The sequence below is a fragment of the Haliotis asinina genome, chromosome 2 (assembly GCF_037392515.1).
Source record: "Haliotis asinina isolate JCU_RB_2024 chromosome 2, JCU_Hal_asi_v2, whole genome shotgun sequence".
Taxonomy (NCBI): Eukaryota; Metazoa; Mollusca; class Gastropoda; order Lepetellida; family Haliotidae; genus Haliotis; species Haliotis asinina.
In genome coordinates this window covers 75,098,496-75,220,391 of record NC_090281.1, presented here as the reverse complement: position 1 = coordinate 75,220,391, position 121,896 = coordinate 75,098,496, and the positions used below count along the sequence as shown (strand labels likewise).

At 40.7% G+C, this 121,896-nt stretch overlaps 7 protein-coding genes across 13 annotated transcripts in view; 2 read left to right on the top strand and 5 right to left on the bottom strand.

The window, feature by feature from the left end:
- Positions 1-255: 255 nt before the first annotated feature.
- Positions 256-22,545, bottom strand: LOC137274326 (CD109 antigen-like). 2 transcript variants are annotated; one of them, XM_067807470.1, is made up of 38 exons: positions 22,483-22,545; positions 18,526-18,582; positions 17,993-18,180; positions 17,088-17,113; positions 16,152-16,305; positions 15,629-15,699; positions 15,273-15,398; positions 14,220-14,265; positions 13,853-13,937; positions 13,610-13,718; positions 13,022-13,246; positions 12,653-12,880; positions 12,057-12,155; positions 11,640-11,702; positions 11,097-11,288; positions 10,831-10,980; positions 10,304-10,411; positions 9,944-10,007; positions 9,214-9,240; positions 8,176-8,293; positions 7,705-7,822; positions 7,244-7,357; positions 6,615-6,716; positions 6,092-6,220; positions 5,610-5,751; positions 5,280-5,456; positions 4,496-4,577; positions 4,233-4,389; positions 4,055-4,126; positions 3,348-3,525; positions 2,845-3,059; positions 2,291-2,440; positions 2,034-2,096; positions 1,771-1,880; positions 1,446-1,593; positions 784-886; positions 500-582; positions 256-330 (listed from the first exon to the last, which is right to left on the bottom strand). In XM_067807470.1, exons 2-38 carry the CDS (start codon positions 18,573-18,575, stop codon positions 325-327), a joined length of 4,278 nt encoding a protein of 1,425 aa, XP_067663571.1. In that variant the 5' UTR covers positions 18,576-18,582; positions 22,483-22,545; the 3' UTR covers positions 256-324. The 2 variants fall into 2 exon arrangements, with proteins under 2 accessions (XP_067663571.1, XP_067663572.1); XM_067807471.1 differs by lacking the exon at positions 22,483-22,545 and adding an exon at positions 21,461-21,547.
- A 4,219-nt stretch (positions 22,546-26,764) lies between these two features.
- LOC137272871 (uncharacterized protein CXorf65-like) lies at positions 26,765-40,068 on the top strand. Its single transcript, XM_067805285.1, has 5 exons — positions 26,765-27,181; positions 35,984-36,070; positions 37,070-37,189; positions 37,863-37,934; positions 38,852-40,068. Exons 1-5 carry the CDS (start codon positions 27,157-27,159, stop codon positions 39,037-39,039), a joined length of 492 nt encoding a protein of 163 aa, XP_067661386.1. The 5' UTR covers positions 26,765-27,156; the 3' UTR covers positions 39,040-40,068.
- Positions 40,069-49,004: 8,936 nt separating this feature from the next.
- LOC137274312 (prolyl 4-hydroxylase subunit alpha-1-like) lies at positions 49,005-72,708 on the top strand. The gene is made up of 13 exons (XM_067807450.1): positions 49,005-51,514; positions 61,373-61,539; positions 63,064-63,395; positions 63,989-64,028; positions 64,701-64,852; positions 65,981-66,145; positions 66,529-66,599; positions 68,136-68,250; positions 68,911-68,961; positions 69,316-69,396; positions 69,954-70,022; positions 70,409-70,505; positions 71,491-72,708. Exons 1-13 carry the CDS (start codon positions 51,306-51,308, stop codon positions 71,559-71,561), a joined length of 1,620 nt encoding a protein of 539 aa, XP_067663551.1. The 5' UTR covers positions 49,005-51,305; the 3' UTR covers positions 71,562-72,708.
- Positions 72,709-73,619: 911 nt separating this feature from the next.
- Positions 73,620-83,092, bottom strand: LOC137274311 (uncharacterized). Its single transcript, XM_067807449.1, has 11 exons — positions 82,798-83,092; positions 81,450-81,515; positions 80,524-80,583; positions 80,198-80,245; positions 79,921-79,971; positions 77,987-78,076; positions 77,751-77,819; positions 77,140-77,211; positions 76,643-77,029; positions 76,183-76,312; positions 73,620-73,924 (listed from the first exon to the last, which is right to left on the bottom strand). Exons 1-11 carry the CDS (start codon positions 82,826-82,828, stop codon positions 73,741-73,743), a joined length of 1,188 nt encoding a protein of 395 aa, XP_067663550.1. The 5' UTR covers positions 82,829-83,092; the 3' UTR covers positions 73,620-73,740.
- A 3,553-nt stretch (positions 83,093-86,645) lies between these two features.
- On the bottom strand, positions 86,646-102,300 carry LOC137274309 (transmembrane protein 144-like). Its single transcript, XM_067807448.1, has 10 exons — positions 102,232-102,300; positions 97,111-97,276; positions 96,294-96,413; positions 95,456-95,555; positions 94,661-94,741; positions 93,447-93,540; positions 93,182-93,276; positions 92,669-92,772; positions 91,738-92,009; positions 86,646-90,839 (listed from the first exon to the last, which is right to left on the bottom strand). The coding sequence occupies exons 2-10, from the start codon at positions 97,250-97,252 to the stop codon at positions 90,756-90,758; spliced, it is 1,092 nt and encodes a 363-aa protein (XP_067663549.1). The 5' UTR covers positions 97,253-97,276; positions 102,232-102,300; the 3' UTR covers positions 86,646-90,755.
- A 1,523-nt stretch (positions 102,301-103,823) lies between these two features.
- On the bottom strand, positions 103,824-115,993 carry LOC137272870 (transmembrane protein 144-like). 5 transcript variants are annotated; one of them, XM_067805280.1, is made up of 11 exons: positions 115,908-115,993; positions 114,012-114,112; positions 112,771-112,940; positions 112,254-112,373; positions 109,188-109,287; positions 108,647-108,727; positions 107,751-107,844; positions 107,500-107,612; positions 107,126-107,229; positions 106,735-107,006; positions 103,824-105,126 (listed from the first exon to the last, which is right to left on the bottom strand). In XM_067805280.1, the coding sequence occupies exons 3-11, from the start codon at positions 112,907-112,909 to the stop codon at positions 105,043-105,045; spliced, it is 1,107 nt and encodes a 368-aa protein (XP_067661381.1). In that variant the 5' UTR covers positions 112,910-112,940; positions 114,012-114,112; positions 115,908-115,993; the 3' UTR covers positions 103,824-105,042. The 5 variants fall into 5 exon arrangements, with proteins under 5 accessions (XP_067661381.1, XP_067661380.1, XP_067661383.1 ...); XM_067805279.1 differs by lacking the exon at positions 114,012-114,112 and having other exon boundaries at positions 115,908-115,987; XM_067805282.1 differs by lacking the exon at positions 114,012-114,112 and having other exon boundaries at positions 106,900-107,006; positions 115,908-115,987.
- A 5,456-nt stretch (positions 115,994-121,449) lies between these two features.
- Positions 121,450-121,896, bottom strand: part of LOC137274308 (transmembrane protein 144-like) — a 19,988-nt gene continuing 19,541 nt past the window's right edge. For both annotated transcript variants that reach the window (XM_067807445.1, XM_067807446.1), the window contains exon 11: positions 121,450-121,896. This exon is cut by the window's right edge and continues 3,776 nt beyond it. The gene's annotated coding sequence lies outside the window, so the exon portion shown is untranslated.

Sequence of the window (121,896 nt, the reverse complement as noted above, 5' to 3'; positions counted from 1 at the left end):
AAAACTCACTCACTCACTCAATCAATCACTCACTCACACTACCATATGACTTTGCTGACAGAGCATGCTCAATATCGGTATGAATGACATGCAGACACGAAAGGCTGGCTGGAACTGATGTAATATTGCTCAACACAGTACTGAATGGTATCTTGTCTCTCTGAATCTTCAAACGTCCACGCCAAACACAAGATGAGGAGTACTGAACTGAATTGCATCAGTTGGTCTGATTATTTAAAATTCTAAAACACTCAGTTGTTGAGGAAATTATATTTTTACATTTTGCTTAAGAATTTGTTTGTCTTTTCCTGTTCACAGCTATCTTCAGATCTGAAAATATAATGCGAATCATTAGGGATCATTCTTGTACAACAATCAAATGGAGGAATGTGTAAAATATTGATTGAATTGAATACGCGTTAAAGTTGTAAAGTACGTAATACATATGCATAACTGTGGAAGAATATGCATTTATGGAAATGGAAAGTCGTTTACCAACCTGTTTGCAACACTTGTCACACACGTCACAAATTGTGGCTTCCTTGAGGCTGCGGGTTTCGTAGAATGTGGCCCCTTGGTTACCTACAAACGTATAACGTCAAATATCTGCAACAAACTCTTGATAAGAAAATATATAATTCTATAATATAATCCTAAAAACATGTGCGTATAACCGACATGAAACCTGCTGGGTCTTTCATCGTTTCTGCGTAATTCACACACAGCAGCATGGGTCAAAGTTACTGACGTTATCAACACTTCACGTATGAATTTCGTACTCACTGGGCTGGTAGTAGTCGTAGACTGTGACGTAGCTGGGCTGGTTGTTCGTCACCATGCCTGTTCTGGTGGACAGGATGTCAAAGCAGATGGACGTTGTGCCGATCTTTGGAAAGAGAGTGGAATGTATGTCACTGACATTGTGTTTCCAATTTTTTATATCAATCTCCATATGAAAAAGAATCACGCAAAGGAATATCCAATCTTGACGATCCTCTGAAGCAAAGTCCATATGTAAAGCGGAAACCAGCTCTGATTGTAATGCTGACAATACAATATGTGCTTGCAAGTCACCTATTAAATATGAAGTAATGCCCAGCTGTGGGGCAGCATTTAGGACAATGGAAACGTTCACAAATCAAAGGGACATGATTAGATTAACTGAAGTGATCAGGGAGATATTTCAACAAAGAAGGATTCACCTTTTCTGAGGAAGTAACTTACAACAGCCCTGGGCACATTTCGTGTAACGACATGCACCCCGAGAGAGTCATTTACGACAAGACATGACTGGGCCTGCTCAATCCTCAAAATTACACATTTCATGGACTGATCAGAAAGTTTCCATGCTACACGTAAGTAATTGTATGGGTGAAATATTGTGCATGTGGTATAACCTTTACTATCAGAATCGAGGAACTGGTGTCAACACGCCACAAACCCACCTCATCAAAGTACACAACAACATTTCTACCGCGTCTTTCAAATCTCTTCAGGCCAGCAACATTGCCGATTGACGTCATATCCGGATCAAAGCCTGATGGGATAGATATCTCCATCACTGTCATTCCACTGGAACCCTCCTTCAGCCATCTTGAAGTGAAATTACTCATATTTCATGGCTGACAAAAATACTGCTCAAAATGACATACATTTCAAATTTATGTGATACCTATCCTGCATTTACTTTTATAATCCTTGTATAACATGTAAACTCTTGAACAGATATCCCTTACATAACCGAAATGGTATTATCTAATATGTTCTCACTTAGTGCAAGTCATCAGTCTGAAGTTGTTAATGGTGTCATCAAGCAGCACGGTGTTAATGTCAAAGGATGGGTCACCGATTTCAGCATCAACGTTGAAGAACACATCTACCTGGAATGGAAAAGGTGACAGTCAATATTCAGATACACCACTTACTGTTGAAGGTATTTGATATATCCGGTATTCAATATTCGGGTATTCAGATTCAGGTATTGTATTACTTATAGCTAGAGCATTATGCTTAAGTCATTATTTCATACTTACATCAGCATATGCAACACCTTTACCAGTAGCCGTAATAGACACGTCCTTGGGGAATTTCGTTAGCTGGAAACAAATCATAAGTTCGGCTTTTAAAGAATGAGATTTAGTGTATAAGTATGCAGCATAAACGTAAAGTCGTTTTCACATTTAATCAATTTACAGTTTGAATAAGCATGTACATAATGATTATGTTTACACGTAACATTATATATATATATATATATAACATTATACATATATGTCGGTTTTAAATGTACCTCTCTTGATTGCAAAACGAGTGCGTTGCTGTCAGTCACAGATATATGCTGGTTGTCACTTCCGCTCTTGATGTCAACCTCAACTCGGAAACCGGAAACATGTGCACGCCGGGCATAGTCGGTTAGGGCGTGAAGTGCGACCATTGTGTCCTGTGAAACACGATGATGACTATAGTAAATATCCATAAAAATCCTTAAATGTTGCCAGTCAAAATAACCGCACAGTTTGAGCCGATTATACTTTATAATGCTAACAAGATGTGCAAATGGCCATTACGTAGGAATTTAAAACAGGTCAGAAAATAATACTTTGATTTCCTTTGTTGAGAACCCATCGATGTATTATATGATATCATTTAGTCAGTTCCGAATTTATCCATATAGCTTTGCATAGAATTAACAACAGCTAGTACCAAAATAAGACCTCAAGAAACATCTCGGGGTGAATTACCACATTCTCTTCCTCAAACTGAACCTATCTCAACAAATGATCGACCTAACCTTTGGGTCAGGCTGCTTAAGAATATAGCCTTGGTCCCTGATTTCACACTGACCTGCGTTGAGGAAAAGCCGCCATACGGATTCCTCTGTGAGGCCAGCCAGTTGGTTATTGGAAGACCTCCTTTGAGATCTCCTCGTGCAGAGGATGCCAGAAGGGCAAATGCTGTTGTTTGAATGTCAATGGGCTGTGCGCGTGTGTGTGGAGGTGTCCAGTTGGTATAGTAAGTTGAGGAGGCAGTTGTTGGTTCCGTCCAGTGTTTCAATGTACCTGGTAATTAAGTGTCAATGTAAGAGAATGGGAGAAAGTATTTACCACTACGAAGTCGCATTTAAAAACATATCATGCTAGTTTGGTGTCTTCAGAATCAGTAAGTACACTATGGTGTCTCTGGATCGCACGCTTTATGCAGTTTGTGTGGCGGGTATGCATGTAGTCAGTTCCAGTGGATAATAACGACATGTTAATCTCTTGCACAGACGACATCTTTTTCAAGACAGTCATGTGGTCTGATTAACTATTATAGTTGGTATCAGTTGACAAAATTCCAATATGTACCTTTAACCTCAGCTGCGGCGTTGAGTTTGTTGAACGTGACATCTGCTACTGAACTGCCAGCCTCAGACAAGGCGTAACTGACAACGGCGAGTGTGAAGGGATCCGTGATAGAGGGAGCCACTGCCTCCAGGTAATTCGTGGCATTCACAGTGGCGTTTCCAAGCGTATACTCGTTAATCTGTTATAAAAAAAAACAACATATGTTTTCCACCCTCAGTTCAATGTTTTCAACCATGTTATCAAATCTAATTAATGCTCGTGTTTTAAAAGAGAGTATACATTGCTCTTTTGCGTATACTCGTTAATCTGTTATAAAAAGTTTCTTCCAGGTTCAAATTAAAGTTTGCTATGGCTCTGTTGCTTCTGTTGCGTGTCATTGTGTGTTCTGTGCATTCCGTCTATAAGGAGGGGAGATTCAGGTTCTCTGTACCGTTTCAAGTACGATTATGCCACATAGTTCTGAATTGGTCCGTTTAAAATCACAAGGGTTGTAGACAAATCACATGTTCATGCAATGTTAAATTCTGCTTATGACATACATCAATGAGGTACATTTGTGATTATGACAACAATATTGTTCCAACAACATTCCAAATTTACTAAAACAATCCTAAACTTACAGAAGACGTCTTCTGCGTTTTCACTGACACTTTAACCGTTTCAAATAATATATTTGACAGTTTACATGTTGCTAAACCTTCACCTACCCCATATCCACTAATGTCTTGATTCTCCAGGAAGGCCAGCAGCACCATGGACGTAAGAGAGGCTTTGGAAGTCTGAAGAAACAGAAGACATATGGTCATAAGAAACTGGACATGGATAACAGATAGGTGTATTATCAGAAGTAGCGCTATGGAACATTTCGTGTTGTCATGCCAATACCTGCATCTGTCTGTCAAACACAAGCCCAGGCTCATTGAAGGATCCATCCAAATTCTGCCTCGTTGCCATCCAGTTCAGGGACCTTGCCAAAGTCTGATTTCCCACAAAAATGTAAGGCCTGGCTTGGTGGAAACTGCGTGCTACAAATGCAGTCAGCCTGTGAAAAATAAGAACAGTTATGCGTTAGGCTGAGGTATTGGGGGGCCTTTTCATGAAGGTCTCTGTTTTTATAGCGAGTATTGATGTTGGAAAGGGAAACTCACCACATATGTCCTGCCTCGTCTCGGTCTCCGAAAGGACTGAAGGATCCATCCTGTCTCTGATAGGTGAGCTCCCTCTGGTAGCCTGAAAGTAATACACGCCTTGGATGCGGATATTGGACAAGAAACATAACGATTACAGATATATCTTTCAGTACCAATGTAACATATGTCATATTTGGGATTTCACTTTCTCAGTAAAGTACAAATTCTAGTACTTCTTGTGGTTGAGTCCCATCCGGGATTCGAACCCGCACCCTCAGAGTCAGGCACCTAATCGCCAGCACACAAAGTCAGCCGCCTAACCCGCTCAGCCACCGCGACTTCCACAAAAATGAAAGTCGGACAACTGGTAGTCAAGACTGCGTACTTTGTGTACATTTAGAAAGTGGTCAAATGCTACATATGTCATATTTGGGATTTCACTTTCTAAATGGCATCGTGTAATCATAGCTTTCGGCCGTGGGAGCCGTGCCAATTCACACTCATCAGAGGGGTACACAAAGTACGCAGTCTAGACTACCAGTTGTCCGACTTTCATTTTTGTGGAAGTCGCGGTGGCTGAGCGGGTTAGGCGACTGACGTTGTGTGCTGGCGATTAGGTGCCTGACTCTGAGGGATGGGAATCAACCAAAAGAAGTACTAGAATTTGTTCTTTACTGAGAAAGTGAAATCCCAAATATGACATATGTTGCATTTGACCACTTTCTAAATGGCATCGTGTAATCACAGTACCAATGTATTTAACCAAATCTGCATTCATACATGTACATGAATATAATTTTACCTAGTTCGAGATAGGTCATGATCCTGGACTCCAAGGCAGGTGTCATTTGCTTGGTTGTGTACAGGTAGTCAGCAATATAAACATCGGGGGCAAAGGTCATCATGTTCTGTTCACCACATCCAGTGGGTAGAGCCAGAAGGTTCTCCAGGTTGTCGAGACTGGCGCCAATCAGGTCACCTAAAATACAAGCAATGGTTAATGTTGATTTTAAATAACCTAATCTGAAACGTCAAGGAACTTTTATATAAAAAAGCTTAACTATTAAAATCTATCCATAGCCCATAAAAAATATCAGTTTCATTCTTTACAAATTTCAATTTTGGAGAATACCTGTCACTTTGACTCGGACTTTGTCTGACCCGTTTACTGCCTCTGACGGAAGTGACAACGTCACACGTTGGTTAAAGTCAGCGCCTCCCGGTGTCAGTTCAATGAAGACAGGGGTGTTGTATTCTTTGGGGATCCCTTCCGCCTGAAATAAGTAGTAGATATGGTCTATAAACTTTGCACATAGCAAAATGTACATATCGATATTCTCTTTGTTATTGAGAGCACCTTCAACCCTTCCATCCCAGATACCATCTATGTGGTGTAGTGGATAGACCCGAATGAGGATCGCTGGTGGTTCGATTCTCTGACCATATCATAGCAAACATACTTTGAAAGTGTTACGTATTGTTATTGCAGTTGCGATCGACTGGTTGAAACAAGGACTCAAGCCAACAAGAACGAATCAGATCGAGAGGCTTCATGACTTTGTCAAGAGAAATGAGTCCCAAACACTTTGCATCGTTAGTCAAACAAGTCCCTACCTGGACATTGAGCTGCCTTCTGACAGCATCAGCAGCTAGAGTTGTTCGTGCTGACACCTCGATGTCGATAGCTCCCAGAGATGATGGAATGATAGGGAAGTACACAGTCTGAGGCTCGTTGGATTTAACCTTAAGGACAGAATGATATACTGTGGGATTGTGTGCAGACAAATGCAGTTAACACTGGAATGACAATAACTGTTGAATTTGTCTAAACCTGACTCTGACTCTGGATTAAGCCATTAGTATTGTAAAAAATATTATCATGTAAAACATATCCGACTTTCTTAGGTCCAAATTCGGAATTGTTATTATGCTGAAGTAGGACAATGTATCATTAAGATGAAAGGTTTGAGTTTACCCCAGTCGTATTCCCACTTACGGTGAGCTGTGTTTGCTACAATATCACTAATGACCTTCTTTAGCTCATATTTGATTCTAAGTCCCATTCAGTTAGTTATCGAGTTCACCTTGTATGTTTCCATTTGCTAAAGAGTGAAAGTGCATTCCGCACAACACTTACTGTGACATACTGCGTCTGGTCCTTTGATTCCTTGGTAGTTTTACCGGAACTGTCAACCACCACGTTTACGTAGTCAGAAGAAGTGGGCAACGATACTACAACCTACAATGGAACAGATATATATATATATATATATATATATATATATATATATATATATATATATATATATATATATATATATATATATATATATACAAGGTTTTAAGTGTTACTGATGTTTTCCAGCTACATATCAGAAAACCTAAGAACGGCAAGTCAGTATAGCCAATCTGTGCCTAAGTGAGGTAATTTAAACCTTGTTACTGAACTTTCAAACCCATTAGAACTAATCCGTTTTCTAGGATGCACCAATTTTCATGAGAAAATTGAGATGAAGTGACGATATGAACTCATTCAAAAAAAAAGGCAAAAAATGGACCAAAATGGAAGATGTCATATCTGACTAATTCTGAAAGTGTTTTCTGAGACGTGCAGTGCTGCACGATAACAATAAACGTGATTCAGTCAACTTGGCAGATATCATAACGGTTCGGACAGTGGAAGTAGCTGCACAAATACCCATGTCCCGATAATGTAAGACTACGCTAGCTTATAGAAGGTGTGACTGATTTTAAAGACGCACTCACGTCCACGTCACTGGGCAAGTAATTGAAGATGCTGGCTTGAATGACGACCTGTTCTCCACGTAACACCGAGGTAGGCATGGACAAGCTCACAAAGAAGGGGCTGAAGACACGCAGCTGAAGAAATGAGTTGGGCGACGATTATTGTGCGTTAAGGTTCTCTATGCCTGGACAGTTTGGCTTTTTAGGAGATCAAGAAGAGAATATACCCAGAATATATATTCTTTAAACAATTTAAAGTCTGTAAGACCTTTAAATGTCTGTAAATGTCTGCGTTCTCATTTAACATTTTGAACATGGCGAGCATACATGCTGAGCTGGACGTTGAGTTTCAAGAGTTTAGGAATGAAGAACTCACCAGATGTTCAGTCTTATTAAATTTCAAATACATGTTCTGCACAAAGTCAAAACGATAGCAGTATTGTGGTTTTGAGGGGAGGATAATTATTAATATATAATTGCACCTTTGTAGTAGACGGGGCTACACCAAGTCCACTGGCAGAGTTGACAGCAAAAGCGCTGGCGATCCAGGAAGTGATTGTGTCGGGCACGGTGGTACTTATGGTGGCTTTACCGTCAGCTCTGGACAAATAGATAACAAGATCTGTAGACCACAAAAAAAACAACGAAGAAGTGGCACCCGCTATGTACGAATGAAAAGACACGTGAAGTGTTCATCTGACAGTAAATATAGGCTACAAGAAGATATGAGGATGTTCGAGAAATGTCCTCCACATGTCTACAATAAAAACAAAGACTTCTTGGCGCTCTTTGAAATCTTCTTTGACTAGAATGTAGACATCAAGGACGTGTCATATTACATACATATTTAATGAACACAGAATGATTATTTGCTGGTTTTATGTGAAATCTATAAGAAATCCGTATCGTATGAGGTCTAAAGACGTTTGTCCAGTTTTTAAATAATTTCTTACCCAACAGTCTTGTTGATCCAGAGCCATGTCTCTGGGAATTCCTGTCTCACCCTTTCCACCTCCTTGACCTTCTGACTTTGTACAGCTCCTCCCAAAAACTCAGGAGCCTTCATTCCCGCTAATGAAAATACGTAGATTCAAACATTCTATGAAACACGGGTCATTAAAGCCTTTGACACACATATTTGACATAAGTTGGGAGGTTTCACCAAACAAAAGCAAAGCGACAAAGCCATTTCATGACCATGAGCAATAAGAGTGGACAATGTAGCCTGTGGTGGGATCAGGTTACATTTTAAGAATAACGAATAACTATCAAACTTTGTTGGCAATGACAGGCGATAATGACAAACACATGTAAGTCAGTTTCATATCTGAAAAATATCGAACCACCAAAACATATGGTGCAAGTCAGATGACAAAAACACCAATGTCTCACTGATGTGCTGGTTTTGGAAATGTCCTTTACATTGAGGACAAAAGTCAAGCAAAAGTCTTATGGTTTTTGTGTGTGTCTCAACATTTGTGAACTACAGACACCCGTGTCTGTACTTGAAGGAGTATTGCAGAACATAAAGGGAAACTGGCTATTTTAAAGACATCATCCAGTGCTTTGTCGAGAATTTATGGTCAGTGAATATCTATACATATATATGAATATGAAACAGGTGAGATTTTTTCATGTGTATCTTTTCTACGAATAGGACATTCGCGGTAATTGGTCTAAATGAGGACAATCGGTATATCCAAAGCTCAATTTTAACCCCTTGGCCAAACGTACTTGTCTTAAATTAACGTACAAGCTATGCAAACGTTTCAATCCACATGCACATTAAAGATAAAAGAGGTGGGGCGCAAACAGACTGCTCACTTCCCCACTTAGAAAATCCAACATTTAAGATAATGTTTTCTAAATAAAAGTCAGATGACATTTGATTTCTGTTTGTTCTGGTTGTCTTGAACTAGGTCCTAATATTCAAATAGGTAATGAAGATGGTCAAAGATTAATTTAATAGTATCAAAATATTTCATACTTACCCATATACATTGGAGGAACAGCTGTAGCTGCAATATGAATCAGACAATTTTATGAATACATTTTTACTGAACATCAAGTAATTACTGCTGATAAGACTCATTTAGGTGCTATGCTTAAAACAAGTATGAATGCGGCATTAAACAACACAAACAAAATACCGAGAAACAACGTCGATTCAAGTGAATATGACAACGTTAACTAGTACTTGACCTTATATCAGTTCTTTCTGACTGTGTATCTGTACATTGTATGTGGTTAAAGTTGACTCTTTGAGTGTCTGTTGTTGTGAGTATCTGTACATTGTGTGGGGTTAATGTTGACTCTTTGAGTGTCTGCTGTTGTGAGTATCTGTGCATTCTGTGCGGTTAAAGTTGACTCTTTGAGTGTCTGCTGTTGTGAGTATCTCTACATTGTGTGGGGTTAAAGTTGACTGTTTGTGTCTGTTGTTGTGAGCATTTGTACATTGTGTGGGGTTAAAGTTGATTCTTTGAGTGTCTGTTGTTGTGAGTATCTGTACATTGTGCCTGGTAAAAGTTGACTCTTTGAGTGTCTGTTGTTGTGAGTATCTGTACATTGTGTGTAGCTAAAGTTGATTGTTTGACTGTCTGTTGTTGAGAGTATCTGTACATTGTGTGTGGTTAAAGTTGACTGTTTGAATGTCTGCTGTTGTGATTACTGAAGAAGCCTGTTTACACTTTGTGTTTGTCTGAAACGTGTTTGTATACTTACGATAGTACACGTTACTGTAGGCACTAAAGTACCTGGCATCAGTGAGTACGCTAAGTCCTGCGTCCTGTAGAAAGAGACACAGTAATAGGGTATTTTCAATGAATGTTTCTTGTACCCTACCGACAATACTTATATAGAACTCGATTATTAAAAGCCACTTATCAGTTTAATTGTAAATATTTCCACATCTCATAGTCGGACATACCATACTTTCATTGACTCTCAAAAATGTGTGTGTGAGTGTGTGTGTCCAAATTGTTTTCAGTTACGTGACGACTTGGCATAGAGGAGAATATGCATGTGATAAGACAAAATGAAGAGATAAATATGTCAAGGAAGTTTGTAGACCATGTCCCCTACCGAGAACACATCAGCTGAGCGTGTAGCACTGCTAGAAATGGCAAATACTTCCGGTGAGAATTCTCCATCAGTTTGTCCAGAACTGTAGGTCTTCAATTCATCAAGAACCTGAACACGAAAAGGAACCAATTAACGGTTTAATGAACTCGTTAAAACGTTCAAATTTCCTAAAACTGAAAGCCTCCTCCACAAAAAATAAGAACATATATCTTCTATACATGGTTCCTTGTCTGCAAGATATATATATATATATATATATATATATATATATAGAGAGAGAGAGAGAGAGATATATATATATGTATATATAGATAGATAGATAGATAGATAGATATAGATATAGATATATATGAAAATGGAAATATTCCAAATAAGATATATCTAAAAGGTCATTTTTCCTATGGAGAATCAATCTGATTGTAAAATCAGATCAAGCTAATAACTTGTATATGATGGCATTTCAAGTTCTATTAACTTCTTCCGCTGATAATTATATGTGACAAAATTACACAAATTGGTGTTCTAACCTGTCCTGTGGATATGTCATTGCCGGACTTGAGCAGGAGAACACTTTGGTCGACAGCAAGGATATTGACAGATGACATGGGGTCGGCGCTGACCAAGACATCAACGTTGTCATGAGGCTTAGAGTCGTTCTTGCTGAAGTCAATGGACACCTGAAATAAAGTAGCATTTGAAAATGATATCCGTGTACAGATGATGAGTGCGTAATAACTCAGCTCAACTCATCACCATGTGACTAATATTCATTACATCATTCACTACATTTTACCTTGTTGTCAAACACGTCGTCAACACTGAAGCTGAGGCTGTCAGCTACAACCTCTCCTGATGATTTGACGTAGTAGGCGATGATGTGAGCTTCCGGGGCCATTGTTGCAGTGATGGGGACACTGAAGTGAACAGGGTTTTGGCCGCCAACAGTAACTTGGTCAGTGATGTCAACAGTACCCCGGGATAGCACCTACAAAGACAACAGTACACCGTGATATCACCTATAGAGACAACAGTACCCCGTGATAACACCTGTAAAGACAACAGTATCTGTGTTATCGTGTGTTAAATACCACCTGTGGATAAAACTCATGGGAAGGGAAAGCAGATCAACTAATATACATAATTGAATTTGGAGCACATAATGAACATTATGATTGTCTTGAGTGGTTTCTTGCACTCATTATCGATGTCAACATTATCCTTTACGTGATATGATTGATGTTTCAGTTTACATGAATGTTATGTCATTATTCAATGTCATTATTATCCATCAAACCTTGCCTCTTTCATTTTTCTCCACACAGGATAAAACGATTACCTGGTATGTTATGAAAGGTACATCTTCTGTCAACTCAATGCTGAACTGAGCTCTCTGACCCGCCTGAAACAAATCGAAGATGTGGGGCAATATTGCATATATTTACATATTCCTATGTTAGGGAAACAGAGAAGACCTTCGTGACACAAAAACAATTATAAATCACTTCTAACTTTGTATGTCACAACCCGTGAAGATGCGGGGTAGATCAGGTCTTCAGCAACCCACAATTGCCACAAACGGCGACTATGTTCGTCGTAAGAGGTGACTAAGGGGATAGAGTGGTCAGGCATGCTGACTTACCTGGCACATGCTGGCACATAGCCGGAATATTGCTGAGTGCGGTGTAAAACTAAACCCACTCGCTTGTATGTCACAAGAAACATCCATACAAACATATTAGGTAATTCTGCCTACCCTGAGTCCCATGCTGGTGAGTTTGAGTTGCATGAAGTTGCCACTGAAGGAGGTCTTCTGCTGGACAGTCAGAGTGTCCGATATCTCATTGTAGTGTACCTGGAAGCGATATTGTTGTGAACATTAATGCTCCTAAGGGCGACTATAGAAAGAATCAAGTATATAACAGTCAACTACAAAAGACTTTAATCAATTACCTTTACTTTTTCTTCTTGTAACAACTACACTGACTATAACCCAGAGTTATAACAAATACCCAAGTTAAATGCTTGAAACCTATGTTAAAGCGCTTGGGTATCCTTCAAGCAATCGCTGAGCAATGATACAGATACAGACACACACACACACACACACACACACACACACACACACACACACACACACACACACACACACACACACACACACACACACACACACACACACACACATATATATATATATATATATATATATATATATATTAAAGAGAGCAAGGGAATAAAGCATTGCTCAGTGGTTGGTGGAAGGATACCCAAGAGCTATAACACAGTTTCAAGCGTTTAATCATATCAGAAAATATCAGAAATTACTTTTGTTATGTTTTCGCATCTAACCTTGACGTTAATACTAGTGGTGTTCTCAGGGATGCGCATGTCCACGGGGATGATGCCGGAGGCAGGGATGGTGTAGTTTTTGGGCGGGAGGCCGTAGTTGCCGGTGAAGGATGAGCAGGAGAACTCGGACTGGTCATCTTGGACAATACGGTACGTGACACATGTGTACACTCCCACGGGGCTGCTGAGGTCGGTCACAGGACGACCATCTTGTTGGGACACCTTGATCTGTTGTGTAATGTGTACATTGAAAATAGAGGGAAATATATTATAATGTATAATTTACATCTACGTGTGAAGTATTCCAAGGTTTTCATGACAAATATCATTTGTTGGTTTTTTTATGTGTGTTATCATATTTCAACTCACATAGGCTGTATAAGGAAGTTTCGGTGAGAATGTTTTCGGACTTGAGTTGAGAACTTCAATCTTGTAGGGGTACTGGTGGTATTTCACAGAGCTAGACCCGTTCAGCCTCACACCCGTCAACTCCTCCTTCACGATGGCGTCAACGACGACAGTTTGTTCATTTAGATTGCTCTGGAGACGCTTGATGTCAGCAACAGGAATGTCAAATTTTGCTTCCCCGTCAATCTGTAGATGAACACAGACAAAATATAATTCATAAATCTGTCATGTCAATAAAACTTTCTTCTACAGGGAAGATGTATGCACTGTTTAGATGCGTGTCTTTTGAAAATGTGCAGGTATTTTGACAATTTCATCTGAACATACACATGTACCGAGATCATTTTATTCATCGATGCTTTCTTATTTATTTTCTTTGACTAGAAATACAATTTTAATTATTTCATATTAACATATTAGTATATCATAAATATCACAAGCAAAATGGATTATCAATTATACACAATCTGTAGCTTTATCTTCAACATTACTAATTCTGTACTTTCATTAAAATGGGGATAGGGATTATCTCAGAGTTTGTGAACCTACGGGAAATGCCAGTTCGACATATTTGGGAGGTCTTCCACAGTAGTCGTTTGCGACGTTCATGTGTGTATGTAACTCCACCATTCCCTTCACTGGCTTTCCGAAGGTGTACCTGCAAATGGAATACATGTATAACAGTGTTTCAGCATGGAAATAGTGCTGGTATGACCACCCAATATGAGACCATAATCGGACATCTGCTGTGACAGAGGGGATATTCAAACACTGGTTTGATAAATGGCTCACTTTGCTTTCACTGTTCCAGACAGCTTTGTATCGGAGGTCAATGAGAACGAAGGAAGATCAACTTTGACTTCAAAGCGGGGCAGTTCTGAAACAGGAAATAGTCTTATCACAAAGAAGCATAATTTTGTCTGTCGATGGTGACCTCTCATTTGAAAATGTCCATATTTAAATATCGGAAGGTTTCGTTTTTCAGGCACATCTAGTTATTCTCTGATGCACATGCCTGAACTAGAGTTTGGAGAAACCTCAGAAGACACTCTATCTGAAGATTATTGGGTACTCTTATTACCACATTAACACGTGTCCCAAATAATAAAAAGTTCTAAAGGTTAGTGAAAACAGAAGAGAACAAAACAGTCATACTTACGGTATTCAGCAACTGTAAAAGTTTTGGAAGTGACGCTTACTTGGTCCTGAATTTAGAAAATGACAACTTTGATTAACGCCGCACTCAGCAATATCCATATGACAGCCTTCTGTGAATAATACTGTCTGGAACAGACAATCCATGGCTCACATCGTCAACATCGATCTCCGCAAATGGGGGTACAACGGCATCAGGTAACCAGGTCAGCGACCACCCCAAATCTTCACAAATATATGATACAATAACAAGGAAGTTATCAAAAATGTCGTGTTGTCCACGAATGGCATTTTTTTTAAATTTTGATGCTGACACTGAAAACTGAGACTGTTCATCTTCAAAGTTGTTTGGACCGATGCATTTCTGCCAACCACTGGATCTGTGATCGGCACAACCAAAGATTAATTCAGAATCAAATATCTGACAACTCAATGGTCTTTCAAATTACATTTCAGAAGACATCTGAATACAATTCACCAATCAGACAAACAGTCCCGAAAATGTTGGTGTCACACTATTTTTCCCTTTTTAGCCATGTTATAGCATACCTTTTCTTAAATTTAATAAATGACAATTAAACGTATTTCATGTGTGGTTTTTTTTGTTGTTGTTGTTGTTTTTTGCATTCTAGAGGACAATTTCATACACATAAAGGATGATATTTGGATGTATTGCTAGTGTTTTGGTAACGTAATTAGAGTTTCTCTAAATTGTGCATGTGTGTCCATATTTCAGGTACGACAAAAGAACCTGTGTGTGAATAAACATCTAATGTGGGATGTTGTGGGCAAAATTAATGTTTCGAGATTTGGGTGACTGCATATTCTAATGTGACCGGAATGAAATATTCTGATGACTGAACTGAAAAGTGTGCTGGTTTGAAAGGGCAATCCAATACAAAATTAACCAGTCACATTTCTTCGTGGAGCAAAACTAATTCTAAAATTTAAAGAAAATGTCATCAATATCTATAAAAACGTAGAGGGGTTAGTACTGCACAAAAAATTCAAAGACGAGAACATAATGTTTATCTAGTGGTTAATAAATGCAACCAACCGCTGCTGAAACTCGTAGGGCCCAATCTCCAAGAACAGTCTTATCTGCCAACTGGAACTCCCCAGCCACAACTCCAGAAGATTCACGGAGAGCCGTCCACTCCTTAAGGATGTTGTTGTTTGGATCCTGCAGAAAATATTAAAGCTCTACAGATAGAATTCACCTGCAACTGTTCTTAAGCATAGACAAAAACATGTGTGCTTAAACATTTAGTGACATAATTTTATATTTGGAACAAACGTGTCCCCGTATGTTCCCAAACAAATAATTAACATTATGTACATGTCATCTATACTTATGCGGATTTCTCATCATATCGCATGTGACATGTTTATAGCGGTGCTCTTCAAACTTACAACAAGGGAGATGTCGAAAGTCCCAGTATACACTTGCAAACTTGGAAAAACACCAAACGCTCGGAAATGAACTGCAGCAAAAAAATGTAATCAATGGTTCATTCTTATAAATGAATACACGATGTCATTAAGGATATACTTGGAGACCCCATCGTGGCTGAGTGGACTGGACGACTGACTTTGTATGCTGGTGATTAGGTGCCTTTCAGAATGTGGGTTCGAATCCTGGATGAAACTCAAACCAATTAAGCACTTTGTCTCTATTTTAGGAAGAATGTGTAATCTCAAAACAACATTTGATACATTCTTATCAATACTAAATAACTAATAACGTGACTGCCTAATTAGAAAACTGAAATCGTGCATAGCCACGATAAGCCAAGGCAAAACGAACGATTTGCCATTTACACTGTGTAATTCAAGTAAAATGTCTTTTTCATAGTATAATGGCTTAAGAGTAGTAAAGAGCAATGAAACAGATGGCATCATGATGACGTAAGGCTGACATCCATTTTGAGCTCACCCATCTGTCCTGGCTTGTACATGGCCTTGTCAGTCTGCACCATGACAGATATATACTTGGAACGGAGGATGAGGGACGTTTCTCGTTCAAACTGCAGAGCTCCGCTACCTCGGACATGAAGGCGATAACTTCCATCAGTGATGTCCCGTGGTACCTGGAGACGGAATATTCTGGTTGATATGTACGTGAAGACAGGTAATAACATGTTCATATGAGTTACAGTCAGAGTTCAGCCGGGTCCTAAGTCACATCGGCATTAGTGCAGCCATATAGTGACGATATCAAGTTTGCATTTATTATCGCTCTAAGTCCATGGTCCAAACACCATGTGCCAAAAACATAGTTGCATTTTACTGCCATTTAAAAACAGAAAATGTCATAGCGCTAAATACAAAAACAAGCAGTTCGTTATTCTCTTTACATACCTACAGTTTATGATACAGTCAAACCCCTCAGGTAATTTACAATCAGATGCCCGTTCACTTGGGAAAACAGATCTTTCAGATTTCTCACAACGTAATGGGAGTTTCTCGCAGTGGAAAAGACCACACAGTCAATGTAAATATGCTTGATATGATTTCCCACACATCTGTACCAGCGATTATACAGGACTTGTTCTAGAGAAATGTTGCTCGTGGTAGAAACTGTGTATTACATTGTGCATAAGTAAACGGGAACACTCTCCCATCAGTTGCATTCAAATCTCACTTCACTTGATTTGTCTAAGCTTAACCTCCGAAAACTATCACCGCATCATTACTACAATCGCTCCCTTACGCCATAGTGTCATTACAAATATTATGTTATTATCATTGCAATAATTTGCAGTAAATTACAAGAGAAGTAAAGATAATTCAATTTACAATACATTATTTGAGTGTGCAATGTTGCCTTGTTTCACTGACAGAGCAGCGCTGACTGTTATAATTTACTTACATTCAGTGATATCGTCCCAGTCGTTCCTGAAATGCAATGATGGTAGAAGAAGATGTTTTGTTTGGGTTTTGTTTTCTTACTTTTCTTTATTTTTTTATTTGTTTGTTTGTTTGTTTGGGTTTTTTTACTTTTTTTGTCTTTTTTTGTTTGTTTTTGTTTGTGTGTGTTGGGGGGGCTGTTTTGTTTTTCAGTTAGTCAATTTCAAGAGGAATATATGCAAGTCGAGACTTAAGAGGGCGGTCAAAGTGCTAATCTGAAATGCTGTCTGGTTGAAAGAGTAGTAACAACAGCGGGTACATAGCCTGTCCCAATGTTCACATTACGTTCCTGTTTGTAATGATTCTAACAATGAACATATGTCAATATAAAATTTCAAAGACATACAAGGCTTCAAAGCACAAGGCCATTGAATGCATAACTTTCAGTTTCAAATGAAGAATCTGTCTCTACATTACTCTGAGGAAAGTTTCACCTAACGAATATTCAGTTTGAGTTTGCCATTGAATGAACAATCTTCGCTTGTGAAGGCGAAAACTCATTATCAGAATGCCCCCACTTTAATCGAAAGACAGCAACACCAACGGATATTCAGTTTGAGGGTGACTGAAATCTCAAAAACCTATATGGATGACTACATGGGAATTTGAAAAATTGACACTCAGTACAAACATGTTTTCAGATTCGTTAGATCCTCTCAGTAAATTGGGGTTTCATGACTGGCTGCAACAGTTTCAGTTTCATAAGGTCACTAGCCTCAAATGAGGGATGTGTACAACAGACAACTGACAAAACTGTGCCTTTACAGGTCATGGCATGATTTCACATCTTCAGCCAGAGTTGGTTCAAAGGATAGCTTGAACTTTCGCCCTAGAATCAACCACAGTTACCTCTGTATAATGTCTCACCTTTAGTAAAGTCGTCTGTAGCCATCACAACAGGGATCCTGAAATAGTTGGTGTAGTTATTCCATACGCGCTGCAGCTCCACTTGTACATGGACGGTGTTGGTGGTGTTGAGGATGTCGATGCTGACGTTGAAAGGCATCCCACGTTGCAGGTACTTGGAGGACGTAATGAGATACGAACCTCCGGAACTGGAAGAGCAGGAACAGTGAATCATGTTGTCAACAGAGACGTTTCATATCTATTGTAAATGAATCACAAATAAGGCAGACTAAATTCTATGAATGGATTTCTCAATGTCACACACTTTACATCACATTCAAACCCTTATCGATACTCTGCTGATAGGAGTAATGCCCATTTGGAACATGTGAATGTCAATTAAAACCAACTCGATGAAAATTTTTAGATTAAGGTTTCGGACTCGTGAAGATCCGAGTTACAACTAAACCTTAGCAACCCATCCCGACGGAATCGGGATCTTATAGCTGGAATATTGCTGTGTTTGCCCTTAAACAGCTAACAAACAAACGAACCTGTCGGCCGTGGTAAATCCAATACCGACAACAAACAGGAGCCACAGCATGCTGGTGCTGAAAACAAACAGGTAAACATCAATAAATTTCAAACATTATCGATAGGGTTGTACTCACAATATCACCCAAGCAATGGCACCTACACAGACAGAGGGTTCGGAAGAAAATGTAAATTCAATGATACACCCGCGGTTGTTATCTAACTTGAACTTGATGTTTACAAGATAAGACAGTCCACCCAGCCAAAGCGGCAGTAGCTATCATGCATGAAGGTCGCGGTAAATATGCATTGATAAAAGACCTGCACAATACCAGAGAACAGACGTTTCCAAATGTTAGTCTCTTTCACGATTGCTACCTGTGACCTAAATTGTCATCATGCTGAACAAACATACACTCTTCACAGAAATACGCATAGTTGATTTTGAGAATACTGAACTAGAGGTATATGTGGCAAAAACATTACATATAGATTTCTTTCCGAAACGTCATCCTTCTGTGATTGTAAACAGCTTCAGCGACAAAACGCTTGTTCTAGAAACGTTTCCGAAACATCCACACAAAATACACGTGCCAGCAAGCGGTCGTCACTATGAAATGGCAAACGTTTTTAATTTGTCATTTGTTTTTCTCTGGAAGATAGGAAAACATGACGCCAAGACACCTCAAATCGAAAATCTCAATAGGCCAACTTGACGTCAGGTACTCATAGTCTGCAGTTGCCCTACATTTCAACTTTCATCAGGGCACTCTTTCTCGAATTCCGCTCAAGATCACTAGAAGAGCGATCGAGTTTCCACCCAAATACAGGACCACTACATCCGGGTTCCTCGCTTGTGTCATCGTCTTGTCACAGTCGTGGAGACTGCATAACCTATCTCTGGTTTGAGAGGTGTTGTTGACCAAACTGTCAGGGATTGATTGCGTGAAGTGGGGATTCGATCAAGATGGCCAATTGTCTCCGCTGTTTTGAAAGACTTTCATCGGCGCAATTCCTGGGACCTTAGAAACTGGAGGCGAGTCTGGTTCAGTGATGGATCACGGTTTCTTTATCACCGAAGAGATGGTAGACAGCGTGTTTACCTTGAGAGAAAAGAACGTTTTCCCCTAGTTGCATTAGACAAGTCGGCAGATTAGTCGGAAACAGTCACGGTCCGACATATTGCCAATTCTAACCTCAATGTCTTGTCATGGGCTTCCCGATCACCAGATCTAAACACGATAATACACCATTGGATGAACTCCATGAACTGATATTTTTAAGACTGCTTATTTTTAAGACGCTTCAATATTGCTGAGTTTGCCGTAAAATGTGGAATTTACAAACACAGTACGCAGTTAGTGGAGCCGATAAATATGACGGTGGTCGAGGAAGGGGTATTGCTGGGACTATTATATGTTCTGGCAAATTCAGGCATGGAAGGATACCCTGTAACATGCGGTCGAATACCTGGTAGAGACCGCTGCTAGTCAATATGCGTGAATCGTGTGTCGATCCAGGCCACCGAACAACGTCAATTATCTTGTCTTCACTATCGAAAGCGATCTGTGTGTTGATGCTGTGGTAATTATGCCGGTTTACAAACTCATTTTCTTTTTCTGTTGGAGCTTGAATCTGAACGTGTGTTCCGTCGATCATCCCCACAACTCCGTGTGCAATCTGATAAATGTTCGACGCCTGATGTCACGAAGTTGAAGGGGGAAGCAAACGAACTGTTTGACAATCCTGTCAGATGACAAACTTCGTATGCAGTCATTCACAGTTGGCTGGCTGACACCTTGATCGTCCGCATTACACAACTGGATGTCACTGTATTCAACGAGACTAGGCCCTGTTTGTTGAAATGAACGACGCCTCCTCGCTACGGCAGCCATGTTGTTTACTGACTTAAGTCAAACACCTTCTAGTTAAGCCTACCCCTGCCCAGTCTTAAGATTTAAGTCAGAAATCGCCAAAACTTAAGCCTACGCTGCTTTATGAATATGACTTAAGTAAAATCCCAAAACTTACGTCAGAAAGAGTGAAAAACTTAGTTTTTTCAAAAACTTAAGTTTTTTCTGACTTAAGTTCTTTTATGAATACCACCCTGGTGTTAGCACTGAAAACTGAATGGATGTGTTTCGACGAAACGTTGACGAAATTCTTTACTTAGATTCAATGTCTTCTTTAAAGATGTATTTAAGAAGGTGTAAAGATGAAGGAAAACCAGGTTCTATGGATAGTCAACGTCTGTGCAATAGGTGCGACGTGTCAGTGTAGGTAGTAACACCGTTATTGAAACATTGACAATATGTTTTCGTGACTGTTTTCCCTTGTGTTTAGATTCGATGGTTCAGAGGCTGCCATTAACTGGCAAAAGTACTACAGAGCAGGATGATGCAGTAACAAACATACAGTTACTTACCACATGCACATTGTGTTCTTAGTGGTTGCCGTCATAGTTCAAAGTATGATCGTTCTCTTAGCGAACAGTTGTAAACACTGGTTTTGATGACTCATTCAGATAATGTTTCTCAGCTGTTTTACTTTCACGCGCACTAGAATCTGTTTCGGCATATATTTCAGATATCTCCCTGCCGCTGACCCTTTTCGAGCCATAGGTATAGAGTTTCAATTTTAGGAAATATTCTGCTGTTAATGTTGATCCTGATGAATTAACAACACCAATTGAAATATTTCAATAATCAAGGGTTGAAGTCATACATAGTAACAGGAAAAAGAAGGACAAAGAAGGATGTTTGAATGTGATGAACAGTGAAAACTGAGCATTAGCCTAATGCGTATTGTCATTTTTGTGCCACCATTTTGCATTACGTATAAAAATATTTAGTGAAGTGAAGAGTGAAGTGAAGAGCCTTTACATAACGCCATTGAATGTTTGGTGATATACAGGTATTCAGCCCGCTGAAAGAGACTAATAATGTGAAAGCGTACCGTTCTTAGCGTTCTACTGAGAAGACCCTGTATCTGTCCGGCGATTAAGGCTCCACACTATATATGTACCTGGGCATTATCTCTCTTATCTTTGTTCATGTAGGTGTTTGTATTGGCTAAATTTGGGCTCAGTGGGTTGATCATCCACCATCACTCCTACTCAATTAGAATTACAACCTGGCAGTTACATGTTTATTTTTGTGAAAATATTCAAACACATGTACATCACCGTGATTCTGAAACGTTTTGGTAAACTGCACTAAAAGATTGCCAGTGTTGACATGAGTATGCTAAACATGTATCTGTAGTTCATTCTTGACTGAGATCCGATGGTTTAGACGCAGCCGTGGAGTGACGGAGGTAGTTGGTGTGCAGCAAATATCCACTAACAAACACATGCTTACTTTAATATGCACACCGTGTTTTCGCGCCTGCCACGGTGGGTCAAGGTATGTTTATCGTGTTTGCGAGCACCTGTCATCGCGGATTTCAGTGATTCATTCAGATAATGTTTCTCAGCTATTTGTTCTATACACGCACTGGAACATGGGAACATACACGCACTGGGAAGTTTGAATGTGCTCAACAATGAAATGTAAGCACGTGCATTACGTGTGGAAATATTTACATTTACGACATACTTGGAATAAGGCCCGTAAAACGTGGGATAGAATAGATCTTCAGCAACCCATGCTTGCCACAAAAGGCGACTATACTTGTCGTAAGGGGCAACTAACGGGATCGGGTGGTCAGGCACTGACTTAGGTAACACATGTCATCAGTTCCCAACTGCGCAGATCGATGCTCATACTGTTGATCACTGTCTGGTCCAGGCTCGATTGTTTACAGACAGCAGTCATATAGCTGGTATACTACTGAATGCGGCGTAAAACCAAACTCACTCAATCACTCACTGCTTAGATTAACATTTAAGAACCCGCATGTAACGTCAGTGAATGTTTGGCAACATGCATGTACTCAGCACACTGAGTGAAATGAATGATAGTGTGTTGTCACCTTACCGTTCTTACCGCTCTACTCAGGAAACCCTGTGTCTGTCCGGGGATTAACGCTCCACACTATATATATACCTGGGCATTATCTCTCTTATCTTTGTTCATGTAGGTGTTTGTATTGGCTAAATTTGGGCTCAGTGGGCTGATCATCCACCATCACTCCTACTCAGTAAGGATTAACACCTGGCAAATACACATTTACTTTTGTGAAAATATTGAAAATACTCTGATTCTGGAAAGTTTGATTACAAAATTGCAGGTGAGTAATTGTCAGTGGTTTTCATAATGTACGTATAAAATGTTCAGACGATGCCAGCGAAATCCCCATACGAACAGTGATCATATACATTTGCATCCTGTATGTTGCAAACTTCGGTTTAAAACGAGTACACATGTTTTAGCCGTGCTGAATCAATATTGACATGGAGCTTGTGTTTAGTGCCAAATTTTACACATTATTAGCAAAACCTAGCTGTTTCCATTGAACGAATTGCAATAGTTGAACGTGTGTGGCGTATTGTACACAATAATTGAAACGTACTTGAGGACAAATGTTTGACTGATATTATGTATTTTTACCACATGATATTCTTACCACAACTTTGCCTTTCACATATAAATGTTATTTGTTTGCGCGGATAATGGGCGTTATATGAATCTCTCAGGTGAGTGAATGAGTTTAGTTTTACGCCACACTCATCAATATTCCAACTATATGGCGACGGTCTGTAATAATCGAGTCTGAACCAGACAGTCCAGTGATCAACAGTATGAGCGTTCATCTTCCCAACTGGGATAGGATGACATGTTTCAACGAAGTCAGCGACCATGACCACTAGATCCCGTTAGTCACCGCTTAATACAAGCATGGGTTACTGAAGATCAATTCTAACCCGAATCTTCATGAGTGAAAAAGCTTTGACTGACTTGTTGAGAATGGTTGTGTGATTCGTTGATTAAAGGCTATCAGTTCTGTAAGTTGTTTATGAGTTTATGGGTAACTGTGTAGCACATTCCTGCATTCAGATTTCTGCTACCTCAACCATCAACATACACGGAAACGTTGATATAATAATCTGAATGACTTTATTTATGTCATGTGATCAGTTACATCAACCATGTAGATTTTCCTGATCATTTGTAACAGTATTTCATAACACATTTGTTTGCTGAAAGTCATATTTGGACTACTTTATCAGTTAGAGCAATCATGGGGGGGTGTCAAAGTGCCAGTTCGCTACAAAACGTAGTGCGCAGACCACGTGGTTTGTGTGGGTGAGCAATTTTAGCAATATTCCATCAATATCAACGCCGGGGACACCAGAAAAAAATGGGTCCAATACATGGTAATAGAACCCAGTTCTCTGTACAGCGTGGCGAGCGAAAGTTTGAACCACAAGGCTACCCCACCGGCTTGAATAGGATGTTATGTTCCTCTATTCTGAAGGCACCGTGTTTCTCAAATTCAGCATGTAAACGTTTCACTACATAATAGTGAAACAGGAATATGTGTAAACGGGGAATGAATTGAAACATACGCAGATGTGTGTTTAATCGTTTTGTCTCAGTCCATTTAATTTCCTCTCCAGTTTAAGACTAGATACAGTTTTACCACTCGACTCGACGATCTCACAAATGTGGAGTGGTGATGTCTGACAATATACTCCACATGTTTATACAAAGCTTAACCTATTTTACATTATATTACTGTGAGGCCACACAAACAATATTCTGGTTTCTCATCATATTTCAAAGAAAAATGTGTCGGACTTTCGGATTTTATTTATATTTATTTATTTTTATAATATTTTTGTGCTAAACCCCTTGATATATGTGGAAATCGTTTTTGCGAATTAAAATTCAAACTTAGAAGCGTTAAAAAAATCATGCACATTTTGAGAGTCGAAGTTGCATTTTCTCAGGTGTAAAATATATGTATAAAGTTTTCTGTCGAGCTGTTATGAGAAACGAAGAATAATTTTATGGATATCCAAACAGCCTACACAACGTGCTGGGAGTGTAAATCTGTTCAGAGAAGTAGAAGAATAGAGGGAGAATATATGAGAAGGCCACCCCGTTATCTATGCACGACATGAATCTGAGGTTCTGTATACCTCGTGACTACTGTAGTCCGACCTCATATGTTCAGTTCTGAATATGCGATGGAGAACCACAAGATATCATATGGTATTACCGTACTGTACCATATAATCCAATCAACCAGTCAAAATCATAAATATAATAATACAAATTCCTATTTTAACATGTACTACACGTGATATGCCTGTTCATGGCCTAAACAGAGAACAGACAAAGAGACCATGAAGAACACTGTTGCCCACAAATCTGTAAAACACAAACATAAATATATTGTATAACATTTTTTTAACTTTTTACATCCACTGTATAAGATCCAGTGCAAGATCCACTGTATAAAACACAATTTGAAACGTCAGTGCCACATCACCAAGGTTTCTCAATGCCGGTACGGTTTACAAATTAATTACCAAGTATTGTTATACTACACACGCAAGCATTATTGTTATAATACACACACAAACATTATTGTTATAATACACACACAAGCATTATTGTTATAATACACACATAAGCATTATTGTTATAATAAACACATAAGCATCATTGTTATAGTCACTATTATGGAATGTGAAACCAAAGTCACACGCAAACAGGTACGCCAATATTTAGGACGTCAATATATATGTGGGGTGTCAGTTGACCGAACTTGGCAACGCATTTGAAACCAGTGTGGATAAAACTCATCGTGGTTTCTGAAGCTGAAAACTCTAAAAGCATTGTTAAGTAGTACCAGGTTGTTGATGTACAATGCTGAGGTCCCTGCTGGTGCTGAATAGGCCCCTGTGAACAGAAAGAAAAGATCACGATATTCGTTCAACGTATTCTCATTCTCTCATTCACAAAATAGCTGCGTGGTTATACCCGACGAGGAATTGTTTTAGTCTACGTGCCACCTACCAATGTTAAACCTGAGTGAAAATATAGTTCAGTGCCATTAAGAACTCCTTCCTACGTCCTCGCACCGTGACCCACGCACACATGTCTTGAGACACACAATATACTGGCACACAATAGTAAGGCGTCCGTAAAATATTTAGCTACGTACAGGATACTCACGTCTGTTGACTTCCTTCAGTGTGGTTCATTAACTTGAAGATCAACATGTCGTCAAGTTTCTTACTGAACATGCTCCCTTCCTCGAGCTGAGGATAGGTGTTTAAGCTCTGTGGTTAAAGCATTCGCTCGACAAGTTGAAGACGTGTTCGATTCCCTATATGGCTACAATGTGGAAGTCCATTTCTGTAGACATGTACAGTATATATCGGAATTTGGGCAATGAGGATCCTATAAACCCAAACATCGTCTGCATGGAGTGAGTGAGTAAGGTTTTACGCCGCTTTTAGATATATTCCCGCAATATCACGAAGAGGGACACCAGAAATGGGCTTTACACAGTGTACCCATGAGGGGAATCTAGCCTGGGTCATTGGCGTGACGAGCTACCCACAAGGCTACCCCACCGCCCCACGTCTCCCAGCAGAGTGATATCTTTCGGTAGCCATCACTCAATAATCCAGACATGTGTCAATCCGCACAATGTCAGTTTCCATGGATTTTATTTTAAACCATGTGTGTTCCTACAATCCGGGTTAGAACTGATCTTCAGTAACCGATGCTTGTCGTGAGAGGCGACTAACGAGATCGGGTGGTCAGACTCGTCGACGTACATGTCATCGCATCCCAGATGAATGGTTCGATGATCATGCTGTTTATCACTGGATTGTCTGGCCCAGACTCGATTATTTACAGACCGCCGCCATATAGCTGGAATATTGCTGAGTGCGGCGTAAAACTAAACTCTCTCATTCCTAAAAACATCACTCTTTCAAGCTTAGCATACAAATGGTAAATAAACATATGGACATAAATACCTTTGAGCGATTTTCATTGTGCTGACAAAACCATTTTTCTGAAATATGAACAGAAAACATTTCAATCTAGCAACATTTAGTGAGTGCTTTGTTATTCATTTCTTAAAACGGGTTTTGCTCCTGTATGCATACCAACACTAATTGTTGACACAACAAAGGCTGTTACCAGTGTCTAATAATACCCTGAATGGCAGTAAAAACGGTATATTAAAGCATTAATGACAGTCCTATATGTACAGACAATCGGCATACCCAGACGAGCCGGGTGTTTAACCTAACTCGTAAATGGCATAATTTATAGACCTGACTTGAGGTGCAGATCCACCGTCGACTCAACCAGACGGCTCAACCTGGGTTGACCTCGAAGTGAAGGGCACACCGCCGCTGAGCGATTAAGGAGGATTAAACTGAAAGCGCTTTAGTTGGAGAGCGTGAATAGGCTAATACAGGACAACTGAAAGCGGTTTACGAGAGGTGTGTCACGGTTTGAGGGTATGAGCGGAGATACCAAGTCGGACTTTGGTGCACGTAACATTCTTAGTGACGGTGAGAGTGGGTAGCAGACGACAGTTGCAGCAGACGAGATATGAAGGACTGTTCCTTCTGGACGACATTTTCGTGATTGATTCACAGAAAACAGACGACACCCATTCAGGATTATTTATAACTCGTACTGTAAATCTTACCCCAGTACAAGTGAAGTGTCACCATGTATGTCATCGTACGCTACGGAGGTAAGTTATTCCACTCTTGACCCTCATATCATCTGTCGAGGGATATGTTCAGATATTTCTACTAAACCAGAGCTGTACATGCAGTCCACTCAGTATTCACGTAATTTCATCCCTCATAGCACTGAAACATATGAACAAATATTTGACAATGTCTGAACACTTTACAAGAAATTCCGTGCGCCAAGAGAGTGTGAGTTTCGTTTTACGCCGCTTTTAGCAATATTTGAGCAAAAACACGACGGCAACTGGGCTTCACACACTGTACCTATGTGGGGAATCGAACGCGGGTCTTCAGCGTGACGAGAGAACGCTTTAACCGCTAGGCTTCATCAATGCCCCAAATGCTCCAAGACACACTGTCGCGGTATTTCTGTTGTATCAGGAATCAGTTTAGTTCGTGAGTAAACCACTTTGGTGAAATCAGGGATCATGGGAATAGTGATGCCTAGAAATATAATCGGGAGAACCTGGTGCCGATCCCATAATCATGTTTCTGTTATGCCTTAGGCATGCAGTTTTGAATAGCGAGTTGCAGCACCTTAGAAGACTGCAACCCTCCCCAGCTCCCCTAACCCCTGTCCGGCATGAAATCCTCAGACACAGCAAACATAATTTACACATTTGTTGAATTTTACCTACATCAATAATTTCTTTTTTCTTAATTAAACTCAGAAAAAGCGAAAGTAATTATAGTGTTTTCCTTGCGTAAAGAAATTGGTGAAATGCTGAGGCAAATTCACAGCTACCATAAATCCAAGTAAAAGCAACCTTCAGCATGCTAAACAAAATTACTGAATTAACATGTTAATTTATAAAACTTATACAAACAGAAGTTTTCATGTTTCATTATCTGAATCGTAATCCGAAGCCTTATCGCTATATCCCAGACTGCCCCTGTCTCGCGGTTTCAACAAAGTGGTAAACATCGCTTGGTTTTCCTCCCCAATCGGGCCAGTGGGATAGACCTGTGGTTAAAGTGTTTGCTTGCTGCGTCGAAGATCCGCTTTCGACTCCCCGCGTGGGTAAAATATATAAAGTCCATTTTCTGGGGTCCCCCGCGGACAGTTTCTGGAATATTGCTAACATATAGTAAAACTAAACTCACTCACTCACCCACATATGATCCCACACAACGCTGCCACACCATGGTATGATTTAAATACTGTTCCAAGCAGCATTGCTCCCACCTGCCCACTAAATGACCGTTCTCTATCCATGTACATGTTGCAAACTAATGCTTCATGGCAATCATGGTTTGTTCTGTATGTTTGTGTGATCGAAAATTGCCCAACTATATCTGATTATTTGTATATTTCATGTCAAGAACCAAAAAATAATGGTATTTGTGTGTCGAGAGGCAACAGTTAAATGAACGTAAAAGCTCTAAGAAACACTGTGATTTTTTATGACAACGGCAGGACGCAGTTAAGAGGATATGTTTAGGATACATTAATACTAGGAAACACTAGGAAACAGTATATGGCAGTGGTCTGTAAATAAATGTCTGGATTAGTCGCCTCTTACTGCAAGTATGGGTTGCTGAAGACCAGTTCTCGAATCTTCACGGATTTTATTCTTTATATCTGATGGCTCATTTAGTACTTGAAGTATTCCTCAGGGGGACACAAGCGTTAATGCAGACATCAGCGTGAAACGTACACGTATCTCACTCTCTCGTATACCTTGGACCAGCATGTCACATATGTAATATACAGTGTCCTCTTACAATTTCACCATAACGTCCTAAATATATGACAGACAACTCGCTTCTGTAAATATTTACAAAGTTACATAAAATGTATAAAATGCTGAAAGTATTCACCCGTGACGGTCACTAAACAAGCAACAAATGGTTATTCGGTGGTGATTGACTCGATACGGTTCGTAGAGGCGAGATTACATCCACAATATGTACGAGTATCCTATAACAGATGGCGTGCATTTACTTCTCAAGGAATATGACGTTGCACTTCCATACCATACAAAATCGTTTAGAGTGAAGTGTGAACATTCAAGTGTATATTATCTTTTGTCCGGTAGCATATATGAAAATAAAAGAGTGGTGCTTAACGTTTTTGCAAGTGTATTAACAAACCTCTGCTTAACTAAATACAGCCATTAGTGTAATTGTTAATGAAGCCAATAATCGGCTCCGACTGTAATGATGGTAAGGCGATTGCATTTCTTAACAAATTCATTCAAAAGGCAAAGGCTTTCTAGGCGGCCATATTGGATTATGATGGTAATCTTATTCCCTATTACATGGTCTAACTTTCATGTATTTCGAAAGAATCAGTACACGGGTTTTTTTCTATGAAAACATTTATCGGCGTTTATCATTATGAAAATACCTAAGAGATGTGGCTGAAAGGGTTTCAGCCATAATTAACAGGATATAGTACAAACTCAACAGTTTACATAATACTGAGGTAAATAAATAAGGGAAGATCACTTCAGTGTTCGTATATGTATTCTCAGACTCATTACTGGAAAATGTTAATGATTCTGGTTGATCGATTGCAGCAAGTTCTGGTTCCAGAGCTTTTGAGTGTTGGTCAGAAACGCTACAAGTTCATCGACTTTATTTCGTTTTGAAGCAATTTCAGGTTCAATAGCTCCTGGCTGTTGATCAGAAACGTCAGAGAAACGGCCAATGTTTTGTTAATCAACTGCATGAGCGAGTGAGTTTTGCCTTTCGTGATATTTCAGCAAAATCTGGCATCGAGCATTGTACGCATGATTAGGAATCAGACCCGAGTCTTCCTCGTGCCGAGCAAACGCTTTTACTATGAGCTCTCATTTCGTGATGGAGCGAGTAAGATCATTCTTCAGCTGTGAATAAGTGAATGGTTTTCATGTCAACTTTGACTTGTAGCCCACCTTTCTCACGACGTGTCAGCTGAATGCAAGGGAAATGTCCGATATAAAGCAGGCCCCAGAGTCTTCAGTACACCGGTTTAACCTATTTAAGCCCAGTTTAACATTCGAGAGAAAATTCGTTCCACCTAAAATGGTCAAACGACATGCTTGATCGACTACTCGGTACCATGACTATTAGTAAAATATATGATTCAATTTAAGTTTGTTTGATGTTGTATTTATTTTATGAAAGATTGAAACATTCGGTTGGATAAATTCGTTATAATTCGGTGTAGTCTATTATTCGGTGGATTAAACCTATCACGAAAGATGGGTCCCTTTAACCTATTCAGACAATGACCTAACCACGAGACGCAGGTAATACCGAAAGATGAGTCTCTTTAACCTGTTCAGACAATGACCTCGTGTGAAAGTGAAAATAGACATCATGACCAGATCTGGTCATACTGAATTCCAATTCCTTTTTTCATAAGAAAATGGTATGCATTTAAATTTTAAACTTAAATAACATCGTATTTCGATATTTTATTGCGCGGTGTAGGCAACATGACCTTAGCTAAGACGTCACAGACTCTCCCTGTTTGATCGTAAACTTGTTTCACAATGCATCTGGCTCAATGGTTACACCTGTTGTGTGTGTTTTGCGCTTATTAAGTGTAGTTCTGTAACGCACAATGAGATGGGTATATCAATTCCGTACCAGACCGCCAAACGTTTCTGTGGACAAAGCGTCGTTTTTAGATTTCCAGAATTTCCATTTCCCACTGCTCGCTGTACGACTGAGCACGCTGTGCGACTGAGTTCTCTATACGACTGAGCACGCTATACGTGTTTGCAAGGATTATAAGGACCGTGGTGCAATATGCAATTGCTTAGATGTATCAAACCCATACTGATTATGTATCAGTTAAATGAATTAGTTTTAATTTTTGGACTTGTTATTTGCACTAAGTTGCACAATACGACGGAACCCAGTCAACAGGAAACGAGACTGTTGTGTAATCAATGTTCTGACTTGAACTCCGTATGCCCCTCACGACGATGCTACAACTTCATATTAACAAGCGATCTGCGAGGTAACCGAGTATGAATCCTCTATCAGTTTAGGCTCTTCTTACTCCAGGGAAGGTTTATGGTAGATGCGGTACTTGCGGACAAGTGCAGAAATGACCCCGTGCAATAGACGTAACACAGGCGCTTTCCTCCAACAAAAGGAGCGGTTGGGTAGCGTTTAGTGGTTAAAGCGTTTGCTCGTCACGCAGATGTGACCAGATGGGTGCAGTGTGTTAAGCCAATTTCTTCTGTCTCCCGTCGTGATCGATATTGCTGGAATATTGCTATAAGCGACGTACAACTAAACTCACTCACTCACTCTCCCCTATGACTACAAAGTGAAATATGGTTACACTTTCACTTCAGTAGTATATGATAATATGCATACAAATCTAAGAGGCACACAAACAACCTTTTGAAACCTTAATATTCAGACAGGATAGGGCAGATGAGAAAGTTAGTGAGTTAGTTAGTAAGTAAGTTGTTAATGTTTCTGCAATTCCACGATGGGGGACTTCATCATAAAGGGACTTCAAACACTGTACTCATGCAGGGAATCGAACCCAGGTTTAGGTTGTTAAGGGCGAACACTACAATCAACACCCCACCTCACGACAAGGCACGAGCGGCTCTGACCAAGGTGTCATATATCTCAATACACACGCTGTTGATCCATTCTGAAAACACATACTGTAGATCTCTCTTAGGATCTGAAAGATTGACGTGGATATAATGCTACCATTTGGCGAGCTTCGACAGCCAGTCGTTACCTTATAATTGCCAAAGACCAGCTGGGTTATTATATTCCACTGTTTACGACACAAGCAATAATTTTTTGGTGAATACGTTGTACTTACTTGCCCGTCCAGTAGATGCATTGTGTTGACTCTTTAGTAACTCGCGTGTGTTTATCAAAGAATATATCAAGTTTGCATTGATCTAAACGCCAGCTGCATACCGTCATATGTCACCGTTATCGCTTGTGCCCTGGACATGTGAATGTATAGATTAGACCACGAGGATCCGATGATATTGAAACGGTCAGCTAAACCTGGCGGTGAATGAACGTAACGTGTTTGACTATTCTTTTCAATGATGAGACATCGGATCTGTGAGTATGGTTTTACTACGACGTAATAAATACTCCAGAAGTATCACGACGAGGACACCAGAAAAGGGACTTCACAGACTGTAGCCATGTGGGGAATCGAACTTGTGACGAAAGAATGCTTTCGTCACCAGGCTATCCCCACTGTCCCAGGTGACGAAGAAGTAGAGGCTGAGTTAATGCTCGTACTAATAGAATACGGGAGCTAATAGAGTACGTGACTGCGAGCTAATAGAGTACGTGTCTGAGAGCTATTAGAGTACGGGACTGTGAGCTAATAGAGTACGTGACTGCGAGCTAATAGAGTACGTGTCTGTGAGCTATTAGAGTACATGTCTGTGAGCTAATAGAGTACGTGTCTGCGAGCTAATAGAGTACGGGTCTGCGAGCTAATAGAGTACGGGACTGCGAGTTAATTGAGTACGTGTCTGTGAGCTAATAGAATACGGGACTGCGAGCTAATAGAGTACGGGACTGCAAGTTAATTGAGTACGTGTCTGCGAGCTAATGGAGTACGGGACTTCGAGTTAATTGAGTACGTGTCTGCGAGCTAATAGAGTACGGGACTGTGAGCTAATAGAGTACGCGACTGTGAGCTAACAGATCACGTGACACTGAGATAATAGCACCGAACGTTCCAATCTTCCCTTCATTTTCCTCTATGCTGTCTCCATGGCTCTCACGTATGTGCAAAAACCACAATACCGTTTAGTCACGGGAATTCGGCTAAGTTACGACAGCTGAAGAGTTAATCCTTTCTCCACACGAATACCGTATTTGTTGAATTGATTAGTACCTTCAACCCCTATCTTTTTCGTCTGATTTGGCGTTTCTGCGATACACGTTCTCACATTCCCGTGTGGATGTGACCTGTATTTTGCAAAAGTCATTCGTGAGATCTAGTTTACTTCAGACTTCACTTCGACTCAGGTGTGATAACATATCTTAAGCAAGAAGACTTGATTGCCTATTTTTTATACCCAGTACACACATTCACGTAGTGAGTGTAGAATACATAAAACTCAAGTACATACAAGGGTATTTCGAATAGACTCTTATAGCCTCTGTCGGACAGTCTCTCATTTTGGCAAATATAAATGGCAGTCTTTAAAATACAAAGACATGAAGGCACGTACACACAAACGCACACGCACGCACGCACGCACGCACATCATTACCAGCACCATAACCATCTACACTACCAGACAGACACATTTATTCTGTAACGAGGCCTATTTCCATAATACATAATAAATTACAATCATATTATCCAGTTTGCATGAAGTTTCAGTTTTTAGGTTGAGTTTATGGTGAATACTTTAGATACACAGAATCCAAGTCTGTATGGTACATCAGTTGATTCCATCAAGTATATCAAATTAGTAGTTGTTGGGTAGTCTGTAAAGCAAGCTGGTAGATATATTTTTTATCAGATGAGAGAATTTGTCACTCTTCATAACAAGATGGTTTTCACTTTCCACGGTCTTCATATTTTCTCCAAGCAGTAATCACATATTCTTTCTTCGTGTGGTATATTGTTGATCCGTGAAGGTCCCGGGGTAGAATAGGCCTTCAGCAACCCATGCTTGCCATAAAAGGCGACTATCCTTGTCGTAAGAGGCGACTAACGGGATCGGTTGGTCAGGCTCGCTGACTTGGTTGACACGTTTCATCAGTTCCCAATTGCGCAGATCGATGCTCATGTTGTTGGTCACTGGATTGTCTGGTCCAGACCGCCGCCATATAGCAGGAATATTGCTGAGTGGGGCGTAAAACTAAACTCACTCACTCACTCACTGGTATATTGTTGTGTCTTCCACTTTCAACTTTTAGTCTATAATTATTACATCTGAGTTTTGATATATAATATGTTAAATAGAGTGAAATGTCATTTCTTATATATGATTCAACATTGAGAAGAGACATATATTGATGATAAAATTCACATTTAGAGGAAGATTCCAGGGAGAGGGACAGTCTTGATAGAGGTCGTCTGATAGTCTTATTCTAAATTCTCGGATAAACAAGTCTACATCACCAATATATTATTTTGACCATGCTGTACCAAAACCTAAGCGAAAAGGATTGTTCTAATTGAAATAGCAGATGAATATCTTTCAACGTCATCAAGTGATTTGACCATTTTATATGCCTGATGAGGTAGTCTGTATTTTCCAAGGCGAATTAATCTTTTCCAATATTTTATTGCTCTTGCCATGTAGATATACTGAAGGGTGAGTCTACCACACTCCTTAGAGTAATGTTATTTGGAGTATTTTTAGTAAGTCTGAGAAATTCTTAACAGAAAGTTGCTTGGATACTTTAGATCAACTTGTAATATGAAATTCCCCAGATTTCGGCTCGATAACATAATATTGGAACAATCATGCTTTCAAAAACTTTAAAATTATCTTCACATCACAGTTTTCCAAACTTATTTTTGAAAAGTAGTGATATTGAACATGGTTTTCTTGGCTTGTGCAGTAAGACAGCTGAATGTTTTACTCCATGAAAGTTGGACACGATCTCACACATGCCGATAGATTAGAGTACTTTAAGGATAGGAGTTTGATAAAAGTCCCTTTAAGACCCACTTTCCTCAACCTGTTCAGTAGAACTTTATGGTCATCCCTATCAAACGCCTTGGAGAAGTCAATGAAGCTACAGTATAATCTCCCTTTAGATTTAGAGAGGAACTTCTGTGCTATTGCCTGTAAGGTGAAGATATGGTCAATGGTTGAGTATCCAGGCCTAAAGCCAGCTTGACATTCATGGATAATATCAATATTGATGTTTTTATCCAATAGGTTTGTCAAAATGTTGCATATTGAGTCAATAAGTGACATACGTCTATCATTGTCGGTGATGTTCAAATTTCCTGCCTTGTGATTGGGACACACTGATAATAGCATCATAGTTAATTGCACAGATGGAAGGCAAAATGTACAGACCCTTCTTGTACTGATATCTGTAGAGTTATTTGTGATGCCTCGATAGGTGATTTCAGAATGCGCCAGAATAATTTAGGATTATATCTGGTCTGAATAAATTATTCCTTCTGTTTGTCCCGAAAAACTAACCTTTTCACTGCAAAGGTTTTCTTGAAAAGTAAACGCAAAGATCTAAAATGGTTACAAGATAATTTCCATAGTTTTTGTGTGATCTAAGCGCAGTATATTATGTGTTCTTCAGTATTTCATGTTCCTGATCCCACCATGGGGGAGTGTTATTGAGACATCATTGTTTCTCAAAACAGATTTCCCATATTTCTCCTTGAATGTTGTGCTGCAGTCTCATATACGACCACTACTAGCTCTACCATGACTTAACGCCCCTTTTCAAAGGCCTTCCGTGGCAGCTTAATTTCAGTGCCTCGATGAAAAGCAAATATTTCCATTGTTTCCATGTCATGGCTAGCGATTGTTATGAAACACATTGATCCTGTAGTCTTGGATTCGAACTCCGAGTTTGATCTGTGTAAGATACTAGGTTTGTCGGCACCATACCCGTGGAAGTGCATTTCACCAAACTAATATTTGCCTAAGAGCTGTCCCACATACAACCTTGCCTGTGCGCCAAATACTGTTTTAAATCAAAACACACTGTACAGTTCCTCACCCAGGCTCCAGTAGAAAGCATTGAGTTCTGAGTGGTACGGCTACCCCATAACTTCAGCATAGACTTGAGACAGTCGTTTCGATCAGATGTCACGGAGATTCTCGTCTGTGTCACTCGCCTAAACAGAAATGTTATCTTTTCAGATCGACAACAACACATCTTCAACCCCAACTGCCGGAGCAGCACTTTGCTGAGGTGCATCAGAGACAAGTGTTCCTGTGGAGATGCTGGTATGTAAATACAGTGGAAACCCTCTAAACCGACAGTCCTCCAGTCCGGCATATTTTGACGGCCCAACTCATGCCGACTTAGAGGGTTTCCACTGTACTGAAACGCACCGAAAGATTGTGAACAGACCATTATTCAGAAACCTAAAAGATCTCAACCATTTCCAGTAACGCCATGTAGCAAGCAAATGGGAATACCCTCAATGGTATTTAGGAACTTCTAAAACTATACTTAGGAATGAATATATTTTACCACCCGGCTGATATTATCACATGTTTGATATTCACATGAAATTGATTTAACTTCGCGATATTGTATCAAAAAAGGGCCTTAGAGACTTTTAGCTACCCCTCAAAGAATACTCCTTATATATACACGAAAAACGCATTATTTTTCTTAACACACAACCTTTAGTAAGGATCTTAACCGTCATAAAATTGCTTTGTTTAAACGCTATAGGTTGTGTATTCATTTTTTTTACCCCAGGCTTTACTCAACCAATATGTTACTCCCATACTACCCCAGGAACTGACAATCTTTGACAAACGTACAGGAATGGCTGATAGTGTAAAAGGCACGTGGTGTGGTCAAGGACTGTGAGACAGACCAGCCTACGTTCATTGCATCCGTTTTCTATAAAACAAATCAGTTGAAACGTCGCTCAAAGATCTGCCAGGAGCATCTTCCGAAATACTGTTGTGTTCATGAGTTTACCACAGTGAATCTGACTGTTTCGCCACAATAACCCTGACTGTTCTACCACAACAACTCGGGATATTTTACCACAATAACACTGGATATTTTACCACAATATCTTACCATACCGACTAGATCTTTTACCACAATAACACTGGATATTTTACCACAATATCTTACCATAATGACTTTAGATATTTTACCACAATAACTCTAGATATTCTATCACAGTAACTCTGGATATTTTACCACAATATCTCGAACAGTTCTACCACAATACCTCTGAATGTTTTACTGCCCAGCAGCGGATGATATCGAGCTGTCCGACGAGTGTGGGAACATCAAGTACCTCCGTGACGCACACAACAGATATGCTAATGAAGTACTTGGGGAACGCGAAACGCTCGTGCTACTCCGAGTGGACGGTGAGTTGACTGGTTTCCTGTAAGTGTGATTGACGAAACATTCAAGTCCTATAGGTTCACTTTGGTGAAAACAAAGTTTACCTAAAAGATGATCAAGGCGAACGTCGTTTAAATATATGAGAGAAAACGGGAACAATCTATTACGTTAATGCAATATAATAATTTCTTCGATCAAGAAGTCCTTAATAACTGAATGAACAGAGAAATTCAAGCAACATCATGAAGAAGGGCAAAGAATAGGGTTCATATAAATGAATGATGTAATTCTCATTCTAATCTTGGCGGTGGGGTATCCTTGAGGTTAAAGCGTTGGCTCGTCAAGCGGAAGATCCTGGTGATTCCATTCCATTCCAATGTGTGAAGCCCATTTCTGATGCCCGTCACTGTGATGTTGCTGGAATACTGCTAAAAAATAAACAAACCCACTCACTCAAACTAACATACTGAACAATCCTGTGGATCATACTCCGATTCATGTTTACGGGGAGTGAGGGTTCATAATCATGGTAATGCGCTGGCAGTCATCTGAACCTAGTGTCAGTCCGTTCCGGAAATATGTCTGAAAAGTCATTATTCCTGAAGGACACTTAAAACGGATATGATTTTGTTCTTTTGCTTTTGTAGATCCATATAATACTACTGTATATGTCCAGAGGCTGTATTTCTGCTGCAGGTACGGAACAGCCATATCCCCGCTACACACCCCTACTTAATGATGAAGAGGCCATCACGGAGGAGTTTTTAGGTGAGGGATTTTACGCTGTTAATGCACACGTTGTGCCCGTAGGAGAGACATGGAGTTTGAGAAGCGACGCCAATAACGGTTATCCTATTGATAAAGGGTATTGATAAGAGGTGACAACTGTTACTGACATGGGTATATTATATATGTTTGTAAGTGTACATGCTTGTAAAAACATGTAATACACATGTGTGCGTGCGTGCGTGTCTAAATATGTATTTCACTTTCCCGCCGTTTAGGTATATTTCTGATATATTTACAAATACGCTGTCGAAGATGCGTTCTCTCCTAATTGTTATATTTATCCAGACGACATAATATTCAATTTGGTGTTTTTTATACTAATTTGCTTTGAAGTTTATTAAAAAAACCAGAACCCTTCGCAAAATTGCTTGTGGAACTGCAAATGCGGCATGAGATAAACCCTGATTCGCAATATCTAACTAATCCCTGCAAAATGTAAACACGCTACCGTTTGTGTTATTGATACATTTGGGTAAAAAAACGTATGTCACACGTGTGACAGAATTAGAATACAGTTACAACTGATCTTCAACAATCCATGCGTGTCGTAAGAGGTGGCTCATGGGATCGAGTGGTCAGACTCGCTGGCTTGGTTGAAACAAGTCATCGAATCCCAACTGCGTAGATCGATGCTAATGTAGATGATAACTGGATTGTCTGGTCCAGGCTCGATTATTTACAGATCGTCGCTATCGGGGATATCTCCAATATGTTGCATTTTGAAGATTCCGGTGTTACAAAAAAAAAAAAAAAAAAACAACAACAAAAAAAACTACACGTTCTGGCAGCAGGTTACTGTTAGTCTTATTTTTAATCTTTGAATTCGTTATAACAATTATTTACTGTAATGGAGGCTCTATGATGCAGCCAAGGCAATGACTTTCTTTGCACTATAGCCCGGCTTGTGATCAAGGATGAGCCCACAAGTCGACCTCAGAGTCTGCGCAAGGGCAAAGGCCGTGGACCTCCATCAGACAAGGAGAAGTCTACCAAAGACAAGACCAACAAGGACAAATCCCGTCAAACAAAACATTCACAGGAAAGGCCCGCGAGATCTCGTTCTAGACAAGCACGAGAACAATGACGTAATATCTACGTCATATCCGGCAGCTATACATATCGGCTTATACGTTGCATCAGCATTCAACAATCATTGAAGAAGCGTGTTTTACCACACCAGTTCCATTGTCAATAGTCTGATGTCGAGTGACACACATCTACTGTCAACTTTGAGCCACGGGCAAACTCTGGCGCCAATGGGGTTGTGCAACAAAGAGAGAAATGATATGCGCCGGCATATGGGAAGACTGGTAATTTTTCACAGTGTTGCGCAAGCATATTTGCGCTACAGTTTGCCTGTGGTAGAGCCTTGGTAATGTAATGGTAATGTCCTGTAGTGTGTTGACAGATTCCATGTAATGGAATGGACATGTCAGTTTGTATGTTATCCAAATATGACGTCGTAGTCGGCCGTGGTGCTGCAGATTAAAGATTTGTACGCCAGGTACATGACTGTATACACAAATGTACCCTAAACAAAGTTAATATATAACTTTTTACCCGGTACCCTTCACCCCGGACGAATCTCCAACCCCAAACCGAAACTGTATGTTCCCGTTCAACTGATTGCACACCGCTAAATATTCGTTACTGTAAATGGTCGTTTTGTTTCAAATGCATTTAATACAGCAGTGTTAAAGTTCGATCAAGAAAACGGCACGTGGAATGGAGTCGTCCTTGGGTACGTGTCTGTAAACTGATTTTGACTAGGGTGCATTTTTAAATGCAGAAACGTACCTGGGATAAACATGTGTTGTACCCGCACCGACAACGACCCCTCCAGCCAAAACATGTATATTTTACGTATTCTTGTACAGCTATCGGGTTCCAATGTAAACGTTGACAGACTTCATCTTTGGAGTAGTTCCATGTGACAATGACACTTATGTATGAAAACGTTGCAATGTTTATTAAAGAACAGAATATATCATAAAATGTTTTCTGTATTTTTGGATGTCCATATAAAAATGCCCGATGCCAACACATCAAAACATGTGTACATAATTAGCTTCAGCTACAATTTAATCATAGAATAAATTTTGAACAATATCCGCATACCAACTTGCTTTGTGTTCTTATGGACATGGTAACCCCTTTTCTATGGAATTGGGTAAGATCAAATCCTCCGTGCCAGACTGTAACATTAACAGCATTAATGAAAACAGTTTACTTGCCGCCTTCAGCAATATTCTACCAACATCACGGTGGAGGAACCACAAACTGAGCTTCAAACATTGCACTCATATGGGAATATGGTTGGAGTCTCCGTCGAGGAAAGACGCCCTCACCTGTGAATCACCAGCAACGATAAGGATGAGACACATACAAGGACTAGAAATATGTTTCATGTAGATAAGTCTATAGTATATATGGTCTGTCATATCAGCTGAACAAACTGACACACTGTCTGTACTGACGGTGGGTGTACAGAGTGAGATTAGTTTTACGCCGCTTTAGCAATATCCCAGCAATATCGCGCGGCTGATGCCAGAAACAGACTTCACACATTGTACCTCTGTGGGGAATCGAACCCGGGTCTGTAGAGTGAGGAGCGAACGCTTTAACCACTGGGCTAAGGAGTACGGGGTCGGACGAGCGTAACTCCTAACTGACTGTACCTTTCTCTGCACTTCTGCCTCGTAACAAACAGTGAACTGCAACATATATCATATTTGGGATTTCACTTCCTCAGTTAAGTACAAATTCTAGTACCTTTTTGGTTGAGTCCCATCCGGGATTCGAACCCGCACCCTCAGAGTCAGGCACCTAATCGCCAGCACACAAAGTCAGGCGCCTAACCCGCTCAGCCACCGCGACTTCCAATGCGACTTCCACTGGTGGCTGAACGGGTTAGGCGGCGGTTTGTTTCGAGAAATCTGGGCCTGACCTTGTTCACATGCTACAACATATCGTTTAAACTTGTATCTGACCTTGACCTTGTGTCTGTCGTAATTTGAGAAAGACCGGACATCACTGACCGTTGAACTGTTTTATTCGTTCTCGTAAACTAGGAATAGTCTGTGTTTAATGACGACTGTTTTCTGCCTCTTGCTCTAACTCGGGACATTCAGTCATCCTAGTTCTCCCACCCTTAAAGTACTGATGAGAATAACCGCAAATCGCACTTTACAGGAAACTTCTTTATCTCAAAATATACATATGGAAATTAATTAAGCAACACCAAATTCAAAGACACATAAAAACTTAACAAAGTTTAACGAAGTAATTTTGATGATTGATTATTCAATTTTGATGTATTGACATACAGCATGAGCTTTTCATGGGTTGATATGACGCGCGTGAAGCTTGCACAGCGCACGTGCATTGCTTTAACCTCAACTTTCGAAAAATGCACTTTATCCCTGGGGTGTTTACAAGCGCAGGTTGTCGATTGCATTCGGTTTTTCATTCATTTCAATGTCATGGCACGTAGGAAATTATCAGAGGCCACTCGTTGGCAAATAATCGGCATGAGGAATGCTGGTATGTCTCTAAGACAAATCGGGACTCAAATCGGACGACATCATTCCATAATTTCAAAACTTTTGAAAAAATACCGGGCCACTAATGAAGTTAAAGACCTGCCTAGACCAGGAAGACCCAGGAAGACCACAGTCCGGGAGGACAGAGCTTTACTGAGACTTGTACGGCGCAGGTCCTTCGACTCGAGCTCTCGGTTGAGACAGGAGTGGCTTCCAGGGAGACCCATCTCGAACAGGACTGTTCGGAATCGTCTGAAAGCTGCAGGATACCGGGCAAGGAGGCCAATCAAGCGACCCAGACTGTCTCCAGCCCATAAGGCAGCCCGACTGGCCTGGTGTAATGACCGTTTGCACTGGAACATTGCCTCTTGGAGGAAGGTCCATTTCTCAGATGAGAGCCGGTTCTTGCTGCACATGGTGGACGGTCGTACTCGGGTCTGGAGGCAGAGGAACACAGCAATGGCTCCACGGAACATCCAGGAGACTGTGGCCTTTGGGGGAGGTTCCGTTATGGTATGGGGGTGCATTTCCATGAACTGCAAGTTGGATATCATTACCATCCGTGGCAACCTTAACGGTGTTCGTTACCAACAGGAGGTTCTTGACAGGGCTGTGGTACCTCATTTTGAGAACCATCCTCTGGCAACGAGACCCATATTTATGGACGACAATGCTAGACCTCACAGGGCGCATGCTGTAAATGATTTTTTGCGGCAAAATGCAATTGACAGAATTCCATGGCCTGCCATGAGCCCTGACCTCAACCCCATTGAACATTTGTGGGACTTTATTGGCCGTCGTGTGAGGCAGAGAGACCCACCAGTCCATAATCTCAACGAATTGACGGCTGCCCTGCATGAGGAGTGGAACAGGATCCCCCAGAATCAGATCCGGAGACTCATCCAAGGAATGAGGAGGCGTCTGGAATCGGTGGTGCGTGCGCAGGGAGGACACACTAGATATTGATGAAAGTCGGTGTGCAGACTCTCAGATGACTGTTCTTTCTTTCCATGTGACATTTGTGTTAATACACCTGACAACAACGTCTGTGGATGAATAGTAAATTGTGTCCATTTTTTCATGAATTTAAGACAGTTTTAAGAATTTGGATTTCGTTGCAATAAAGCAAAGTCTTGATACTTTTTCCCTTTAAGTTGTTTGTCAGAGATCGTCTGTTGAATAAAAAAGTGTCAAACTATATCAACCCGGCATATTTTGATTGTCAGAACACTTCAAAGTTGCTCCAATAGAAAAAATTGGGGTGTTGCTTGATTAATTTCCAGGTGTATACATAAAATTACTATATATTACTCTGTTACTCACTTGGTCAGAAGTAACCGAGTTCATGGCAATGGTACCGACACTAGTTCAAACTGACCACACGAACACTGTGTCCGAATAACAGTTTTACATCTATGTAATCTTATTGTCACGTTGGGACTGACAGATGTCAGAGAAAGAGGGGAACATTGTTGATGTCACTGGACAGCTGTGGTTTAATGAATCAATAAATTCTCTTTAGCATGTGTGTAACACTGATTTTCAGATATCATCGTGAGAATGAGAACGTTCTGGAAATGGAGCAATTCTGACACCGTTACTCAAAATTAGCGTGGCATACCTGCTTATTTAACGATTCCCAAATATATTTACGGGCTATCTCAGTATGATAGTAATTAATAAGCGCATGTTTATTATGTAATTGAATAGCACAGTGAACTGTACTTAGAGATTCATATTACAGAATTGACTTTGTCGCTCTTGTTTCAGATCCACCCAGAGTGAATTCCACACATACCGATTAAAAATAAATAACGACCTAATGAAGAACATAAGAGAACTCCGCGGAGGTTAAGTCAAGTGACTCATAACGTTGACTTGAAGATTATTGCAGGGAAGTGCATGCACCACTACTGCACCTCAATACGGCAAGGCGATTTACCTCGCTGTGTTGGATTGATCAAGTGGCGCGTCTGGTTTCGATTGCTGTACGAAATGTGTACTATAAACAAATGTGATATGTAACCAGGAAACGTATTGCTTAAAGCGGTTTAGGCAGCTGGGACTTTTTAATCATTTAACTTATAAAAATATTTTTCAAGCTCAGCCAACACATCTTACAGGAACCGTTCACCTTTAATTACAACATTTCGCCAACACAAGTTTTCTACAAACACAAACATTATGAATAAGTGGTACGTACAGAGTTCCCCTAGAGTTATCTCCCTTCACGTATTCATTTGACGAATACATTGACTGACGAGCCAGGAATAAAGAAAATTAAAAATATGAAATATAGAATTTGCAAATAGCGCCATATGCCATGAAGCTACTACTTTATCAAGTTAATTTGTATCTGTGTCTGAAGCTATAGAAATATATGTCACTTTCTGACAAAATGAGTTTTGTCACAAAATTTTAAAAAGGGATTTAATCACAGGTATATATTTATATGGAACGTTATTATGAGATGTGCTTAACACTCTTCCACTTTTAGCAGATTATTGACAGACGATGCTTCAGTAGTAACCAGTGGTTTCAAGAAATTAAATCGAAAGGTTTTTTCTATGCTTTATATGAGTGCCAAGCCATTTGTATGCGCCTCCTAGAATGTGGGTCAAAATCGCATGGAACTGAAATCCACTGAGTAACAGAAAACATCGTGGCCTAAATGACCCACACTAACATAGCCATGGCTGCATTATGTCAGGAATCAGGGTCAGAGTAAACCCATTGTCCCTATTGGAACAAGTATGCCAGGGCATTATGTGGAGGGACCCATTGTCCCGCGGACTCAGACAACTCTCACAGTGAGTTTGGGCAGGTCAGAGCGCCTTTTTGAATCCCTGGTTTGAAATTATAAATACATTGATAGGATTTACTGGATCGGTCAATCATCGTGAACCAAGGTAACAAGTTGTTCGCCACTGCTCTGCCAGGTCCTGACGCCAGTACTTACAGGTCGCCACATAAGTGCGTGGGCGTATGTATTAAACTGTTTTTGTAGCCATATTCCAGTAATATTGCAACTGCAGACATCAGAAATCTGCTCCACGCTGTAACCATGTAAGGAATCGAACTCGAGGTTTGGGGTGACGAGCGAACGCTTTGACCACGGAGCTACGGAACTGAGGAATCCCCTGGGCCTAAACACAACATCAGTGTCAGTCAGCCTAGGGACCGTTCATAATTTATGGCTAGGGCCATCGATCGAGCAAGCTCCTTAACTTAACTAAGGCTGCTTATAACACCAATCTCATGTTTATCGGATCCAGACTCGACAATGTTCACACCACTGCCACACAGTTGTACTAAACCAACACAAATCAGAAACCAGACGAAATTGATCCGTTTTAGTGGTGCAAGGTAAGTAACTCTCACTAGAGAAACGTCCAATGTCTATGTTGTCTGTTTAGCTCAAAAACGGACCGACGAATTGCAATCTAGATCTAACTAATCTAAAACTAATAAGCATAAAATATTCAATGAAACGGTGATCTTAATAAAAACACTATACCAATTCTGTGGGTTTTTTGCAGAATTTGTGTCCTAAATATAAATCTTGTCAAACGGACCATCTTAAAATGTTTACACACTTCACAGTTTGTTACGAGAACGGAGTGCAGAGAACGCGAAAACTAATAAATACAAAATACTCAATGCAACGTTGATCATGATCAATACATCATACCAACTCTGTGTCTGTTCTTCCCGACGCTGTCCTTTTCTGTGCACGTCGTCCTCGTAACAAACACTGAACAGTGTCCATATTTTAATGATAGTTTGTTTAACAATTTTTTGTGGCATTTTAGGACATAAAATCTGATGTTTTGATTACGATCAGTGTCTAACTGAGTCTTTTATATTTATTAGTTTTCGAGTTAGATTGCAATTCATCGGTCCGCTTTGCACCAAACGGACTATAGTCTGTAGTAATTTTTGCTTCCCTAGTGATGCATACTGTACGCACGTGCATCACTTGGTGTCCATGCATGTGAAATTCCATTGTGATTGGACTGTTGGTTCAGATGCACCAATGTGGGGAATCGAATCCGAGTCTTCAACGTGACGAGCAAAAGCTGTAACCGCAGGGCTACCACACCGCCCCTTCGATGTTGTAATGCACACATCGATAGTTTCATTCAAACATTATTGAGTACCCGTAGTTTAGGTCGGTCTTGTATAGTGGAGATAAAACACACTGCATACTGAAGGATGCACTGCCGTATTTACCAGAACTAAATTGGTCAATACTCCCTTGTGGCATATCAATACCGCCAAACACACAGGTTGGTTTCAGGTGACATGTACACTCATTAACCTTCATTGACACTTATTGCCCGTGCAGCACGTGGATATCGATCTGTCGGCTCATCCTCAGACATGGATCCCTATTACCCCGATTCGTGATGTGGTCGAGGACGACATCATTACCGTGTATTGATGGCAGGTATGTTTTTCGTAAATAAACCCTGCATCTAAGGTAATTTAATCAAGTAAACACCAAATTGTATTGTCAAAACTCGAACACAAGAACACGTCACTTTGCAAACATCACGGACGAGGTAATCCAATTTAAAGTTTAAAAGTGAGTGAGGTTAGTTTTCAACTAAAGGTGTGAGTGAATGAGTGAGTGGGCTGGTTTTTGAGCCGCTTTGAGCAATGTTTTAGCAAATCGTGGTTGGGGGGCATCAGAAATGGGCTTCACACCTGTACCCAGGTGGGGAGTTGAAACGGGGTGTTCGGGGTGATGAACAAATGCTTTAACCACCAGGTCTGCTCATCACTTATTTGTGTGACTTATATCCTACAGTCTAGCTATTGAAAAAGTTAAGTTAAGACATATAGAATATAATGCTGGTACGATATGTTTGGGTGTAAGATGAGGCAATTCGGCCCAGTTGTCTAATCCACTATAATTCGCTATGCTGCTGACAGAAACCATGACTGGGGTTCGAATCCCAAAATGTATCTGATAGTGATTCTTGGGTTTGTCGGCACTACTGTGAGAAGGTTCTTGACCTCAACCTTGGCCTCTTAATGTTCCTTGCGCAATTTTCTAATCAACCTGCAATAATTTTCCTATTGGAGTCTAAGGCGCATACAGGCGAAAAACCGACAGAGCGGGCGTTAAGCCCACTCATTATATCAAGAAAATATGTGATAAGTATCAAATTAAAACTTTCTGATTCTGTGATATTTGTTGACGGTGAGAGGTGCGACTGCCACCCTATTACTTTAGTTGTAACTGTCTGCCCACACACATTGTCTTGTTAGTGGGAGAAACCTGAGAAAATATCAATGTTGGTTAAAAATAAGATCAGCGAGTTGTAACGAGTGAGTGATTGGAAGTTGAACATCCTTCTTCCCACGTTTAATTGCATTACAGCGCAGTGAAAAACAAGGTCACGCGTATTTGATATCTGTATGTAATTAGTTATATCCAATCGATAACAACAGATCGATAAAATAATTGTTACAGATTCGTGCAGGTCATGTGTGTCCTAGATGTACAGTTTCATAGTTGACATTGACGGCGTGATAACCTTGTTGTTAAGGCGTTTGCTCGTGACGCCGAAACCCCGGGTTCGATTCCCCCCATGGATACAACATGTAAAGCGCTTTTGTGGTGTCCCTGCCGTGAGAAAGCTGCTTAAAACCTCACTCACTCACTCACTCACTCACTCTTCAACAATCTTGTAGCCTGTAGCATTATATCAACGGCCTTAATCGACCTGGCGATGGTTTGTTTTTGCGCTTTTTATAAAGGTCGGCAGCTTTCATCATGGTATGAGAATCGAACACGAGTCTTTGGTTTGACGTACGAACGCCTTGGCCACTGGGCTAATCTAGTGGGCTATTCGAGTGATGAGAGAAAATGGATTTCCACCATTTTTTGTAATATTCCAGCCGTATCACAGCCAGCGGAGGGCATCAATAGGTTTCTAACATTACACCCATCTGGGGAATCGAACCCTGGTCTTCTCTTTAACCACTGGGCTGCCTCATTCGGACCTACGGATTCTGGTAGGGGAGTGGAGTGGAACGATCTCTTGCGGTGACTTTCACACAAACGCCCTTTGTACCAAGCGGATCGTCATTATTTTGCCTACCCAGGCAATTAAAGGTGGACGTGTCTTCAGTACTGAGTGTAACCATTGGTTTTAGCCGTTTTGCGCAATATTCCAATATCACAGCGGAGAATGCCAAAAATAGGCTTCATGCGCTGTGACAGTGAAATCTAAATTTCAGACTGGTATTAACTGTTTCCTAAGTTGTCAGTACCTTCAACAAGTTAGTGTCTTCAAACTGGGGAACAGAGCCTGGGATATCGGAGTGACGAGCGAACGCTTTAACCACTAAGCCACCCAATCGCCGTATCTGCAGTAGAAGTGAATATGTGAAGATCATTGCCGTGACATTGCTGGAATATTGTTAAAAGGGGGCATAAAAAACCAACTCGCTCGCTCTTTTAGGTGCAAACATGTCAGATCGGTGGAAAACCATTCCTCTCCTAAACTCCACACCCGTGATGTGAAATTGATCTTCAGCAACCCACGCTTGTCGCATTAGGCGACTAACAGTATCAGGTGGTAAGGCTCGCTGACACATGTCATCGTATATCAACTGCGTATCAGCGTTCATGCTGTTGATCACTGGATTGTCAGGTCCAGATTTGATCATTTACAGACCAGTACCATATTGTTTGAAAATTGCTGAACGTGGCGTTAAACAACAAACCAACCAACTTTGCACTCCACATCCATACACACCCCTAAGGGACCCAATGGTCAGGGGAGATCAGCATGGTCCTCATGTGTTGACCCCGTGAACTGCTAGGGGCAGTGTATTTGCTGAATAAGCGACTGAACCACGATCGACCAAACATCGTCAGTTCAAACAAAACACCATATACTTCATACAGGATGCTGTGTATTCAATAAACAATAGTTCCTCCGATAGGAGTTCGTTAAATTCATGAGTGAATCGTCATGGGAGTGATACGTACCTGCATGGTCTGTGACGCTCGGTAATAATTGCTACCGAGCGTGTGTTCCGACAGTATTTCGTAAGTTGTAGCCTTGGCAACATGTCAACAGTGAATCCTGGGATCGCGTGTCTCCCGAGTCCCCAAAACACATTATAGTCCTACTTATCAGCCCATGATTATTTCTGACAGCCTCAACAGGCACCAAACACCCGTCCGTCTATCTGCCACGGAGTTATCTCGATCAATGCCGACAAATTCCGAAAGGGCTTCGGATGAATTCGGGTAGTGATGCGTGAAGTATGGTCAAACAATCGCTTTAGGGGACGTAATGCTCTGACAGTGTCAGGGGACGCATGTTAATAAACGTTTATCGGATTTAATTGATTTTTGTAAAATCTGTTGACTTGTTCAGTAATGACACTAGTGCGTCGCTTGATGGGTGCTTAGTGGATCGATGCGACACTACCGGAACAACTGCCTCTTTGGTGTAATCTCAGACAGCCGATCACAGCCGTCATTAGGAGGAGAGATTTCATTGTCAGCAGCTTAACGAATTCACGGAACAATCACGCGACGGGCTCGTCAAGATACTAATATACCTCAGAGATTCTTACGGAACTTTTTGTCAACCAGAAGTAGAAATTAATCTTGGTAATGTTTTCATTTAAATATATCAACACAATACGCGAAAAACTCTCACGGAGCAACGCTTGGCGGATCTCTTCTGAATCTTCTTATAACAATCGGATAAACCAAAGCAGGAGATTACTCTGTAAAGTGACACTCTTGCTACTTTGCTTCATGCTGTGTCTCTGCTCAGTGGACAGTAGCTCTGTGTATGATGCTTCACTGGTTTATTGACGTCACCACAATCGTCGTGGTATCAAGAAGCAATGAAGTCTATCAACACAAAGTCCCAGGAGAAGTTGCAATGTTTTGATATTCTCAAAGGGCCGAAGACGTGATTCAGAACACATTCATTTTTCATCTGATACTCTGCCATGTCTAGGTCAAAAGGTGTTCTGGAACTATTTGCTTGGAGGAAAGTCTTGACACTCAGAAGCATCGATGTTTCAAAGAAGGATGTTCAGTGAACTCATGATGGGTTTTAATTAGCTGGACGTTACATGTGTGTGAAAAAGGAATTCTTCGTCAAGTGTAATTTCTCGTCAAGTGTTCGTAACAATTAGTGACGTATATGATCACACTGACAGGAATCATGTCCAATACATACATCGTACGATCAGGACATAACTCAGAGACAATGTGTGAATAGATCAGGGATACTGTATACCGAGGACTGAGCGGGTGCGTAATGACTTTAATATACAAGTAAATCATAATAATCAACAGCATGCCAAGAGATACCTTTCCGTTGCAAAATCACAAACTGGAGTGATGCAGTCAACAGTGGGCAATCAGTTGCAGAGCTATCAATGCTTCTTACAACAAGTAAGATAATGCAATAGAAGCGCCGGAATAACAGCAGACGACGCTGGAGAACAATAGTCTGCAAGTTCCGGAAAATGCCTTAGACAACGTTGAGTGTTGGAGAAGAATAGTCTGCAAGTTCCGGAAAATGCCTTAGACAACGTTGAGCGTTGGAGAAGAATAGTCTGCAAGTTGCCGAATATGCAATCGATAGCGTTCAGTGTTGAAGGAGAAGTATATGCAAATACCGAATATGCCATTGATACCGTTGAGGGCTGAAGAAAAATTGTCTGCAAGTGGAATACGTGCCATGACGTTGAGAATACATTAAAAGTGTCAGAATAAACGGTATTGCAAGGATGAATGAAAGTGCTAACACAAAAGCATGCGTTGACCGGAATATATGTTTAATCAACTTTTGAAGGATAGTTCCATTGGGAAATAGTTTGCGTTAAACAAACTGAGAAGTTACGTCGGGAGTACCGAAATGTGCCTTAAGCGGGCTTGAGAAGGAGTCTCGAATATTAGTTTATAAGACAAGAAAAATACTGACAAGAACGAACTAATGAACTTGAGAATACGGTCAGAAAAAGTCTCCTCTAACACAAAGTGTTTCTGTGAAAGTATTACCATAACAAGTAACTCACCATGATGCTGTGAGTCGACTCACGACTTGTTACTTGACGAGAAGTCACGCAAAGCATTACCAGATTCTGTGCGACCATTTACGAGATGCATTATGCAGCACGGTGACGTTGGAGCATGGAGACCACCTGGCGTAGACTAACACTCAGTCTATGAATGTATCTATAATTGTGACTCAAAGAAATAACAAATTTAAATTGAAAAGGACCCCCAGTGAGATGGGACCTGAGGAAATCTATACTTGCTTCATTTAGGGCTCTAGCATTGCAGCGAGGGCTAGTCAGTATGGAATGTAACGCGGTTCATGGGCTGTGAGACAGACTATGCCTGATACTGCAGGCATATAGTGAAGGAGCTGAATAGCTAGATTTTGTGTCCCTCGAGACACAACACGCCGAGTTTAAACGCGAAGCAGTCAGTGGCCTATAAACCCTAATCCACCGACGTCGAGACTGAGGGGTGAAACCCGAAACCTCCTGCTTTCGTTCTAGTTCTAGTGCCAAGTGGTATTTCTACGAAAAAACAGCGATTTTCACACAACATTTACTTGTCTAAAAATATGCTGTAAAATATTACCCTGTGTCTTAGTGCATTATACTAAAACCTTCCCCCGACGCCAAAAATAACCCCCCACTGATAACAGCAAGTAAGAGGAGCAAGAACTTACACGACTGGAAACACTGGTTCTCGATGGGAGGGCTTAATGCTCTAGCCTAGATTCATCATCACAGAGAATAGCGGATGAAGTCGAGGATGGCTGTTCCCGGTGATATGTTGTTCCTAACGATGGCGGCTGTCGGTGTCTGCGCCTTCCCCGTGGGGGCAGGGGAGGTGTACACGTCGGTCGCCAAGTTGAAGCTGTTGCCAAAGATTGAGAAGAAACTGATTGATGCCTGTGACAGATATATTACCAGTCGGCCCGATGACCCTGGGTTGGCCAACATCAAAAGGTAAGGACGCTGTTGTCAAGTGGCACCACGCTGCCTGTACACATCTTGCTAATACTTATGTACTGAAACCTGATTAATCTGGTCAATCGTTAAATTTTAAAAAAACTTCCAGTAAAAGACTCTTCCGTTTAAGATTACTAAGATTTCATTCTCCGTATTCATCCGGAAATAAACCCATTTATCTGGACGAAATTAAAGAAACTGGCCCGATAAACGAACCGTATCTATCAACAGTTAAAATCCCTTTCCATTTCATTTCGACTTTGCATTTTAAAGAGATGATTGCCTGATTTGAGGAGCATATAAATTCAAATGAGATGTATATATATGATACAGGATATACATGGATTAACTGAGAACTTTGTTTCGTTTCACGGTATATTGAACTTAAAAGTGAGTGAGTTTAGTTTTATGGCGGTAGTCTGTAACTATTCGAGCGTGAACCAGGCAATCCAGTGATCAACAGCATGAGCATAGATCTGCGCAACTGGGAACCGATGACATGTGTTAACCAAATCAGCAAGCCTGACCACCCGATAGTCTCCTCTTAGGACAAGCGTAGTCGCCTTTTGTGGCAAGCATGGGTTGCTGAAGACCTATTATATGAACTCAACTGAGTCTGGCCTTAAAATGACTGAATCACTGGTCAGTTGTAAATGACTCTGGGATGAGGTTGTTTTTACCATGGGCAAGGTTGAAGAAGACCCTGGGCCCCGTTTCACAAAGCTATCGGAGAGCCGCAACTGTCGTACCTGCTATGCTGTAGCATTGACTTACGACAGTCTTAACGCTACGATAGATTAGTGAAACGGGGCGCTGGTCCTCTGTATAGATTACCAAATAGGCAAATTTAAGGGGTGGTCCCAGGCCATGTCCTTTACTTCTGCCTTCTGACTGGGGAATGGGCACAATGTTAGAAGTCCATTCCTAGTGCCCATACTGTGATATCACAGGAATATTGCAAAATGCGGCGTAGAACCATAGTCACTCACTGAGATGGGCACATGGGGAGGGAGAAACTCCCCCCACACCCTCTACCTGCCTATCGCAAATAGGCTCTAAGTGTAGTAAATTATAATTTACTGTAGGTAAAAACAAAATCAATGTGCTGGCAACTGTTTCATTACAGCAGACGTACACATCTGTCTGATAATCCTGTGGAATTAAGGGTATGTAGGTAATCTATCAAAGCTGTGTGCGGATGAAATAACACATAATCCTGTTGAAATAAAGGTATGTAGGTAATCTATCAAGGCTGTGTGCGGATGAATTAACACATAATCCTGTTGAAATAAAGGTGTGTAGGTAATCTGTCAAGGCTGTGTGCGGATGAATTAACACATAATCCTGTTGAAATAAAGGCGTGTAGGTAATCTATCAAGGCTGTGTGCGGATGAATTAACACATAATCCTGTTGAAATAAAGGCATGTAGGTAATCTATCAAGGCTGTGTGCGGATGAATTAACACATAATCCTGTTGAAATAAAGGTGTGTAGGTAATCTATCAAGGCTGTGTGCGGATGAATTAACACATAATCCTGTTGAAATAAAGGCATGTAGGTAATCTATCAAGGCTGTGCGTGGATGAATTAACACATAATCCTGTTGAAATAAAGGCATGTAGGTAATCTATCAAGGCTGTGTGCGGATGAATTAACACATAATCCTGTTGAAATAAAGGCATGTAGGTAATCTATCAAGGCTGTGTGTGGATGAATTAACACATAATCCTGTTGAAATAAAGGTATGTAGGTAATCTATCAAGGCTGTGTGCGGATGAATTAACACATAATCCTGTTGAAATAAAGGCATGTAGGTAATCTATCAAGGCTGTGTGCGGATGAATTAACACATAATCCTGTTGAAATAAAGGTATGTAGGTAATCTATCAAGGCTGTGTGCGGATGAATTAACACATAATCCTGTTGAAATAAAGGCATGTAGGTAATCTATCAAGGCTGTGTGCGGATGAATTAACACATAATCCTGTTGAAATAAAGGCATGTAGGTAATCTATCAAGGCTGTGTGCGAATGAATTAACACATAATCCTGTTGAAATAAAGGTATGTAGGTAATCTATCAAGGCTGTGTGCGGATGAATTAACACATAATTTTGTTGAATTAAGGGTACATAGGTCATCTATCCAGCGCTGCGTGCGGATGAATTAACAGATGATCATGTTGAATTAAGGCTGTGAGGTAAACTATATTCACTATATTATTTTCACATATAATCCTGCTGAATCAGTTCTATGTGGTTAATCAACCACGGGTTGTGTACGGGTACAGTGACAGATAACCATGTTGATATGCGTGGACGCGTTAGTGGTTGTCTGAACTATATATGGATATACTGACAGTGATATTCATGCAGAGTGTGTCACTATGGCCTTCACCGGTCCGAGCCAACCAGATACATTAGATAGGCATTCCTCGATTCAGTGCTATAGGTAGAGTCCTTTAATCATTTAATGATGTCATGTCACAACACAGCCGAGTATTCCACTCACACTAACCGGAGTGGAACTATTGCTCGTTAATGATGATCAATTATTTATTCTGTAATGGTTATTGTCATCGTTATTGATCATACATATTATCAATGTGATTGACGTGTACGATGTTTATCATACTGCTATTGTCGCGAGTTAGTGAGTGACTATGGTTTCACGCCGTTTTAGCAGTATTCCAGCAATATCATGGAGGGGGCATCAGAAATGGGCTTCACACATTGTTCCCATGTATGTGAGTATCACAACGTCTAATCACAGGTTTTATTCTAAAACATTTACATGTATATTGATTCAGAATTATACTTCTAAAGCATTTAAGCGCTATGGCTGACGAGAAACTGAACTGGGTGGGCGGGTAGTGTAGGGGGGAGGGAGGTGGCAGTGACGTATGTTATACAGCCCCTTACTGTGATGCTGTACCCGTGAAGAGCCAGGTATAATTGATCTTCAGTAACCCATGCTTTGCGGAAAACGGGTTCGGGTGGTCATGCTAGCTGACTTGGTTCGTATGCATTTTAATAAGATCGATGCTCTTGATGTTGATCACTGGATTATTTACTGACCGCAGACATGTAGCTGATAGCCAAATGTTGCGTTAATTTTGAAATGTCGTGACACTACACCCGGTCAGGGAAGGAGCCCAATAGTTGAAGCGTTGGTTCTCAAGACAGAAGACATCATTTCGATTCCCCGCATGAGTACAATGACCAAAGCGCGTCTCTCGAATGTCCGATATCTGGTGATCCGATATCTGGTGATATTGCTGAAATATTGCTAAAAGCGGCGTAAAAATAAACGCACATACTCACTCCAAAAATCATCTTAAAATTTGCCTGAATACATTTCAGTTATTACCGTCCTATCAGTTATTAACTCTAACAAGATTATTTAGTGAAACGTTACAGAAAAAAACACTGATTATTTAACTTCCTTAGGAAACAAACTTCTCTCTCAATAGTACGCTGACTGAAGTAGCGCTGGAATACCGTTTCCATTGTGATTAACCAGTTCCATTAACCATCGCTAAAAGCAGTTTGTTTGTTGAAATGGCTGATCCCAGATGAACAAGGGGAGATGTTTTACCACGGGTATGGTAGATAGGCTACCATTGTCCCAGAATTGATTTCAAAAACGATAATCAACAAAGTCGGATATCATAATTGATAAATTCCATAAATGCCGAGGGATATACAATGGCGCCATGCCTGCAAATTTCAGAAGCGTGTATCGAGTTTTCGTACCATGTGTGTTTCATCCGGGTCGTGCCGAGCGCAATTGTCTCCGATATTGATGTTCGATCTAAATTATTCCACGTCGTGACGCTGCAACTCATCCAATCCAGCATTAGATTTAACTGTACGTTCAAGTGTGCACACAACACACAGATTCAATCTCTCGATATATCAATAACGCAGTGATTATTAGGTTAAAATATTTATCGATAAACTATGCCCCTTTCGTAAAGAAAGATGGCATCCAGTTCCACTTTGGCACAAAATTATTCATGCAAAAAATAACGCTAGAATACAGATATTGACCATCTTGTGCGACAAGCTGCCTTTAAAACGATTTTCATTTTAGTAGCAGGAGCGTTTATGAAAAAGTTTGACAAGTAATATGAAATAACTGTTATGCATTTGGAGAAGCAACATAAAGTGGTTTCTAATCAGAGTATCGTTAACACATCACCCAGTAATCATTTGCAAAGATAATGTTCAAAACGTCGATGTGGTAATCGTGCAAGGTCTCAGTCAGATAGTCGTCGACTGCGTCGAGTGAGCCTACAGAGGTGTGCGAGGAATCCGATATTTCCGTGTACTAACGTAAGGAGTCTCTCGGAAAGTTTTCGGTCGTAGTTTTGGGTAGCATTAATTGGCATGTCTTGGTAAACCGTGCAATGCTGGCCCTCATAACCACCATGTAAGGACCTGTAGGACCTTAGTTTGGGTGGACATCTGTCGACATATCCCGACCAAGTTGAGTAGACCTATACTCGACCTATACGCAACAAGCCAGACCTAATTTCCACCTGAACTCGACCCTTTAACCACCTAACTTGACCTGTATTCGACCTGGTCTCGACCCCCATCTCGAAGGTCAAAGAAGAAATCGTTTAGGTGTTTTGACAAGCCAAAAAGTTTTAAAATTTGGTGGACATGACTCGATCTCAAACTCCACTTGACTCGTCCCCACCTCGACCTGGGAGCAGCAGGTTGTCGTACCAAGTAAGAAAAGGCTTCTGTCAGAGAGTCTTGTATTGTCATGTAGGAACTAATATTAGACAGCCCTCAGTGGTGTTGACGGTATTATTATGTGGTGTTAGTTGGCAAAGTCAGGTGTATAACAGGTAGACCAGGTATGATCTGCAGTTTCTGTTCCGATGGCGTGACATCATCAATACTTCATTAAATCCGTAAACACGTGCACATGCTGAAGTAGGAATCGACTGTTTGTGGCAAAGATACTTTATGAATATGGAAAACCTTCATTACTTTCAAGTATTGGATATTAGGGAATGTTGGAAACGGCCTTATGTCCGTGGCTAGGCGTGTTACCCTGGAAACCCTGTGCTGTGTATATACCGAGTACGTTTATTATATATTTTCGGACTATACTTGACCAATGTAGAGCTCGAGCTTCTACAAACACAGAGCTGCGTGCGTGCAGCTGCCAATCTCAGAATCAAAATTGCGCGTTCGCGGCGTCAATAACCAGCTTGTGGAATATGGATATAAATCAGCTCCCTTGGTTAATGAAAAGACGGTATTGTGATACGACCTGGAGTACTTGTGTTATGCCCTTATTAGGGTCACGTTACAGCCGTAGGCAACAATGTCATAAAATATTCAAGTTGGATATTTAATCACTAACTCTCAAACTTGGGTAAGGCAAGCTTGCCTGTTGTGACAAGAATCTGCGCTCAGCTTTGAGACTTATGCATATTAACTGCTAAGTATCTTTGTGTAATGTTGTTTTGTTCGCTGTTACATTTGAAGGTCAGTCACGCTCTACAGCGTGTGAAAAAATCGATATATTTTGTACTGGGGGAAGCTCTGTGTTTCTGGTGTTGATTTTTGAAAATATGTTCTTTACAAGTCTTCTGACAGGATCTTTACCTTCCTCTTCCTTCCAAAATATAATCGGCGGGGTAGTGGTTAAAGCGTTCACTCGTAACGCCTAAGGCCCGGGTTCAATTGTTCAATTTCCTTCGTGTTACACTGTGAAGCCAATTTTTGGTGTCCTGGAATATTGCTGAAAGCAGCCTACTAGACTACCCACTGCGCGTATTTCCCGGGGGTAGACGGTCCATGTTCTGATCTTAAGGTTAAGTTAGTACAGTACATCAGATATTAATATGAAAGAAATACTACTGAGACTTACAAAGCTTTGATGCTACTTCGTGTTTAACCACGTCCCTACTGATTTATTCACAAAGCGAATAGAAGTATATCATATAAAATCAACACTGTCTCATAACATGTTTGCCATTCTAGACTGCATCTGATGAAAGTCAATCACTGAGTCACTTTAAGGCGTCCAGTAAATACAACAAACTCATTTACTTCTCTTACTCCTGAACTCAATGTATATTTAAGGAGAGGCCATTTATTTGTGCGGCTGTATGTCTAGCAGCCCAATGGATTTCTTGCACCTTTCATGTTTTCAATGCTAACAGGAACTTGTCCACACACACCGCGTACACCTAGTAAACTGCTTTGTCGATTGTTGTCTTTTGATGCGTCCAACACCCGGATGCCTCTAGAAATGGGCATCATGAGCAAGCACTCCATCCATTAGACGGCAGGGAATCAATTAAAGTAATTGACGAATCTGGAAGCCGTCTACACAGTTCCAGAACGTCTTCGCCACGGGTCTACTGCACCAGACAATGGCGCAACTACGGCCTTACAAATCCGACTGGATGCAAATCAAAGTTTAATGTTGTTCATCTTCTGTTCTGAAGAATACGGAACAGTTCCTTTCTTCAAGAACAAGTGTACACAACAAAAGAAAGTGCGGTGAGCGTGGTGTCTAGTCTGGTTCATGTGTAATATGTTAAGTACTGATTGTTACTATATTTTTAAGCGGATCCGGGTTGGAATTGATCTGTTTTAAGGGAATCCATATTCCTGGCATGTCTTTTACCATTTATCCGCCGTCCACGCTATGTCCACGCTGTAGATGCCTCTGGAGCTTCATTTTGATGAACAATTGTACATTGCTACTTGTATGAAGCCTCTTGTATGGTTTAAACTATGGGGTAGTCTAGTGGTTAAAGCGTTCGTTCGTCACGTCGAAGACCCGGGTTCAATTCTCTCCATGGGTTCTGCTGTCCTCGCCGTGATACTGCTAGAATATTGCTAAAAGCAGCGTAAAGCCACACTGACTCTCTTGTATTATACCCACGCACTGTGCATGCTCGAATGTGAACGTTTCTGTCTGCATGGAACTTTAGCTCATAACGTCACCGATGGATGATGAAGATTTTAAAAACCTTTCTCGTGGGGTCGATGTTAAATAGGTCCCTCATACTGTAACTGGGTATATATCAAACTATATTCATCTATAGCTTTTTCGCTCAGCATTATGTCGCAGTTTCTTTCTCAATCGATATATTAGCCATCATAGTGCAGACTCTCATGCGAATAGGACATATGATACACAAAGAAAAGTTAAGTTTAATGAAATCAGATATACATTTTAATGTAAAAGGCTATTGTATAGCATATATATTTTCTTGAGTCATATGACATGTTCTTTTGAAGAATATCTAGGTTGAAAAGGGTTTTTTTCGATTTTGCAACCACTTAACCTAAATTCTCCTCTCCACAAAATTAATGAAATGGCAGACTCGAGTATTGTTGTTTGTGTAGCATTGATTACCAAATAAAGAAATGGACTAGTACTTGTGACAATTGATCGTTATGGTTCAATAAACCTGAAAACTGCAAAATATATATTTATTTCTGGTCGTCAGCAGAATGTCATTGAAAACTATGACTTCGGAATAGAAAGAGCGGATTTGGAATAAAGTGTGTTATATTTTCAACAAGTAGACAAAGTCATCAATATCGCCCCGCAAAAATACTCTTCATGCATATGTCTAGTTATGGTGATGTCGAGTGTTTCGGTGTTTGCATGGTAAAGTGGAATGAGAGCATTGAAATGTTTTTGAGCTGCCACCAAATTCAGTCGAAGTCAAACTTGTTTGCATGGAACACAGAAATACGCCATGCAGAATTCACAAAATACCGAAAAGCGCCAGTACTCCATCAGACGTCTCCATGTGCTAAGTTTGCTGAAAAATAGTGAACAGTTTTAAACGTCCGTCCCGGAAAAGATCACAACCACCACATTCAGTCCAAGCCAAATTTGTTGCCATGGAAATGCAAAAAATGGTTTATTCAGAATCCCAAAACTACGGATAAGCACCAGTACACCACCAGATCTGTGTATGTGTCAAGTCTAGTGAAGAATAGTCAACGGTTTTGAAGATCTGCTTTGAAAAGGACGCATATGCACGGACGGACGGACGGACTGAAGGCATACAACCAGCAAAACGTGTTGGTCTTGTCGAGTTACGAATTGCTTGGTGATATAGTCACGTTGAATCGGACATTTTTGTCCGGAACGACTCATTTCTAGGTAACAATCTGACAACCCGATTATTAGGCCATCACAGATGCCACTGTGCTTACAACGGCCGGCAAAATGAAACATACATGACGATGTTTAGAGCAAATAAACTCTATGAAACGAATCGCCTCAACTCTTTCACCACTAGCGTTCAGAAATATTTGTCTTCGAAAAAAGAAATGGCATTAACAAAACACGCATGTGCTCTCGACTGTTCACTTGCCATATCGCTACAGGCGTAGGTGTGGCCTCATGAAAAGTGTGTTTGTTATTTAACTTTGTTTTAAAAAAGCTCAAGGAATCTGATATTGTATTTGAAATAAGTAATATTATTTCCAAAACCCGCACGTTTCACTACGTCTTATGTTTGTTGTAACTCGAACATTCTCAACAATTACCTCAACAATGTGGGTTTTTTTTAATAATCTGAAATCTTTTCATCTGAAAAAAAACGAACCAATTATGGCCTTGCACGTGCTATATGTGCCTATCCAAAGTTAAGAAGGAAGCCATTCAACGACTACCATAAAACTGTTTACCTTCGGACGAAGGTCAAACACGGCTATATTTGCATTGTATGAAGCCTCGGGCAACTAATTGCATTTTCTTGCACAACATTGCCGTGCCGCGTTTAATTAAAGTTTGCCAATGTGTATGATCGCACAGAAATCAATAGTGATGAAATGCAGGTACTATGCTAGCTGACAGATTCAAGGTTCAACCCTTTACCGCTATTCCCTGTACCGACCTGCTTTCACCAAGGGCCAGACATTGTGGCTACTGTTTGCTTACGGCGAAGTATGCGTGCTTGTGAATAATGATATATTCCTGTACAACACCGGGTGACCTACCTGTAAAAAGGTCAATTCCATTTCAGCCTGGGGGCTATCTACTCACACTTTCCTGACATTAAGTAACGCTGTTAATCCATTAATAATCGTGTATCTATCTATTCAATTTACACGTGATGAATGGATACTAAGTGTATGTTTGTTACAATAAGAGGACAGTGTCGTGAATCAACACATGTCGATTTACAGACTGCACTGTAACATATATAAATGGATATACACTTGAGTTACCTTACTGTTATTAAGAGACGAGATGTAAAACGAATTCTCCAATCTGGCTAAATGTCACTTGTTTCATAATTTAATTTGGATTGTTTTGAGTCAGTACAAAATTTTACTTCTGTCAATTCTGGTTTATCGTAGTATATATATATATATGGATGGATGGATCACTGACCCACACCAAACCATCATACATGGGGAAGTGTGCGGATTGGCAACTCTCTGAACTCCATGGACGCTCGATTTAGAATCAGTTGTCTCGGCTATGACTGATTTATGGCACCAAAATCGAAATATTTCATCGATCTCATGGGATTGCGATTGATGAAAGCAGTACTCAAGGTGATAATATGATATCATCTTGTCATGACGGTGCACCCATGTGTCCGGTTCAACGCGACCAGTGGTCGACAATGTGTCTGGGGATATTGGTGTGTGGTCAGATAATTCATGTGTACTATATGTCCTTACTACGTACATTTCATTCTTACCACAGGCACAAACACAAATACAAACATACACACACCCTTCCTCACAAACACAAATAAACAAACACACATACACCATAGCGATGGTGAGTAAGACATTGTTACTTTGTTACTCCAGCCTTATTAAGTCAGATGTTTTCTTTAGGTTCTTGTTCTCCACGCGCCCACAAAATCAGCTTGCGTGCGACGATCCAGCTCACCTGGAAAATCCCGTCAACGGCTTCCGCTTCCTGTGGCGCCTCGTGGACGGGTGGCAGAGAGCCACTAGGGTGCGCTGTGCAGGAGACTGTGACATCAGAGACTCTTCGAGAAGTGAGTATATATCAACCAGTGGTGAACGTCTTCATTAATAACACTGAGCACTGAGTGAGTGAGTGAGTTTAGTTTTACGCCACACTCAGCAATATTCCAGCTATATGGTGGCGGTCTGTAAATAATCGTGTCTGGACCAGACAATCCAGTGACCAACAACATGAGCATCGAGCACGGGTGCACTGAGCACTGAGCACTGAGCTATTTATGATATTCGTGAAAAGAAATATACAACGCCTGAGACGAAACAACGATTGTCGAAAAAACACATGATTGTGTATGAGGCAAAAAGGAAGTGAATATTATTTAATGGATAACTGTTGTTGACGTAAAGAAACATGAAGAAACATCAGATGTCTTTTGTCTCACAGATGTGTTGCCTACTGTCGTTGTATAAACGTTCGGTTCTTCCAGTACACCTGACGGAATTTGTTTCTGTGGATAGTGAAGTCATTCCTGTGCACTGACGTTCTTTACTATTTATTGGATTACCTATCATAATATACTCTTCAATAAAGTAGGGGATCTTCATTTTTATTATTTTCGATTAGAAATATTTACGAGATTTATCGGAGCCAATCAATGTTGATATGATATTTTTTAATGTTTTGAGAGTGCATCACCATTTGCACTTACTTACAACCATAGTTATTTGAAATGCAGTCGCTTTTGAAAGATGATTGGTGTATGGCATGTAATTTGCATGTGTACGGTTTTCATTTTAAAACGAACGACTAGAAACAAACACTAACAAACGTGTGATGCAAGATGAGTGTCAAAATTTATGTTCTAAGTGATATCTCGACCTTCTTGAAAAAACGTCAAACTCAAGACGTATATGTGCCTACTGCGTTGTGTTAAGGGGTGGTAATAGAGTGAAATAGTGGTGCGTTCATAAGATGTCTGTCCTTTAAACGTTTGTTAACGTTCACTTCCTACTTTTTTGTTTTTTGTATACATGAATGTTAGGTACTCAAAGCCTTGTTTGATAACTGATGTCTCAAGGGTGAATGTCTCCTTACAACCAGTGGTTATAGGTTTATGCTCATCACATCACGGTTACAGTAAGGGTAACGGGAACAAAATCCCTTACAGAAGCAGAAAGAAAACGTTTTATACTATAGTGAAACCGCATGGTCATGGTGCTTAACATGTATTCACCACACTCTGATCGAATCTGGGGTTCAAACCCACGATCTTGTGACTGGACTTCCGAACATAGAGTTTCGTCACCTCAGATAGCGTGGTCACCAGGGGCGTAACTACCTTTAGTTAGTGATTGTTGCTGAAAAGGTTAGACATGCCCCCAATACGGTCTAAATATTGAGCTTTGCAACCTATTGGATTACATGAAACCACGCTTGCTACTTGCCTGGGTACCGTCACCCTCATCGTCACCCAATTCAAACAAAATGGCGAATCCTTAGTACGACCAGCAGAAGATACGCTCTATATAAATGTTGAATTTCATTGGGCTTGATTTCCGTGGTTCGTACTAATGATAAGCTACAATGTGATTTGTAGGTTTTCTCCAGCAAATTCGTTCTTCCATTGACTCCGTATCGTCTTGGCCTTCTCACGAGGACGTCACAGGATCAGCGGTAGCGCTCACGAAGTTATTACACACTTACGACCTTGACCCCGATGACGTTGCCAAGGGGCGCTTACTCCACACTCAGACAATGCCGCTTGATCCAGATGAACTCTTTGTTCTTGGGGAGGAAGTGCATTACCATCACACTCCGCAAGATGCCAGAATGTGGCTTAATATATCCATAACGAGGCTAGAGGAAATGCGGGATCAAGAAAGACTTCTGAGAGACGCACATCACAGGCTCAGAGAGGTAGAGAAAAAGGTAAAAGAATGATATAATAATGTTTGCCCTTGCAACGTAATAGGATAGAGATTTACATAGATCCTTTGGTTCGATCCTCTGGATGCATCTGCTCCACAGAAAGGATGGTGCTTGTTGTTACCTTGCCTGCCATGGAATAGTCGACTTGGACAAAACATATTAGCGAGGTATCCATTGTTAAACTACAGTATGGAAGTACGGAGCGGAACAACTATGAATACTATAAATACCGGCATACATGTATGTACACACACACACACACACACACACACACACACACACACACACACACACACACACACACACACACACACTCACACTCACTCACTCACTCACACACACACACACACACACACACACACTCACTCACAGACAGACAGACACGTGCATTAAATCTGTAGGTGAGTTAAAAAGTTTTTAACCCGATGTTGAATCCCCATTTTACGATACCTGAAATGTTACATTTTAACATAAGGTTACAAACACTCGTAACTATGACACAAAAACATGTTTAATTTCATAATCGTTTCTGCAAAGACAACTCTTGCTTGCAGAACATGTGCGTCAGGTCGACTTCTTTTCCGTTCTTTCAGATACAGGCGAAAGGATCTAAAGGTCAAGTGGTCTCCGAAGGTACAAGTATAATTCTGGATTTTTCTCTTTGTTGTTAACACCACATTGATGAATATTCACGCTATACCACAGCAGTCTGTAATCAATCGAGTTTGGGCCAGACAATCGATAGCTGTAATAGTGCTGGGTGAGGTGTCAGACAAACAAAATAGCAAATTTTAGATTCTGTTTACGGATGATGGCTTTGTGCTTATTAAGTGCTCGACACATTTTCTGAGCAAATCTGTAAGTGGGACAGAGAAACACTGAAGAATTTCGTCGCAAACAAAGCCGGATGACACATACATATCCTAGTAGCATTATCACTATAATCAACCTAGACTAAAGTATCATGGTCGTTTAGAGAAGGGCCTAATAAGAAATCGTGCATTGTATGTTACTGATTAGTTTGAAACCATGGTCTGTGTAGATACAGTATTTGATTGCGACGTTTTTATCAAGTCAATAAGTAAAGACTCCTAAACCGTGGTTACAAGATAAAGAGTGAGTTGGTGAGTGAGTTTTGTTTCACGCCGCTTTTTGCATTGTTCTAGCAATATCACGGCGGGGGACACTAGACATCGGCGGCATGAAAGATAAACATACTAGTTTAAGGACCGAAATATGTCAGAGAGTTGGGGGAGGTTTTGTCTGGTTGCAAATACTGGATGCGATCAAATATTCCACTTTCAGCCCCTGATGTCCTCTTCACGGTTGGTTATGAAGAGCTGGAAGACGGGGATGAGGGTGGGCATTTGCCCGTGTTGCCTAGCAACAAAACAGCTCGACCAATCAGAGGATTCTATCAGTCAGCGTACGAAGATCTCTGTCGTCAGGACCGTAAGGTGGGGATAAACTTTAGTTGTCATATTCAGGATAATGTTCAATAGCCCAAAAACATATTTTGAACGGAACTAAAACCTAATTGCACACCTTCTGAGGATATTTATAGGGAGTTCAGAAAGTCGTAACCTGGCCAATCAACATGAACGCATACCCTGGATACTTGGATTAAAATTGATCGAAAAACGCTGAGGAGCCCTCAAAACATGTTTGTATATATTATATCTTCTCTTATGAAATATCTACATTTTTTGTCTCCAGATAGATTTAAATCAACAGATGTAGTCTTTATTTCAACATTGGTACAACGCTTATTTGTCTGTATTATTAAAACTCATTGTGCTGGAAATTAGATATATTACACATGAATAGATGAAGAAACGAAGGCATAAAATGTTTAGAAACTGCAGAGTGAAAGCAAGTATACCAACTTTATCATTCATGTGACTGAAATCTGCTTCATTGATTATGCCTGTTTAACAATAATTTATTACGCATTGTATAATTACTGCAAAAGCATATACAGAGCAGTCTGTTGATACGTAATTATGCACACAAATATATAGGTTCAATAAAAAGAAGAAATTAATTTGCAACTATAGGAGCCCTACGATGAAATTTGGGCCGTAAAAACAAACGTTGATTTTCAGGGCAACAGTGTCATGGAGACCTCACAGAAGCTATGCGTCACGCAGACGTTTTTAAAGTTTCTGCTTTCAAATATGTGTATTTTAACTAAGTACTGATCGGTCTGCATTTTTCTCTTCTTTAACTGTATGATTACACAACTACACGTTAAATTGATGAATATGACACCACTGTAGTGCTCAGCGCAAATTACCGACTCATTTGAACTTAGTGGTAACTTCACCAGGACTGAAAATTACCATCGGTTCCAAATGGCAAATGTATCATTGGGAAAATAGCAATATGAAAGGTTCGGCACAGAACAACTGGCAATGCTTTTCGCCATGTATATTGGACGGAACCTAGTCATAAGACTGACCGGAGTGCGGTATCGTAACAAATAAGCGAACCGACTTGGAACCGATACAGATTTTAATGCACTTAATACTCCGGACTACTATTAAATGACTGCTTCATTGAACCGTTATTATTTCATTGACCAGAGCCCAAAAGAAGTGTCCGACCTCGTCTGCTGGTATCAGCATACCCTCATTCCTTACATGAAGGTCAAGGTTGAACAGCTCCACCTTGACCCTGCCATTTTGATGTACCATGACGTCATCAGCGATAGCGAAATAGCCGATGTTAAAAATATATCAATGAGACTGGTACGTTCTACAGACAGTATAAGATTGAGAGTGTCGATTCTCTAAGTTGTAAGTTAGAACGTTACATTTAATCACATCAACACACTTCATTTATTTAGTGCAATAAAAATTAACCGGTTTTTTTTTCGAGACAACAATGAAACTAAGGCAATCACTGTGGAAATGCTAACAATGGTATGTCTCGTGACTGATATGATGAAATTAATTAATGTGATTTCTTTAACAACTGATGGTTCAATAAGTGGTAACAGTAAGGATCGAGTGATCCTTGAAGTTAGGGCGATGGGTAGCCTAGTGGTTCGTCACACCAAAGACCTAGGTTTGATTCCCCACGCTTTTAAGGCTGTGAATACAATAATTTAACACGATTCGTCTCTTTCAAGCTGACCCGGTCACTGCTGGGTAAACCAGACGGTTCCGGTCACGAGGGCATGAACGAGAGGATAAGTCAAAGGTCAGTCACGTGGTCACAGTAGGGTCATCATTCATAACAGACAAGACACACCCAATAATTATACTGTGAACTAGCTATGGTCTGTTGAGAGGAGAACGAAATGACCTGAGAGAAACAGTGCTTAACATCCAAAGTTAATCCCCACGCGTATATGGTATGAACAGAAATTATTGAGAATTTGAGGAATATGTTTAATTGGATTTCTAGTATAAACAGCCTTGACCAGCTACCACGTGCTTGGTTTCATTCAAGAGAGACAACTCCGTTATTCCTTTTTCATTGGTTTGTGAAGAGTTATCCCCCGTGTTTACTTGCTAGCAGACGACATTTTTAGTGATCCTCAGGATGGATGATTTAGAGAAGGGGAAGTTGATTTTAGAGTATTATAACAAAGACATCAGACCAATTAAAGGGAACTAAAGTAGAACAGGCATCCCTTTGTCCACTGTTTATCGTGTTATGAAAAATATTGCAAATGGATATGGCACTGAGCACCAAGGAGGAGCAGGTAGGCCCAGAAAATTGACGGCTTGGTATTCTTGTTTCTGAAACAAACGAAGGAGTTTAGAAAACCTACGACTGGATATGACTGACAGTGGAACTGTGGCTATCTGTAAGGAGGCAATTGGAACTGAGCTGAATGCAATGGGTTGGCAGAAAAGTCGAAGAGCTCCATCAGCGATCATAACACCTGAACAAAAGGAGCGAAGGCTGGACTGGCGCTTACAGCATGGAAATTGTAACTGGGACAATGTTATATTCTCAGATAAGTTCTGTGTGACTGTTTCGTAAAACACTGAAATTCTGGAACAAACAAACTGTAAACCTTTGTATGAGCGCCCAAAGTACAGTCCGAAGTTGTGTGTGAGGTGGTATCTCTGTGTTTGGGGCAATGCCCCTCTGTGTCTTTGATGGGAATGTGAACAGTGAGCGGTACACAGATATTCTCGAGTGACATTTCCTTCCATCTGCTCACGTGTTCTATGGAAACATTTGGATTTTCCAGCAGGACAATGACCCAAAACATCGTTCAGAGCATTCACAGGCCTGGTTTCGGACCCAAAATATGACATCATTAGATTGGCCAAGCTATTGCCCTATCCTAACTGAAAAGCATGTTTGGGGACTTATAAAGGAGATTGTCAATAAGAAAAATCTGACAAATATTGCTGAAATAAAGAAGAGGTGGAGCAATATTGGGACAGCATTGAAGCCTGCATTGCTGCCCACGGTGACTTGACAAAATGTGCTGACCTGTCTTTGAATCTGGAGTTATGTTCTCTAATATTCAGATTCTATACGTGTGCAATGAGTGAAAAAATATACAAAATTACAATCTTGAAATTCTCAATAATATCTGGTCATACTATATGTATGTGGCTGCTTCTCCTGGGATGTATACCTGTTTACCAATGAGTGAGTAAGTTTTGTTTTACGGTGCTTTTCGCAATACTCCAACAATAACAGAAATGGGTTTTTAAAATGATTGTCATACCTTTACTACTTGACGTGGTTATAATTAATTTTACTTCGCAGTGCATGGGTATTTGACGATCTGGAAGTGACGTCACGGCTTTCACGGCGCATTCAGCTCTTCACTGGTTTAAGCACGAAACTTCAAAAGGAGTACAGCCACGCCGAGGCTTTTCAGGTTGGATTCGTTTTACGTGTTACATTGACTGAACGAGTGGGTTGATTTTCACGATACTTTTTAAGAGTTCGACATTTTAAGGTCATCGACATGTCCCCTCAAATGAACATCGGTATGGTTCTAATCAACCAATGGTCATGGTTGAAATGGGATTCGAACCCACGACCGGTGGACCTATGCAGAACGGAAAGACATAACAGTTGACATCAGTTAATGCATTAATCATAAATCGGAAACAAAAATGGCAAAAAAGAGCATGCAACGACGATTTAATAGAGGGGATTGACACTTTTCTAACGTGTTCCCTTTGAATTTAAAAGTCCCACTTATCAATTTTTAGCGATTGGCACTTGGCGGCGGTCTGTAAGGTATAAGCAGTCATGTTTGAATGACATCACATGATCACAGGGATGCGACGTATCCAGCGAGCCTGACCATACGTTTCAGTTAGATACATTACGTACAACATCGTCTTCCGTCTTCTGTCTTTTCTCGGGCCTTAGTTATGTACAATTTGTCGTCGTAACGACGAACAAATTATCGTTCACGTAGTGAGGTTTAGTACAACGAGATACAAATTTCAGTAAACCCTTGCCTAGCTCTGCTATTTGACGTACAATGGTCAGTGCGCACACCAGCTCATTATTGCCTTCTGCGCAGGTGGTCAACTACGGCCTGGGTGGTCTCTACGAACCTCACGAAGATTCAGTGGTAAGTATCTGTCGCCGTGCTTCTATACTTGTTAGACCCTTATCGGGTCATATATTTATACTAACATCCACAAAGATGTTCTCGTCTTACGTACGTTCTTGAAACAAAGATAACATGTTTCTCTTCAAGTGTGTACCTTTGAATATGCTATGAGGCTTGACAGAAATCGGACACAAAATGTAAACACAGTCTGGCTTTTGTTGAACACTATCATACTTTAAAAATTCTTTGAAATAGAGTTAAAACGTACATGGATGTCGAGACCACGGCGAAACTGTATTATAAGTGTTCATGACGTCTTACCGAACTGTCAACGGATGCAGTTACTAATTTGCACAACGTGGTACCTTACAGCGCATGTACCGGAAGCTGGGTTACGAGAAGTCTCCATCAGTCCGCCATTCTGGTGACCGGCTTGCTACGTGGTTGTTCTATGTAAGTTCCATCATTCAGAATGGCTGCAAAGTATGGTCATAATCGTCATTGCTGATTAAAAAGATAATCTTTATAACTGAAACGTATCACTCGAAAATGAAGTTTGTATCGTCTAATGAAAGCATGTGTCCGCATTTTTCTCGAATGGGAAAAACGATTGTGAAATGTAATGACACACATACGTTTCCCCAAACGTGCCTTGAGGCTGTATGTAGAGTTGCCTCCCTTTGTCATGTTGGGCTCTGCTGGTAATGGGTCCGGATCCCGTATTACTGTTATGAAGCTTTCCCGATAAACATTTTTTAAAACATTAATAATAAATTTTTATTCTATATTTGCAACATTTGCCAAATATTATATCTGTTCGTACAACTACACATTTGCAAGGGTTTACTTCGTTGTGAAAGGAAAGACACCCATCTGCATCAACGTTATTCTGCCTGAAAGGTAAAAGCAGGAAGGTATCCAACAGTTCTATGAGCTCGTTACTGTACAGTCGGGAATATCTGATATGTCATTTTTATGTATGTTTATCACCATTGTGTGTTTGTGCGCAGATGAGCGACGTGCCGGCAGGGGGAGCCACTGTCTTCCCTCTCATCAAAACACGTGTTCCAGTTACCAAGGTAACAGACGTGATCTTTGTCGCACGAAGTAACGAACAGACAAATGTAATAATTCCATCGATGTAATGTTTCGTACCAGTCAAATCGATGATCGTGTGAACGTGAAATGGATGGCCATAAGAAATACTATACAAAACTGAAAAGGAAAATTACTGTGAGAACTCTAAGTGCCATTTAAAAGTGAGACATATAAATTTAATGGATGTCAGCTCCCTTATTAAAAGTTATGTTTCGCATAGTAAGATAGACCTGAGTTCGATTCCCCACATTGGTACAACGCATGTATATGTGTGAAGTCCATATCTACTGTCCCGGCTGTGATATTCCTGGATTAATCCTAAAAGCGGCGAAAAAACTACTCACTCGCTCACACGTATGTTCGCCAGGGCGCAGCGGCGTTCTGGTATAACTTGCACCGGAACGGGAAGCCGGATCTGAGGACAATACACGCGGGATGTCCAGTCCTCATTGGGGATAAGTGGAGTAAGTAAATCACGTTATAGAGATAATTGGAGTACTTTGTTAATACACTTTATTACTTTTAGTACGTGCACTTATTTAATTTTTGTAGGTACACTTACTTATTTGTTGTAAATGCATTTCTTTACTTTGTTGTAAGTACACTTATTTACGTATTGAATGTACACTTGATTACTTTTAGTAAGTACGTTTATTTACGTATTGTAAGTGCACTTAATTACTTTTAGTAAGTGAACCTATTTACTTGTTGTAAGTACATGTACACTTATCTACGTATTGTAAGTAGGCGTAATTACTTTAGTAGGTGCACCTATTTACTTTTAAGTACAAATGTTACGTTTAGTAAGTGCACTTATTTACTTATTGTAAGAGACCCGTGAAGGTCCCGGGGTAGAATAGGCCTTCAGCAACCCATGCCTGCCATAAAAGGCGACTATCCTTGTCGTAAGAGGCGACTAACGGGATCAGGTGATCAGACTCGCTGACTTGGTTGCCACATGTCATCGGTTCCCAGTTGCGCAGATCGATGCTCATGTTGTTGGTCACTGGATTGTCTGGTCCAGACTCGATTATTTACAGACCGCCGCCACATATCTGGAATACTGCTGAGTGGGGCGTAAAACCACACTCACTCGCTCACTCACACTCACATAATTACTCTTTGTAAGTGCAAAAGCTGGTGTACTTACATTTATTCATCGAGGGTAAACGGACAGAGTAGTTATCTTTATCGGTTTAAAAATGATCATGAGAATGAGAATACTCATTTAATATGAATATATTACCCTTTGGGTAACTTTTACATAGGAATGTGATTTCCCTTGTATTAGTAGACCTCATATAATGCCTTCATCCATCTTGAAAATTTGGGCAAACATTGGAAATAGCAAACAGAGAAATACTATGATACGTCACTGGGATGAGAAGTGGAAAACCTTTTTCTTCATTCCTTTGCTGAACACACAACAATCTCTGTTAACTGTTTCAGTTGCCAACAAATGGATACGCGAAGTAGGACAGACATTCCGACGCCCGTGTTCCCTTGATCCACACGAATGAAGAAACTGGGCACCGCCTTCTTTTAAGGGCTCGATCAAACTATATTCGGGACTTGAGAACAGTTTAAGTTCCCTATCGTCGGAGATTTTAGCGAAAAGATGGTTTCAGTGTGTATACGCCCTGAAACATTGTTGACTATGTTTGTCGTATGAGGCGATTATTTGCAGACTACCGCCATATAGATGGATTATTGCTGAGTGCGGCGTAAAACTAAACTCACTCACTCACTCTCTGAAGCATTGTTAGAAAATAACTGCCCTGCCTCTCAAACTGTCTTGCGAGTAAACTATGTTCTGTCTTTTACAGTCAGGGAATGAAACCATATGTCTCCAAACTGAAGAACTGACACACACCGATGATTCATCACACCATCCCACCCCACATCCACAGCTAGTTTCCCGAAAGATCGGGTTAGAGCTGGTCTTCAGAACCCATGCTTGTCGTAAGAGGCCACCCTCCAACCCACCCTCATTATGAAATGGCCGATCTTCGGGATCCGCATACAGATTGTGATATAGTTTACTTGAAGCCACATCAAGTAATTCATTATCTCCATATACCATTAGACTTGGTTTAATCCGGCTAGTGACATTACAAGGGGAGCTTTTAGGATTAATCCTTGTTCGGATCAACAAGTCTTGGTTCTGTCACCTGTACCCCCCCCCCCTACCCCCCAAGACATATAACTCAATCGTTAGAACAAAAGTTACCAAAACACTGCTAGGCTTAAAACTGAATAAAGAACTACAAACCTAAAAAATACAGTAATGATTAACGCACCAAATATATCTCTGGTAATTTCCATATACATGTACAGAAACCGTTCTCAGCAATTAAGTTTCAGTTTGTGGTTGTCTTCATCGAGATTGGTGACGTCCCTTGTGCCAAATTATATATATTTCTGGAGCCCTGTACAGAAGAAAGTATTATATAATGTGTGTGTTATGTCCCTTGTTCTTTCAATCAGAGGAGAAAGTCACCAATACTGTATGTGTGAACGATGAGGAATCGACATATTATGTTTACATGTTTAACAACAGAACTAGGAGAGAACATGTAAAATTGCGTATTTCCGTCTCTTGCCCTTCTGTGATAATATTTAAAAATATTGTCAGAAATTTGTTAATGCAAAATAAAAATTCATTTCAAATGTCCTTTTTGTCTTAAAACCACTGATAGGAGTGTGACATGTGGCGTCGCGTGTTGTGTCCTGTATACTCTGTTTGGTACATTGTAAGAAGACTGAAACATGCCTTTTATCACGTTGGGATTGTGAAATATACCAAGCATTTTGTTAAATACTGAGTGATTAATAATGGAATGTAGCATGCAGCTAAGGATCCGGGTTATAGTTGGTGTTCAGTGACCTATGTTCGTGGATGCTTGTCTTAACAGTGAAAATCCGGGTTAGAACGTTGAACTGGTCATCAGCAACTTACGCCTTTTGTGAGAGGCGGTCTCGTCTCACCGTAAACATTCCACTTAACATTCGTCTTCGGCAACCCATGGATATAGTAGGAGGCAAATGACTGGATCGTATGGTTAGGATGCGATGGTAAATATATTCCATCGTATCCCAACTTCGTAGATCTATTTACATTACAGTCACTAGATTGTTTGGTTCAGACCTCCGTCACACAGCTCTGGGTGACTATTCAACTGATCATGATAAACCTCGTTGACCACACGATGCTCACTGTTAGAACAACTGTCAATAAGCTAGATGTTCGCCCCTTTTCAGGATCGGGGAGGTGTGTGTGTGTGGGGGGGGGGGGGGGTGGGGAAATCGATTCCCCACATGGGGACAATGTGGGATGTCCATTTGTGGTGTTGGTCGCCGTGATATAGCTGATATATTGTTTCACGCGGCGTAGAACCATACTCACTCGCTGCTGGACGAGAAATACAGTAATGAGCGGGTGTACTTTTACGTCACCTTTAGCAATATGCCAGCAATATCATGACTGTGGACAAAACAATGTATCGCACTTTGTACGCATGTAGAAAATCTGGTAACCTGACAGCGAGTTTTCTTAATGACACAAAACAATAAGCCCCTTTCTTCCCACAAACGTTTTTTTCATGTATGAAAGGAGTTACCTTGACACCATAACTATGATAATCTACAATGAATGAGAGCAAGACTGGTATCCTAGGTACGTGACGGTGATGCGTCAGATCAGTCTTTAGGCTTGTACAGGTTCGTTGGCACGAGCGTTTTCCCACCGTTGCACCTGTCGCGGTCGCAACAATACATGCACGTCTGGTCGAAATCATGAACGGTGGAGTCCACATCGAGGCATGTGCTGACATCGCTTGTCTGAGACCACCAGTTTTTGCTACACCAGGTCACGCTTTCACATCTGGAGACAAAACAGTCAGTTGGCATGGTTTTATGCCGCTTTTAGCAACATCACAGAAAGGTGTCTCAGAAATAGTAACTAGTGCTCAAAAGAAACTATACACCGCATGCAAATACATAAAAAAATCACAAAAATGGACATGAAGCGATAAAACCACACTGAGCCATGTCAATCAAGTACAGACCCATCCTTTCCGGGGAAAAACGATGTAAAGATTAACGAGTTGCCTAGACGTCGTAGAAACCATCAAACCGATTTTTCCGGACGTAACGCTATTTTCCTGCCACTGTTTTTCTATAAAACAGAGTGACGAGACAGGGTACGTAAGCAACACAGTACAAAAATGAACACAAATATACTGAACATCATTGAAAACGCACCACCCCTAAAATTGTGGATTTCTAAGAGCAGAAGTGAGCAATCTATGTAAATTTTACATATTTGTGTAGACCAATGTTTGATAAAGAAAAGAAGCAAAAAACAATCAAGCAAAACAGTGAAGATTTAATGCAGCTGACAATGAAATAAAGATGGGGTCAAAATGGAAAGTCAGTAGCGTGTATGACCCCCGTTAGCAGCAACACAAGCTGTGCAACGTCTCCTCATTGAACGGATAAGTCTCTGAATAAAGTCCTGAGGCACTGCATTCCACTCTTGCTGCAAGGCATTGTCGAGTTCCCCAAGGTTGTTGATCTGCGGACGACGTGCGAGGCGTTGGCCGATGTAATCCCACAAGTGTTCGATGGGTGACAAATCTCGTGACAATGCAGGACAATGAAGTAGAGGAATGTTGTTGTTAGCCAGATACTGTATCGAAACACGTGCAATGTGGGCTCGTGCATTGTCATGTTGAAATGTGTGCAGATCTTGATGCTGGTGAAAGAAGGGAACGACGTTGTTCTGAAGAATGTTGTCACGGTAGTAAACGGCATTCACTCTGCCACGACAAACAATCAGAGCGGTTCTGTGGTGATAACTTATCCCTCCCCACACCATAATGCTGCCTCCACCCCACCGATCGGTTTGCACAACACAATCCTGATGATAACGTTCACCCCGTCGACGCCATACCCGTAGACGCCCGTCAGCATTTCGCAAGTGAAAACGCGACTCGTCGGAGAACACCACACCATGCCAACGTCGTAACAACCACACACGATGCTGTTCAGCCCATTGTCGGCGTTCACGGCGATGCCTGTCAGTCAGGATGGGTCCAACGTAAGGGCGTCGACAACGTAACCCTGCCGCACGGAGACGGCGTCGGACGGTGGAAGCGCTGATCAAACCACGTCGACCCTGGACAGCGTTGGCGGTTCTGGCAGCGGGCAAGGTTCGATCCCGAATATGGCGCCGTACAATGTCTCGATCTTGACGAGGGGTGGTAACACGTGCCTGACCTGGGCGTTGCCGGTCCCTGCTGGTTCCTGTTTGTTGGTATCTGTTAGCAAGCCTCAGAATGGTCGAATGATGTCACCCAAATCGTCGTGCAATGTTTCTGCTTGAAGCGCCGACCTGCAACATACCCAAGGCCTGTTCTCGTTCCTCTGGTGACAATCTTGGCATGGCGAAAAAACTTTACTTACGAAAGTACTGCGAAAATGAGAACGGTTTTGTGCCGAAGGTCATTTATACCCCTGAACAGCATGCTTTCTGCATGCAATTTGTGCCCTTCGTGTGTGATGTGCATGAATATTGTTGTTTTCATGTGATGTCTTCGATGATGTGTTCGAACGATCCGTTTTTTACTGTAGAGCGTTATTTACGATCCAGTGTGTTATTATCAAAATTCCCACCATTAAGTTTCCATTTCCAAAAGATTCTATTGCCTTATTTCAAAATTTACAGGAGGTGCGTTTTCAGTGATGTTCAGTATATATGGTAGCATGCAATCGAAAAAGAGAGAGCTGTTTGAAAGGCCCAACAAGGAGCTAACCATACCGTCATTGCCGGAACCTTTGTCATCGGACTAATGCAACGACTATGACAAAGATCCAGTACGTCTTAGCAGTGATTGCACACTTTTGACAATCCCCGGAGATGATCGCCACATCCGGACAATTCATGTAAGAAATCGTTTTGCAATGGCAACGGCAACGACGATACTCTTTGTAATAAAAGGTAGGAGCAATATCTGCTTCCTCATGTCGCGAACACCTCGTGTCATGACTGACTGATGAAGTTGAGTCATTACTACCCTAGACTTTTTCCCTCACAAACGACCAAATCCCTGCGTGGCATATAGGCATCTTTACACTCACCCCTTGACGACATTTCTGCTTGATGAGAGAGTGTCGGTGACGGTGGTCATGCAGAGTTCCCCTGGGCCACACGTTGTCTCCGTCGGCTTGAACGTGCACGACAGTATGTCGGTGCATGTGGCACAGATTACTGAAAGCAACATCATGAAGTGGAAATGTCTTTCATGTTTGGCGATTGTTAGATAAAGAAAATGGCCACTGGTAACAATTATTACAATAATTGGTGGTTAGGTGAGTATGTAAATAGATACGACAGGAAGTCCTTGGAAGACACAATTACGGTAGTAACTGGTTGTTTGGGAAGATACAGACACAGTTATAGTGATGGCTGGAGGGTGGGGGAAGTTGGAGGAGAGGGTTACCATGATAACTAATTGTTGGGGAAGATACAGGCACAGTTATAGTGGTGGTGTAGTAGTAAATGAGTGTTTATATATAAGAGGATATTTAGGATACATACGCGGCTGAGGTTTTGCAGTTGTCGATATTTTTGCAATTGTCGTAGTTTCTGATGCTGTTGGTGTAGCTGACGTTACCGCATCTGTTACTTTTGCTGTTGGTGTATCGGACGTTACCGCATCTGTTACTTTTGCTGTTGGTGTAGCTGACGTTACCGCATCTGTTACTTTTGCTGTTGGTGTAGCTGACGTTACCGCATCTGTTACTTTTACTGTTGGTGTAGCTGACGTTACCGCATCTGTTACTTTTGCTGTTACAGTTGAAGACGTTACCGCATCTGTTGCTGACGACGTAGCATCCGTTACTGTAGCTTTGTCCGTTACATGCACTGTTGGGTTTGTTGAATGAATCTGTGCTGGGGTGAAGTGTGTGTGTTCAAGCACCTCACCTACAAATACAGAAGAGTGACTGAGGAGTGTGAATTTACTCCGCTTTGAGTAATATTCCCCCAACATCACGGTCGTTGTGTGTAACGTTATCGGAAAAATAAGCACTTACGGATATGATAGTCGATCATACTCTGTAAGCATTCCGGTCGATGTCCAGCAACTAACGGCATTATGTTCTTCACTGCAATGGGAAAATCAGTTGCAATGGTGTTTGGCATCGCTTTTGAGCAAATTAAACTTATAAGCAAATATACAAAAGGATAACAGTTGGTCAGAACTCTTCGCGAGTCATACTAACCAACTCAGCAATGTTACCCAACTCAATTTGACCAAATCAGCAATATTACAGAGGTATGGCGGTGGTCTGAAGATAGGTCTGGCCGCACGGTCCAGTAATCAACAGTATGTGCATCCAGGGAGACTATATAATTGTAGATTATGCCTGGTGCATCGACCACCGCGGTTGGGATTCGATGACATGTGTCCTCCAAGTCAGCAAGCCTGACCACCTGATCCCGTTAGTCGCCTCTTACGAAAAGCATTGCTTACTGAAGACCATTTCTAACTCGTATCTTCCCTGGTTCTACGGTACAATAGAAGTTGCATATACTAGATAAGAACCTGAGTGCGAATACGTGCAGGCATGTGTTCGTGCGTTTGAATATGTAATAAACTATGCTGTAAAGCTTACATATAGAACTGTACGTCTTACATGCGTACCGTCGGAGCTTGTGTCCCGTTTGTTACCGTTGAAGTAATCCCTGCAGAATGGATGTTGGGACGTCTGACCTGAAAGACGCAGGATCTTGTTGTGAGTTGTGCCCTTCGCCGCTTTCAACTGTAGCAGGTCAGTGCACAGTTCCGATACAGCGAAGAGTCCAGTGGAAGACAACAAACATCCATTGACAATAGTAACAACCGTGGAATACAACAGACATCCTTCAACAGAGACTTACATAGGATCTCCATTTTCTCCGTTTCGGTGATGCTGGCAAAGTTGAACGGAAGTTTTTCTTGGAATAACAACGTGTAGGCGCACACATCAGCTACAATTACAATCGCAGATAATTACCAAAAAATTTCCCTAAGAAATGAATTATTATATGTATCAGAAAAAGAATATGCAATACACACAAGACTCTAGAACAAACAATACTGCCACCCTTGGATGCCTTGGCCGCACTATGGCTTGACTATTATTGGACACGAAAGGCCAGTGACTAAGGGACAAGTTCAGTGGAATTTACCTTGCATGGTCTGGTGGAGTCTGTAGATATACAACCCTCACAACACGTCTTCCAGCTGGTTTAGGTGTACCAAGACCATGTTACAATGTTTCTTGCTCTGCGACAATGACCTTTGAGCTAGCTTCATCAGATATGGCATCACAGAGTATGAACATATTCGTATTACAGTGGGCATACACACTGTGCTGGGGCTAAAAGAATCAGGATATGCTGCTTTTGTCTAACATGTTGAGTGAATGAGTGAATGAGTGAGTTCACATGGGAAACCGGACCCGGTAACGCTTTTACCACTGACCTACCTCATCTTGAAAGGCCGTGCAGTTGCCGAATTAACTCAGATGCAAACGTAACTGTGACACTCACACACAATCAGTGTTAAACGTTTAATGAAATATAATGACACTGACAAATGTTTCAGGGTATGGTAACGACCGACGGTCCATGAGAACAGTGTCCATGAGATATTATATAAGGGTAACGCTATTTTTCAGGGCATTATCATTTGCAGAAGACCGAGGTCTTTCATTAACTGCCCGACGAAGGAGGGCAGTTGAAAAGACCGAGGGCTTCTGCAAATGATAATGCCCTGAAAAATAGCGTTACCGTTATTATAGCTAAAATGAATAGAATTTTAATACAATAAGAATAAAAACAGCGGCATCGGTTTAGAAGCATTTACTTCCAACAACAAAACGACGGAGGTCACTGACACATTTTGCAAATATAGACACGTCATAGAACAACACAGATGACGTCACTACTGAGAGTGACGACATTCGACCTTGACCTTTGCTCATACTACCAGCCGCCATTGTTTTCAGTCATCAACAACGTTAGACTTCAAGTTGATGTTTTCATTGCTGTATGTTGTCATTTAAGGTACAATTGTTAGTGCATAATGGCACAGGCACATGTGACGAATGTGAGCCAGATATATGGTCAATAATGAACCCAAGTTCATTCGAGACGTAGGTGATTGAACTTCAACAGCTGAGCTACCTATGACGTCACCTAACATTGGGCTTGATAATGGCCCGTCGTCAAGCATTTTGCGGGCGTTATCAAGTTACAGTGGAGCGTTCATTTCTGATAACGTGCGGTCGTTTTAATGATAATTCTATCCATTTTAGCTATACAAATGAGCAACAACGGAAGAGGCGGTTCACAAGCAACTCTGGTTTGTCTTCATCCATTCGCCCCAACAAGCTTCATGCAACCATTTTGTGTCCATAACAACAAATTAGTTTAACCATACAGTTTAAGCACCCAAACTTTATTCCAAAATTGGAGCAATGGGATAGCTTATTTGTGGTTAAAGCATCTGCTCATCTGGCCAAATACCCTGGCTGAGTGAGTGAGTTTAGTTTTACGCCGCACTCAGCATTATTCCAGCTATATGGTGGCGGTCTGTTAATAATCGAGTCTGGACAATCCAGTCACCAACAACATGAGCATCGATCTGCGCAACTGGGAACCGATGACATGTGTCAACCAAGTCAGCGAGCCTGGCCACCCGATCCCGTTAGTCGCCTCCTACGACAAGGATAGTCGTCTTTTATGGCAAGCATGGGTTGCTGAAGGCCTATCCTACCCCGGGACCTTCACGATCTGCAGATGCCGGTAACGTAACCGTGGTAACTTACTTTGGCACTGGTGTACGTCTTTGTAAGCTTCCACCAAAATCCTGGATATAGCTGCAAGGAGGAAATAAGCGTTTAGTTTATTCTATATAATTCTTTATAATAGCATTATATTCTATATAAGCATTGACTATATGCCCAAAGATTCATATTTCCAAGTCAGGAATGCTTTCCATTTACCAGCAAACACACGTCAGTAACTGTGTAATCAGTTCAGGTGAAATGTAATGTAATTCGTCGACATGAATTACTTCAGTAAAATTGTATAACGATCACATACCGTCAAACTTTCTTACTGAGCTCAGTTCAAACATCCGTTGACGAAGTGCTGAAACATTGTAAATATTTGAAGATTGTAGAGTAGCGTCCAACTCTGCACTGGTCGAGTCAAGTGACGGCGATCTGTAAATGGTCGAGTTTTGTGCTTGTCCATAGCTATAACTACTATCTTATATAGGCCAGATGAAACTGGATAAATTTATGAAAGACAATCTGAATATTCAAGTTGATGGTACTTAAAAATCGTTTCATCTAGTTATTTACTTTATTTGTTGCATGAAGATTATACAAGATAGCAAATATGGAGAATTAAATTTGCAAGCTCACCTGAATATCTACCGACAGTGTCGTAACACAAATTATGTTGAAAGTTTTCATCGAGCCCGGCTGAAAGGAAATAAGTCTCTGAATTTGCCACTGTGTACCTATATTAAACTTGCCGGTAGAGGTGTGACGATACGGAAAATTCACTATACGATACGACATGTTGGAACGATTCGATACACATGACGATATGCTATCTTCAGATATTTTCTTATTTTGATATTTTGATATCAAGAAACAGTGTAAATAGTAACATAACCGTCAATTTGTAGTGTCAATTAACAATTTTGAGGTCAACGATACGTATCACGATACCCAAAAAATATCGATATATTTAACGTTCGATAAAGTTTCACGATTATCGATACTACGATATATCGTTACAGCTCTACTTGCCAGTATGACAGATTTTGTAAATAATATCAGAATCGTGTGAAAGAAATCGACCTTGAAAGTCATCTGTTGATTCTACAGTTCGAGGAATCAATTAGAACTCGATAAACTTGATATTTCACTGTTCTACTACTGGAATCCTCCTCCTTTTTGCCTTCGTCATCCGTGGTATTTGTTCTTACTCCACACCTGACCTCATCTGGTTGTTATTCCTTTACACACTGTTTGCTAATGTTAACCTGATGTTTGTTATAACATACTTTTATCTATACTAGTCAACCTTTGGTTGTCACTTTTAGATTGAAAAGAACCTGGACCGAAAGGTTGCTCTTTGCAATAAACAAGTAATTCATAAAGTCGATTGCTTTATTATCGTATTTCGATGCCTTCGTATCGGAACATATGACAAGGGAACTTTGTGATAACTCGATCGATGCTACATCCCTATTCAAATATAATTGATGCAACAAATTCACCACGGTATTCAGTTCAGTGTTGAGGTATAGTTGTATGTGAGGTGAGCTCCAGTCACTTACCTTCTTTGCAGGTTCCACATGTCAAGGGTGCCTTGGACTCCACTGTTGCCATGGGCACACAGAGCACTGAAATATGGACTTCTTGACATCACAATCCACATCTATGCACTATTCAATAAACTAGATGTTTTGATCCATAAAGTTTGACCCAGTGTCCACTTGTGCAACAGTTTGAAGCATGCCGCGTGTGTGTGTGTGTGTGTGTGCGCGCGCGTGTGTGTGTGTGTGTGTGTTGATGTATGTTGAATGACGATTGTATGTGGTGTCAATGGTTTGTAGAGAGCTCACTGAGTGCGTTGTATTGATGTATGTTGAATGACGATTGTATGTGGTGTCAATGGTTTGTAGAGAGCTCACTGAGTGTGGTGCGTTGATGTATGTTGAATGACGATTGTATGTGATATTGATGCTGTAGTGAATGCTGTTTAGGAGTGTTGCGTTGAATCGTTGTATATTTTCATTTGTGCGAAATATCAAAATTTAAACTTCATGCATTCGTCATAACAGGCCTGGGAAATTCGACTCCTTTCCGTATCCCCCAAGAAGACTCGTGCTCCTGTCTATAATGTTGTTTGAGAAATTATGTTAAACCAGGTAGATTGGGACTAAAGATTGATGTGCATTGATAAAAGTAACCCGAGCAATTCAATCTGTGCATGACAAGCTGTGACTGTTTATTTCAAAATAGTGAAATATGTTTATCATCATCCTGACATTACAAACAGAATTACAGAATTCACATTTGCGATTCGTAATACATGCAGTCTGGACAAATTGTAGACGTTAATTTACACCGACCTGCTATATGTTTACTCACTTAAAGCAAATTTAGAAATATCCAAAAGGACATAAAACGAGAGGCTTAAAATGTAGTTTTATTTTAAATTCTCATCATCATTGTTATAAGCAGTAGAATTACATCGAAAGGTTTAATTTCTTTATAAACCAGTTATTTGTGAGCGCTTGATTACCTTTTTGTTTGTTTGTTTGTTTTTGTTTGTTGTTTTGTTTGTTGGTTTGTTTGTTTTGGGGGTTTTTTTTGTTTGGTTGGTTGGTTGGGTTTTTTTGGGTTTTTTTGTGTGTGTGGTTTTTTGTTTTGTTTTGTTGTTTTGTTTGTTTTTTTGTTGTTTTTTTTTTTGGGGGGGGGGGTTGGGGGGAGGGGGGAGTTAACTAATGTAATAGAGTTCTCGTTTGAAGGAGTTTTGATGTTCATACGCCAATATGTAGTTCTTCCCGAACACGAGTAGATCATGAAAGTACTTCGTAGAATACATCTGTTCCTGTGTAACAAATAGGTTGTGTTGACTGCCTTAACATAATTCCATTAGAAGAAGACACAGAGTTTTACCTGCACACAGTATGAGATACCGCCATGTCATCCTAACGGCTGCCTGAGTCCCAAGTAAATGCAGAATGTAATGAGCGTCTGTACACCTGGCGTCCTGTGGATCTGGATGCCGTAGAGTAGCTGCACGGTAATTATCACACAGTATACTAGAGGCACTGACAGGAAACCAACTCGATAATCAGCCTCGATGCCGCACCCTTGCTTTCTCCTAGTGAGGTGCGTACTCTGGACGTGCCTACACTACGTTGTTAGATCTGGGTGTGTTGTCATATCAGCTGCTTCTACGGAATCCTGTCTTAGAAATAAGGAATCGGTATTTACAATCTGTCTCATCCAGAGAACCAGTTTCTATACAGTTGTGTTCAGATTTACTCAGGTGAAATCTCTCTTTGGAACCAGAAGTCACTAATATAGACTAGAATACTCTAACTTTCTTCATCGTGTTCATAATTCAAGTATGTGAGTAGAATCGCACCTTCACTCATATTCCTAAATGGCTTAGAGTTATTATGAGTATGAAAACGGTAGGTGATGACGGGCATATGGTATGTCTATGGTATGTGGTGACATCCATGTGATATGTCAACGGTATGTGATGACATGCATGTGATATGAGTATGGTGTGTAATAATGTGTATGTGGGATGTCGATGGTATGTGATGACATCCATCTGGTATGTGATGATATGGTGGAGAGGATGGTTCAGATATATGAACTAGCTGATTGTTGGTCATTGTTACTAGCTGATTGTTTGTCAGGTGTTACTTAGGGTTCATGTCAACAACCAGTGGTTTACCGGACTTTACGTCCATTAATAGTAAGACGTATTGTTTCAAAGACGCAATATTGTTGGTGCCTCATAAAACAACATTCGCTACACGATGTAGTAAAGAACATTTCGCCTCGTGTTAAAAGCATTTACTCCTGAAGCAAATCGTCCGTCTTCATGTCTTTAACTCAATCACTCTCCGGGAAATCACATACCAAATCGTGAAGATCAGCGAAAGTCCTTGCACGACAGTTCTCATTCTCAGAATAACAGTACTATCCATTATGATGAACAGTCTGGACCCATTCGCATCCATTCGCCAATATGAAGAAATAGCCTGATGGGCAAGACAACTTATGATGCTAAGACAGTTCAGCTACATCGCGGCGGTCTGTAAATAATTGCGTCTGGACCAGACAACCCATTGATCAACAGCATGAGCATCGATATACGCCATTAGGATCCGATGACGTGTCAGCCAAGTCAGCGCGTCTGACCATCCGTTCCCGTTAGTGAAACTCTTACAACAAACACGGAATGCTGAAGGCTTGTTCCCATCTAGTAAGGTTGCAGCCAAACTTTATGCAGGTAGAAACATGCTGGTGACAATATAGAGATTTTGAGAGTAACGAATGGATATATCCTAGAGACGATGTTTGAGCAAATACCAGGTGTAGGTGAGTGTATGGAGTCGACTTATCTGACACAGTTTCTAACGCCCCCATTCAGCGAGAGGTCAAGGTGACGGAGTAAGTTTTCTGTGGGGTCAGAGGTCACATGTGAGAAATGGCTGCATTTCTGATGGCATAATTTCCAGAAGACTTTCTGTACCTATACAAGCGCCATAAGATGTGACAGATCGATACTTTTTTTCTACCTGACTTGTAACCAAGCTGTCAAAGGCAGTTTGGGTTCATTTTTTGGAACTAGTTAAATTAAATTAAAACTTATGTGGTAAAGTTTGATATCACTGACTTTGTGGTAAAATACAGATTTAGAGAGATTAGACGTCAACCTTGAGTACACGTCAAAGGTTACGTCACTAGGTTACGGTCAGTTATGGTTACATACATAACAAAGATGACTAGACTGAGTGTACCAGATAAATACTAGTACATGGCCAGTGTCAATAGGTCAAAGGTCAAATTTCGGTTTTGGGTCACATACTAGCGCATAGACAAAGTGATCGTATAAAGGTCACATGAGGACACGAGATGATTATGATACAGGTCACAAGTCGACAAATGGTTGAGGTGGCTATCAGGACACGGTGCATTCAATCGCTATAATTCTTGTACTCACTTAACCCCGAACATAGAAATGACTGACTGGCTGGTTTAGTTTTACGCTGTTCTGAGCGATATTTCAGCAATATCACAGAGGCGTGGGGAACACCAGAAATGGACTTCATACATTCGGGCCCTTTAGGGAATAGAGCCCGGGTCATCAGCGAGACCAGCGAACGGTTTAACCACGAGACTACCTCACCGCCCCTTCCAACACAGCCTGATTCCCTGGGTCTGTTGCGCCTGCGCTAAGCTCCGACACAGGCAACCACCGCCGAATGGTGGCCTTCACTGTAGGAAGACGAGTCATACATTTACTATAGAAAAATCCGAAAACGGGTGGTTAGAATTTTTACATAGCATTTTTATCGATGCTATGGCAAAGTATACCGCAATAGAACAACGGCCATCGTTACTTTCAGTTTTGGAAAACGTTATTTAAGCAGTTCAGAGACACAAAAATCGTAGTTACATGGGCGATATGTAAACAATGACACACCCAAATCCCCCACCCAGCCATCCCCACCCCCATATCAACGACCACTAGCTCAGTAACCGTTGGTATGTAGTCACGTGTGACCTCTGGTTACTTTCGGGTCACCATGCTTCAAATCAGTATAATTCTTGTTCTGACAGACTCTCACCCGCCAACCTAGGATGTGTAATTATGCGTGAAGTAGGGTTAGCGGCGTTCACTTGTCACCCCGGTTCGATTCCCCACATGGATGCAAGGTGTCGCTCATTTCTGATATTCTCCACTATAATATTGCCAGAATATTGCTAAATGCGGTGTAAAATTAAACTTGCAAAGGACGGCTTTTGCTAGAGGTCACATGTGACCACATATGCACGCTTACAGGGTTAGAAGTTATATGAATATAAAAATTATATATAGTGACTTAAGGCACATTGAAACGCCTAGCTTTACTGAGCTTGAAAGCCACCATCTTGATGTCAAGTATTTCCCTTCATACACTGATAGCCATAACACTGTTTCTGGACAAGTCGGTGTTTGATAAGAAAAGAGCACTTTAGTTTACTGTTATTTCGTGACCTGTATGTTTATTTGCCTTTTCAACATATGGTAGGTATGCATTGCGCTATCATGAACTTTAACCCTTCAAAAAGAATGTAACCGAAAAAAATTCACGTTATCTTCAGTAAATACACTTCAGGTTCTGTACACGGACCGGTTGATATTTCTGTAGCTAACCATTTTGCGAAAAGCTACTCATGTTGATAAAATTGCCAGCTTTTGACTTGTTCACGCGAGTGGTCACAGATAAACAGGCTAAACGGTGGGGAGGACGGGAAACAGAAAGGCATTTTAAATTTTAATTGTCACATTGACATGTCATTGAGACAACAAAATGCGCGTCATTAGTGTACATACATACGGAGTGTGACATAAGACTGAGAAGTCTCAGCCAAGATTGTTTTGTCTCAAAATGTATATTATTATAGCAATGCTAAGAACATCGGACACTTTAGAGTTTAGTGTAGTATTTTAGGCAATATGTGACAATATTTATGATTAATATCACAACTCACTATGATAACAGCTGCACAACGTACGTTACAGACAGAAAATGTATTGGCAATTAATATCCACAGCAAATTTCAAAACTGATATTGTCGTTACTGGGGCAGTGTGGTAGCCAAGTAGTTATAATAACCTTGGCCTTACAGTAACCATTGTAGGGTTTATACGTGGCCTGTGATAAACCTAGAATTGTTGTCGGGGAATTAGCTTAGGACCGCAACACCTTTAAAATAACCAAGAGATGCATCGATTAGTCGCCAGTCTTTATTCGGTGCATTTCATGAGTACAATACATAATATAACATTAGCAATATTTCAAGCTGGTACAAATAATACATATGAAAACCATGTGAATTAACAATTACTTAAACCTTACCGACAAAATACCTCACAATAAACAATTCCAAGGACTACACAGACGTGAGGACAGCGCAGCTGAGAAATATGCATGGGGACTGACGAGGTAACGCTTCGGTAAGACACGTAGTACACGTGTTATCAATTACTGAAATGATCTTCTGTCTGTGGAGGTCGTAAATGATAGGCGACAATTCCCAACAAAACACAACTTAAAGGGAGTAATAAAAATACAGTCACAAATAATATACACGTCAGTGTGCTACTTGAGATACTAAGATCATCTGTCGAACAGCATGAAACTGAAAGTGTTCAATGTATGTTACATAATTAGAGCTTAACAATACTGAAAACGTAGCAATATTGAGCAACAGAATGAAACAAGGTTCATTTTCTCTTATGAGTTTTCCGTGTACAGTATAGTTATCTCATGTAATACATTTGAATTAAACGCACACAATAATCGTTTAGAAATACATTCACTGGCATACACTTTGATGAAACAAGCAATAAAAATATACAAGACGTATAAAAAGAATTTCTTTGCTTCCACGAGCCCGATTATATGTAAATGTGATTTACAGAACGTATATTATGCCTGACGCAACTAGATTATACTGTAAGCTTATTTGATGCATTACACAATGGAACTCGCGGTGTGCTGGCTGTTAGGTGCCTGACTCAGAGGGTGCGGGTTTGAATCCCGGATGGGACTCAACCAAAAAAACACTAGAATTTGTACTTTACTAAGAACGTGAAATCCCAAATATGACATATGTTGTAGTTTGATGTAAACTAAATATATAGACTGGTGATACATGGTCTGGCCTAACATAAATATTCCCTGGTGTACTTAGCCAATACTGTATGGTCTAACTGGCATTATATCGTATAAACTAACAGTATGGAAAGCAACAGAAAACAGAAAATATGAACATAATTTAGGAACATACACTGAATGAAACGAACATGGCTTACTTTAACCAAGAGAAGCATCAATTAGTGGCCAGTCTTTATTCGGTGCATTTCATGAGTGAAGTACCCCGAATATAGGCCGTTATATATACCACCGATGCTCTCAGGGTCTATGGTGTGGACACACGTTCAATTGACTAAATCCTTAAACAACACTTAAAATGCTGCTAATCTACACTTCTGAATCTTAATCTTGAGATTACCCCCATAGCTTCAAAGCCTTGTAATGCAGAAATGATTGAAATTATCTAACAGTTTTCTCTGCGAGTGTCTTATCACAGAGTAATCTTTAATTTTCTCTCTGGACATGTAGTCTTAACATAACACTTATCAAGTAAACGTAGTGATTAATACGAGTGCACATTTCACTGGAGAATTATACACTTGGAACGGGCCATGCTTAAGCTTAACACACAATGCTAATTATCTTACAACTTGGAAAATGAAGATCATCAGTAACAGAGACACCGTTCAGTATTCCGTGTTTGAGTATTAGTTCTATTCTATAAACTCAGAAATATTTATGTAAGACCGATGAAAATATCACGTATTTTAGAACTATGATATGGTTAAAGCGTTTCCTCATCTCATCTCGTGGGATGCAGTAAAAGATATCCGAACGTGTCAGTTCACCAGTTGATAACTACCCTGAAAAAGCCATGTAGTTGGAATGATCTTGAACTCCACTGTTACCTGAACTTCTCATGAAAGTATATGATAAATAGCCTATCCCACTTTACTGTCTCGTTCACGCACCTGTCGCCAATCTGGTAGGGGAGATAACCTTACGTCACGCGTGTCAGGTCTACAGGATAAGAACCGGGATGAAAACAATCTGATTGCCCGCAACCTTAATCTAATAATATAAGGTAGAAGACTTTGAATCAGACCTTCATTGTGTCAAATATAACTAAAATCTGGCAGACTTGGCTGAGATACGATCAACGGTGACGGAAAGCTTCAGTTCCACATCCACACCCACATCTACAGCTATATGGACAAACATGATGGATAACTTCTGTTTCGTGAATGCAACGTTTCCATAGAGTTTCTTGACAACGGTACAAGTATATATGTCGAAACATCTCACTCACGAAACCAAAGAAATTGTATCCTATAAAATGGCCCAAATTGTACTTCAAAAACTGAAATGTAACTCTAAGAACTCACACCCACGTCGTATTTTCACGACTAGCATCATCTGATATCCTGCAAGCCCTTTCTGAACTGGAATCAATTTTCTTTGAGAACATATACTTAATACTTTTGATTTTCAAGGCACACCAGCGAAACTCAATTTACTGGAGTACCACCATCCTGGCATGTGGCAATGGTATACGGTGACAGTACCTTGAAAGTCTAAACTGAATTGGTATTATAATTTACACGTGGAAAAAGAGTGAAGCAGCCTTGACTACGAAGGCCCCTAACAGAACTACGTTCAAGTTCAGCTTGCGATAGGACTATAATATTCATTTAAATTTTATTTGGTGAAACGTCTTTCAAACACACCCAGTGGAGCATGTCCAGACGTATATACATACACTGTCACAAGTGCAGTCTGTGTCCATGTCACGTGTCAGCCTTTAATCTGCAGGCGTTTGTATCATTCACAAAGAAGATCATCAGCTGACCAGAGATGGGTCCTTACTGAGTGATCATCACCAACGAGCACGTTTGGCTTGGTATTTCGAACTTTTCAGATTCCCAATTGCATAGGTCGATGCTCGTGCTGTTGGTCACTTGATTGCATGGTCCAACCTCGATGATTAACACACCGTCTCCACATAGGTGAATATTGCTGAGTGCGGCGTTATAAAACAAGCAAACATAATCATGGTTAGCAGCGAATATTTCAACGTTTTGAGCCCCTCCATGACAGCCCTTGTTCGTGAGTAATTAGGGGTGGTTTCATTATCAAAACGTTTAAAAAAATAACAATCCTTGAATTTATTTATTCATATCTAACAGATATCAACACAAACAAGCACACACGCACACACGCACACACGCACACACGCACACACGCACACATTCGGCTGCATTCAAATAGGCCTATTAAAATCCTGCGATGAAGTACACTTTCTGAATTAGGTCATATGGTCTGACGTTAAGGTACTGTGTATATTGCTCTCTATTTCTGGGATAATACTAACACTAATTCAAACTGGCACACGCACATGTTCAGAGCAGTGCTGCAGACTAATGGTTAAAGCCTGGATTCATACCGAAGACCCGGTTCCGATTCCCCACGTGGGTACAATATGTGGAGCCCATTTCAGGAATGTTCTGATTTGGCAATTGTGTCAATATTCCTGAAAGAGGTGTAAAACTACTCACTCATTCACTCATAAAACAACAACATTCGCGATTTCAAGACTGACTGTACAGATCACGTTCTAACGTCTATATAATATTACTGAAGCGCCCATACTCATAACTGTAATGACACTAACAAAACAATATATTTAAGAATGATTTCAGTCCATTACGGCCGCATTTCAGTGATTTAGCATTTCGTGATTTAGCAGCATCGCTTTAGCAATGTAACAACAGTATCTATGATTTAACAACACTCCCCGCCGATTTAACCAATCTCTGTCATTGATTTTAAAATAGCCCCCTCATCGATTCAAGAATAAACTGCTCTCATCGGAATTATTTTCTAAACGCTAATGATATTATGATTGTATTATAATATGATATTATAATGTGCGTTCCCACAGTTTATATCAGATTCTTAAAAAGTAATCTCACTAAACTCTTTGGTGCTCTTTACTGCCACACAAGTTTCTAAGGTAATACCTTCTGTTGGCGTCACCCCAGAACGACTTTAATTTCGACACAGCTATCCGTCGTTTAAGAGATCACAATAGTGGAAGTACGATGCTGTCCTGAGATTTGTGAAGCGGTACCGAGCATTCATTCCTCATTTTAACGAGATTGTGTTAAAAGTAGTACACCAGGCGGCAATATGTAGCGGTCCGTATATTCATGCCTCCCAACACCAGACACTGTTGTCACGGGATCACGTCTTTGAGACCCCGGCCACCACCGCCCCTGCTATGGTGAACGTCATGGCAACGGCAACGATGATGATATTGCGACGGCCCTACAAAACACGAAATCTGATAATTGTACCAACCTAACCTGTTAGATTGTTTTAGATACATCAAGGTAAACATATACCGGTATCTGGTCTCTGTGGTAAATAAACAAGGGATTTATTTCATCGAAATTATCCTTTGGGGGTTCATTCAAAAGACACAAAGAAAGAATTCAAAGAAAAGAATACGAACATTATTGACTTATTCGGTAATATCCAGTTCCTCAGATATGCGGAGATTTAATGGTACTTGTACTGCTCTATGAAACGTTTGTTTGTTTGTTTGTTTGTTTGTTTGTTTGTTTGTTTGTTTGTTTACCGCCGCACTCTGTAAATAATCGGATGTGGACCAGAAAATCCAGTGATCAAACATACGCAGTTGACATACGATGACATGTATCAACCACGTCAGTGAGTCTGACCGCCCATATCGTCTCTTACAGACAGCATACTTACTGAAGACCAATTCTATCCATTCTGGTTTTCTCATGTAAGTTAGAGAAAGGGCAAATGTAGACACTGAGATGTACAACGTAAAAATAAGTATATCAAAGTTGAAAAGAATGTAGTTTATAGTAGGGTTGTTGCGATTCTTATAAAGTAATTTGATTAGATACGTTATGATGGATAATATATGAATACCTGTTGTCCGTGTAATGAAAAACAGGTAGCCAGTTCACACAGCTGGTCATACGATTCCACTTCGTGATCACCAAGGGAAAGTGGTCTGGTGACTTGACTGACAAGGGTCAGAAAGACCCACTGATGTGGAAGATGTAGATCATGCTATTGAGCACAGGTTTGTCTGGATCTGATTCTGTACAAGCCGCTGTGCTATATGAGGAATATTGCTGACTGGGCCTTTCAGCAACATTCTCTTGCTTCATTCACATCATCAACCCACCTTGATCTCCTTGAAGGCTAGCACTCCAATAAGAAGCGAGATTCCCATCGGGACAGTGGAGATGATTGGGAAGGAGACGGGATCTGACAGAGCCTTGTTAGCAATGAACCACGAGGCCGTGCCAACCCCCCACATGAGGCCTGACACAAGGCCTGGGACGATCACCCGGGGGAACACCTTGGGTCGGTTGCGCCGGAAGAGGGTGTAGATAACAAAGTAGACGGTTGCGGTGAGGTAGATACCGCAGTAGTGTGCAAACACGTAGTCGATGGCTGGAAGTGAATTGTGAACAATTAAACCCCGGTAATCCAGATTCTCTTACTATCACTGAAATCATCCGAATTAACACATCGGGGATCCTTGAGTCATATTGTGTCAATAGCCCATACCAAAGGTAATCGCCAATATTGCAGGATTTCCGGGAAAATGGGGTCAAATATAAATGCATGTGACCGTACTACCAAAGTCTGGATACCATAAATATACAACAAACCCCTGCGACGGAGTTGCATCTGTAACTAGGTCATAAGTGATCTTTTGATACAGTGGGACCTTGCTAATCTGGACTGTTCCAATTTTTGTATCTTTGTTTTTAAACAAAGTAACATATTTGCAGATAAATGAATAGTAACCTACGTCGTGACAGTCTAACGACTCGTCGTTCCAAACAGTATATGTTCGCGTGACAGAGTTTCCGGAATGACAAGGGTTCACTGTATCAAGTGTAATTAGTGAGTTTCGTTTTACATCGCTTTTAGCAATATTCCAGCAATATCACGGGGACATCAGAAAACGGATTCACTCATTGTAACTATGTGGGGAATTGAACCGAGTTTATAGCGTGTACAGAGAACGCGTTAAGTAGTACCCCACAGCACCCCACAGCACCCTACAGCACCCCACAGCACCCAAACGTGAGTAGCGTCCTCACAGTTCTGACTGGCACCGCTGTCTTTCTCGTGTTCCTGTAGGTATCTGGCCGGGATGAACTGGAAGGCGTACATCACACCGGAAAATGCAGCTAGAACAATCCCACTGAAAACAGGAAATACCGCTCAATTTGTATAGGGTCATTTCTTTAAATGCCTATAACAACTGATTGACTTTATGTAATTTTAAATACTGAACAAAAAATTAATCTCGTAAAAGTAAGCGTTGATATTTATGTCTTCTATTTAAACACATGACAAAAAGCCATAAATGCGTTTCTTTTGCTGTAAGTATCAGTATCAGTATATTATCACGGAAATTTGGTTTAACGTAAAGTAAACATTTTGTCAGATCACAATTTGTGCTCTGATTTCATGAAAGTATAAAAAGTTTCACAGGGAAACGCAATTCAGACTTCGTCTTACTTTGCATCAGTATTAATGCATATTACATATTTTGAAACTGATGTCAATGTTTCGAACTGACGGTTTAGAAGAGGAAACATTCAACATACACTATCTTCTTCTTGACAGGCGACCATCCTTCTATAAACATTTGTCCGGAAGATGGTTTTTCAGGGGCATTTTCTTCCATGTCACCGTCTTTGGCCTGAGACATACGGATCCCCGTAAGACGTGAAAATGGAAGATAAATATAATTATTATATAATTTATCATTTGTGTATAATGTAAGATTCCATCCTTTGGCGATAGAATTAATGTACATTTAACATTGCCCAAAACGTCAAAATACAACAATCACTCCCCACAGATACTGACCTTACTATCGGCCACCTCTTCGTCAGGTCCTGGTATTGTCAACTCCATGGTGATCGGTTTTATATCTGGCTTGACAAACGCATACATCACTGTGCTGCACAGAAAGTTCTTGTCACTTTCGCATTGACATGCTACCGTCACATTAATGCTTGGTGTAAGCAACTGAAAAGGTCTAATTATTTCAATCCCACCTATATCGATCCCGACCACCAGATTTTTAACCCCTGTTTATATCTATAGTATTTATATCTGTGATGCACACATATACTCTTTTACATGTCAAATTCCACCAACACTTAAAACTCATCTTCGTGTACACGCACTTGCATTTTCACAACTAATCAGGGAGGCGTGGACGTTAGAGTCATTGGCGGCCAACCATGTTAGAACTTGGCTAAGCGCTGCAAGAGGAGTGACTCCAACAAACCGTTTTTTTCGGAAACTGACGTCCTACATAACATAAACTAAATACATTACAACCATCTGTTGGGTGGACACAATTCGTTAATTCGTCATGAGGAAACTAGTATTTCTTAAAAAATTGAAATTATTGGTTATTTCTGAATATCCACTACGTCTATTGAAAAAATTCAATAAATCCTAACTACATCGAGCCATATGACCCATATCAATGTCCCAAAGATTGTCTTCAGCAGCCCATGCTTTTCGCACATATTCTAATCCCAGTTGCATAAATAACTGCCCAAGATGTCAGTCACTGAATTATGTGGTCCAGGCTCGACTAATTGCAAAAAGAATATTGCTGAGTGCGGCAAGCTAAACAAAACAAAACAAATCATATCCCGAAGACAACTGCATTTTCACATCAAAAACCAAACCCCACTGACACCCATGCCCTCCTACACTTTTTACACCCGTGAAGATCCGGTTAGAATCGCTCTTGCTCTTCAGTAACCCAAGTCTTAACAGGCGACTATGGGGATTGGGGGATCAGGCTCGCTGACTTGGTTGACGCATGTCGTCGTATCCCAAATGCATAGATCGATTCAAAATGGGGGTCTGGTCCAGACTCGATTATTTATAGAGCGCCGCCATACAGCTGGAAAATTGCTGATTGCGGCGTAAAACTAAACTCAATCAATCCTACATTTGACGCACATCTCCTATCTAAGGCACATGTATCGTCGCATGCTCATGCACCCCACCCACTGCACATATAATAAAGTAGACACTGACGAGATCTGCCTGTTTACCTGACGAAAGAGATGGACACGCCGACGTAGTTCAATGTGAGGTTGTTGGGGATCTCTGCGTCCACGCCCACCAGCCCGAACCTGCAACATATAAATCTCAAGGTATGATATAACAGTGACTACGCCATATTCGATATTGATTTACTAATAAAGAGTTAAAGACTGGTCCAAACGATGCTTTATTTAGGTATTACTGAAAGTGAACGTGACGACCGTAAGCACTCTCATCATTCAGGTGACAGTCTTGCCCGACAATCCGACTCAGGATGTCTTACAAGATCTCTCGCCTTTATACGTTGTTCACTGGTCTCGAGAGGGACATGGGTTGATGTACCCTCGTAGTTTGTTTATGTTCCCATAGAGGGTATATCAACTCATAAGCCTCAAACTGTTTGAAGCACGGGTATCGGTTCATAATAAGGAGGACTACAGTCAGGCAATTTGCCAATAACAGACACAAACAATTTATCCGAATTTATTTATTTTTAAATCTAGACAAAAAAAGGTTTTTTAAAGTTATCTCCATAAATCGATTTCCATTCACAAACCATCAGTTATTCCGTGCATCATACGTAACTCAATTATTCGAGATAAAGACTAAGAACCAACTGAAATTCCACATTTGGGCATTCCAAGCAGGTAACAAAAGTGTTACTCGCTTGTAAAAAAAAATAGAGAAGTGCTCAGCCAGTCAGTAAACGACATATATGTGTTAGGTAAGATAAAGGTCACTCTGCCATCCTAACAGCAAACTGTATCAGATCAACCGCTCCGTCCATAACAGACACAACATACCTGCCATTGGCCCAGCCGACAAGTAATTGTACGGAGCCCCAGACACAGATTCCGAGACCAAGGCCGATTGTCTTCACGATGGGGACCACGCAGATGTTTCCTGAGGGAAGAGTTAGTGACTGAGTAGTGTTCCACTGGAAATGTTTTTCCACTTTTGTTGTTGTTGTTGTTGTTGTTGTTGTTTTTGGTGTGTTTTTTTGTTTTGTTTTTGTTTTGTTTTTGTTTTGTTTTGTTGTTGATTTTGGAGGTCTTTTGTTTGCTTGTTTTGGTTTTTTTTTTCGGAATTACGAACAAATAGGACCACCTGGTTGAACAACGTTGTACCACTGTTGATAGCTGAACCAGGTCCCACCGCTGATGAGCTCCAAAAGTAACCAACAGACTATCCCAAGCCCCTCTTGTAGGCAAAGAATAAATACCTATGTACGTTGAAAGTACTGCCCTACAATCTCAGTCATCTTTCCCACAATTATCTTGCAGACACTAAAAGAAATGCCAATGAATAACGAAAATTTACAATTTGAAACGTGTTCTATTAAGCTCGACAAAACTACGCTTTAATTGGTTAATGTTGGAACGTTAGTCTGCCATTCACCCACTGACCAGGTAATATGACCAACCACGACGAAGGGCGGGGCATGTTCGTCTGTCATTCACCCATGGACAGGGCGAAATAACCAACCACGACAAAGGGCGGGACATGTTCGTCTGTCATTCCTCCTCGGCCCAGATGTAATAACCAACCACGACAAAGAAAGGACATATTGTCCTGTTATTCCCCCCTGCAGTAACCAAACACGATAAAGGGAGGGACTCGATATGTTAGCCTGTCACTCACCTGTGGCCCAGATGGTGCCCCCGACCATGGCAAACGGGTAAAATCGTGACAGCCGGATTGTCTGGATCACTACACCCGAGATTATGATGGCATTGCTCAACACCCACTGGAAGAACATGCCTGAAAATAACAAACTGGAATGTCACATGTCAAGGAATACATACTTGAGCTTGCCACGTCAGTACACCCAATAGCTTGCCAATCACACACATGCCCTCTTCAACCACAGGCCTGATAATCTGTCCGCTTACCATTGCCTACCTGTCGTCATCACTCATCACTCACCCGCCTACAATCAGTAACGTCTTACCATCACGGACCCTTTACCCACTCAATCCACTACCCTGCCATCACGTGTGCCTTTCAGAATTGTACTATTATCTATACATCTTCATTACTCACCCACTTACCATCACCTATCCGTCTTTATCAATCATATGTTTGCCTTCATTTATCTGTCTTTATCATTCACTTGCTTACCATCACCGATCCTCTTTATTACACACCCTCTTATCATCGACATTCCGTTTTCACCATGCATCCACTCGCTATCATCTTTACAATAAGTCTAACATAACATTTAAAAGCTGCGTTGCGATTAAAATTAAACTTAGAACTATTGTAAATCGGTAATACTACCTCTGATTTCAAAACACGGTAGACCTATCTCCTAATTATCGCACCCTCGCTTTACATCCCCGATAAGATCCTAATCACCTGTTGGCTTACTGTCATCTACTCGATCTTATCACACATTGGTCCACTTAAAAAAACACGCTTACTCTCATCCGCCCCCAACCATCATTCATCCACTTACCATCACCCGTTTCGAACTTCTTGACAGGTACAAAGTTGGTGCCGAACATGATGGAGGCAATGCCGCAGCAGATGAAGCCGACATACTGGGGAAGGCCGTCCACGTCTGTGGTGTTTGACAACGGGGTGGTCGAGTTCTCCATCCCTCAACAGTGGCTGTCGTGATTCTGTACACCATGACTAAATTAATCACCATTATATCACCATTAGTTATAGTTCTATAAATTAATGATTTTCTTGTTTTGGCATGTTTTAGACTCCTTTGCATGAAACAATTTTACGTTTCATCACGTGTGGAGATTTAAAAAACACGAACATTTCGGTAGTCTACAACGACAATTACTATACTTTGACTGAGTGTCGCTCTTTTGTTTCAGCAAAATGGTGTTCTACAAGGCTTGGTCATTAGCCCTTGCCTAATACGTTACGTTGCTCGTAATTTGAACTGTATGGTTGAATATATTCAAATTTAAGAAACGGGTGTGGTAAAAAATGGATATTGACAAACGTATATTTGTAATGTATCATAAGATTTGAAATCATGCTTTCGTGATAAAAATAAGGCTAGAAAACTGCTTATGGTCACATTTTGATGGCACCAAAAGAGGACCGAATAAAGTATTTTAAAAAAGTTATAGGGATAGTCAACATCTTTTTAGCAATGAATGCGACGCTTCGGTGCAAAGACGGATCAATTGTCAGCTAGGTGCTCAACTTATCCTTGTTTGCCAGTATTAAGCAAGTGATGAAATTGATTTTCCTTCTAAAGTGCCTCGCAAAGAAGATTAATAAGCATCATCATCACAGAATATATTATTTGATGGGAAAACTGTAACTAAACCTGATGGTGTCTTAAACATTTGGAGAAAGTCTTTCATCAGAGAGAGAGAAAACATTCTATCACGCTTTCCACTGGGATCGTACATTTTGCGTCAAATGTCCTGCTCATATTGGGCCATAATTGTTCTGAGCTAGCCTTTATCAATACTTAATGGATGTGTATGCATCACGTGTCTCCGTGAGTGAGTGGGTGAGTGAGTTTAACGCCACTCTCAGCAATGTTCCATCTATATGGTAGCTGTCTGTAAATAATCGAATATAGAACATGCAATCCAGTCAATTGCATTTATGAAAATATATGTTTTACGAAAGTGGCTTTGGGAATGTTTGCACAATATCAACAATACCAAATATGTCGAGGATACTGTTGGACTATCATACAAATCACACAACATACCAGGAAGCTACTACGTATAATTCTATTAGTCCAGATGCCTGTCGTTGCTCATCTAAGAATGACGAGTAAATCTTTTCATATCAATTCGTATTTATTGCTTCAATAGCTAGGCATAGCGTATTCCCAGTTGGTATGCCAGTCAACGTAAACAATGTAAAGACCACGTGAACATGTTTCATGTCCACATCCACATGTTGAAGTACAACAACAGATTCAAGCCCTTACAGCTACACCTCCCTGCACATGGACTTTTACATGCTCAGATATAAGAATGTCCACGGCACAATTTTGCAACATTGTCACAAAAGAATATTTAATTAAGCTCTTTTACGACCGAAGCGTATTTCTTTAAATACAAAACATCAAGTGCGTACCTCTATGGACAACTCCAAGATATTTCTAGATAATATTCATATTAATATCATGCTATACTGTAACGTTCATAAAAACATGTAGAATTCAGTTTTAGTATTGATGAACACAAAAGAATAACACATAACACGGTCATGACACTATGGGCATCGACAATCGCAAGTGGGACACGATGGGGCGCATCAAACAAGGAACCGAGAACGACCACCTGAACAGATTAGTTCCCTCTTCCGACAAGATTGGTTGCCGAAGATCAATTTTGAGCCAACATATTTGTGAACCTATGGGACTGATTACTGAATAAATGCATAGTATCATGATGTGGATCGTAATAGGGCTGGGACAGGTAACGCGGATACCTGGGACGGGTGGGTAATGAGTTGAACCCGAGTACCCGTATCAAAACCCGGACCCCCTATGATCATGTGACTAACAGATTATAGACAATGAAATATGTTAAATAGTCTTTCATGAATAAGAAGGTTGCATTATTCCTGGAGATTAGACATAAATTACACTCACTTTTTTATTATAATACATGGTTAAGATAATGAAAACCTCGAAGCTGAAGAATACATTTGATGTCAGGAATTAAAATACTGAGTAATGGATGTCCAGGTAGGGTAATAGAGGGTGAGGTAGGCGGGTTGAAAATTTGGACCCTTCTCAGACATAGATTGTAGATGGTTCCAAAACCTATTACTGACAACATAATATATCGCCAATATCAGCCCAATATCTCTGTATACGTGGTATCTCAGAGTTTTAAGTTGTATTTAGCTAGTCAATACGCGCACAGAACTTGATATATACGTTGGCAGATGCTTTACTATTAAATTTGTAGGACAAAACTTGAAATCATTTATACATATTGACAGAAGTGGGTGGCCTCGACTATATGGATATTTAGAGACCATCTGTCGTTCATTGTCGCATGACAACCTTGTCCTAAAGCGTTAATGACTTGACAGTAGCTGATGAACGTCGACAATACAACATCAGCTGTAAAATATTGACAAACCTCACTAGATGAACACTACCAAGACGGCTATAGTCAGCAGCAGTGTTCCAAAAGATATCATGAAGCATCATACTGTGATCAGCAGAGCATGTTGTAAATGACGGACACCTTCTGCTTGCCCAGACCAATAGACAGAGTATGTATATTCCGAAATACAAATCCTAATATTACTAAGAAATACGTTTTGGGGGTTGGGTTTTCTTTAATCCGTTTACCTCCTTGCAAGAACAGCATTCGCGCTGTATGGCTCGGACTTACTCATGGTAGGTGCACGTCTCATACCCCAAACGTTCGGCCCAACCCTTTCTGTCATGCATTAGTAAAGAATGAAGCCAATCTAGACCCTCAATGGCTCTGTATCTCAGAGCTGACTTGGGCTTATTCAGTATATACGGAGTAATAAAATATAAACTCAGTTTTTCTGTGATCATTGTTTTAACACTCGTCTGGTAACATAAGCATAGAAAAATGTTCACATATCTACCCTTGATTTCCTGAATGATGTACAAGTTTTTGAAGCCGTGAAAACATTGAAAATTTACAAATGTACAAATATTTCCCCACCTACGGAAATATTCCTATTTCGAACCTAGGTAAGCTTTAAAAAATCGGAAATTAAAACACCTATTACAATCAAGAGGAGCGAACTGGAAATACTGTGAATTTACAGGTATATGAGGGGTGTGTGAGATACCAATACACCTTTCTGATCAGTGTGTCCTACCTGAAAATAACTGGAAAACAAAGTAATATTTCACATTGGAAACAGAAAAAGTGGCGCACATGTCCTCTGGAATAATAGAATTATATATTTAGTAGATTTCTGGTATGCGGTGTGATTTTACTGACAATCCAACTGTATCTTCCACATATTTGGTTCTTTGATACTATGCAAAGTATGGAGCTTTTGTTGTTGAACAGAAATTATGTTATACTGCTGATTCAAATACGACGCACCAACTTGTGTTTCCTTGTATTGCTTTTTCAATACAATGCCATCCAAAGGAATATATAATTTTAAAATGATATAGCTGAATCCGAAAAAAACATAATTTTCTCACATCAAGAGCTCTTTCTATTAAAATTGACCTTTGACCTTACCAATATATTTCAGCATATATGTAATGCACATATGCATTATTGTCCACAATTATAAATCATGGTCTGAGCATTCCAAAACTACTATTTTGATGAAAATCGGTAAAATCCAGACCAGAGTTATTTAATTAAACCATCTAGCTATCGATTACAATGTCATCATAACTGACCTGACGTTTTGCACCTGAAAAGGGCCCCTGCATGGTAGTCACGCACGGTAGTTGGTGACCATTCCTGATTATGAAAAATCACACCCCATTCGGTCGCCAGAACTGCACCTCATTTTAACCATTTTGGGAGTTCTGGCTTTTAGACCAGTGGTAAGCCCAAATCCCTATTAATGTAACAGTATGGTTTTCATAAGAATAATGATACAATGTGTGACACACGTTTGATGACGATGATACGTTAATATCTTTGCTGGAGTCGTTATTAACGTACTTCGATATCAGACGGTTATATATATTGTTATCAGCTATGATTTAGCAGCAACCTACATTTCTAGAAACCAACTCCTGCTGGCAATTGCGGCTACAGGTCTGAGCTGCGAGTACAGGTCACTCGGAGGGAAATTTCTTTTCACCTTCTGAAAGGTGACTTATGCAGATGAGTGGGTGTAGTTCTTTCTCAGTTGTAGCAATATTTCAACAACGTCACGGCGGGGGATAACAGAAAAAGATTTCACACATTGTACTCATGTGGGGAATCGAACGCGGACCTTCGGCGTGACGAGCGAACACTTTAACCACTAGGCTACCCCACCGCCCTAGATGTCTAGTAAACATACATGATAATCACCCATGACCTTGGCACATAACATATGCAGAACAGGATCTAAAATGAATGTTTCAGGAAAAAACGGTTTCCACATAGTGTAGTTGTGAGTTGGGCACGACCCAGGAACATATTCTGAACAGGAGGAGCACATTAGTGACTCTACCTCGTTGAAACTTTATGAAAATGCATGTTTGATTTTTGATGTAATATATGACAAAATGATCACGAAAATATAATGTAGGAATGAGATAAGTAAACACACACAGACACAATGCATTTTTTATTTTTTATGTAATATATGACAAAATGACTACGAAAATATAATGTATGAGTGGGATAAGTAAACACACACACCTCACACCACAACACACATACTCACACAAACACACACACACACTAGATAAACGTCAAACTGGGTCGGAGACTATCAAATGTGCTCAGACTCCCTCTCTCTCTCTCTCTCTCTCTCTCTCTCTCTCTCTCTCTCTCTCTGTGTGTGTGTCTGTCTCTCTATCTCTCTCTTGCTCTCTGTATCTATCTCTCTCTCTCTCTCTCTCTCTCTCTCTCTCCCAACACACACATACCACACACCACACATTGTACATACATACACTTACCTTAAATCGTCTTCTCAATCTAGCACCATCCCAGTGCCACCTGCCTGCCGAATGTGAATTACATGATTTAGTTCCGTTTACAGATTTTGTGGAACAGTGCATTATTCCGTTGAGGGGTAACGTCACAATCTGGTAGTGTTATACATGGACATGTCGGCTGACAAACGAGGTTAGGTGATATAGATATAGGTGTGTACGTTATCAGAACACAATAACGGTAAGTATATACGCAGTAGAGCAGGTTTCCATACAGAGAGATTGCACACACTCTGCTGTGAGGGTATCATAGGCTATGATTGATGTCGCTAGGCCCTTCAGAACTAAGCGGCCTATAGTTGTCCCCATTGGCGTACCATGTGTTGGTAACACACTCCTATGAAGGCTTTTCTTATGAAGATGTAGATACTGAATTAAAATACATCTGAATTGACAGAGAACGTTGGTGCTAATGTTGTTGTTGCTATTGTCGTGGTTGTTGTTGTTTTTCTTGTTGTTTCTATTGTCCAGTTTGTCCAGGAAAGGTGTAATGGGTCTAGAATTACACGCAGGTAATCAGGTAACTGTTTCGCTCTTCGCTGGGTGTTTAGTTTCTCGTAACAGTTGTATGAATACACAGGAAGATGTTTGCTATAACTGATCTCCAGTAACCCATGAGTTAGAGGCAGCTGACGAGGTCAGTCTCGTTGACTTAGTCGACACGTGTCACCATATCCCAATTACCTACACCGTAGTTACAGTTACTGCTGTTGATCACAGGATTGTGTGGTCCAGATTCGATGAACTACAAACCGCCATGTGGCTGGAATATTGTTGCATGTGGCGTTGTACAATAATCAAACAAACCCACAATTACCAAAAACTAATTAGGAACACATTACAACCGGTTGTGGAACATGACATGTGGAATCGCCAAAGACCGGGTTGCTGTGCCGGAAGTACACAAAACTATATCGTCAGCGACATGCTTTATGGCCTCCGGGAATCTGATTGGTTAATAATGCAAACTGCAACTTCATGTGGGTGGATGTGTTTTGTACACAATAGTGTTCGCCAATCAGATTCCCGGACCTAGTTTTGACGACCTAGTTTTGTGTACTTCCGGCACAGCAACTCGGTCTTTGGCGATTAAATAAAACACAACAACAAGTGCATCCCTTCGGAAGGCCTGTGTACATGCCTCCCACACACATCAGAAATGTGGACAGAAGCTTCTGATACTCGCGAGACTTTTAAAATAGGATATATTCAATGGAGAGTGCGAAATTGTCCTGTTTTCGATCATGTGGCCGTGATTTGGTGATGCACCTTTATAGTTAGTAGTAAGGGGGTTGGATAGTAAACCGGGACTTAGGTTATTGATCTTTCGGAACCGCGGTGGCCGCCTGTGCATCCAAACTATTGACAGAAATAACTGTCAACAGAGATTAATCGACCTTCTTGAAAGCGTCAAAATCAGGAATGACACCCAACGCATGTGTGTGGCACTGCTGTGTAAGAAACACGGTGTATTTTGATTCTTTGAGAGTGGCGGGCACTAGCTCTCTGGGGCCATCTTTGTCAGCCATACTAGGAAATTCATGAGGGCCGGTTCCATCCGTTAAATGAGTATCCTGATATTTATTCACATGTACAACAACATCATTTGACTCGTCCACACAGAAAAGTAGCATTGTACATTCGTATGCATTCTAAGGTGCAAGTCAAAACCGCTAAAGTCCTGTGATAAAATAGTCCTGGGCATTTCACACTGGTCTGGCGTCAAGGTAGTGTTGAGCAACGCTCTTCAATTTCTTGGATAATTAATAAAGCAATATTAAAATCAGCAATATCAATAAACGCCACCACCAATGCAACACAGTCAGAAATGTTATCATAGATTCAACACTACTAAAAAACACATCCATATAAGCAATGAATCCTTAGAAGAAACACTTTAGAGGGGCGTCTCAGTGGCTGATTACGAAGAAATGCTCGTTCATGATTTAACAACATACAATATAGTTCATAGTGTAACAATATGATTGTGACGATAAGAGTGGTCTTTTAATGATTTATCCCATGCAACAAATTGTTGTCACAACAATCTGTTCTTGATGTATTGATATGTTGTTTATTCATCGAACAAACGCACTGAAATATTCCATGGAACGTTGCAACTTCCACCACACAATATCGAACGTCCTTTACACGCTCCAAAGATTTATTTTGATCAGTTTTCCGGTTTGGAATAGAGAACTTTGTGAATAAATATAGAAATATGTAGAATGTGTAGTCCAGAAAGAAGAAAGAAATATAACAACGTATATCATGAATTTACAACTTCTTTAATATTAATATTTGTAACAGGACGTTTCTGGGCAGCTTCTTGACCCTTCTTCAGGTAAATCTGATGAAGGTGCAAGAAGTAGTCCTGAAACGTCGTGTTGTAAATATAAAGTGTTGTAAATATTGAAGAAGTTGTAAATCCATACCATACGTTGTTATACGTTACCTTCCAACTTGCCTACATGCCAAACAAGCATCTGATCCAGAAAGTTCACAAGAGTGCCACAAGAGTGGAAAGATCTACATTCTCATGGGCCGATATCGATTTTCCTGTTGATCAATTACCAATCAAAGTTCACGAAAGGATCTTCAGAGATCTTCAGAGTTTCTCGGTACCGACCACAAGTATCTAATCTTAATGAGATTATGATAATAGTAGTACTAAGTTCGGGACTTTATAATGGTGAAGAGCGTACAGTCCCAACAGGCGGAGTTATTTGGTAGTCCGTGTATTCATGCCTCCCACCAGTCGCTGCTATCATGGGATCACGTCTTTGAGACCCCGGCCACCACCGCCCCTGCTATGGTGAACGTCATGGCGACGACAACGATGATGATATTGCGACGACCCTACAAAAAAGGTAATGCGAGAATTATGATAATGTATACTGTATCAAGGTTTGTCAGAACAATAGGCCATACTGTATACAATATATACCTTTAGTGGATTGTCTTTCGTTGGAGAGACACAACAAAACATTTTACACGGTTGCACACAACTCGTGTAGAAAGGTTCTGTCAAATACTTTACAACATTCAAAGCGTAGACAAGGTACAAGAGACTATTTCTAATAACACGCGAAGATAATGGTCTTCAGCAACCCATGCTTGTCTCCCTTCGTGAAGATTCAATTTAGAACTGATCTCCAGCAGCCCATGCCTGTCTCCATTCTTGACTAACTCGTGTTATTCCGGGACAAGTCCAATAGACATCTCCTTGGATATTGCGGAAATGGGGGAGCGGTGACGAATGGCTTGTCTCCCTTCATGAGAATCAGGGTCTCCTTTCACAGAACACTAAGGTGATCGTAAGTCACTAAGGTAACCTTAGTGCAGTGTTAAAGAATGGGAGTTAAGGTTAAGCTTAGTAAAGGCTGCTTCGTGAAAGATCCCCATTCTCCAACCCATGCAATTCCTTTCGCTGTCTGCTCTGTTTGTTTTGTTTGTGAGGTTTTGTTTCCTGGTATTTTGTTTGAGTTTGGGTTTGGTTGGGGTTTGGTTTGACTAAATACATAGCAGACACATTCGACTTTAAATAATGTCTTTTCATCAAGACTTTGATATCTGTTAAGCGGAAAGTCGGATCAGGAAGTGTATGTGACGTCATCACTGACATCATATGAAGAAGTAATTGAGTCATGAAAATTTCGACAACATGGTTAATGTGATATAATGTGATGTAAATGATGAATGGGGTATTTATTACAATACTATTTACCAATAATAAATGGACATCTTTCTACATTGTATGTGCCACATACTGGAAATATTGTGCGCCTTGAAAATATTGCGTCAACGTATCCCCAGCTTGTTCTGCGACATATTTTTTGGCATGGGTAGTAGGCTTTGCACAAAAACAGCATAGTCAGCTGAAACAACGTTGCATCTTACATCACAATGTAGCATCATTGTTTATGAACGTGTTATATATATAAACAAAATCAAAATTGTTGTGATAAAGAATGTTTCAAATATTTATCCAGAAATCTATTCCTCATATCTAATATAGTAAAACATGTATTTAATCTTCAATTCAATCAAGATTTTTTTTTCAAAAAATACAAATTCTTCAATCACACGGGACATTATTATATCTACCAGTCTCAGAACTAAGTTTACCACACCTAAATTTTGTGTTTCATGTAAACAGGTCCCCAGTGACCCAACTTTGGCTTAAGAGATGTCAGAATGGTCAGGTCTTGTTACCAGGAATGGAGTCTGGTTTGGTGAAGACTGAAAAATGCCAAAGTGACCCGATCACTTGTGAGCCGTCGTGTGAATCAGGACATTCACTCACTCCATTTCGCATCACCAGGAAGGAAGGGTAGCCTCGTGGTGAAGGCGTCTCGCTGAACAGACCATATGTGAAGCTCATTTCTGTTTTTGCCAACCCGATATTGCTGGAATATTGCTGAGAGCGGCGTAAAACTAAACTCACGCACAGCATCACCAACCCACCTTGATCTCCTTGAAGGCCAGCACTCCAATAAGAAGCGAGATTCCCATAGGGACAGTGGAGATGATTGGGAAGGAGACGGGATCTGAGAGAGCCATGTTAGAGATGAACCACCCAGCCCCTGCGACCCCCCACATCAGCCCCGACACGAGTCCGGGAACGATCACCTGTGAGTACACCGTTGGTCGGTTGCGCCGGAAGACAGCGTAGATGACGAAGTAGACGGTTCCGGCGAGGTAGACACCGCAGTAGTGAGCGAAGACGTAGTCGAGTACTGTAAGTAGATAATATCGATTATTGTTGTAGTAGTAGTAGTAGTAGTAGTAGTAGTAGTAGTAGTAGTAGTAGTAGTAGTAGTAGTAGTAGTAGTAGTAGTAGTAGTAGTAGTCTCACAGTTCTGACTGGCACCGCTGTCTTTCTCGTGTTCCTGCAGGTATCTGGCCGGGATGAACTGGAAGGCGTAGAGCACCCCGGAGACCGCAGATAGAACAATCCCACTAAAACATGACAAAATATATCGTCCAGATTTTGATAGGATTGTTTCTTTTATTCCACCAAGGGGTTCGAATTGTCTCTATTTTAATTACTACGTTACTTCGTGTTAACATAGCGATATTCTTCACAATGTGCGTTAGATATTGCAAGCGTAATATCATCGCGGAATGCAGTTGAGGATTTGTGGACATCAGTCTCAGTTTGATTATATTTAAACTGATAAATATGTTTCAGCTGAACAGACGGTTCAGAAGAGGAAACATTTAACATACGTTATCTTCTTCTTAACAGGCGACCATCTTTCTATAAACATTTGTCCGGAGGGCGGTTTGTCAGGGGCATTTTCTTCCATGTCACCGTCTTTAGGCTCAGACATGCCGATCTCCTGTGGGACGTGAAAATAAAATAACTGATAAATATTAATGTAAATGATTTGCCATTTGGTCATAATGTATGATGAAATATTGCCTAGAGTAGCGTAAAACAATTCATTCACTCACTCACTGCCCACACATATACTGGCCTTACTGTTGGCCGTCTCGTCGTCAGGTCCTGGTACTGCTAACTCCATGGTGATAGGTTTTATATCTGGCTTGACAAATGCATACATCACTGTGCTGCGGAGAAGAAATAATTGTTACCATAGTTACAGTGAAACAGAATACATTGTAAAGAGTATAAGCTGCAAATGCTACATATTTCAATAAATTTCTATAAAATTTCAAGTCCCGATTTTTGAACTCCTACCCGACACTGGAGCCCACTGATATCTCCAAATCCAACTGCATCTGCATTGTAGACATTGTGCGTTTGGCTCAAAAGCGGACCGATGAATTGCAATCTAACTCGAAATCTAATAAACATAAACTACTCAATGAAAAGCTGTTCGTTATCAAAACATCATAAAGGCTCTGGGAGTTTATTGCAGATTTTTTGTCTTAAAAATAGAAAAGTCACAGTTTGTAACGAGGGAAGAGTACAGAGAAAGGGACAGCCATGTGTTCGTAAAGTACCTGCACAAGTGCCGATTAGGTTTTTCATTCATTAACATGGTCTCCCACATCACGCCATCCCACAACATGCCACGCTACTTCATCCCACGTCACGCCACGTCACGAGACGCCATGCCACATCACGCCATCCACGTCACACCACGCCACATCACGCCATTCCACGTCACGACACGCCACATCACGCCATCCGACACGCCCCGCCACTCATCGCATCGCACCGCATCGCACCGCATCGCATCACAGTGCAATGTAACGTACCGAAACGTAACGCAAAGCAACGGTGACCGCACAAGCAAAATGCGTTACTTGAGCACAAACTGATTTATCCAATAACTGTATTTCTACATTGAATATCTCTAAAATATATTATATACACAGAAGATGCGGACAAGAGCTGCTGTTTTACCTAACGAGAGAGAGCGAGACGCCGACGTAGTTCAAGGTGATGTTGTTGGGTATCTCGGCGTCTACGCCCACCAGCCCGAACCTGCAACATGAATTATATAACGATGGCGACGCAATATCTGTTTTATCATACCGATAAAAATCTGATTTAAAACCGAATGGTGCTTTTCATACACGAATCATTTATGTAGAATGAGGCTCAAGGTAACGAGTGAGTTAGTGGGTGAGTGAGTGAGCATTCTTTTAAGCAATATACCACCAATATTACGTCGGGGAACAAAAGAAATGGTATCACACATTGTACCTATGTGGGGAATTGAACCCGGGTCTTCAACGTTACGAGCGAACGTTTTAGCCTACCCCAAGGCCCCTAACAGTAATGAGGGCACTGGACGCTCAAATATGAATTCTTGATTTCGACTTCATTGTAGTCGCATTGGGACAACTGAGTCACTAATGGCCAGTATCGATAAAGTATCTCTAAATACCAATTCATCATACCAAACGCACAAACACTGACGTATATGATAGACATAACGCACCTGCCGTTGGCCCAGCCGACAAGCAACTGCACGGAGCCCCAGACACAGATTCCGAGACCAAGGCCCATTGTCTTCACGATGGGGACCACAAAGACGTTCCCTGAGGCAAGAGTGAAAATGAACTATCACCTTGCGTATAATCAAACTTAAATAGTTGCGACAACTTAAATAGTTGCGATCATCTTCTCTTATTCACAGACAACGTGGAAGGCGCAAGCTGTGATTCCAACTTTGTAAAATTTGATTGCTGAATCTAGCAGCTTTGAGGTGACTATCTTTCAGTTTTCTAAATCCAGGGTCCCGTTTCACAAAGCTCAGTAACGCTAGGACTGTCCTACCTCTCATTAGACGTATCGCTACTATGCCTTTGCTAAACAAGGTCCTGTTGATCATAATTTGTCCTGATGACAGCGACCAGGTGACAGACAGATGTTGGTATGGATTACGAGGGTTGGCTGAACAGTTCTAAGCCTCACTGTGAAAAAAAGTTACAAAGTCCACGTTTGTAATTTATTTTTCTACATTGTCCCCTTCCAAGTTCACACACTTTTGCTAGCGATGCTGCAAGGCCCGAATCCCGGTCAGGAAGAAATCTTCTTCAGCTACCCTAAAAAAATCAGTCACAGCGGAAATGACGTCATCATTACTTGCAAAATGGCGACCGGCGAGTTCTTTTTTCATTTTGGGGAACAGGTGGAAGTCAGAAGGAGCCAAATCAGGTGAATAAGGAGGATGGTCAATGAGTTCAAAGCCACAATCGCAGATTGTTGACATGGCCACCACCGATTTGTGAACAGGCGCATTGTCTTGGTGGAAGATGACACCTTTAGCGATCATCCCTCGTCGTTTGGCTTTGATTGCTTCTCGCAACTGGTTCAGTAGATCAGCATAGTATCTGCCGTTGATAGTTTGACCTTTTTCAAGATAATCAATGAGCAGAATACCCCTGGAATTCCAAAAGACTGATGCCATCACCTTTCCAGCTGAAGGAACAGACTTCCTGAGCGTGGGTCATCATCAAGGCTTTGTCTGCCACGCTTAAATTCTGCAGCCCACTTCTTTACTGTGGAAAATGAAGGAGCATCATCCCCTAGAGTGGAGACCATGTCAGCATGTATCTGTGTTGGGGGCATCCCTTTCTTTTGCAAGTATTTGATGACTGCCCTGTATTCAGTTTTGTCCATTTCTGATGATTTCAGAGGGTATGTTTACCAAAGGAGCTGTAGTTGAGATAAAACTATTAGTACGTTTGTAGTTCCTGTGTCTATGATTCACTAAATGATTGTCCTCATTGGTGGCAAACACCTGTCTCTACCTGGTGGCGAAAATCCACTCAGGCTGAGAACTTTTCAACCAACCCTCGTATGTTCTCTAACTGATAGTACCCTCCGTCGAAGTGTATGTTGGTGCGCGGTTCAATGTTTCTATGCCTACTTTACAAGCGAGACTGATGTCAAATAGTCTTTGAAGGAGGTGATCGTCTTCGAGTCAGGACCTTCCTCCATCCTGCTTTGAACTTGGCAAGTGGGTGGATGTCACACTCACAAACGATGCAATGGTGAGTTGTTCGGGGAAAGCTCATCTTACATCTGCCTTACATCAGGACGTCTTCTCAGCGTCTTCTAAATCTCGCGGCAGGTTGTGTCCTGATGCTGCAAGCTAACATCTCACTTGAGCTGGTAAAGAAGGAATTCTGTCCGGTCTGTCTGGTATAAGGAATACTCTGAGGGGTGAATTTAAGTTACACCGCACTCAGTAATGTTGCAGCTATATGGCGGTCAACCACGTCCGCAAGGCTGACCACCCGATTCCTTGAATCGCCTCTTGCAACAGGCACGGGTTACTGAAGATCTGTTCAGTCGCGGTTGTTGAGCCCTTGAAGATGACCTCTATATGGTACACTGGCTAACCGTTTCTCTGGTATAATGGATACTCTGATAGGTGTATTTTCTTACTTAACACGGTACAAAGATGTGTCAAAGACTAAATTTATACCTAGTCTGCGACGGGGTTCAAATCAAAATGACATTATCTTATTCAGTGTAATGTTAATTGGACTGATTTCTGAAAGAAAACTAATGTCGATTCTACATTATATCATGCTGATGTTTTTTTATGCGGTTCCTTTGCTCGATTTTATTTATTTTTATAGAGCTTATGCACGATTCTGTAACAGATAGTGACTAATTTTAAACCTTTATCCTAACACTTATCTCTTAGCTAAAATGAGCTTGACGAAATGGTTAAGTCCATATATATTCATAGGGATTACATGTACAGTGAATTACCAATGTATATATACCTATCTCTAGGTTAAGGTGGGCAGCGACTTCATGAGTATATATTTGAATACCCGGGCATTCATTTATTAAATCATTTATTCATGGATTCATTTGTTTTGTCACTCAGCATGTGAAGGACATCTGTTTTTCTCTCTGATCAAGCACAAACTCTCGCTGCGTTTTAAACATATTGCTTGAGTAGTATGCAATTTTAGCTTACAGAATATTACATTGCGCCTATACATTTAACAATCATTCTCTTCCAAATTCACCTTACTCAATGGAATATGAAAGTGTGTTATGAGACAACGTTATATGTACTCTTTCAGGATAGTCTGTACTTTTAAATCAGCAAAAGCTTTTTAATAATTCAATAAACTCTGACAATTATTGAGTCGAATGCTGATAGCATACAATCCAGCTAAAACAATCAGCAATGGCGGATGGGACATGTAAGTCTGTTACTTAACCGTAGCCCGGATGGAACAACCAACCATGAAGAAATGTTGGACATGTTAGTCGGTATGTTGCCTGTTGCTCAAATAGAACAACCAACCATGACGAAATGTGAGGCATGTTAATCTGTAACTTACCCGTAGCCCAGATGGAATAACTTATCTATGGTTCAGTTCCAACAACCAACCACGACGAAGGCTGGGACATGTTCGTCTGTCACTGACCCGTAGCCCAAATGGAACAACCAACAGTAGTCTGCCACTAATCCATGGTCCCGGTGAAGCAACCAACCATGACGAAGGTTGAGACAAACTAGCCTGTGACTTACCCGTGGCCCACAAGGAGCCCCCGACCATGACGATGGGGTAAAATCGTGACAGCCGGATTGCCTGGATCACAAAACCGGTGATGAGGATACCGTTAGTCAACACCCACTGGAAAAACATTCCTGAAAATACAAAGATGTCACCAGTTTAAGAACATACTATTGATATAGCTGTAATGTTTCTCAGAAGGTCCCACTGACACCATTCTCTTCCCACAGTGGTCACTTGTCACATCTTCCCACGTAACCTCTGTTCTAATACGACCCTTTCATGGTGCGAGTATTCAAGACTCGTGATTGGCTTAAACCACTCGTCCACACCGCCCACCTGCTCACTATAAGCTATCCGCACGCACCGCCCACTCGTTTACCGTAACCAATCGCTCAGAGCTAGCAACCCGCTTACCATAACCAACCCGCCCTCACCACACATCTGTCTACCATTATCCAAACACCTACCCGCATCACCTACACGCTTACTATCAACCGTCTACATGTCTACTATCATCCATCTACTTACCATCACCCGTTTCGAACTTCTTGACAGGTACATAGATGGTGGCAAACAAGATGGACGCTAACCCGCAGCAGATGAACCCGACGTACTGGGGTAGCACCTCCACGTCTGTGCCGTTGGACAACGGGGTGGTTGTGTTCATCTCTCAAGAGTAGCTGGCTTGATTCTGTGAACTATAACTGAATTAATTACTCTTGCATCGTTAGATTTAAAACTGCCACAATCCAGATGTCATGATATGAGTGAGTTTAGTTTTACGCCGCCCTCAGCTATATTCCAGCTATATGGCGGTGGTCTGTAGATAATCGAGTCTGGGCCAGACAATCCAGGGATCAATAGCATGAGCATAGATCTACGCAACTAGAATACGACGACATGCGACAACCAAATGAGGAAACCAGACCACTCCACCCTGGGTTAGTGAAGATCAGCTCTAACCCGGATCTTCACGGGTCTGTCATGACATAAAAAAAAGTTCGAGTTTCATCACCCCACATTTGAAACCATTGAAAATACACACATCTGCGTAGGTATAATACTTTGAACTGCAGCAGCATAAAGAGCTTGCTTTTTCGGTTTTGCAACAAGGTGTCACACAAGGCTCAGTCATTATCCCCCTCGCCCATTTCCGTTTATCGCAGGTAGTTTTTACTGTTTGGCAAAATTAGAAAACTGTTTATACTGGAAGCAAATATTTGCCCCAAATGGATATTACTGAATGATGGAAAGGAAAATATTATTATTAGGAAAATACCATCACTGCACCTTTTGCTTCATAGTAAATTTTCATCTAAATAATCTGATCTGCTTTTGGGGGAAAGCATACCGGTCTGAGAAACTCTAAAAATATTCCCATACCATTTGAATTGCATGTAAACATTCTATGCTAATCTTTGTAGTCTTCTTGTATTGGAAGTAGGTTCAGAGAAAATAGTCGATACTTCGTGTGTAAAATATTGAAATATCCTTACCAGGTAAAGGGTTGTTGGACTATATTTTAGAACAGTGGCCTCCTACCAAACGACTTATCTGTCTGACGTTATTCAATCACCCGCGAATCAATGCAGGCGCTCTGTGTTGTTAGAATCTTATCTATCTTAGGTAGGCTAGTGGGGTAGTCCAGTGGTTTAAGTGTTCACCCCTCACACCGAATGCAGTGTTTCGATTTCAATATATGTACGGTTTTTTATGTTACTTCATGCACACATTACCACGGTGGGGTAACCAAGTAGCTAAAGCGTTACCTTTTCGCTCTGAAGGCCCGGGTTCGAATTCCGCCTGGGTACAATGTGTGAATCTCGCTCCTGGTGTCACCCGAAGTGATATTGCTGGAATATTGCTAAAACTGAGAAAAACCCAACTCACTCACTAGTGAAATAAGGCCTGTAGAACCGAAGGTACTAACAACGTTTGTTATTGCAATCTTTAGTTGACAAATCATTGTTGAAAGGTCTTGAGTTTTATTCATTCCTTGCACGTCAATGAGCAAATATCATGTTTCAGTAAAACGTTCTAAAGTGGAAAATTCCGTTATTGATAAGCAAATATGGGATCTCCTGAAATAACAACTGCAAGTTATTGATGTGTGGGCTTTGGAACGCGGAACATATTTGATGTCCTACAGCTGAGCTTGACCTGATCAAGTGAATACTAATACATCGCGTGACCTGGTTGGGTCTATCACTGTGAAGGGGTGAGCCTTTGTCAGTCGATTGTCAACATCTCAGAGACAAGTTTGCAGTTTGACATCTTAGTGTCGTGGAATCGTCAGCAATGTCCTAACAGAGTGTTTAGTGTTTCCGATGTATGTATGTTTCTCACGAACGCAACATTAATAACATTCTTAGCTCCCCAATTTAAAGAAACTAAGTCGACTTGCCGTGTGTGCCATTTGACCTCCCGGGACATGCATATGTAGAATAGCTGAGGTCAACCTGAACAAGCTGTCGACAGGATTGTTATACCACATTTCAGTGACCATCCTCAATGACCAGTCATCATGGACATCAATTGTAAGCTCACATCGTGCACCTCTGATTTCTTATGCCAAGATGCCGGGATTCCAGATCTCAGTCGCATAGGGCATATAATGGGATATAATGGGTCACAGAAGAAGGGACAGATATCCTCCAGCACGAATGGTATATAACGTTTTCAATAAAATATATTATGTATGCGAAGTTAAGGAAGGTACACCTCATTTGCATACGATAGCTTGCGTCAGAAACGTACATTCATCTTCTATGAAATTTCAAGGGGTAAAAATGATACGATCTGCTGTCCTGCAAACTTATCTATATCGGATGATTTTACAAAAAGTGTTAAAAACAAAAGTTAGGAAAAATGTTAGTCCCAGAATAATCAACTATCAATCAGCTTGTGTTCAAAACTACGAAATAACCATTTCGTTCCTATTTCCGTGAGTAATTCAGTGCTGAATGTGGCAGGCTGTAGAAGCAATCCTGATCAACAGTACATTCGTGAAACTCTACGGAAAAACATATGCCATTTCTTTTAATAGTTGACATAAAGGGTAACAGAAATATACCTCTGCGTAGTTAGGTATGAGAAAGACTATATTGTTGTGGTGTTCGAATCCCGTTGGATGTGCTGAGAAATGAACTTGTAATTGAGCTACTTATCAATAATCCTGAACATATAAAAGCCAAAAATATTTTTAAATATGGACAAATCCTTTCCTTGAATGAATAAAAAATGTTTCAATCAATAAATGCCCTCATGTTTTCGGAGCGGAATGGTAGCCACGTGTTTAAAGACCCGATTTCGATGCCCTTCATGGCTAGTTATAATGTGTGAAACCCATTTCTGGTGTCCCTTGCCGTGATATTGCTTGAATATTGCCCAAACCTCAACTCACTCACTCACTCGTGGAAGAAGGCCTGTGCAACTTACGGATCACCAAAGGTACCGACACCGTTTGTTATTGCTGCGCAATCTTCAGATGACAAACCATTGTATAATGATCTTGAGCGGCGCAAAACCGGACTCACTCACTCACCTCATTTTATCTTTGCACACTGAACTTTCTCTTTAAAACTATTCCAAATTTTTGGGCATTTCAAACTGGGCGTGGTAAAGGAAAGTGATAAGATCTCGCTAACCCACACTCTAATGCTTACCTGAACGGGTTGTTTCACAAGGGGATCTATTTATCCGACCTGCTCAATGCCGCCTGGCCGTCGAATGTAAGTACAAGATTGACTTTAACCTTTGTTGCTTTTTTCTGTTTTATGGAGCGGTGCATTCTTCATTTGAGGGGTAACGTCACAATCTGGAACATAATGTCATGTCGCGATTGGCTGTCACATGAGCATAGGAGATAGAGCTAAGGGTTTATATGAGATGGTATTTTGAAAACAAAAATGAAAGCACCACCTTGTCACGTATAATAAAAATAAGATAAAGCGTTGTTGTTGTTTTTTTGGGGGGTTTTTTGTTTTTGTTTCTTGTTATAACGTGAAATTTGGATGTATACGATTTTCATTTTGTATAGGGCTACTGCCATGTGCACGTATATGTCGTGCGTTTTGTTTACGGTGAAGATAAAGAGACACGGTGGTGCATACATAAGATGTCTGTCTTTGAAAAATTTGTTTACGCATATACTTTTTACCCAAATTGAAAGTTCAGGTTCACCTACCTTTTTAAGAGTATAGTGTGAACAGGCGATACCATGGGAGTAGAGGAAGAATTGCTCTAACTGCAGGGCACTGTATTTCCAGCATCAGTTCAGGCTGAAGAGTTCCATCCTTGATGGTTTGTAATCCAAGCTGCCAAAAGCTAAAGGCCACAATTTCCTATGTTGCATTTAATCGGCTGTGTTCAACAACTTTGCTCATCGATTCAACTGTAAATCACCTATACGTCTTGCATTTTTCTATTCGAATCCAATACCGACCCATGAAGGCCCGGGCCAGAATAGGCCTTCAGCAACCCATGCTTGCCATAAAAGGCAACTATGCTTGTCGTATGAGGCGTCTAACGGGATCGTGTGGTCAGGCTCGCTGACTTGGTTGACACGTGTCATCGGTTTCCAATTGCGCAGATCGATGCTCATGTTGTTGATCACTGGATTCTCGACAGATTCTCTGGAGACTCGATTATTTACAGACCAACGCCTGTGGGTCGGTTGGTTGGTTGTTTAACACAACGCCATTCTCGGAAATATTCCAGTTTTTGGAACGGGGTCTGGACCAGACAATACAGTGATCAACAACATCAGCATCGATCTAGGCACGTATGATATCATAACCTGACCACCCAATCCTGTAAGTCTCCTGTTACGGCAAGTATGGGTTACTGAAGATCAGTTCTAGCACGGATCTTCACGGGTCTGCATGTAGAGTTGACGGACTGACTGAATTTGGTTTACTCAGCTTTTACCAATATTCCAGCAACATCACGGAAGGGGACACCAGAAATGGGCTTCACACATAGTATCCATGTGGGGATTCGAACCTGGATCTTCGGCGTGACGAGACAACGCTTTAACCACTGGGCTACCCCACTGCCCCTGTCTGTAGGGACCTTGATAATGAACTTAAAAGCACTTATATATATATATATATATATATATATATATATATATATATATCCAATCACTGGTAGGTAGTTTAAAGATTTGGGTAATTTAAAAGGTTTATCGTGTACACCTCCCGTTCATTAACGCTGACTTTCAGTCTTAGCCGGGAGGTGTATACTACAGACAAAAGTATGGGAACACCCTGAACACCCTAAATCATACATAAACTTAAATGTGCTAAGGTCATTTATACTCTAAGGTAAATGAAATGGGCACTTTGAACATGTTTGAACATCCAAAGTAGCAACTGATTTAATATTCGTTGAGGTTGTGTTTGCTGGGACATTGCCAATACCATATTCGCCAGCATCACGTTTGATTCAAACGCCCAAACACAACAGCCTAGTGCTTGCGGAAGACAGATGATCTATGCAGTGTGGCAACTGGACACTGGCAGCTGTGAATCGGTTAAGGGCTTTGAACACAACATATCGGTCATCTGCCCTTGATGTTTTTTCTGGGTCTTCCAGAAGAAGGTCTGCCCTGTACTCTACCAGTAGCTTGGAACATAGACACCTGAAGACGGCGAGCAACACTTCTTATGGATTTATCATCCTTCTGTCGTGGGCGCCTAATGATCTGTCATTTAACTATCAACTAGTCTAATCTCTAACTATAGAAATAGGACAACATGAAGAAACTAGAACACACTTAATGCAAATAATGTTAAAACTGTATGTTTTAATGTCACAGATGCTGAACGCAGTTACTGCACAACTGTCTTTAAACAGTCCTCAGATCCAAAAAGGACAATGCTACAATTGCCTAAGGCTCATTTTATGAAAAGTACATACACAGGTGATGTATGACAGAACGCCAAGGCCTAATGCCATTTGTCATCTAAACTGTTTCTGACTTCAGATAGGTACAGACGTAAGATTTCAGTCACTGGACAGTGATACGATGAGCTTATAAATTATAAGTCTTTCAACAGCTGGACCCAGCGCAGTTTTAACGGTGTCCACATTAATGAGTGTCCTTATGAGATAAACGCAGCTCCATCAAGATATGAAGGTCAAGACGGTTCGCTCATTTGACAATGCCACCACACACAGACAGCGTCCTCGTGTTATCAAGGCAAGATAACGTGCCCTACAAGAACTCACTCGGTGACATGCTACACATTCACGTCATGCAACACTAAAGTGCAAACAAAGTGAGGTCGAACGTATGGGTGTCTTGCGGCCGAAATATAAAACACTCTGTGATAACGATTCGTTCGTGTTGTGATAGCACAGTAAGAGGTTATATCATACGGATTTGAGGTCTCGGGGCACAGAGACTAATGTGACATACAAGGGAAGTCACTATGGCGTAAAGTAGCAGCGTTGGCACAGAGTTTGATGCAAATTTCTGTCACGAAGTTTTAAACAGAAAACATCGAGCTGATTATTTGGCGTGTAGCCGCTGTAAATCTACTTAGAACAAAGCAGTGCTCAAGTGTGAACTATTGACAAAACAGAAAATATGTTGAATATGAAGCAAACAATATTAAAATGTAATCAGAAACCCCAAAGTTTCAGATGTTTATGATCATTGTCAGGAACACAGTGTATTGCTTAGAAATCAAAAGGATCATAAACGCCAATCAGTCGTTCGAACAACCATTATGATACGGGTTAGAATTGGTCTTAAGCAACCAATACTCGTCGTATGGGGGCAACTGACAAGATCGGGTGGTCAGGCTCGCTGCCTTGATTGACACGTCATCGTATCCCAATTGTGTAGATCTATGCTCATGTCACCCACTGGATTGTCAGGTCCAAACTCCATCAATTAAAGACCGCCATCATACAGATGGAGAATTTATGAGTTTGGCCTTAAACAACAAACAATAATGTTGTTTGAACCCACAATCAGCAGATGCATACACAACTAGGGGACACAACTGTGAATCGCCTGATACGTGCACACCAACATTTTGAATTTAACACGTTCATGAATATGAGTGAGTGAGTTTAGTTTTAGGACGCACTGAGCAATATTCCAGCTATAAGGCGGCGGTCTCAAAATATTCTAGTCTGGATCAGACAATCCAGAGGTCAACAGTATGACTATCGATCTGCGCATTTGAGAACCGATGACATGTGTCAACCAAGTCAGCGATCCTGACCACCTGATCCTGTCAGTCGCCTCTCACGACAAGCATAGTTGCCTTTGATGACAGTTGCAATGCTTGACTAATCTGGGGATGGTTAGATCAGAAATTTGTCATTCCTGCAAGGATTATTGGTTCCTTACAGACAGCTGACAACCATGAGACTATTTTAAAAGACATGAAACATAGTTTGTCACCTGAAGTACTATGATCCTACGAAGTGCCATGACCTACTTATGGGCCATACTGTTGTAGAAGGTAGCTGTAAGCTCATGCACGGAATGTATCTTGCTCTAGTCTACCACTGACGTTGGCTGGTCTTGTGAACCACTTACGAGACGATATGACGTGACATGTATAATTACACAATCTTTGTGTTAATGGTTACATACTATCCAGTATTGTTTCATCTGCATCCTGGGATTTTCCCGATTTTCATTTGTTTTGCTCATGCTGCTGCTAGACTGCAAACAAAGGTAAGCAGACCATGTGCTGTTTTTTTATATAAATAATAACATCATTAGGTAGATGGTAAAAGAGTGTTCAAGCAGCCAAGTCACATTGCAAGGCCTGAGTGAGTGAGTGAATTTAGTTTTACGCTGCACTCAGCAATATTGCAGCTATATCGCAAATCGTAAACAACTGAGTCTGGACCAGATGATCCAGTGATCATCATGACTATCGATCTGCGCAGTTGAGAACAGGTGACATGTGTCAACCCAGTTAGTGAGCCTGACCACCTGATCCTGTCAGTCGCCTCTTACAAGCATAGTTGGCTTTTGTGGCAAGCATGGGTTGCTGAAGACCCATTCCATCCCGATCTTCACAGGTCTCATGAATCTGAAGTCAGTTTAAAATAAATTTAAAACGATCGATATGTGGCAGGGTGGTTTGCTTCTTATTATAATACAGACAGCAATTCTCTGAATCTTTTGTAACATGCTATCAACTTGTAAGAAACTCCTAACAATAAACAATAATCTACCCAGGGAGTTCTCATGAGACACGTGCTATCATTTTATGTCCGATAACAGATGGCCAATGGATCCATTGTTTCTCAAATGTAATTATATTGCTACAGATGTGTAATCTGAGAAACTTGACTCTCCAAAGAAAAACTGCAATCAATATGAACACCCAAGATCTTGATCTTGTCTGAAGATGAGGTATACACTGCAGATTAACCTATGTGAAGGTACTTGGTATCACAGTTCATCAGTCCTATAAAGAGTGCATAAAGAGTGCCCTCATCTTGTTCAACATGTTCCACGACATCCAGTGTTGAATTGTACTTGGTATTACAGTTCATCAGTCTTATAAAGAGTGCATAAAGAATGCCCTCATCTTGTTCAACATGTTCCATGACATCCACTGTTGAATTGTACTTGGTATTACAGTTCATCAGTCCTATAAAGAGTGCATAAAGAGTGCCCTCTTCTTGTTCAACATGTTCCACGACATCCAGTGTTGAATTGTTGAGATGCAACTCTCGACCTAGGAAATATTTTGGAAACTGTTTTCTTCGTTTGTGTCAAAGTGATCCTCTAGCTGTGAGTCTGCAGCTTAAAAATGATGAGCAGCCTTCTGTTGAGAGATGACATGTCAATGTGTTCATAAATACATTGTCAGTCAAATAGGCTTTAAGACTGAGCCCTGTGGCAGTCCACAGGTCACAGGCACATCATCAGATCGCACATTACCAGTCTGGATTGGTTGCACTCTGGCAGACAAGTAAGAAGTAAACGACGACTGCTGTGTTCTTCACATCTTACTCTTGGTGTGTGTGGTCCAATAATCCTTGATGGTCAACCATACCTCCAGGTATAAATCATTAACAAGCCATGTTACTGCTGTTGAGAAAATGAATTGGAGCATGAGTGTTGCAAATTGGGTGATTGTAAATCATTGCTTAAAAGGTTCCAAGCTTTTCAGTGAACATTTCTCGTTAAGTATTTGGCAAAAGAAAACTGAAACAGCCATAGACAATGACAACCAAGCATTTATTTAACAATTTTCATCATTATTTATGAGAAGAAATTTTAAATGACTCTTCCTTGCACATTTTAGTCTCATGGACAAACAGTCACTGTGGAAACCAATGACATCATCCACGACATCAGTCATTTGTTCCAAAAGACATTTTAAAGTCCGAACACTATACAGCAGCCATAAAACTAAACAGACCTTGTATGTCCTAGTACTCATGTCATGTTAACAAACAAAGATAAAACGTGTCATGTGAGTAACAATGATTACAGAAGCACAAGTATAGTTCTCTCGACATTAGAGTAGATACTACAAAACATCAACATCACGACCCACATGCTGCTGAATCTGCATCTGAATAAATACCTGGCAATTAATTTATATTTCTATAATTCTTTGCATTATCAAACACATATTTACACATCATACATACATATTATCT

Excerpts from the sequence above, each read along its gene's own strand:
- LOC137274326 (XM_067807470.1), bottom strand. The coding sequence starts at position 18,575 with ATGCTGTGGCTCCTGTTTGTTGTCGGTATTGGATTTACCACGGCCGAC. Across the intron at positions 11,703-12,056 it reads TCACCAGCATGGGACTCAGG|GCGGGTCAGAGAGCTCAGTT; the intron begins GTAGGCAGAATT and ends GATTTGTTTCAG. Across the intron at positions 4,127-4,232 it reads TGTTTGACAGACAGATGCAG|ACTTCCAAAGCCTCTCTTAC; the intron begins GTATTGGCATGA and ends CTGTTTCTTCAG.
- LOC137272871 (XM_067805285.1), top strand. The coding sequence starts at position 27,157 with ATGTATGTCATCGTACGCTACGGAG. Across the intron at positions 27,182-35,983 it reads TGTCATCGTACGCTACGGAG|ATCGACAACAACACATCTTC; the intron begins GTAAGTTATTCC and ends TTATCTTTTCAG. Across the intron at positions 37,935-38,851 it reads CATCACGGAGGAGTTTTTAG|CCCGGCTTGTGATCAAGGAT; the intron begins GTGAGGGATTTT and ends TTTGCACTATAG.
- LOC137274312 (XM_067807450.1), top strand. The coding sequence starts at position 51,306 with ATGAAGTCGAGGATGGCTGTTCCCGGTGATATGTTGTTCCTAACGATG. Across the intron at positions 64,029-64,700 it reads AGGTCAAGTGGTCTCCGAAG|CCCCTGATGTCCTCTTCACG; the intron begins GTACAAGTATAA and ends TTCCACTTTCAG. Across the intron at positions 70,506-71,490 it reads CCTCATTGGGGATAAGTGGA|TTGCCAACAAATGGATACGC; the intron begins GTAAGTAAATCA and ends TAACTGTTTCAG.
- LOC137274311 (XM_067807449.1), bottom strand. The coding sequence starts at position 82,828 with ATGACATGGCGGTATCTCATACTGTGTGCAG. Across the intron at positions 81,516-82,797 it reads GTATCTCATACTGTGTGCAG|TGCTCTGTGTGCCCATGGCA; the intron begins GTAAAACTCTGT and ends TCCATATTTCAG. Across the intron at positions 77,820-77,986 it reads GGAGAAAATGGAGATCCTAT|GTCAGACGTCCCAACATCCA; the intron begins GTAAGTCTCTGT and ends TGCGTCTTTCAG.
- LOC137274309 (XM_067807448.1), bottom strand. The coding sequence starts at position 97,252 with ATGGAGAACTCGACCACCCCGTTGTCAAACACCACAGACGTGGACGGC. Across the intron at positions 93,277-93,446 it reads AAGAGGTGGCCGATAGTAAG|GCCAAAGACGGTGACATGGA; the intron begins GTCAGTATCTGT and ends CGTATGTCTCAG. Across the intron at positions 92,010-92,668 it reads CAGCGGTGCCAGTCAGAACT|CCATCGACTACGTGTTTGCA; the intron begins GTGAGGACGCTA and ends ATTCACTTCCAG.
- LOC137272870 (XM_067805280.1), bottom strand. The coding sequence starts at position 112,909 with ATGAACACAACCACCCCGTTGTCCAACGGCACAGACGTGGAGGTGCTA. Across the intron at positions 107,613-107,750 it reads ACGAGACGGCCAACAGTAAG|GAGATCGGCATGTCTGAGCC; the intron begins GCCAGTATATGT and ends CACGTCCCACAG. Across the intron at positions 105,127-106,734 it reads TGGCCTTCAAGGAGATCAAG|GGTCGTCGCAATATCATCAT; the intron begins GTGGGTTGGTGA and ends CCTTTTTTGTAG.